Below are 140782 nucleotides of genomic sequence, written 5' to 3' on the forward strand. Positions count from 1 at the left end.
GTCAAATACTGATGTGCACAAAGGATTTGTCCACTTGAGGTATATATAATCCTCACACTGCAGTTGTCTAGTTTCGAACATTGGTCTCTTCTCCTAAATACTGCCTATTGAACTAGTGAGTTAAGCCCGTGCAAAAATGTTACATTATTATTATGGTGAGATTCTAAACTTATTTATTTTTGGTAACATTTTGGGAATCACATCCCTCCCATTTTCTTAAGTTATGTGAGATTATATCAAGAATATAATGTTACTTCAAAACATTTTTTAACTAAACACCACCTTAACACTTAACTTTATGCTTTTAGCTTATTTTGTCATTAAATTGCAAGTTTCTTATATATAAGGCTGTCTTTATATATATATAATATATGGAGGAACGTAAAAGCAAAAATTACAGAAATCTGAGCATAGTCACACCCACAACATCAACAATATAATTATATTCTTTACATTTTATAAGTATATATGACCATCATTTTATATTAAAACGTCCATTTGAACGAGTTAAATTTTGATTCACTTCTAAAATGGCATGAGCAAGTTAAAATTAAACAGACTAAAAGCAAATCACATAAAATTTTACTCATCTGATTTTCATTTTTTATTCAAAGTATTAGTATATTACGGAGTATTTCTTAAACAATATTTTAATAATAAGTTTTATAAATAACCAAAATTTAATATAAATTATTAATAAATACAATTTTATAAAGGATAACCGCCCAAATAATTTGCCGACTCATACTTAATTTAAGAGAATTAGAAATCATTAAAAAAAATTCCAAACCTAATTTAACTTTATTATGCCCAAAAAAAATTAAATCAAATGACTACAACTTTATGTCGTTATTGGCTAATTTAATTAGAAAACGGTAAGGGGTCGGTGACGCGTCTAGTCTGCCGAAGACGCTAAAGCTATGATTCATAGGAAGTAGTAATAATGTTAGAAAAGTACTTCGTTGGGGCGATGATCAATTTTGTTTTGTTTTGTGAGCAAAAAAAGTACTCCGTAATTGTGGTGTGCTTTTAAAGAGACAAATTCTTCTTCTTCTTTCTTTTTTGGAATAAAAAAAAATAAAAAAAATAAAATTTGTGACACTCTAACTTAGTAAATTGGAGATGTCGGTAAGCAAGTTAAAGTTAGAAGATCAAACGTTGTAATTTCTCCTTCGTGAATCAAATTAAACCACCTCAACAAGATTACAAGAGAAAACAAAAAAATAAAAATAAAAATAAAATCATGTAATATTACTTTATAGGGAAAATGACACTTTTTCCCCCTGTGTTATGTGCATATAGCACTTTTTCCCCCTGTGTTATTAAAGTGGCAGTTTTCCCCCCTCAACTATTTTCAAAGTGGTAGTTTTTCCCCCTGTAATGTTAAATTGACATTTTTACCCTTAAATAATTATTTCATTTATTTTTATCTCTCCAACCAAGTATTACTAATATGTATGGAAGATCGCGGTTCGATACGAACCTAATCGAACACTGTAGCAATTGAACTTAAATAGTATGGACGATTACGGTTACGATTCAGAACCGAAAAAATAAAATAAAATAATTGTTGAATTTAGACTATTTTTAAATAAGAAATAAAATTAAAAAATAAATGAATAAATAAGTTTTGATTGGCGGTTCAAAATCGAAATTGGAATCGAACCGTACCGATTTATCAAAATAAGTGTTTGATCATTTTCACTATATATGACTGTGGTTCAGTTCCAGTTCACGGTTCAATAATTATTTAATTTTATTTTTTTCGGTTTTGAATCGTAACCAGAACCATCCATACTATTTCGGTATGATTGCTACAGTGTTTGGTTAGGTTCGAACCGAATCGTGATCATCCATACATATAAGTAATAATTTGTTGGAAAAGAAAAAATAAATGAAATAATTATTTTTAAAGGTAAAAATGTCAATTTAACATTTCAGGGGGAAAAATAGCCACTTTAATAACACAAGGGGAAAAAGTGCTATATGCACATAACATAAGGGGAAAAAGTGTCATTTTCCCTACTTTATAAACAGTGTCATTATCTCAGGAATTTTAAGGCTTTTGTTAATACGCTTTAGTCCTTATAATAAACCATTTATGGAGTTGGGTGCTTTTTCCACATTTTCTGTGTCATATATTTAACTTTCCATATGTGGCTTAGAAACAAGTTATTTACCTAGGATGTTTAAATTAGTGAGAAGGAAAACTTGCAGTTATTATCAAAGAATGGTTATTGGGTAATTTCACTTTTGTGTAGTATTTATAAATCACACCTAAGAAGTCACATTAGAAAGCTAAGACTTCATGTAGCGAACTTGATGGTTTTGTCTGGGGCTGGGGTAGGAACAAGTTATTACTCAGGGCGCTAGGCTCAAAAGAGTGCGTACAAAGCCAAATATATGGACTATTGTTACTAGGAATCAAACCCTAGTGTATAGGTTAGAGACTAGGACCAGAAACCACCAAGATAAGGAGGTTATTATAATCTAAGGGATGATGTCTTAAGAGAGAACAAGGGGCCTTATATACGGTAGATGACTTTTTCATATGGTTGACAAATGTACAACATCGGCTAGTCTTCAATTTTGGTTATACATGTGTCCCTCATTACCTGGATGCCACCGGGTAAATAAAGCATTCTACTTTAATTTCTTGTACACAATATATATCTTGAATGGCTTGAGTGGTTGGTGCTCGTATTGTTATGCTGGAGGCCTTTTATATTGTTTTGATCCATGCTTCATTCTTTCCTAACCTAATAGATTTCCATTATTCTTATTGGGTTAACACCTAACCAATAAATATGGATACCTATTAGGCCAACACCTAACCAATAAATATGGATACCGCATTACCGCGGTTGGGCCAAGACTTTCCCAATAAAATAGGCATCCGGAGTTCCATGGGCTCATAAAAAAGATGCACCTTAAGCACAGAAAATATGCACCTTAAGTTTCAACAATACGCAAAATGATCAAAATATCACCGTATTTTTTAAAAATCCGTATTCATCCTGGACGTTGATTTTTACAAGATCAATAACTATCATTCATTAGCATGTTTTACTTGGACACTTCCTCCGCATTTGATCTTTATTCTCTATATATATATATATATATATATATATATGATGTCAAACGCGGAGGGATCTGGGTAGTGCATGCCAGATTGCAAGTGGAGGTATGTCCACGTCTTCTTTTCCTCATTCTAAAGATAAAGACAACTATTATTAAGAGGGCCCCTCATGCTCTCTAATCTCTTTTAGATTGGGTTTTACATAATGTTTTTTTAATCTTTTGCAATTTTTTGTTATTGATTACATAAATTTTTATTACAATCAATTATTCATTTGCAATAATTATATATCAATAACTATACTGGTAGAAGTACGTACCTATTGTAAGCCATAATACGGAGTAATTAAAAAATGGCAAGCTATGGCCTATGGGGTTGTTTGATATATTGTGCAAATTTACGAGCGTTGAATCTATATACAAAACACTAAAGTAATGATATATTTGAGTAAGATTGTATGCTAATTAATTAAGTGTGAAAAACTTTGATACTCATATATCTGAAATATAATATTTCTATTCTTAACTTTGACTATCTAGTAGAAGACATGACATAATCGATAGTGTTTTGTCTAATTATGTTTAGACAAGGTCACAAGAACATTAATTAGATCAGACTTCCTTTGTAAAATAAACTTGTTATTACTATGTAGACTATATTACACTTATTTAAAATTTATGACTTTAATACCCTCAAATTACATGATTACATACTCTCATGATGCACTTTTTTTTTTTTCTAGTGTGCATTATTTTTACGCGCACCATTATTAAAAAAAATTATACAAATAATATTTTTCTTAAAGCATATCTTTAAAATTTATGGTATACAACGTAACTATACATAATACATTGGTACTGGATTGAGATAGGTTTTGAATTTGGCAGAAACTTTTATGATCACTGGCACTCCCCATATATTTTGCCTTTACTTCCTGTTTAAGATATCTACCTTCTCACTCCTAATCAAACTAAAATTACTTCAATAATAATAATAATAATAATAATAATAATAATAATAATAATAATAATAATAATAATAATAATAGTAGCAAAGTTTATGTTAAAAAGAACCCTAACATCGGGTGCTACAGTGCTACTTTTCCTTTTTGGGAACCATCTTTTTCACTGTCAAGAATCTACGCCATGTTCTTCTCAGGTCACCAGATTCGCTTTTCCACTCTACATACCATGCATGCAATCATTTCTACAATATAAAATTATATATGCATGGATCATATAATTATATATAAAGTTGAACGGAGTTTATCACAATTTCTTTTTGTTACAATCGTGAAAATTCACAGTCAGTATTTAATAATATACATTAATTAAGTATCGCTCTTGTGTAATAAGTATACAAATTATACATAAAATAAATTATATTAAAAACACCTTATGCGACAAAAATATAACATTATTTTTAAATGATTAATTAAATTGCATAGCTAGGTAGTACACTTGTTTGGTTGACATGAATTGTAATTCAATGTCAATGTAATTTCATGAAAGAAGAAACTATATTGTTTGGTTGAAGGGAATTGCAATTCTCTCAATTTAATGAATTGCAATTCATAAGCCAGGCCCCCCATATGAATTGCAAAGAAAGGGAAAATGAAGAAAATGACATATTTACCCTTGAATATTATTGCACAATAGCAATTTAGTCTTTATATTACTTCTTTCCTTTCCACTCCTAATAATTTTATTCCTCCCTACCAAACAATGTAACTTGAATTCTTACTTTATTCTCACCTTATTTTTCCCACCGAATTACAATTCATTTCTCCCTTAATTCCTCCCAAAACAAATCAGTGGTGGACCGAACTTGATCAAAACAATACCTCAACATAATCACTAGCTCACAGGCTATTTTCTTGCTAGTTTCCCAACAATAACACATGTTAGGAGAGTTCCTTCGTGTAAAGTCTAACCGGAATTTGATTCCAAACGAAATTGTAATTTAAAAAAAAAATACAATGAACATATATTTTTCCCAATTAAAATTTTTAGCCAAATTTAAAACTTTCCATATCTCTAATTAGCCGTCAAAAAGTTTGTAACCACACGAAAAAAAAAGTAGTCAGAAAAATAAGTTTTTTACTAAAGCTCAAAAAATTTCAACACCCTTTTAATGTGGCGTTCAACCACTCAAAAAGTGGATAGAAATATGCAATTTGCCGATGGGTAAAGCTAAGGTTCAAAAAATTAAACCTAATGAGGTTATTTAGTCTTGTTATAGTGAGTAATTTAATTTCATTTTTATTATTCATTAATCAAACGTTAATATTGTATAATATTCAATTTAATCATCTAAAGAAAATTATTAAAAAATTTATTTATAATTCTTTAATAAATTTCTTAATAGCCTAATAGTAGTACTTGGAGGCCGGGTATGAGAATTGATATGTCAGCCACTTTGTTTCCATTCCAAACTTAAACATATATGGGTTGAGTATTGACTTCTTCAAAAATAAATGTCCATTATTGCCCTTGTGCATATATTTTGGGCAAGTGACAAGGACCACACAATGCAAAATGAACCATTTTAATAGTTCAAAACAAATCCATGTTCCAAATCTCTCCTTTTTTGCTCACACTATTAATATGATATTACAACTACGTCTTTCTACCAATATTAATATATGGGAATATGACACTTACAAGTAATGTTATAGAATGCATCTTAATCATCAATCTATAAAAGCCTCTAACGTTTAATTTCTTACCCCCTTTTAGGATCAGAGTTGATAGTTTGTCATGCTATTCTCATTTAAAGTATCAAAAAATATATATTTACTACTACGTATAATATTTTGTCTAAATAGAAATATGAGGTTTTTTTTTTCATAATAATAAAAACTTACAATTACTACTCATGAATGTGCGTTAAGCAAACTGCATTTTTGGTAGGCCATCTGCATCTCGGATGCAATATGATTTAACATTGTCCCTTTAAATTTTCTTTTTTCTAAATTGATTGCCACTTGTCTTGAAAGAATTGTGCTTGTTGACATCTAAGGTCAAGCTTCACCTTGCCAAAAGATAAAGTAGGGCCCAATTTTTTTTTTTTTTTAAATACTTACATTTTTGTTTTGAAAACGGGTTGAAATTGTAAGAGTAAAGAGAAAATAAAAAAGGAATTGCAATTGTAATAATATGAGATATGGATTCAATTTTAAAAGCAAGAATACATATAATCTTATATATCACCTTAAAAAAAAAAAAAAAAAACTCATTTCTTTAATTTTCTAAAAAAGATAGATATTGAGAAGATTTCTTTTACAATAAATTAATGAATAATACGCTACTAGCAATCATGAAAGTCAAAACTAAATCTCTTTATTCTTTCAAAATTAATGGGAATTACCATTGCAAAATCCCTCTAATCACTCTAGTATCGATGCGTAATTCCGGAGCTACATCTTTATTGTCGGAAAAACTCAACCCATGTATGAGCCAAAACAGTATATTTTTGCCCGAAAGTAATAACCAAGTGGGTGAAGTATCTTGTACTTAAAAGTTTGTAAGTCTTTTTCACTTGAGCATATTGTATATAGTATTTCTAGTATGATTTACTTCTCATATATGATTTGTAGACTATTATACAAGAACGAATTGAAGTTTATCCCTTGTACATCTTCAAATAATGATTATGAGTTTTCTCCTCACCCCAAAACAAAAGTATATCATTCTTGCCCAAATATTAAGAAAACATAATTAAAAGTTTTTAATTTTATAAAGCTAGTTTTGGAGCTTATTTTAAATTAGTATCAATTTAGTGAATTAAACTAATAGTTTATTTGTAGTTTAAATTAAAGTAAGTTATAATATTTATAAATATATTTAAGTAGTTGGTTCAAGTAAAAATAATACAAGTTTTCGTGTAAAAAGTGTATTGAGTAATAATAATACGTAAAAATTTACACAAAAGAAAATTCTGAACTCTAAAAGTGCACCGGACAAAGCTACAAATAAATGAAAGTTTATTGTCTTCATTCTTTAGTCGTTGCACTTTTACATATCATAGAGTGCAAGCAATTCTTGAGTGCACTTTTACATATCATCGGATACACTTAATAACTTTGCACGAAACACGTCCGTTGTACTTTTTACAAAAAGAAATATTTTTATTTGATCCTTCTCTCATCTTTAAGATAATCTAAATTCAATTCTGAAGTCATAAAAGCTTAAGAAATCAATAAAACTATTCCACCCATAATCCATCAGCGTTGAACTATAAACAATGTTCATGAAAAGAACACACACACACATATATATATATATATATATTTTCTTTCCGACACAAAACAAAGAAAAGTAAAATGGATACAGCTAGCTTAGCTAGCCAGATAGCGAGAAAACGCGTTTTAGTATCTTTCATTATCGCACAATTTGCAAGTAATAAATATGGGTCGTCGGGGGTTGTGTGTATTAAGCGTTGTTTTAATTAATTTTGACTTTTAATTGGTAAATGCACCTAGGACCAACCTCATAACCCATGGGTGTGACTTGTGACTTTATGAGACTGTGTATCTTCTTATCCTCCCCAAATCAATTCAATTATCTTAGCTTGCCCTACCACCCCTAAATCCGCCCTAATCCATAAGGATCAATGCTGTTCATTATTCCTTCTGTTTCCTTCAATTTGGCCATATGATAGTGTTATTTGACCAACTCGATATTTAATAATTCTAGTTTTTATTTTTTTTTCTTAACTATACTGATATTGATATTTTATTTACGAAGTTAGAAATTTTACTTGTGACTAATTATTTGATCGAAGATATTTTATTTATAAAAAATTGTGTCGGTACTCATATCCATGCAACTTCACATTCTTTGAGGATGACAACCTCGATGTGAGTGAAAAAAAACTACATTTGGTAATTGGTATGCAAAATCAAGTCAAAATCAAATAGCGAGTCAAATTTTAAATGTTTTCTTTTTGGTATTTTTACTTCATTCAAATTGTGATTACTTACGGACCGCCATTCAATTTTATATTACTCCCTCCGTCCCATTTTGGTTGTCTGGTTCGTTTAACGAGACTTGACTGAAGTTATTTTAATCTAATTTTTCATAATATTAAGTTTAGTATTAATATATAAAATTTATATATTTAGAAACTACATCAAAAGTACTATTAAACACAAAAAATTAAATTTAAAAATAATAGAAAATTACTAAAGAAAATAAGCAATGAAGAAAGAGTTGGTTTGACTAATGAATAGTAAATAGGACAGGTAAAATGAGACAGAGGGTGTATTATTCTGTTCCTACACTAATATAAGGAAGACTGCCATCAACCGAAAAAATATTTAAAAAATAAAAAATAAAAATTGTTGGTTTTATTGAGTTTGGCCCAGCACTAGGGGTAGGGGCTAGTGGGAGCTTAAGCACAAGTCCCTGTCATAAACTCTTATTAGACCAGGTATGGTGAGCTACGCCGACCTTCGGCAGAAGACAACAAAATTTAAGTACTTCGTAGTATTGATTCCCTAATCCATTTTTCTCGATTTCATCAGTATTCCAAAAGGTTTTCTTAAAAACAAAAATTAAAATGCACCTTTTAAAGGTAAACATGAATCTAAATTTAGAGCTAATAGCAAGTTTCGGATATTTGACCCATTGGCACATCTAGCACTTAAATTTGACCCATCGTTGGGAACAATAATCGATTATAGGAAAACGACAAATACTCTTCATATTCTATGTATGACATTCATTTTCAGGTTTAATTTCTTAATGAAAATTGAGTTTGTTCGTTTAGTTTGGTTGTTGATGGGAAATTACATCTCAATTTACTACTGCCGGCAAGAATCATAAATTCAACTTCAAAGCCACTTCTTGCAGTTCTATAACAAGTATTTTGCCCTTGGCATACACATGGGCAAAACTACCCTATATGAAAATTAGAATCAAACTAACACAAAAATTGATAGGTTCGGTTCACCCTCCTGGTTGGTGGGGATTAACTACACTCTATCCCCACACCTGGATACCAAACAGGCCAGAGAGAGTCTATAGAACGTGCGCTCGGCCAAAAGATGAATCCAATTTCCACTTGCTACAGACTACAGAGGTGTACCAGTCGGTGGAGAGATGTTGAAATGTTTATCAAAGCAAAAATTTATGGTAAAAGAAATTCAAAAATGCAGAGTTGCTTCACAAGGGCGGCATCAATCAGATTGAGGAATGAGGATGATCCGATGAAAGGGCTTTACGATGTATTCCTCACATTCTGGTTTGGAAACCTCTTTAACAGATTCTTGTACTTCCCCCCACACATTATGGCATTAAAATTGTTACTTTAACAGCCCATTCAACTGGTTAATGAATAGATCGGAAAGAGCTCCACGTACATCCATCTGAAGATATGCATGAATAATAGCACTTTAGCAAAATTATAATTATAATAATAGTAATATAGTAAATGCAAATAACATAGATGGTAAACCTCATTATTTAGATGAAATGCCATACTAGTGCATTAATTTATGCTTCCCACAATGCTTTAAGACACCAGGGACTAATGTCTAATAGGCATTGCAGAGGAGATTACCTGGTCACAGCATACAAGTTTAGTAATCAAAGGATAGAACTCCCGTAGATGACTCCTGAATATTTGTCTGTTCATAGTGCACATGCCCTTCAGCACCTGAAAGATCACAATATATGTTCACACACCAGAAGCCCTGATTTGTTATTATGAGAATCCAAGAGAGATTTACCAATACTTCCATTCGAAATGTAAAATGTCTACTAAGAGCCAAGGTACCCCTCAAATACATGTTCAAAGAAATAGGTTTTCAGCTGCAACTTCAGCTCAGAGAACTAAACATTCACTGATGCCTCTCTAATTTCCTTTTCGTTGGAAACCACGAGAATGACAGAGTTTACACATAAGAGAAAGTGAAGAAAATACTTGTTGGAAAACACAAGAATGGAAAAGACTGCATAATGGAAAGTGAAGAAGATAACAATCTTGCATAGATTAGGGCCCAACAAATCACTACTTGAAAATTGAACTAGGATGCTGCCTACTCTTAAACCTCAAAATTTGAAGGATGAAGAGAATTCATAAGGTGTAACTAAAAGCAGTGCTTGTTCTCAGCTCAACAAATCAAAAATTTCATACCTTAACAATGATGGGAGACCGTAGTTCTAGAACTCGATGAACATCCATATTAGTATTTTCCCCCATGCTGGACTGGAAGTCAGATGCTTCCCTCAAAACCTGTCCACAAAATGACACCAGCTTCTCTTCTGCAAATCCTTGAAGTTTATCTTCTTCAACTTTTCCTGTCAACTTGGCATCAGTTCTAACCACAAGATTTCCATTCTGAGAACTACTCTTTTCATCCAGTTCATCATTTTCACTATTAAATACAGCAGTTGTCTTTTGTAAGATATCAAGGTAGATAGAAGTTCCAGCCAACTCCTGGCGGAGTAGATTTAATGGTGGCCTACAAAAACAACAAAACAACAAAATAAAAAACAAAATCCATGTATTAAAAGCAACAAATTCATTTAAAAATAAAAATAAAAAACAGTTGAATAGTATGCAAGCACAAGAACCCAACCTGTCTGCAGGGATTTGATGCATCCGCAATCGGAGACTTGTGTACGAATTATATGATGAAGCAAACTCTAGCACTGACAACAAGATGTCCATTATACTGATTTTTTGTGCAGCCTTCAACTTGTTCCAGTACTTCTTCTGCATGTTTACAAGATAGAGAAACAAATACTCAATTAGCATCATAATTAATTACAAGAAATTAGTACAACAAAATGCTCTTCCCCAACAGCATCAATGCAACCTTCTCTCTCTCAGATCAAAACCTCCAGTGTAATCTTCACTTGTTTCAATTTAAAAGTATGTCTTTATGTATGACTAATGCCAAGATACAAGAACAAAAAAGTTCTAAATTTTTTTTTCTTAATCAGGACCCTATTCCATGGTGGCACTATAAACATCCCCCTCCCTCCACTCTCTAGCTAAGGTTCATCTCTTCTATCATGTCAACCCCCAAAAATAGGCAATGGTTAAGAGCTTGTAACAATACACCTCCCAGGAGAAGATTGTGACATGAAGTATTTTATTTCTTAGAAGGTTGTGGAAAGCTTGTGAAACTATAGATTTTCCTAAAATTAGAAGACAGCACAGAAGGTTTATACTTTATAGCAGCTAGGTTGGTTTCAATCATTATGTAGATAATGACATTTAAGAAAACTCATGTTGCGAGAAAATGTCTGTTTAATATTCTAACATAATAAACAAAATAAATAATCATTAGCTTTATCTTATTTTTAGAAAATGAAGTGAAAGAACTTTAATTTTTAGTTTTCAGACCAAACCTGAATACTGTCAATAGCACCTAAAAGCAACAACTGAGTGATGCACTTGCTTCTAATTGTTGCCAACATTGAACTTTCATCCTCTTCTCTTGCATCAGGCTCCACATCATGGGAAATCTACACATGAAATATAAAACTAGAGTCATGATGAATACTGAAAATAACATAAAAGCATTTCTAGAATGAAATGGTAATGAAAATGCTACAGTATGACCATTTACATCTAGGCATAAAATGTTTGCTCACTTCTTTAAAAAAAATATTTTTGAAAGAACAATTAAATAGTAGTTTGCAGGGTACAACAACAACAACAATAATAATAAAATGTGGACAGATATAGCTTTTACATATAGAATGCTGAAGAAAAAAGTGATTCTATGTATGGTAAGTGGCCATCAGTTTGAAAAGTAGCAATTGCTGTTATAAAGTAGCACATAGTGCAGATTGTTATTATAAATGTCAAATGCAACCATCTTCTAGCAAGTTATGCAGATTTAACCATTGCAACTGTGTGCATATCACTGTTGAGAAACCCAGATCAGTCCATACAACTGTCTAAATCCCTCATATTTTCAGAGAGGTGAGAGGTCATGAAAATGTTACATTATATTTTCGTTAATCTAAAGACTTGTGCTGCCGCTGCTTACAACATCTTTTACTTTCCCAATGCTTTTTAATTTTGCTGAAGGTCTTAATACTTTCCTTCAGCTTACTTTAACTTTTTGAGACTTCAAGAAGTGTAATCTGCTGTTAATTTCTTCCAGTCTTTGATGGTTTCTTACTCTGATTAGAGAGACTCTACCTAACCACATACTTGTTTTGGCCTAAGGTAATGGCCTCTTCATAAATAAGCTTTTCTGAAAAGCATCAATTTGAAGCTTCTAGAAAATCCCTTTTACATTTCACATTTTTATTGTTTAAGCTGGGCCAAACAGGCACTTAGTGATTCTGCAAATCGCTTCTTATTTTCCCAGTAACAGAGGCTTTAATGTTTTTGGAGGACATGAACAGCATGCAAAATTAGATAAACCAAAGTAAAGTTAAAAATGTCGGCCAAGATGGTTAAAGAATAAGAGTAGCACAAGTCAACTATGGTGGAAACCAAATCTCAAATACCTTAGGTGAAGACGAAGGTGCCAAAACTTCAAAAGTTGGACTTCTGGGTTTGGATGTAAAACTTCTGAGAAAGCGATTCTCCATCATATTTCCCATAATTTTCTGACCAAATGTTTGGCTCCTTTGGAGATCTCCAGAATCTTTAGCTCTCCCAGAAGGTGAAGGTATGCCTATATAAAAATAAATAAATAAATAAAATAAAGACTTCCCCTCTTCTAGATGTTTTCTTTTCTTTTTTTGCTCATTTTAGTAAGAGTCATAATGCTAAAAGAGTTAAACAATTTTGCTTGCTAAGTTCATGCAGGGTAAGATTCAAAACCACAGAACTTATATAGTTAGTACTAACCTTCAGCTCCATCCTGATCAACAGGCCGCACCATCCCTTGATTGTCATCCAGCATGTCTGATGCATTATGAAGCTTTGCAGTGCCATCAGCACCAATACCTTCTGACACAGTACCAGGTGTACTCCCATTGAACATTTGGGTCGGACTATGAACTGGAGAGACTTTAGAATCTCCTAGCGTATTATCCTTCGCATTTTCAAAACCTAAATTGTTGAGGAGCTCAAGGGGTTGCGTTGTATATGAAGCATCTCTGGATATTATGAGATAAGATGACTAAACCATGAGTACAAGTAGCCACCAGAAACAAAATATAAATGTCTGACCAGTTAAGAACAGTATCACACACCTTATGCTTTGTAACAAGGTATCCCAATCACTGTCACTAAATTGGTGTCCACCAACTTCAATCAAATGCACTAATGCTCCCAGAGAGAGTGACACCACTGATTGATCAGTTTTTTTGGCACAATCTAACAACAAACTGAGAAGTGGAGGCAGCATAAAACAAACATCCTATAATAAAAAGTAAGAATATTATACTTCTGCTGATGATCATTTAATGGAATTGCAAAAATAACCAAACTACCAAATCAAAATATATGAATGCAGTCAATGCACTATAAGACAAGAACTTAAGGTCACAAGAGGTCTGCATACTCTAATCATTTCATTTTCCTCAGGTAAGCAATACAGTCAAACACATCAAATGGGATACATAAGCTATAAATACTGCTTAATCCTCAAAACTGAAGAATAATTTTCTACATCATAAACAGACAAAAGTGGAAACAGAATACACATCTTACCTTGTAGAAAGTGTTGAACAGATTACACAACAACTGGAGTGAATGGATGCTACTTTCACGCAGCCACTCATCTCTAGAAGAATTTAAATTCTCTTGTCCAGCATGTCTAACATGATCAAAAATGGGAAAGAGCACACGGTGGAATATACTCTCCCAAAACGAAGACGAGAACTTGCCGCCCCTCTCATTCAACAGATCAAATAAAACCTCTAGTGCACAGTTTCTAACTTCTAGACGTGGGTCAGAAGTTAGATCTGAGAGACCAGCCAGCATGGGGAACCAATAATGCTCAGTAACATCACTAGATGTATCTGCATTATCATCAATGGGTTTCAAAGCGCCACCTGGTATAAGACCCTGAAAGTGAAAATTAAAGAAATTAGAAAAATATTTCAATTACCATGCAAACTAAAATCCAATATAGAACCTTCGTATATATTTGTGATACATCATACATATAAGAAAACAAAAGGCATTGTGATTTAAGAGAAGACAAAATACAACTTTGGATATGGTAAAATTAAATTCACTTAGTCTAAGTCAAGCCAATTGAAAACTACTTAAATCTAAAAATATTTCAAGTGCCAGGGAAGACAGACAAAACATAGAGCAACAAACCTCAGCAAGTCGATCCTCACAAATACGAAGCAGTGCAATAGCCTTCAAACTGATTCTGTGGGAGCTCTTATTATTGGCAAACCTGATTAAGCAATTGACACAATCCATGAAACAATCTCCAACTACTTGATCAAAATGTTCCAGGATAACTGCAAGCAGCTTCAGTGTCAGTTTATGCAATTAAACATATGGAAATAGTACAATTGAGAATACTAAAAGAGAACAAAGTTTACTCTTACCCTGTTCTACATTTTCAAAGGCATTTTCAACAATTTGTACTGATTCATCATCTGCAGCAGCTGTAAAAATCATGAACACACTCCGCCAACCAGATTTTATACTTCCAACCTTAGATTTTATCATCTGTTAATGTACCAGAATAAGTCGAGCTTCAAATGGATCAAAATAAATATGAATTGTTAGAGAAACAAATTGGACATACTTGTACTATGCAATCGACAATAAGCCTCCTTATGGATTCACTTTGGCTGTTACGCATAAGAATTACAAATGGTTTTAAAATATCATTCTGAAATGTGAAATTGGCAAGTTCAGCACGCTCTAAATATTTCATTCCAAGTTGCCGCAGAGAATCTATGGCATACATAGCTACTCTTTCATCAGGGTGACTCCCAGCAAAAATGAAATGATTAGCTAGCACAGACCATATTCTTGCCCAAACCTGAAAAAGAGGTTTATGGGGAAATAGTAAGGAATACTATGTTATTGACAGCAACAAAGTTAAATTATTTGAATGGGAAATAAGATGAAAACTCATCTGTCAGCATTCATACTAGAATTGTGTACAAAATAAGCAGATTTTCTATCATAAAATGTGTTCCCATCTGTCAGATAAAATGAATTCAAAAATAAATGATGAACAATTTAAAATAGCTCTTTAGCAATTTGAGATGGTGTGTATCAGCACACCTCACTTAAACATAACGTCTGATTGAACAGATAACAAGTGAAAAACTGCATATGCCTCAAAATGATGCACAAGAGCATATAATAAGATTTTATATGCCTTGAAACTAATGAGCAGTGTCAAGAAAATATCCAAATAAAAAGCATTATTATATCATACAACATATGATAAATAGTAAAAGTTATAAGATCCCTGAGAACGTTGTAGCTTAGTGCATCTATTTCCAGTAGACTATGGATCCGAGAAGGCTCTCAGTGTTGGTAAATTTGGAAATCCAGTGGAAAAGCAAAGGAAGTCTAATTGATTAAATGGAGGAATTCAATACCATCAAATGTTGCAATATCACATAAATCAACAACAATTAAGCAAAAGACACTTGTTAATCAGTAATAAAAACAGATTGTAGACCTGGTTAGTGAATTATTTAATTATCCTAATGTCAATTTTCATGAACAAATCAGTGTCAAAAAGGAAGTATTGCTACAAGCACCAAGGAAGACGCACATTTTCTACTTAGTGTTCATTTGGTTCTACATGAATGCATTGATCCCTTCAGCTCCTATCAAGAACTCTAGATATTTAAGTAACTGTAAAAGATTAGCATAGAAGGTAGCAAAAGGTAAAAGATTATTGTCCCTGTAATCACCACCCAACATAACTAGTTTGCAAGTTCCATATGAAACAAACTTCATATCAAGAACTCATAAGTACAGAAATTACCATTCTTATACGAGCCATGTTGTAGTAACTGATCTCCACAAGTTTTTGCAAGCTGAACACGCGTGGTGGAAGCTGTCTTAATTCCTCGGCAGACACATTACACAAAGAAGTAAAAAATTCCACTACAGATTCACTGGGCAATTTGACACTATTCACAAACACCTTCTCAGCAGATTTTCCTGCCAACTCTCTCAGTGACTGAAGAAGAGAATCTCGAGATATCTGGTTAGATCCTTGCATCACACTAGCAGCCATAAAAGGTGTAGATATAATAAATTCAAGCCGGGAAATAGTCTCAAGCACTGCATTCCATGACTCCTGGAGTGCACCAGGATCTGAATCACATAAAACCAGAAGAGTCCGCAATGCTTCCACATTTTTACTTCTCATGTCCTTTGGTGCATGTAACAAATTAAATCTGCAATTGAATTACAAAAACTTGAGTACCACCTCACACCTCACAGTCAAAATAACATGACAGCAATAACTTCCCAATGCACGATAATAATTTTTCTGATAGGTAGGATAATAGTACTTTGCAGGTTACAACTATCCAAATGCATTCAAGGGACAACTTACCTAAACAGATAAGACAAAAATGCATAGCGCATGGTGTCCATTCCAAGAACATGTGTGATGTGAATTCCAGCTTTTAATCCTTCCATACAAAGAACAGCCCTGGATTTATTTTCCCCCTCTTCCATAGTAACTGCAAAAGTAGCAAGCAGCGACCATCCTAGAGCTTCAACCATTGGGCGCACAAGCTCTATATTGTGTGAAGTATAAAACACTCCTCTTTTCCCACCTTGATTTCTGAAAATAGCTTGTGTCTGTTTGATGATAGCCTCACTCTCCGACTTTGAATCAGTCAAAGACTTCCTTTTTGGAAGAGCTAGATTAAGAATACTGACAAGTCGACCGCTCTCCTCAGGTTCTGGCTTGTGCTTGCTATTTTTTGCAAGTGGATCATCTTTCATTTTTATCTCTTCTTTAACAATAGAATCATAAATCTCCTCCAAGAGTTCCGTAGGAGCACTCTCTTCAGCTTCATTCATAGCATTTATGCGAATAAAATCCTCCTTTGACATTTTTGGCCAGACCATAGGGTTATGAGCATCAGTATTCAACATTATAACTGCATATGCTAGAACATAAGCTGTGTCTGCATTCTTGAACAGATCAGGATTGTCTGCACAGTAACTGCAAAAGGACATCAAAGTTGAGGCAGATTACTCTCAATTACCAGACAGTAACAGAATACTAGATGGCGACAGACAAACTTGGGTTTTAAATGCAGCCAATGTATTTGAAAAATAAGCCTCATCTTTCAATTATGCATGTCTAAGCCAACAAATGACAGAAAAAAAAAAAATCTAGCTTTAATGCAGCCAATTTAGTTTAAAAGTTACATGGAACAAACATACAGCACCAAGGCAATAAGATAAGTTCTTAAAGTGCAATTTAAGTGCTCAACAGTGACAAAATGTGGAAAATATCAAAATCTTTGCAGCCAATGGAGCTGAAATCCTCCAATTTATTGGCCAAGTATGTTAGAATTTAAGATTGGTCAGAGGTCACTCAACTGGACCATAAATCCATAATGCACAGGCCAAACCACACTAAAAGATTGAATTCATTCAATTAGCTAGTCTAACCCATAGCCTTATAAACCCATATGTTTATATTGTTTCTATGTCGGATTCTTAACAGAGTACATGTCTTATTGCAATGCAGCAAGTATTCCAAATTAAATAGTGAAACTATTCAACTTGACTCAACTAAGCCTTAAATCCAAACTAGTCAGTGTTGGTTACTTGATTCGTTTGTTTACTTTTAGTTCCAATATAACCTCTTGCACTAGCAAGTCTAATGGAACCATTGTGCGGAGTATCAAAAAGATAAAAATTAAAAATGTGGAATTATCCTGATTTTGAACATGAAATCTTGGCTCATTTCTCTAAGACTTGTTTGTTTTAGTAGGCCTGTGAAAGGACATTTTTTATCTTGCATAAGGTTACCATCATACTATGTTCAATGGCTTTGGCTCTTCCCCATCTGATTTTTTATTCTCTTAGTTTGTCTCCTAATTATTCATAGTTCTTGTAAGCTTCTCTTATTTGAAAGGATAAGATTACCAAGCTAAACATATTCACACCGTCTTTGACTCTTTGGTTCATAAACTGCTCAAAACAATGAAAGTCCATAACTCCATATCAAAGAATTGATTCACACATAGATATAGAGGACAAGCAATCAATACCGCTCTGCAAACTTTTCCATAATGCGGTCTATCTTCTGAGCTTCCCCAGGAAGTCGAAACCCTCTGAGAAATTCACGAATTGCCATATCAAACTTCATTCCAGAAAAATTCATAGAGTCAACATAAGCATGCATCACAGCAAGTGGGAATTCCTCATGCTGACCCAAGTAGTCTCCAATCATAGCCTGAAACCTAACAAAGTTAAATATTTTCCATTGTGACAATATTAAATAGGATTCAAAAGGGGCAGAGTATTTTTACCTTGTCCAAGTTGGAAGTACTCCGAAGAAATTGAGCAACTGAAGCAGGAGACCTCTCAACCGACCCACTTGATATCAAATATTCAATCCCCTTACCAGGCTGCCTATTAAACTGGCATGTGTTGAATAAGTCAAGATTATTCTATCCAGACTGACAAACTTACCAATGAGAGAGATACACTATACAGAAGGTCAATAGAATTATACAAAGAAAATGAACAGATCAGAACTGGTGAAATCCAAATTTTGCATGAGAAAAACACTTACTTCAGAAATTGCAGCTTCTATTGTAGATTTGTGGGCCTTCAACTTCTCAAAGTCAGTGGGTACATCTTCCCTGCTTCTTACGTCATTTGGTTCTCTATTTGAACCTTCTCCAGAAGACTGTTTCCCTTCATTAACTCTGTCAGCTTCTCTCTGGTTTTTCTCCCAATCAACAAGTGATTTTAACACATTTACAAGGCACTACAAAGGACAAGAAACCCGCAGAAAACAGTAGTAATGAGCATCAAGTGTAACTCAACTGCCCAAAAATCAAAAGGCATTTCAAATGAGAAACCTGTAGGGATGATGCTTTGATGGATCCCATCTGAGACATAGCAACTGAGTTTGGATCTGCATTTTGAGTCCCTTGAGCAATTTTGGATAAAGTGGTCACCTATATGAGAAAACAACAAACAAGGGGGTTTACTAAGAATATGAAAAACATAAAGGGAATGGCAAATAAAAAACAAATTGGGCTGGGATGGGAGAGTATTGAGTCCTTAAAATAATGGAAGTGAAAGAATACCATGCGCTCAAACAAGTTTGGAGCATTGAGATCACAATCATAGTTCACATACAGGTCAACAAGCATCTGTGAGTCTCTGCATATTTTCTCTAGCATTCTGCAAAATCATAATGAAATAGGGACTTAAAACTTAGAAGGACTCAAGGACCAATATAAGATTCATGAGAATTAAGAGCTTTTCATTGTTTAAATTTGAGCATCAAGCCATCAACAGTTCTACTATCTTCACTTACACTTTGGAACATTTCTTTTACTTTTCTTTTTTCTCATCCCAGGGTTAATGTTTAGAAACTGAATGATGAAAAATGCTATAGTAAAACTAAAACATACTTGAGAACACTTGATTTTGGGTTCAAGTCTGGTCCATCCAACGGGCGCAAAACAATCAAGGGAAAGAAAACCCCAATTTCACCCTGAAAAAATAAATAAATAAAATAACATTCACAGGGTCATAATGAAAATAAACTCTAAAGTTCACTCAAAGCGAGCATTCTAAACGTTAATTATACCTTGAGACTTTCCCTGAATCTTAACATAAGTACAGAGAAAATTCCGGTTGCGTACTGTCACCCACAGGGAGAAATTATAAGGGTTATAACAATATGACATTACATAGAATGATGAATAGTTTGAGGAAGGTGTAATAAAACTAAACCTGAAATATGACAGGAGTATGTGACACTGAAGCTCGAAGCAATACATAAGAAATGTATGCTTTCACAGAATCAATGAAATGAATGTCTTTTGTGAATGATTGACTAACACCTTCCAGCAGGCCCTACAATCACATGACAAAAAGTATAGTCAGGAATATGCTAAAATTATCCTAAAGCATAAAAATGAAACAAGCAATTGCGCAGACTAGTCCAGTAATCAGTATCCAGTCTGTTTTCAAGATCTCACTTCCAAGTTTCCTAACCAAATCAGGAGAATACATATTCTTGCAATATTATTTTATTAGTAATAATATTTATTTCAGTGTTTTTTTTCATGTAATACATCAAAATTAAATAGTAGATCATTTAATATTTAATTTAATAAAATAAAGTTTCAATGTGAGACAGAAGAGAAGTGTTTCAAATAGATAACAAGAAACAGAATAGGCAAGGTTCCCAGCGCATCAGACAAAAGAAGAAAAATTATATCTCAAAATTCTGACATTGCATACTAACCATACATAGAAGGTAATAGCAAACCCAGCAAATTTTCATTACAACAACTGATCCTTATTTGATTAAAAAGAAAAGTATGAAAAGCAACTTCTTTTGTTTCTTTTGCTTTATAAAAAAGTTTATGAAAGTTAATGAATGTTTAAATTTTGAGCTTGTATTACTAGTTACTACTATACATGACATTGCAGGTGATTGACTACTGATTGATTAAGAAGATCATACTTCAACACTGTTCAATATATACATAAATCACCTGTAAAAGCTCCAGGGATAAAATGCGTGTTTTAGTTGTAACTTCATCATTGTCTTCTTTTATACCCATCTGTAAAGAACCAAAGACAACCATTCAGAACAGTGCTCTTGTTTGGAACATTTACCACATCATAACATCAGTAATTCTATGCATTAGAAACCTTGCAAAGGGTGCGGAAGAGAAGCAAAGCATCACGTCGCTCAACACTCAGACTGTCAGAGACCCCTCTGGATATAGTCAAAATTATTAAAATATCATTAACAATTGCAAATAGGGCATGCATCAGTTACAAGCTGAGTTAAAACAACAGAGTTGTCCTCAAGCTGAATCCATACCTTGTTGCCTTTTCACCATCTTCAAGACGCACAGCTTTCTCAAGAGCAGCCTCTAAACCCTAAATGGCAGATAAATCATTTTTTATAAGTAAAATAGCAGAGAAGTTTAGCATACCATAGCATTTAAGAAAGTTTCCCACATAAGATAAGAAAAGGCGAGAGAATTCAGAGAAACAAAAAACAACCATATGGCTTAAAATAGCAAAGTTCTTAGTACAGGAAGGTATGAAGCACCTTAATATCAGCCCCACCAGCAAGATTCTGTAGTTCCTCCACACTGGCACCAGATGAGTCTCCTAACGCCAAATCTTTCTGGCTCTGATCATCAGATGGCACCTCCTCAGCATTTGAGCTGGATGAATCTGCTGAAGCACCCACTTTCTGAGAAATAGAATCAGATGAATTAATGGCCTAAGTCGACAAGTCAATTTTATTAGATGAATTTAATACCTATCTCATGTGTACCCAAAAAGAAATAAGAATTTTTCTAATCCACACCCTAATTACATACCAGGTCAGTTTCAATCCGCCTAAACACAGTACTGAGCATCTGGGTTAACATGGCTTTCGATGTCGCTTGATTTATTGGGGACTTGCTAAACATGTAACCAAGATATTATTAGTTTCATGTGGTGTCAAATCCATAACTAGCATCAGATTATGAGCAAATACCTGTTAAGAGCGATATTATAGCACACACGAATTACCCCAAGCAGTGGTTCCCCATGAACTGCACCACATACAAGCCATTGCATAATTTGAAAAACTGGCAATCTTTAATGCAAGTAAAAACAAAGATACTTTATCTACCACTTTAGCCCAGATTTCCAACAGTTATTATATAAATCTTGCATTTAAATGGTTCATTTCAAAATAACAAAAACCCTAAGACTCTATGAGTAGTCGCGTACCTCTAAACTTTGTGGATGCAACAGCAGTAAGAAGTACCTTCAATAGTTGAAGAGTAGTGCTGCAAATGATTTTGTCATAAGATACATCAAATTGGAGGAAAAAAAATTCTACGATAAGGAGTCACATACCTATCAGGTGACAAATTATCCACACAACTGCAGACCATGTTCAAGATGTCTGAAAACAGTGGCACATTTTTCCCACCTTCAAAACCAATATCTCCCTCTAAATGGTCATATGCAATGAGTTTCTGCACTTAAATGTTAGAGTGTAGAATGTTATGGCACTGTTTAAGATATGTGCATTTAAACTCTCAAGAAAACCAAATGTCTAGTATATCATATCAAACCAACCTCTATAACTTATTTTGTTATAATCTCAAAAATGGGCAATTCATATAATATGTATAACTAACATTATATGGCTTGTGTTACATGAAGTAGCTGAAATAATGAAATATCATAAGAACTCAACAAAATCATGTATAAACAACATAATGGATAAAGTTCAGATTGTATGCTTTTCTAATTTCTAGTATATCCAGTCACTCCAACTTATCATCTTAGTACTTTATTCATAACCCTTCTCTTTTAGTTCTATTTTATGTTCAATTTCTGCTCACATGCCCTGGTGCCCAGGTTCCAATTCCTCCTCCATTATACTCCAGTCTATAGGCATGGATCAATTTTAATTTGCTAAATAACTCAATTAACTGTGTATTATTATTATTACTACTACTACTCAGCATGAATAATGCTCAAATTACAAAAAAATATTGCAAAAGAAGTATAAATTAAACATTAAAACCTACCAAAATTATATAAACAAATTACACTTATCAGCCAGAGAAATTAAAAATTTTAAAAAAAAAAAAAAAAAAAAAACCAAAAACAAAAACAAAAAAAAAAAAGAAAAAAAAAATCAATCTCCAAATGAATAATACTGGAAATGTATGATTAATCTCCTGGGAAGTAAACTTTGGGAATAAGAAACAAGTGATCACACCAAACACTTACATGAAGACAATCTAAAGCAAGCTCCATGACTTTCATATTCTTTGTCTCAAATGCATGTTTAAGAGGACTGAGAACAAGCTCTGCCTCAGCTCCACTTAGTGTATGACCTGCCTCTGCTAAAGCTGTAGTGATGTTGCCATTTGGTGAAGCTGCAGAGGCACCCATTTCAGATCCTGCATCTTTTTCAGGAGAACTACAGAAAAATGATATCCAAGAAAGATGGTCAGAGGAGAATGATAATTCCAGTAAGAAAATCAGCGGAAACCACTCTCAGAAGCATATATACTAACACCATGCAATTGTCCCATTACATACCTCTGACTGTCAGTTGATGCTGCTTCATTACTCTCAATGGGTGTTGATTGTTGACTCAACACCTTTGTACCATCTAGATGATAAAGACAATATGGGTTTAAACCAACATTCAAAATAGAAAAACAAACTTCACAATAACTACCAATTTTTGGCGAAGATGGTTCAGCCAGGACCATAGGTAACCAATGAAGCAAATTACCAAGTATAATTCATCTTTGGATATGAAATTGACCACATATCATTCAAGAAATAGAAGGAACTCTCAATCTAATTTAACAATCTTCAACTCTCAAATTTCTTTGGCTCGCAATGTTTCAAAAAGAGTCATTCAAGTTCCCTAGCGTAGAATAGGAGAATACGCCTCCACGAAGAGATAGGAGAAGCGTTCCTAGACATATTCCCGACCACATTACGAGTAACTAACCAATACAGTGAGCTAAATAAACACCAGTTAAGTGAAAATTACTCAATGCTAACGAACTAAACTGCAATGAGTTGGGAATTCCATTGCATACGGAAGCAAAAGCTTCGATGCGCAAATGAAGTCCCATAAGAATAGCAAAGAAACCAGATCATTGGAGAAAGAACTTAGATACGAACCTAAATACGTCTGGATAGCTGTCTGGAGAGCAGGATACTTCTTGTTGGCACACTCCTTGAGCATGGACTCGAAAGCTCGAGTCACGAACCCTCCAGCAGCTCCGCCCGCCATTTTCCTTTGCACTACGCAATTCGAAAGCCTTCAAGCTTCGTTATCTTCGGAGATCTACACTGCGGAATCCGATCACATGAGATCAAGGTCGGATCCAAATTCACAGACTGTAACGAGAAGAGATCGAGGAGGGAGATGGAAATGCTTTTACCTCCACTCCAGGGAGCGAGGTGGTTAAGAGATTTTGAGATCTGGCTGGTGACTGGTGAGACTCGGCAGCACTGCCAATCTGGCTAAGTATAGATTCTATACAGTTTGAGGTTTTAGACTTTTAGGCTCGTCTCCGGTTCAATTTTCACAAAAATAAACCCAAACTTCTTTTCTTTCCAATATAGCTTGATGATACTTTGATACTTTCCCAAATAGCCAGTGAAATACTGAAATAGTGAAATCTCATAATCCCGAAATCAATTGGAAGTGTTAATTGCGTAAATTGAAATAATTTTTAATCTAATTAAAAATGTCTAGTCTAGCTTAAATATATTTTTTTATGACGAGAGATGATATGCATTCGCAATCATTATTGCATGGACCATGGTCCACACAGCTGTGTGGATCAAAAATAAAAAATACATTATTTTTGTACTGAAAATACATTATTTTTGTACTGTAGGTACATTATTTTAGGGTACATTATTTTTGTACTGAAAGTACATTATTTGATATATACTATCAAATAATATATCTACAATACAAAAATAATGTACCTTCAGTACAAAAATAATGTACTTTTTATTTTTGGTCCACACAGCTGTGTGGACCATGGTCCATGCAATAATTTGCCTACAAGAATTATCTTTTACTCACTTGACCAATCTTTTTGGTTAATTTAATTACAATTTATTTTACATTAATTTTAATGTATAAAGTATTTTTAAAAAAAATTATCATGTTTTCGTAAAGATGACATAATCAAATAAACCTCTAAACTTTATGGAAAAAATAATTAGATCATTGAACTTTAAAAAAGTTGTAATGAAATACATCAAATAGTCAAAATCGTTTACCCGGTAAAAATTGCAAAGGTGACAATATTTATTTAAATATAATTTTTTTGGAAAGCAAATGAGCTAGACTATATTACTGAAAAGATGTTGAATAAACTAGGGGGAGTAGCCTCATAAACAAAAGGATCATACAAAGAGCCAAGAAGCCAACTACTCTTGCCAGGGCATGAGCAAACTGGTTCATTGATCTTTTAATAAAAGTAAAAGTGAATATGAATCAATGGAACTAATCAAACTAGCACAATCACCAAGAGCAATGCCTACATAACCATATGATACTCTCACAAGGGTGTGCACTCCGTACATTCGGGTAATCCATCCCTCCCGTACGTCAGTCAACCTCTTGTCTAATTCATGTTAACGCCTTCTTGCAAGTCATCGCCTCTACTAGCATGGGATTTGCCCCGCACCTCAATTGGTCGTTGGTTGCTGTTACAAAATCCCCCAAACCATAAAGCACACATAAGTTGAATGTCACCCTATCGGTCTTCATGCTCATCATTGCATCCACCTTACAGGTGTGAGACACTGTCACCGTAGGTGCTTGAACTGTTACCATTGCTTTAAATAAATTTATTAAAAAAATAAAAATAAAGAAGTCATGATTGGCTCCTTCGCCCAGTGGGACAGATAAGCGTATGATAAGATGAAGAGGTTGTCGGCTTCTCCAATGACCATTAATTTTTAAAATAAAATCATTAATTTTAAATTTTGTAAATTAAAAAATGGCACGTCTACATGTTTTATCAGTTTTAACCTTAGGTTTATCAACTTCTTTATTTAATTGTAACAATTTAACAAATTATCAGTTCAATTGCATAAAATCGACAAGTTAATTTGTTTAATTGTAATTTTTAAAAATTTAGAGATGTAATTGTTTTTTCATATAAAGTGTGAGTACATAATTGACAGTTTCTTCCGTTTGTAAATTAACAAATATATTATCGTCCAAATACAATACAAAAAAAATTGTAACGCTCAATTTAGTTAATAAATAACGAATATAGAAAAAAAAAATCAAACTATACAATTTCAGTATGATTCCTCCATTCCAAGCAAATTCGTTAATCTGGTTTATATAATCTTATGTTAATTAATGAATATTGTGTCAATGAGATAACCAATCATTAATATTGAATGCATTTTATTGCTATACTATTAATGTTAAGTCAAGAAGATTGGGCATCTTTGTCAACAAAATTTTTTTTTAAAAAAAATTGTCAATTTTGTATTTCAATTTTCAATTTTTAATTTTCACAGAAAATTATTTTTAACTACACAACTTTGTTTCCTTTTTTGGTTTATTTAGAGGCAACACTTTCGCCATTGAGGAGCAAAGGATGACATAAAGAAAAATTGAACATTTAATCATTATACCATGAACTATGGTGAATCACTGATACAATATCCATTTTTAATATATTGGACGCTCATTTTTAATACATTAAAAATTTATTTTTTGTATATTGAATGTTGGGATAAACTACAAATAAATCATCGTATAATTTGGGAACAAGAAATTAAGTCATCGAACCGGAATAACCCCAAATAAGCAATTGAATTCGGAATAACAAAGCAATTAAGTCACTGAAATCAGGAAAAAAAGAAAGAAAGAAAGACAATTAACCCATTTTTAATAGGTGATTTGAATTTTCCAGCCACCGGGCTTCAGCGACCATTTTTGGTCGCCTTCTCCGGCGAACGGTGATTAAATGTGTGCGAACAGAGTGGTGTGTCAAACAATCTAGACCATTAAATTTTTTTAGATTGATATACAAGATTTTATCCCAAAAAAATTTAATGGTCTAAATTGATTAAGATTCCAAGTTGAAGTGTGTGCGAACGATGATTAAATGTGTGCGAACGAAGTGTGTGTCAATCAATCCAAACCATTAAAAAATATTACATGGATGCACAAGATTTGATCTCATGATCTTACATAAACAAGTGATCTCATTGGAATCATACCATATATATATATATATATATATATATATATATATATAACTAGTATTTTGTACTCGCGATGTGCAAAAATTCATGTCCAATATTAAAATATTAATAAATACAAATAATTAAAATTTATAATTTGAATTATATATACACTAATAATATATGTATAATATAAATTTAATTAAAATATAATCAACCATTAAATTAATTATATAATGATTTTAATAAAAGGGTAATTAAAGAATATGAAAAAGATATGATAGATACAGGTGTATGGTTATAATGATTAAGTTAAAAATAACGGTGTTATAATGGTGTAAGGGTAGTTTTGTATAACAAGAATGTAGTAAGGACAATTTTGTCTAATAACATTGAAGTGTACAACATTTAAAGCAAAATGTATACATTTATTAGCATACAAAAAGAGGGACATAAATCAATGATATAACATTGATTGAGACTTATTATGTTTATTTTATATATATATAATGGAATAAGGGCCAAATTGGCCACTGAACGTAACACGAAAGTGCAAACAGGCCACTCGACCAAAAAAACGTTCAATTACATCACTCAACAGCGCAAATCCATTCGATTTCACCTGCTAGCCGGTTTCCACCCCTTCTTTCCGGTTAAGTGCTGACCTTACCGATTACTTGGCAATTTTTAACTTATTTCCTTTATTTTCCTTTGTCTCATATTCCACCGTGTAAGCAAGTGAAGTAGCATCGCGAGTGCAAACCCCCAAATCGAAATCCCCAATTGTGAAACAAATTCAGAATTGAAAGAAACACCCAAATAAGAAATTCACATCTCCTTGTTTAGTGCGACTGCAATCAGAAACCCCCCGATTTGAAGTGCCTGAGTTGTTGGTTCGTTGAAGAGTTTTCACTTCACATTTTGAACAACCGAAGTGGAGGTAAGATTTTCTGACTTAATTTATAGTTGGGTCTAGGTTTATTGTTTGTTTATGAGGAAAAGCATGATACTTTTTGTTGTTTGTAAATAGAAATGGAGACATCTCTGGTGTGCTTTACTTATGTGGTTCATAATTGTCTTTTCCTGAGCATTGTTGTACAGAAAGGGAAAAATCTTGATATTGTTTTGGTGTGCACTGTTTAATGGAACATAGCTTTACTTATGTGGTTCCTAAACCCTAATAATAAAGTTGAAAAATTGCCAAGTTGTTGAATGGAATATTGAGTCATACTTGTGATCCATAAACCCTAATAATAAAGTTCAAAATTGCTTGCATTGTTAAATGGAATGTTGAGTCAGGGTTGTGGTCCCTAAACCCTAACAAAAGTAGAAACGTTGGTAGCTTCTTTAATATAGCAGATATGTGTTATATTTATTGTTGCGACAAATCTGAAAGAATTGTTTGTTGTTAGGTTTAATTGTTTAATTCATTTTGTAATTAAAATGCTGAAAGTGGATTGTTTGTTGTTAGGTTTCCCAGTAATGTGCAGTGTAAAACTAGTAATACACCATGAGGGAAATTTTGTGAAAGACCCATAATTGAAGTACATTAATGGGGATGTTTGGGAAGTTGATATAGACCCATATTTGCTTTCATACCCACACTTAGTGAAGTTCATAAAGGAAGGTCAGTATGGAAAAATAGAAACATTGTATTACAAAACACTCCATGAGCTATTGGACAAACTAAGACTTTCGTGGAATGATGCAAGTGTTCTAGACCTCACTGAACTAGCCATTAGATTTAAGTCATGCGATATATATGTGGATCATGGAATATATGAGGCTGAATTAATTCCATGCTAATTTGTTACTTGGGTATGGAGGGAATGCTGAGGGTAATGAGGGAGATTGCAATGTAGGTGATGAAGGGAATGTTGAGAGTAATGAGGGACATTGTAATGTAGGTGAAGAAGGGAATGTTGAGCTTAATGCTGAGCGTACTAATGAGGAATTAGATGATGGTGATTGTAATGTAGGTGATGAAGGGAATCATGAGGTTAATGAGGAAACAAGTGATAACGACTGTACTGTAGGTGATGAAGGGTATGAAAATCATGAAGGTGATGAAGGGAATGAAGCCATGAAGGTGATGAGGACAGTGATAATTATGTTGAAGAATATAATGGATATTATGATTTTGAGACTGATATTGGAGGAGTTACCCAAGAGGATGATGCACACATTAATGTAGATGTGCAGTATGAAAGGGAAAACGAGGGTACTATTAAGGGAAATGAGAAGGAGGTTAAGGGCAAGGTTAAGACCACCAAGGCTAAGGTTAGTGCAGTGAATGCAGAAGATTGTAAACAGAAAAAAATTGAGAGTGAGGCATGTAGTGATGACTACTATTATGACTCATCAGACCCACTAACCCAAGAGTCAGAATAAGAAGAAGTGACACAAAAAATAACACCTCCAAGCAGGAAATGTAAGCTACCATCGTATAATCCTTAATGTAATTTCCCTGAGTTGGAAAAGGGGATGTTATTTGAGGATGCAACACAGTTTAAGACTGCTGTGATCAAGTATGCAATTCATTTTAAAAGGGATATATACTTCTACAAAAATGAGAGTATGAGGGTGAGGGTAAAATATGTTGAGGGGTGTCAATTTAGTTGCCATTGCAGTTGGGAAGAAATGTATAAGTGTTTCCAGCTGAAAACCTGCATACTTGACCATAGGTGTAATCGTAAATACAAGCTGAAATTAGTAACTCAAAAATGGTTGGAACAAAAAGATGAGGACATTATTGTAAAAGACCCACCAATGCTCAGGGGTCATATTCAGACAAATTTGAAGATTAATTTGACAATAAGTATGGTGAGGAAGGCACAAAGAGCAGTTTTACAAAAGGTGAATATTGGGTATTTAGAACAGTTCAAGAGAATAAGAGATTATGCTCATGAGTGTTTGAACTCCAATCCTGGAAGCACAATTATTATCAACACTACAAAGGTAGTTCCGAAAGCACCTTGTACATTTCAAAAGCTCTATGTATGTATCCAAGCAATGAAAAGATGGTTTCTAGATGGGTGTGGACCTATAATTGGTTTGGATGGATGTTTTCTCAAAGGGGTTATGAAAGGTGAGCTGCTAGCTGCTGTTGGGAGGGATGCTAATAACCAAATGTATCCAATTGCTTGGGCAGTTAGTGGAAATGGGCTAACAGGTGAAATAGAATGGATTTGCGCTGTTGAGTGATGCAATTGAATGTTTTTATGATCGAGTAACCTGATTACACTTTCACGTTATGTTCAATGGCCAATTTGACACTTATTCCATATATATAATTAACATGCTTACCAACTCCGAGTTGTTCTCACGGATTCTCACATCTTACAAGTCTGGGTTGGTATGTACAGGAAAAAAACCCGGGCTAGTGTCCGTTACGGCCCACGTCGACCACGGCCTGTCACCCTGAAATGGGTCCTACAGCGTTCCACTATAAAACCGAAAAGGAAAAGCTGAAGGGCAACACTCCGCTAGAGGAGCCTCCACCATACGACGCAACACTCCTCTCGTCTCTACCTGTTTGAAAATTGAATATCTCGCTCCCCTTCTCCCTCCTCCTCCTCCTCTCGCTTTTTATTGCTCTCATGTATTGGAGTCACATGAATCTTCCAGTGGCATTTTGGTAATAAGCTTGAATCGAGCTTCTTCTCTCTTCTCCAATGGAAGCCATACTCGTAGACTCTGTGCAAAGCAGTTTGCGGCATTTCATGTGCCGCAACGCCATTTTCATGTGCGAACGCCTCTGCGCTGAATTTCCCTCCGAGGTACGTGCAGACATGGCGCTCAAAGCTTTATCTCGCCGATAAATTCCGTATTTTTTTTAATAAAAATATGAATTTTATAATTATCTGTGAGTCTTGATTCACACATTTCTCGAACATACTGGTTAGGGTTCTTCATCTGTTCATTATATTCGTTTTTTTTTTCTTTTAAATTTAATAATTAAATTCATTTTATTTATCTGTAAAAGAACTCAGGGTTGTTTAGACTTTGATTTAAAAAAAAATAAAAATTTAACTGGGTGTTCAAATTCATATTTGAAAATTGGATTAGCTGCTTTACTTCAATTTTCATACTGAATGGGTTGTTAACTGGAGCTGGAAATTCAAATCTTCCTATGATCATTAGCTTTTCCCGTTTTATCTGAGTCAGGGAGCTGTATGAACTCACTAGCTGTTAGATTTTAAATTGCATTAGATGAGTCAGAGAGCCGTAGCTAAACATCCCATTGCTGAATCTAGAATTACCATAAACAAGACTGGAATGTGAAGAACTGGTGGGTGAGTAACAGAGATGGAAGAAGATGGAACCACAGGATGCTCAAATAAGTGGACATGATTAATATGCCAGGAAAATAAAGTATCATAATTCTTGCCCACTGGCAGTATACACATTGCTGGCCTTTGCTATTATGAAATAGTTAGTGATATAAACTCCAGATTTTGAATAATATAACCTGATCTACTCTCTATTTTCAGTTACCACTCCACTTACTGATGATCTCTAGTATGCAGTTTTGATTGGATATCCTGTAGTGTAATATATAATGCACTGACACTGAATTGCTATTAGGTCTTCCTTACATTTTCTACTAACATGATTCGGCAAATGCAGACAAATATGCAGCTGCTAGCTGCTTGCTACTTGCAAAACAATCAAGCTTATGCTGCATACCATATTTTAAAAGGTACATAGAGCAAATTCTTGTTGGTATTTGAACTGAATTTGATTTCTAGCAGCATATTTGTGTTCATTTCAATTGTTATTATGGTTTATGGACTTGTTGCCAAAAGCAGTGCTCATTCATCTCTCTCTCTTTTTTTTTTTTTTTTTTTTTTTTTTTTTTTTTAATTATTTTTTTTTTTTTTTTTCTTTTTTTTTTTTTTTTTTTTTTTTTTTTTTTTTAATTATTTTTTTTTTTTTTTTTCTTTTTTTTTTTTTTTTTTTTTTTTTTTTTTTTTTTAACTATTATATGAAGGAACGCAAATGGCTCAATCCCGCTACTTATTTGCGCTATCATGCTTTCAGATGGATCTTCTTAATGAAGCAGAAATGGCCCTATCTCAAACTAATGACCCTACTTCAGAGGTACAACATAACATTAATATTCCCAGTATCATTACGCTATCGACTTGTTGAAATACATAATCATAGAAGATCATGTTTACTTTTGTTTGTCTTTAAATGCCATTTGAATTAAGGGTGTACTTGTTCATGTTTGACTGCTTACTTGCAGGTTCCAAATGGTGCTGCTGGGCATTATCTTCTTGGGCTTATTTACAGGTGTTTCCCTACTTTCATGTTCTTCCAATTAATCCAATGTTTGATTTGACTTAATATTTCAATAACTGCATAATGAACTCTTATTTGCTGCCGTTGCAATGACATCTCTATCTCTTCAAACAAGGGCATTATTGTTAATCACGAGACATGTACCCAAAAAGAAAAAGAATTTGAGACTTGTTACTGGACATGGATCTGCAAGCAGCTTTATGCTGATCTGTTTAGTTATCTTATGGCTTTCTAGTCTAAAGTAGAATGGATATGCATCTTTTCCTTTTGTTAGTAGAATTTAATTGATTAAAGCAGTGTGTTCTCATATTTCTTTACCTTTCAGTTGTCTTTTGAAAAATAAGAGGAGCATGATATGGCTTGGTTTAAAACTTCTCTTGATGCATAATACATTTTTAGAAAGCAAAGGATCTCTGGGACACTATAATAGTATAATTTCTGCCAACTTTGTGCATGAATACTAACCTTTCCCTCCCATCCACCCCCAATAAAATCCTGGTGTCTTAGTTTGCTGTCAGCCTGTCAGTTTGGTCCCATCTTATCACATTTGTCTTACTTCCTCCAACTTTCCTTTCACAATCCTTGTTTTACGTCAGTAAGAGTACTTGAGATGTTCAACTATCTGTTATAGAAAATAATTAATTCTTTCCGTGTGGTTTGATTGATAACCCCTTGAAGATGAATATGAATAGTGTCTGCCTCAATACTTTTCCTTGTGTAACGATTAATCTTTCCTTCTAGCTTCTAATTCATTGGGAGTAATCATTTCAGGTATACAGACAGAAAAAAGAGTGCTGTTCACCATTTCAATCAGGCTCTGTCATTGGATCCTCTGCTATGGGCTGCATATGAGGAATTGTGTATCCTAGGTCTGTGTGCACTGTATATTTACAGTCTTTTTTTTTTTTTTTTTGAGAAATATATTTACAGTCTTTTAAAGTGTTTTCCTTGGAAACACTAGCTTTTTTGCTAGTGTCATAAAAAGAACCTTAGTTTTCAGCATTCAGTAGTTAGTACTGTGGACATCCAAAAACTTGGGGTGTATTTCTTAGGATACCTATAACCCTAGATAGACATTATGTTTGGCCCAACTATGGTTTATCATGAATTGGCACACTAATGGTCATGTAAGAAAGGTCTAAGATTGTTAAGTAGCTGCCCTTTGTGATTACTAGGCTGTTCTAGTAGCTGCAGTACCATTTCATTGAAGAAGATATTTTGTTTGGATTCATATTAAATAGCTTACCACTCTCCTACTAATTCTTGCTTGTTGGACCAGTTTTCTTTATTTGCAAGTGGTTTATAATTATTTGATGAATTTGGTGTATGGTGTAAGTTGGGGGTAGTAGTCCTTTAAGTTTTACTCAATGGGCTGCATTATTTTGTTTTTAACAATATGCACTGTTCTCATGATTTTGTCATACGATTATTAGCAATTTTATTTTAAAATGTTATCTTACTAAGTTTGAAGTAAATCCAAAGTTTTCTTATCTGAATGAGTAATGCTTTAGGCTTCAATATTATTGTTTAGTTGATATCTGATATCTTTGTATCAATTATTGGTTCCGCTTATTCTTTATGAAATGTTCCAGGTGCTGCTGATGAGGCTGCTTCAGTTTTTAATGAAGCAGCATCTCTTTGTGTTCAGAAGAAACATGAACATCATGGAAGTCAATCTCAAATTTTGGCAGCATCTGCTGAAGATCATAATGTAGTTTCTAATAAAAGTTTTGTCTCAGAAGATGCAAGTCCAAGGCAACTGAGACATATGCATAGCAATAGCCTTCGAGAATTTTCTGGAAACTATAATGGTGTAATTGCGAGTGGAGGAGTTACAAGTCAGTCTCTCAGCAGTGGCCCTGCTAATAATGCATTCTGCAATACTCCTTCACCAATGGCTTCACAGGTATAATGATAACTTATCCATTCTATTAAAAATTGATGACTCCCATTTTAAAATCTTTTTAGTATTTGAGAGATATGTTCCTTCAACCATTTCATATTAGCTTTAAAATACATTTTTTGGTTTTAGCATTTCAATGCTTTTCAGATTTCAGGTCTTGCTCCTCCTCCAGTCTGCCGAAATGCACAACAAAATGGGGTTCACCCATCTGCACCCGGTGGTGACAACTCTTTGCGATCGGCTGTAAACTCGAATGTTCAGCCCCCCCGCAGAAAGTTTGTTGATGAGGGAAAATTGAGAAAGGTTGTAACATATTTTGATGATTTCCTCTCTGCATGTACTCTAGTCTCATTATCATCCAATGGAAATTTTGTTTGTGAAAAGTCTAATAGAAATTGATTAGAAAATCAATAGAAGCTCTGAGCAATCCTCTACTTCGTCCCCCTTGAAAACACAAAATTCTGATCCATCTTTTCATTTATCGCTCTGATGATCTATTCTTCTGTTGCAATAATGTAGATCACACCTCCATGTTTTTAAATTGCACATGCACTTGCTTTTATTTTAATAGTCCAGTATGATATGCAATATAGTGTTCTCATCACCTCCAAAATGCACAATGATGACACAAGTATTAGTCCACAATAGCCGACATAATCAAAACTGGTAGCTTTATGTGCCTAGACCTTTTCATAATATGGCCTCAAAATTTGTAGTGATCAAGAATAACTTCCTAACTTGGAACTTTGAGGTTTGTAATAGCATAATGTTATTGGCTTCTAAACTTATTATGAAAGGAGGAGAGATCATAATCAACCAACCCATTCTGTCATGCTCCTTTAATATGTGTAGATTACAAAAGCAAACTTTTTGTTCATGAAATCTTAAATTTAAGTGTTTTCTTTCAGTTTTCTCCCTTCCTTTCTTGTTGGGTCTGAGATGTTGACCTCTTATTTGTTCAGATATCAGGTAGGTTATTTTCTGATTCTGGCCCTAGGCGAAATTCAAGACTCGCTGGAGAATCTGTGAGCAACACTAGCTCGAATGCATCTGTAGCATCTGGAAATGTCACAGGCAAATCATCAAAATTCCTTGGTAGTTCTAAGCTTAGTTCAATGACATTACGCTCTATGACAACTAGAAAGTCACAACCATGGTCTAGTGAAAACATTGATGAAGGTGATAAATCTTATTATTTCAGTGTTTCTAGCAACTTCTGTGTTAATATCTTATTCTTGATCAGCTTAGTGGTTAAGGTGCCAGCTTTTAATCAACATATCCTAAGATTTGGTGCTCCTCTCAACCCCTTGATGCCAAACTTGATTTTCTTTATCCAAAGTATCTCCTAACGGACTACTATCACTTGCATTTTTACTGTGCTTTGGACATCCTTAATAAATTTTCCTGTGTACTGAGTTTTGATATTCTATGCCCTTTCTTTGTACCTGATAATTTAGTCGGATAAAACTAATGTCAGTAATGTGTGACCATTAGCTTGCTATGCTTGCACTTCATATATTTATATTGATTTACCTAAGCCAAGTAAGACTTAATTGCACCAAATGAAGTAGAAAGTTAGAAATGGTTTTGGTTCCCTTAGGATAGATGCCTGGTTTGGATTTTGGTCTCAGTTTGTACCATTTGTCTTGTTGAGTGTTGACATACTGTTTTTCAATTCTTTCACTATCATGCACAATTGTACTGCTAATCTTGGAAAATTGTATTCATTTTGTAATCTTTAGCATTGAGAAGTGAATAACCTTAACCAAAAAGTTGGGAAGTGATAAACTTAGTGCTATCTTTAACACTCTTTTTACTAGCAACTATACGCTGTTATGACTTATCATCTTTAGATTTTGGTTCCTGGAATAGATTGGCCTTTTTACATGGCAACCCTAATGTGTTTTCCTTATGTGTATCACAATCATCCTCATGTTCCTTTTTTATAGAAGGCAACTTCAAAGTTTCTGCTAAGAACTAAATCCCTCACACTAATGACTTGCTTTATGTGTAAAGACTATGCAGCAAAATAGATGTAATTAAACCTTTGCATTGTGCCCTGTTAGAGATGTAAGAAAATAATGGAAAGGAAAAAGACAAGATAGAAGACTTCATATTATGTTGATGCTGAATTGTCCTTGTCATTTCTGCTCTGTGCATTCTGAAGACTAACTAGTACTAAACTACTAATTGCCTAATTCTACCTCTGCAGGAGTTCGGGACGTCTGTGATGATTCACGGTTAAATATCCCAACGGTGTCCCCATCTGGAGATTGTACAACTGTTGAACAGGACAGGTCTAATAAGTGTCCAGTTGGTACTAACATGAGTGGCCCAAATCTTCTATCTGGTGCTTTGGAAATACTGGAACTTTTGAGGACTCTTGGGGAAGGCTTCCGACTTTTGTGTTTGTATAGATGCCAGGTATCAGATTATTATTATTATTATTATTATTATTATTATTTAAAAATGTAGAATTTTGTTGTTTCATTTCCCTGTTCTGCTTTTGATCATTTTCTTATTGATGTATCATGGTTGAGCAGGATGCCTTGGATATGTATAACAAACTTCCACACAAGCACTATAACACAGGATGGGTGCTTTCCCAGGTGAAATTATTTTATACACACACACACGCACACTTACTTTTGAGTTTTGGCTCTTGTAACCAATGTATTTAGTTTTTGTTCTTGCAATGAAGTGGAAGTGAATTCACTGGGTTTTTTGTTTTTTTAAAGTGTATATGAGTTATTCCATTACTAAGGTTAGTTTTTTTGGAGGATAGGAGGGAAAATAATGAAACATGGAATACAAGAAACCACTGGGCTTTTATATTTTGAAATTGCACAATTTTGTCCTTATCTGCTCGAGATCTCATGATGTGAATGAATTGATTGTAGTAGATCTATAGGTTCCATGTAGTATACTATCTCATCTCTCTATGAAACTCAAAAATCTGGATTGAAGGCCTACAATCTTGTCACTTCCTCTTCTAATTAACACTTATACAAAAGGGGAAAAGGAGGAAAAACTCTATCGGAAGACGATAATATTTAGAAAATGAATTATCAAAGCATCACATCATCAAAGACCATTCTTCAATTTCCCCTTAACATTTTTTAGACACCAATGCCTGTGTGAAAGATTGTTGAACAACTGGGCATCATGTCATTCTGTATTCAAACTTTGAAGATCTTGCTTTTCTGTTTTTCATGGTATAACTCTTCATATATTTGCATCTGCTCTGAAATTTAAAGTACTGAACTATTTCTGATATTTTGGTATCTTTTATTTCGGATTAATTCAAACACCAGATAGGGAAAGCATACTTTGAAATGGTTGATTATCTAGAAGCAGATCGTGCGTTCAGTCTTGCCCGTTTAACTTCACCTTACAGTTTAGAGGGATTGGATGTACATTCTACAGTGTTATATGTGAGTCTCTCCTTTGCTCCAAACCTTGGACCATTAGAATGGATGTGCTGGACTGTTGGTTTTGTTGTGCATAATATAGCATGGATGGTTTGCACTAATGTTGAATTGTTTGAATTATTTTATTTTATTTTTTATTTTTAATGTTGCTGATAAAACTACTCCTTTGAAAAATTTTCAGTGAGGACGTTGAAATTGTAGGATTGAAAATCCTGGCGGGTGGAGAAACCAAAGAATAATAGAATATATGAATATATTATAATGAAAGAGTACAATAGGTTATTCTCTATGTTCCTAAGTACCTCTATATATACTAAACTACATACCAAATCTATCCTAATAGGAATAGGAAACTAAGCCCACCCTCCTAGGAGTTTCCTAATATTCGATAAAGGTTTCCTAATATTCAACACTCCCCCTCAAGTTGGAACATTTGAAAGTTCCAAGCTTGGATAAAAACAAACACTCTACCTCACTCAAAATTACAAATGAAAATTAAAAGCAACTAGAGGATCAGAATGCTAGATGGTTTCGGAGGGACAATGCTATACACAACCCTTAGAAATGCATCAAGGGCGAAGCTTGTCACGAACATCCTTGGGAATGACGGTACCAAGGGTAAAAATTAACACGAACACCACCACAACAACATAAGCTATCTAGGATGGATGACTTCAAAAGAGATTGTGCTATGCCTGACCCTTCCTCGGAAATGAAGACGAATGCACCAAGAATGGAGCTGAACGCAATCCTTGGGAATAAAGGTGAACACACCAAGGACGGAGCTTAACACGATCTTGGGAATGAACACACCGAGGATGGAGTTGAACACGAACCTCGGGAATGGAGATGAACACACCAAGGATAGAGTAGGACATGCTAACAAAGCCTTCATTGAGAGCGGTAGAGGCAAAAATGGAGCAAAGAATAGCAAAGGATGCAGTAGAGCCCATACTAATGAAGATAAACCCAAAGCAACGAGATAAAGATAACCGGGAAAACAAAGTAAAATAAGTAAAACTAGAACACCGTTTGATTATAGATAGTCAATACTTACTTGAAACATGGGAAATAATCGAAGGCTTTTATAGTAGTGCTGAACCTTAACATCTGTGGGATAAGGCATACCGGAGATAAAGGAACAAACACGGTTATACCAAAACACAAACAACATGGGGAGAAGTTTGGCAACCAACCCAACAAAAGCCTTCAAATTTCACCCAAAAAAGGGTCCAAAGAATGGCAAGAAAACTGCCTCAGGGAAAGGTCAGCGATGTTGACCGTTGACCGGCGAAGTTAACCGGCATTGACCATTGACCGGCAGAGATGGAGGATTTGAAAACACTGAAAGGAGCGCCTCTTCAAGGCGAATCCAACGGAGGTAACGGCGCCTTAAACGGAGATCGGAGGAGGGAGATATGGCCGGAAAACCCTTCCACTCCCTGCGCGACGGCAGCGGTGCGTGAGGTGGCGTACGGCGACGAAATTCTAGCCCTAGCCTCGCGACTGGATTCCGAGACAGCCTGTGATGTTAGATTGGAAGAAAAACAATATGGGAAGACGGAATGGAGAGTACACTGTCTCGGCGGTGGAGAACTCTTGTGGCGGCGGCGACAGAAAAGCTAGGGTTTGTATTAGGACTTTGACTCTGATACCATGTTGAAATTGAGGGATTGAAAGTCCTGGCGGGTGGAGAAACCAGAGAATAATAGAATATATGAATATATTATAATGAAAGATTATAGCAGAATACTAAACTACATACCAAATCTATCCTAATAGGAATAGGAAACTAAGTCCACCCTATTAGGAGTTTCCTAATATTCAATAAAGGTTTCCTAATATTCAACAGAGGAAACAAACGCCTAGATAATTTTTATTTAGTATAAAATCTATTTTATTTTAGTTCAACTTTCCAAGCAGCAAAGGATTTGAATTTTGAAACTCTATATGTTGCTAGTTACTTTGTTAATCCCACAGCTTTTTGATCTTTCAAGTTTCAATCATATTAAAGCAAACTTATCTCAATGTTTTTTTACTTCAATTGCTTCTATTTTTGCTCATTATATGTTTCACCCATTTCAGCATTTGAAGGAGGATATGAAATTAAGTTACTTAGCACAGGAGCTGATATCAACTGATAAATTAGCTCCTCAATCTTGGTAATATTTCTGAACTTGCTAAATACCTTCTGTGGTTCAAACTTTGACTTTAGTTAATGCCTTATGCTGTATTGCTTCTCCTCTTATCTTTTCTGAGCAAATGCAGCAACTGATTCTTTTTGTTTCTTCTCAAGACTTGGGAGGCATGCTTTTGCATTTGAAATGGCTATGTTTCCCATAAATATCTTCAATTATTTATTTTTTAGTTGTCTCTTTATTTTATGGCAGGGAATATATTTTGGCTGAATAGCTGCATATCACCATATTTCTTGCGAGATTCTCTTACTAAAAAGCATGACCGTTTTGTAAACCAAACTGATCTATTAGTGGATACATTTATGCTGCAGGTGTGCAATGGGCAATTGTTATAGCTCTCAGAAAGACCATGAGACTGCTCTTAGAAATTTCCAGCGAGCTGTACAACTAAATTCCAGATTCGCATATGCTCACACTCTCTGTGGTCACGAGTATGCCTTACAACTTCCCCTTTTATGCTTTGTTTCTCTTGACATAACATTCAATCAGGATTTAGTCTGTTAGTTATAGTTGTGACAATCAATTTCTCAATAATATATTATACTGAAAGTGCGCTTTCCTATTTATTTTGGTGCTTTTATATTGAGAATACGATTATAATTTGTTCTCAGGTACGTTGCAGTGGAGGACTTTGAGAATGGTATTAAAAGCTATCAGAGTGCACTTAGGGTGGATAGCAGACATTATAATGCGTGGTACGGCCTTGGGATGATCTATCTCCGACAGGAAAAGTTTGAATTTTCAGAACATCACTTCCGTATGGCTCTCCAAATCAATCCCCATTCTTCTGTTATCATGTCATATCTAGGAACCGCTTTACATGCTCTAAAGGTTAGCGATTGGTGCTGATCTTGTGCAGTAGAAAACCACGACTTTTTGCCCAATCTCGTAACTTTATTTTGTTTCCATCAATGGCCAGAAAAATGACGAGGCATTGGAAATGATGGAGAAGGCTATTTTAGCTGATAAGAAAAATCCTCTCCCAATGTATCAGAAGGCTAACATCCTCGTAAGCATGGAAAAATTTGACGCAGCTTTAGAAGTCTTAGAGGAGCTTAAAGAGCATGCTCCTCGCGAGAGCAGTGTGTATGCTTTGATGGGTAAGATCTACAAAAGGCATAACATTCACGACAAAGCCATGCTTCATTTTGGCCTAGCGTTGGATCTGAGACCATCTGCCACAGATGTTGCAACCATTAAGGTCATTGACTAAAATTTTTGCTCTTTTTCTTCCACAATGTTATGAAAATTCCCCAACTCTGCATTAGCTGTTAGTTGATTTTGCATATTTTAGGATTTGAATCGCTTTCCAATCTCATTCATGCAGAGAGTTCGAAAAAGCAATTTCAAGTTGCGATATGCTCATCTGTTTGTTAATCTTTTCTGCAGGCGGCTATCGAGAAGTTGCATGTACCGGATGAGCTTGAAGATTCATTATAAATCTTTTGATTGCAGAAGATAGTCAGCCCGCCCTTCAAGTAAAGGCCTCTCTCTATAAAGTTGTATACTAATGTTGTTTCTTATGGTTCCTTTTGGGCGTCCTGACTGCCCAGTCGCTGATCTTAGTTTTCTGTATCCCTCTTAGGTAATCCTTTGAGCTCCTCTTAGTGTATGTATTCCTTGGACTACATTGTATTCTCCAGATTTTGATATAAAATGCTCAAATTTCTGTGGTCCTTTGCTTTGGCTGATGGCTCAAGGAAACAAATAGTGTTTTCTTCAATCTGCTATTGATATTTCTTTATATTTTTTGTTTTCTTTTTAAAATTTTAAAACTTTATTAAGACATTAATATATTGATGTTGCCAGTTTCGTATTACTCATATTAATTATCTCCGTACTTTTGAATCCATTCAGATATTCAGTTGCCAATGGTCGTGATTTAACACCTTAATTCAACTACCATTGTAACTTTGTTATCTTAGTGGTCACAGACATGCTTGAAAAAAAATCGTTAAGACATTCTTTGGGTTCTCGGAGGCCCTAGACAACGATTAATCTCAGTGCCTAGATGTCTGTGTATTTTTTTATTTTTTATTTTTAAATTTGTGTGAAATTTTTTAATTTTTAGGACTTGATAATTATAAACTATTTAATACTTTAATAGTTAATATTTAAATATTAAATATTAACCTAAAAACATGTAAAGTTTGAAGTTATTTTACTCAAATGATGTCGTTTTAAGTGATCAGTTGACTAAGTGACCTAGGCGGTGTATATGCGGCCTAGTCGGTCCGCGCTTAGGCGATTAGGTTGCCTAGACCATCGGTTATAGTGATATGCTAGGCGGTTGGTCGGCGCCTAGATACCAATTAATCAGTGCTTAGATAGGAATTTTGCAACATTGGTTACAAATACTATGTAAAGAATCCAATAGTGTGTTTCAACAAAAAATTTAATACCTTAATAGTGTCAATTTTTTTAATGATTTATATAAGAATTAATGATATTTTACAGTTTTTTTTTTTTTTTTTTTTTTTAAACAATGAGCGATTGTAAGACTTAAAAAAAGAAAAAATCATTTCTTAAGACATTTTTGGAAAGCAGGAAAATGACTGCTGAAAAATGTTTTCTGGAAAATGAGTCATTTTCCGGAAAATGAGTTCATTTTCGGTGTTTGGATGTACTCTGGAAAACTGTCTGTGTGCGTTTGGTTCATTTTCTGAAAAATGAGTGGAAAATGAGTAGAAATGTATAATTATATATTTTTATTATTTTATTTAAAATATATAAACTAATAATATTTATTAGAAATTAGAAATAATTTTGTTTTTTTTTTACGAAAAAAGACGCACGAAGCCATTTTCCGTTTCCGAAAAATGACTTCCGGATTTTTTGTCCGGAAGTCATTTTCCGGAAAAGTAAGCTCATTTTTCGTGGTCAACGGTTCCGTTGACCACATTTTCCGGATGCTGCCAAACACCAAATGTCCGAAAAATGATTTCCGAAAATCATTTTCCGGGCTACCAAACACACCCAAAAAATATTTGCAGCACTAGGGAATAAATATCAATCACGCAATATTGGTTATTTTTCAAAAATAAATTTAAAAATAAAACGAAACTATATTCGTGGTTGTTGCGGATTCGCGGTAATTACAGTTGGAGCGTTGCCCGACGTCTATCTATCCGGTGCCGGCGAAGGACATGGTAGGAATACTCTATTCCGCAGCTCCGCTCACTCACTACAGCAACACACGCTTCTTCATAGCCGCCGCTGGCGGAATCAAATTCACCCGCGATTCTCAACGGAAAGGATCACCGGCGTGCATTGCACCTAATCCGCCCACCAACTGCCTCGTCCGACCGATAACTGCAGCATTGCTGGCCGCAACCGCGTGCGCCGTGGTATTGGGCGGCCCAGCTGTCGCAGTGGAGCTTACTGGAGCTCAACAGCAAGCCGACTCGGAGACGCTTTCCAATATACCGCAGACGCTATCGAGCGAATGCGAGGGCGGCGATTGTGCGAAGAAGGATAGGATTCAACGGCCGAAATCGAAGCAGGCGGAAACCTGCACCGTCAAATGTGTTAATACTTGCATTCGCGGCGGCTACGGATCGCCCGGCGAAGGTCCGCTCAATGTTAGAAGGTAGTTGAATGAATTTCAAGTACTCCTATATATCGAGTGTTCCTATTCGGAGTACCGATCAATGCTATACAAATTTATACTGTTCAATTAGATTCAACTTATTGCAATCAAAATACTGTGAGCCATTATAGGGTTGAAGCATGAAGAACACTCGCCCATAGTTCACCTAGGTTACGATGTTTATCATTATGTTGTTTACTGAGTTGCTAAATGTTCATAAATATATTGTTCATCATGTTTCAATTGGTTCTTCTTCAAATTCATGTAGTTATGTGAGTCAGGCTCATAATCTAGCAATTGGAGAAAATTATGTATTTTCCCTGCATTATCAACTCATTTAATTTAGATCATATCTTTCATCTTGTTTCCCCGCTTTTCCTCAGCAGGCCTCTGGTAGTGTTCAAGGATGGGTTCCGGAGCCGGCATTACTGGTATTTCTTCCTTGAATCACAATTGTTGATTAGCTTATTCTTTTCTATTGCTTAGTTTCCATCTCAATAAAACATGCAATATAGAGCCACTAGAACCTTTGACTTATTGCCAAAGCACATCTCAGCTTATGGAATTGAGAGTGATGGCATATATTGCAAGGAAGAAGAATGTGTTGCTTATGGAATGAAGTAGCTATTTTCCTAAGAAAATAAATAAGTCAATGGGAAACAATAGGTCTAATTCATAATATTTACTGAGCTCTATTTGGTTTATGCTTCCTCGGAACATCCATTTAGGTCTACTTCATCCCTTTCAAAATGAAAATGAAATGAAAGAAATACATATTATTTACCAGGCTCCTTCCTCTAGTTCCCACTTGACCCTTCACCCTTCCAAAATGAAATAAAAGAATACATAGTTCCATGATATTGTATCATAACAACTACAAGTATGATGGGTGGTTGATTTGTACATTACAAGTGGAGTACAAATATATTCTTCATAGTGATCCCGGCTAACAAGTATGCTAGGTTAGTTTGTGCAAATGCAAGAATAAAACTTGGTTGGAATTGTTATTCCATTGTAACCTCAGCTCATTCTTCTGTACTAGTCAAGAATTTGTTTTCTAATCCTTCGGTAAGATAGTGTCCTTTCTGTATGAATCAAGGATTTATTTGGGGATTAGCTGTGCTGTTTCAATCACAATTGTACAGCATCATGAACAATGGCATTACTTAAGCCAAAACAACTCATATAAGAAAATTCCGAAAGAAAAATGCTGAAGAAGTAGCTGAAAGATTTTACTATTTCTGAAGTCCCGTGACATGCTTCATTCTAAGAAAGATTGATCTAATTGCTTCTTCTTTTAATGGTCTTTGTATTGCCCTTCTTACAGTTTGGTGGAGTGTTCTGATATATGCAATTTGATTAGAGATGGTGAAGATGGACCATAGTGTTTGCATTCTGTCCATATAATCTCTCCACTCAAAGCTTATAATTTCTCCAATCCCACCTCTATCATACTGAAGGATGAAAAGCAGGGCTGAGTTGTAAACAGAAAGCGTGGAGGTTATGGATTTGAGTCACGAAGATCATCCATCCACACATTATAATGTGGAGGCCCCAAGCATCCCTTCACCTATAGTTCTTTCTTTTAGCCTTTAGTGTTGATGCAGAAACCCTTAAAGCAACTGTGTATCTGATTTGTTTATTACTCCAATTAGCTTCAACAATGCAATTGCACAACCAACCAATTTATGTATGGATTGTAGAGATGTGTCTTTGTACAGCATGATAACATCACGATGCAAATTTCCAATTGAGGCAGCACTGCTAGGCTTAATTAGAATGACTTTTGCAAAAACATTCTTCAAAGTTATCATTTCCTTTAACTTTTGAGCAATCCATAATTCTGCCAAACATGTGAATTCTCAATGGTCAAAACAATTAACACTAACCAAACACCAACTAAATCCAGTGAGTATGAAACTGGTCTGTTCAACTGCTATGTTTATGGTCACGGAAGACTGCCGTTTGCACTTACATAATCTACAGATAAATTACGTCACCAACCAAATCGCGAGAATTGCCCTATCTTTTCAAATGACCCCTTATCTAGTTGAATCTTCAGAATCTTCTCCAGTTGAATTTTCAGAATCTTCTCTAGTTGAATTTTCAGAATCCTGTCTAGTTGAATCTTTAGAATCTTCTCTAGTTGAATTTTCAGAATCTTCTCTAGTTGAATCTTCAGAATCTTCTCTAGTTGAATTTTCAGAATCTTCTCTAGTTGAATCTTCAGAATCGAGCTCTATCGGCACTGGTTCTTCATTCCTGATCGGTGAACCATGCCGTCTTTTCACTATCAAGTCATCCATCGGGTCAATCTCCTCATCTGAGAAGTCATTGCAGACATCTGGCTTAAAATTTTGTAACTGCAGATTGTAGTGAACAAAAGCCAGATCCCTCAGCCTCTTCTGTTCAATCTGATTTCTCCCTTCAGTGAGCAATGCCTCTGCCAGTGTCCTCTTTAGATTATATTTTGAAGCCCCATCACAGGTCTGACTCAGGATCCGGACAGCCATCTTTTGTAATTCAGGGCATTCGTCTCCATACTTTGACCACCAAAGTGCTGCAACTAAAGTTTGTTAGTAACAAACATAAAAGTGTAGAGGATTTTATGCCTATCCAGTAGGGCATCTACAATGCTGGAGGAGTTTTCTTCTTCCACATCAAAAATAAATAAATAAATCATGTTTAATTAGAATATCAAGCATCCAAAATATCCCTGTATGTTTTATAAATACATCTATTTGCCCTAGTTTCTATCATGCTTCCAAAACTTCTGCTGAAGATATTATGAGCCCCATCTCTCTATTTTGTTCTCCTCCTACTTTCTATCTCCCTTCTGAAATCAAATGGTGATTTGAGCATTGAAGCTTAATTAATGTAAATGTTACTTTGATTCATAGTGTGAAGAAAAAAGTGGGAAATTCAGGAAATGATAATTCAGATAGCGTATACAAAGATGGGAGAAGACAAAATATTTAGGTTTTTGAATCCTCATGAAAAAAAAATCATGTACTGTGGAAATTGATATCTTATACCAACAACTATAGCTGTAGTGGTGGTTCTGTGCGGGTAGAAAGGGGAAAAGGAGAGAGGTATGAGATTTGGGTGAGACTGGGAGAAAGGGAGATCAAGACAGAGGAAGAGAGGGGAAGGGGAACTTTCAAAATTGCTGACATGCAGGGAGAGAAAAGGAACTTTTTTGAACCATGTTTCTTTATTTTAATACAATTCCTTTTTTTGCTTTGATTCCAATTCAAAGGTTGTATATATCCACATAACAATTTCATTAATAACTCCTATTCCAATTTAATGCAGAGTACCAAATAGGCATGCTATTTTTAGTCCAATTTTGTTTCTAATACCTATGTTTGAACCAAATGTCCCCTTAGTTGCACTAAACAAGCTCTTAAAATATTACTGGAAAGCAGAAAGTATTATGACCTGGATGAATCTTTTCCAGCTCGGAACTGCCTAAGCCAAAATCACCCTTTGCCATCCGGTACTTGTCAATCTGCAGCATAATCGAATCCTGAAAGCTAAGATTCGCTGCAATACGGATAATGCAGCAACAGAGGTCACATGAAACTTCTGGATCAGCGAAGAAGTCATCTGAATAGAAAAGATTAGGGTTCAAAAAGTATCCTGCAGAATGGAGAGGGCTGTGAAGATACGTGTTCCAAATTTCATCTATTACTTCCCAGAATGGTATGTATTGGGATTCCCTCTTCTGGAATTCTAATCTGATTGTCTCCTTAGCATCGTCCATTGTGTCATATAGAGAACCTACTTCTGGCTTATTACTTCTACCGATCAATTTCAAAACTGTCACCAGCGGAATAGTGGCCTTTAAGACCATCAAAGCTCCATCCCAAAAAGTTTGATCCGCCACCAAGTCAGCAATGCTTTGCCCCTCCACGGTAGAAGCACAAACTAAGGATTTCCAACCCGATGAGTGAAACATCTTTTGCAAGTTTTCGTCCTCCATGACCATGTTCTCCAGGGTAAGGAACGGAACTATTGACTTTATCTTGGAAGGCTTAACTAAGTCAGTCGAGCAAAACTTTCTTGCAAGTTTCAGGACATCCTCATTGCTGTAAACAAATTGTGTAATAGCTTTTGCCTTTTCCAATATTTCCTTGATGGCATCCATCATTGCAAATTTGTTTAACATGAGTTCTATACAATGAGAAGTACTTACAGTCCAAAAAATTCTCTTATGCTTTTGGTTCAGTCTCTTCCCTACATCCTCCATGAAAGTTGATGTTGAGCACGAGACAATTTGAACCACATTATCAGCTCCAACATCCTCAATAACACTATCCAAAAAATCTTCCATTGCGACAACATTACCATCAATTGCTGAAATATCATAGGATTGATGATAAACTGTGCCCTTTGGGCAATATACTAGGACATTAACAAGTTTTCGACCCTTTGAATCTACCCATCCGTCTAACAAGATGCTACATCCTGTGGTTGCCCATACACTCTTGATATCAGATACATACTCTTGCATCTCTTTCACCGCATCCTGAAGGATCCACCCTTTCAAATCATTACAAGTAGGAAGTTCCATTGTATTCAAAGGGCCATTGATAGATTTTATCATCATCGGGAAGCTAGGTGATTTGATTTCACTGAAGTCAACTCCTGTTTCATAAAAGAACCTGCCAATACTTTTCTGGGATTTTCTTAATGATGAATCATTGACACCAACACCACTACCTTCAGCTGGTGAGTCCACTCGTCCTCTGGGAACAACCGGGGCTATCACATTGCCAGAATTTTGAATGCTGTCTTGTTTGTCAAGCCTGGCAGGACTGTCCTGCCTGTTCCTCTTCAATGGAAGGTTCGGCTCGTTAAGCTCCCCAACATTCCTCATTGCATTTCCAAATCTCTTCTCCAGTAACTCAGTTCTCAGCATTTCCTTCACATCTTCAGGAACCTGCAAACAATGAGTAACACCTCCACTGACTCCTCCTAAGTGGCATTTAAGACGATGGATGCCACTAACAACTTTGCCACAATAATTGCATTGGTATCTACCCTTCTGATCATCCACAATGGTCCCAAATTCACAGGTATTAGTAGCCATTCCCAATTGACCTACAGATCACATATATCAACAGTTCAGCATTCTTTGAATCTGAATTCCATTAGATACATTAGCTACTTAATAAATTCCAACAGATTATAATACCACACCAAGCAAAACCCTCTTCCTTGATACAAATACAACAGCAATCAAATTCGATCAAAATTCTGCACACACACAAAAAAGGAACGCAGAACGCACGTCTCATGCACGTTTTCACTATCAACAAGTAGAATTCAAAGGAGGTGAGCGTGAAAACCTTAACCTAGAAAATTAACAAGCAAATCACCGATAACTAAGGCATGAACATATATCTTTAAGAAACACATAGGATTGGGAAGGTACATTACCGAGTCGAGTGGCAGATACAAGGCCAATGAGCACGAAAAGCTCAAATCTTTCCCCGAGACCCTGACTTCTGCTTCTTCGTCTCTACGGAATGAGGGTTCGAGAATGATCTGGGCAGTGATTCAGACTCTTCTACGCTGATCTCGGATAGCAAAGTGCTTATGGCAGCCTTCAGAGAGATTAGCGTCTCTCACGTTCTCCGCGAAGGGAACCAGTGTTCGGATTATTTAGCGAACTTGGGTCAAACCTCCGACTGTTTGGAACGACCCACCAGACGAGCTGCGTAGGCTCCTTGACCGTGACTCTCAGCAGGTTGCTTTCAGTAGGCTGCGGTAGTTTTACGGTTTTTCTTGGGACCGTCGGTCCCTTTCATCCACCAAAAAAACAAGAGAGAGAGAGAGGAAAAAACGGCTTGATGCTGCAGAGTATCTTTGTCTGTGCCTTTGACTATTTGAACCCCGTTAATATATAGAGTCAACACTCAACAGAGACTCAGAGAGGGCTGGGAAATTTAATTTATTTTCGCGTCCTAATACTTTTTATTTGCTTACAAATTTGATCTTTAAATGTTATTTTCGTGTGAGTTAATTTTATTTTTTGTCCTACACTTTTAGTTATTTTATCTTTAAATGTTATTTTCGTGTGAGTTAATTTTATTTTTTGTCCTACACTTTTAGTTATTTTATCAAAATATTCACATTTGGTCCTAATATAATTTGGTATGATCATTTTTTGTCTTCTATTAACAAAATCGTTGAAATGTCGTTAAATACAAATGCATTTCAATCATTTTTATACAAAGTGAGTTGACCTCACTATATTTTATGTTTTTTTTTTTAAAAAAAATTGTAATTGAACACCAAAATGTCATTGTATTTAACAACGTTAAAACTGTTTTATTGATAGAGGACAAAAAATGACCATGTCATAATAACAATATAATATTATGACAAAATATATGGGATAATCTAATAAAAAAGAACTAAAAATGGACTATCACCTATAAATTTAGGACATAAAATGAAATTAACTCTATTGATTCATAGTTTTCACTTATTTTGTCACCATTTATCCTTTGAACCAAATATATATTAAAAAATGTAAAATGTATCATATTTTTAGTTTAAATTCATATATTTTCTTTTAAAAAATGTCAAAATGTTGGAAGTTCATATGGTGCTTTTTTGGTTTTAACTTGATTTTTTTTTTTAAAGTTAAGGTGAAAAATATAACACGACAATTTTACCAACAACAATTTTAGTCCATTTGCATAGTGTTGCATGTTAGGTAAATCGGAAATACAGTTATTCTAGTGAGTTGTATATTGACCTATTGAGCTTACAAGTTGTATTTTGAGTAGTTACATATTAGTCATAAACAGTAATGAAGTCAATAATAAATCATGAAAACGGTATCGTCTGAAGTTGACGGTTATTATTGTTAAGTTCTTAAACAATAGTTTGAAAAGTATCTCACTTTATCCGCATAAAACATGGCAACCCTAGTGATGATAGATTTAGCCGGTTTGTATAGTATTATGTATTAGGGAAGTTAGATATCTATCTATTGTAACGAGTTGTAATATAGAATTATTTAGCTTGCAAACTGTACTTTGGGTAGTGCCATAATGGTAGATTAGTCAAAAACTGTAATAAAGTCCATAATTAAGAGAGGGAACGATGTCGTCTGAAGTTGGTGGTTAAGATTGTTTAAGTTGTTAAGCGATTGTTTAGAAGTTACTGCAAATTACAAAAGTGCCACTCAGATAAAACAAACCCTATTTAATCAATTTGCAAGGTGATATTTATTACAAAAATAAGAATGATAATGTGAAAATAAATGAATGTTGTGTCGTAGAAGAACCACTATTTTATAAGCGAATTCGTGAAACAAAACAATACCACTCTGCTCTAAAATCAGAAGGCTATTTTTAAATTTTATCTATTTTGAAACAAAAGCAAACATGTTGGTATAATTCCCTCCTGTGCCCATCAATCCAGATCAACTTGCTTCAATGAATATACGGTGGATCATAGTTCACACAGTAGCGTGAATCATAATCTATTACGATAGTGTTTTAATTAATTAAAAAGGATAGAGTTAGCATTAATGTACTATTATTACTGTCAAGTGACAATCAATAGAAATGTTACGTGAAAAAGGTACATTATTTGTATATTGTTGGGTCATTATTTGTATATTTAAATGGCATGTACAAAAATGAGTTAATTCCAGCAATGGTTCCCCGACTATGCTGATTTTCCAAAATTAGTCCCCGTCTTTCAATTTGGACGAAATAACACCTAGTCTATAAGATTTCTTACACCAATGGTCCTTCCGTTAACATGATTGTGAAGTGGCGTTAACATAAGGGGTAAAAGAGTACTTTCCGTTAACATTGGTTCTGATAGTATCTGTTCATAGCTACTTTCTCAACCTATTGAAACACAAAGAGTCAACAGTCGCCTCCACTGAGACACGAAACCACTCTCTTTCACGGGGGAGTGTAAACCGAGTGCCACTTAAAACATAAGTAATTGTAATCAACACTTAAAACATAAGAGTCATAAGACAACATGAATCAAAGTTAGACACATGTTTTTAGTAGGTGACATCTCCATTTAAACACTTTTCATTTTTTTTTTTTTGAGTGTAAGCAATTGATAACAAAATAAGCAATGAATAAGAAGATGAAAGATAGAAGTACACTAATTTTTCGGTCGAGACTACTAATTTTTCGATCGAGACTACTCTACTACTTAAAGGCACCTCCTTCAAGATTTTCAACTTCACTTTCTAGGCCACTTTAAATTTTGGTGGGCACCACAACCGCCGCACTAACCAGAATTGGTGATAACACTTCTACAAACAACAATTTTTTGTAGCTTAGAGTGAGACAAGACACCGACCACTCGTCTCATGTGTCCCTTGCGCACCATCTTCCCCAATGGCACTTTAACAGCTTTCGCCCCTTTGTAGCAAAGGTACAACAAATTCACAATTTTGTTGCTAAAGTTGCCGCTATAACCAGCTACACTTAGTGTTGGGACAAATGCCTCTTACACCTAAGTGATTACACCATAACAAAGATGGCATATTACATACACAGAAGACTCTGCCAGTTGCACTTAAATAATCTACTGATAATTTACACTACAGCTACACTGGCTGAGCTTCTCTTTTGCAGACACTGGCTGAGCTCCTCTTCTGCACGTCTTCTGCATGAGAATAGACCTGTACTGTCAATTTTCAAACGACCCCTTCTCTAGCTGAATCTTCAGAATCCAAATCTATCAGCATTGGCTCATCATTCCCGATAGATGTACCCTGTTGTTTTTCCACTATCCAATCATCCATGGGGTCAATCTCCTCATCTGAGAAGTGGTTGAGTACATTTGGCTTAAAATTTTGTAATTGCAGATTGTAATGAACAAATGCCAAATCCCTCAGCCTCTCTTGCTCAATCTGGTTTCTTCCTTCCGTAAGCAAGGCCTCTGCCAATGTCCTCTTTAGGTTATACTTTGAAGCCCCATCACAGGTCTGGCTCAGGATCCGGACAGCCATCTTTTGTAATTCAGGGCATTCTTCTCCATACTTTGACCACCAAAGTGCTGAAATTAAAGTTCGTTAGTAACTTAGTATACGTTTTGCCCAACTTACTTTTGGGCATAACTAATCCAAAAATAATTATTAAAAAAAAAATCAAAAAGCTGGAGACCAAACATAAAAAGTATAAGGATTTTATGCCTTTCCAGTAGGGCACCTAAAATGTTGGAGGGGTTTTCATTCTCCACATAAAAACTTAAAAAAAAAAAAAAAAAATTATTGTGCTGGGGCACAATGTATTGCCCACACTGCAGAATTGCCTTTTTTTTGGGACAAGATGCAAAGCATTTGTACACTCGGCGCCTTATCTCTGTCTCCTCTCCATATCATCTTTCTGCCCATGTGGAGGAGTTTGATCCCCCATTGGATATGCACTTTGAAGCCTCAAGTTGACGCTTTTTCCAAAGAGCTCTTATGATCAGAGAAATGGTAACTTTAAAGAGAATATCAAACTTCCAAAATTATCCCTGTATGTTTTATAAATACATCTATTTTCCCAAATTTCTACTGAAGGTTTTGTGAACCTCATCTCTCTATTATATTCTCTTACTTTCTATCTCCCTTCTGAAATAAAATGGTGATTTTAGCATTGAAGTAAGTTAATGTAATTATTCCTTTGATTCATAGTCCATGCGTTAAAAAATGTCACTGCTTTCCACTTTCTCAACAATCACTACTTCTATATCAGAATACCTCAAAAGACAGTCAAGCTTGAAGGAACTCCTAGCCATGGCAAGACTCAGACCTTGATCTTTCTTAAAGACAAAGTGTGAAGAAAAAAACAGGTAATTCAGCAAATGATTATTGAGATAGCGTATTACAAAGATGGGAGAGGATAAACTATTTAGGTTTTTGAATCCTCATGAAAAAAAAAATCATGTACTGTGGAAATTGATATCTTATACCAACAAATTGCCAGTTTATTCCTAATTTCTGGATCTACTATAGCTGTAGTGGTGTTTCTGTGGGGCTACAAAGGGGAGAAGAAAAGAGGTATGAGATTTGGGTGAGACTGGGAGAAAGGGAAATCAAGAGAGAGGAAGGGGAATTCCTAAATTGCTGACAAGCAGGGAGAGAAAAGGAATATTTTTGAACCAGGTATCTTTAATTTAATAGATTTTCTTTTTTTGCTTTGATTCCAATTCTAATGTTGTATATATCCAAACAAAAACTTCATTAATAATTCCTATTCCAATTTAATACCAAATAGATATGCTACTTTTGCTAAAACCCATTCCCATTCCCATTCCATATTTTTTAGTCCAATTCTAATTTCAATACCTATGTTTGAACCAAATGTCTCCTTAGTTGCACTAAACAGGCTGTAACAATATTACTTAAAAGCAGAAAGTAATGACTAAATAAATAAATGAATAGTATTATCACCTGGATGAATATTTTCCAGCTTGGCACTGCCTAAGCCAAAATCACCCTTAGCCATCCGGTACTTGTCAATCTGCAGCATTATCAAATCTTGAACACTAAGATTCGCTGACATACGAACAATGCAGCAACAGAGGCCACATGAAACTTCAGCATCAGCGAAGAAGTCATCTGAATAGAAAAGCCTAGGGTTCAAAAAGTATCCTGCAGCATGGAGAGGGCTGTGAAGATACTTGTTCCAAATTTCATCTATTGCTTCCCAGAATTGTATGTATTGGGATTTCTTCTTCTGGAATTCTAACCTGATTGTCTCCTTAGCCTGGTCTATTGTGTCATATATAGAACCAATTTCTGGCCTATTACTACCACTGATCAATTTCAGAACCTTCACCAGGGGAATTGTGACCTTTAAGACCGTCAAAGCTCCATTCCAAAAAGTTTGATCTGCCACCAAGTCAGCAATGCTTTGCCCCTCCCCAGTAGAAGCACAAACTAAGGATTTCCAACCCGATGAGAGAAACATCTTTTGCAAGTTTTCATCCTCCATGACCATGTTCTCCAGGGTAAGGAATGGCACTATTGACTTTATCTTGGAAGGCTTAATTAAGTCACTAGAACAAAACTGTCTTGCAAGTTTCAAGACATTTGCATTGCTGTAAACAAATTGTGTGATAGTTTTTGCCTTCTCCAATATTTCCTTGATGGCATCCATCATTGCAAGTTTGTTTAACATGAGTTCTATACAATGAGAAGCACTTACAGTCCAAAAAATCCTCTTATGCTTTTGGTTTAGTCTCTTCCCTAAATCCTCCATGAAAGTTGATGTTGAGTATGAGACAATTTGAACCACATTATCAGCTCCAACCTCGTCAATAACACTATCCAAAAAATCTTCCATTGCGACAACATTACCATCAATTGCTGAAATATCAAAGGATTGATGATAAACTGTGCCCTTTGGGCAATCTACTAAGATATTAACAAGTTTCCGACCCCTTGAATCTACCCATCCGTCTAACAAGATGCTGCACCCTGTGGTTGCCCATACACTCTTGATATCAGATGTATACTCTTGCATCTCTTTCACCGCATCCTGAAGGATCCACCCTTTCAAATCATTACAAGTTGGAATTTTCATTGTATTCAAAGGGCTAATGATGGATTTTATCATCCTTGCGAAGCTAGGTGACTTAATTGCATCGAAGTCAACTCCTGTTTCATAAAAGAATCTGCCAATACTTTTCTGGGCTTCACTTAATGATGAATCACTGACACCACTACCTTCAGCCGGTGAGTCCACTTGTCCTTTGGAAAAGACCGAAGCTATCACGTTGCCAGAATTTTGATCGCTATCTTGTTTGTCCTGCCGGTTCCTCTTCAATGGAAGGTTCGGCTCGTTAAGCTCCCCAACATCCCTCATTGCATTTCCAAATCTCTTCTCCTGTAACTCATTTCTCAGCATTTCCCTCACATCTTCAGGAACCTGCAAACACGGAGTAACATCTCCACGGACACCTCCTATGTGGCATTTAAGACGTTTGAGGCCACTAACAACCTTGCCACAATAGATGCATTCATATCTACCCTTCTTATGATCCACAATGGTACCAATTTCACGGACAGTAGCAGCCATTCCCACAAAACCTACAGATCACATATATCAACAGTTCAGCATTGTTTGAATCTAGATGCCAATAAATTCGTCCATAATGCTGCATAGAAAATTTTCAAAAAATCTGAGAACGCACGTCTCATCACTCTCATTGACGTTTACCCCTATCAACAAATAGAATTCAAAGGGGGAAATGCAAAACACTGAAGAATGATTATAATATTGAAAATTAACAAGCTAATCACCGATAACTAAGGCATTAACATATATTCCTAAATTTATAGATGCAACAAAGGATGGAAGATAACCAACAACTGATATCTTTAAGAAACAGATAAATGCGGAAGGTTCATTACCACGTCGAGTCGCAGATACAAGGCCAGTGAGCATAAAAAGCTAAAATCTTTCCCACACTTCTTCTTCTTCGCCTCTACGGAATGAGGGTTCGAGAAGCAGGCGATAAACTCTGTTACAGAGAGAGAGAGAGAGAGAGAGAGAGAGATTCAGTTTTGGCTGCAGAGGTGCTTTGTCTGTGTGCCTTAGAGTCCACTGTATGAGTCTGTGCCTTTCTGCTCGTTGATTTACAGAGTGGGCTGCGAAATATAATTTGTTTTCACGTTCTACAATTATTAAATTACTTACAAATTTGATCTCTAAATATTTCTTTTTTGTTACGTTTAAGGCTGAGTGCACAATAACTAGTTTAGTTCCCGTGAGTAGTTATACACTCTTATCTTTTTGTTGTGTTATGCATCAGGTATTTTAAAAATATAGTTATAATTAGTTATATATTGACTTATTGAATTTATAAATTGTATTTTGAGTAGCTGTAAATTAGTCATAAATAGTACAGAAGTCAATAATAGAGAGAAGGAACGGTGTCATTCAAAGTTTGTGTTTGTGACTGCTTAAGTTGTTAAACAATAGTTTAAAAATTACCCCAATTTATACTTTATGGAAGTGTCACTTAGATAAAACATGGTAACATTACCAATGATAGTTTAGTCCATTTACATAACGTTATGTATTAGTTTAGCTGAAAATCTAGTTGTTGTGACAAGTTATGTCAATTTTTTTTTTTTGAAAGCACAAGTTATGTCAATTTATTTAGTTTGCAAATTGTATTTTGAGTAGCGGTAGATTCAACAAAAATGATAATGAATCAATTGTCAATGGAAGGAACGGCATTGTCTGAAGCTACGATTAAAAAGATTTAAGTTGTTAAGCAACCGTTTCTAAGTAATGATAACTTTAGTGAATCTACATAGTGTTATTAGTTATATACCACGTAATTTAAAACTTGAGTTGTATTTTTTTTTTAATTCACCGGGTCTTTCTCCGTCACCCACATTCGCTCGGGAGGCACAGGAGCTGGGGAAAATTATTCCCCACAAAGAGAGCTTACTTGTCACTTGAGCTACCCCATTGAGTTGTATTATTAAGCTTATAAATTGTACTTTTAGAATCTACAAATTAGCTAAGAATGGTGTCATTTGATTTATCGAAATCGAAAACAATAATAAGAGAGAATGACATTGTTTGTAGGGGTGCTCAAACTTCAATTAAAAATCAGTTAACCAACTGAACCAAAGAATTTTGGTTAATTGTTTTTAACTGATAAAATTTGGTTTGATTTATAGTTAAGGAATTTATAAAAATTTGGTTATCAGTTAATTCAGTTTGAAATTTATTTTCAGTAAACCGAATGGTTAACTGAAAACTTACGCGCGCGCACACACACATCCTTAAGAGAAAACTAAAAACCAATCTTAGCCTTTCATTTGATATTTTCGTAATTATCACAAATTTTACTGTGTAACTTTTCACATGGTATGTATTACAATTTACAAGAATGCACATTTAGTTGTTACAACTTACACAGTCAACTTTTACTAATAAAATTGTACTTTGCAAAATGTCATTGCATTTTTGTTCTGAAATGCACATTTAGTTGTTATAAAGTGCACTTTGCAAAATGCAAAAATGCAGTGCACTTAGTGTTTAGATTTTAGAGTTTATGATCTAATTTTTGCATTTATATCCTTTATTTTCCTTACTCCAACCATTCCAACATGTAAGCAAAACGGTAACATAGCCTGATAAAATTTCCCAAATCAATTTCGACATTAATGTGTGCATCATCCTCTTGTGTAACTCCTCCAATATCATTCTCAAAATTAGACAGTAATAATTCTTCAGCAGAATTATTACTGTCTTCATCACCTTCATTCCCTTCATCACCTACAGTACAGTCTTCCTGACTTGTTTCCTCATTAACCTCAACATTCCCTTCATCACCTACATTACAATCACCCTCAGCTATTTCCTCATTATTTCCCTCAGCATTAAGTTCAACATTCCCTTCATCACCTACATTACAATGTCCCTCATTACTCTCAACATTCCTTTCATCACCTACATTACAATCTCCCTCAATACCCTCAGCATTCCCTTCATACCCAAGTAACAAATAGTATGGAATTAATTCAACCTCATATATTCCATGATCCACATATATATCACATGACTTAAATGTAATGGCTAGTTCAGTGAAGTCTAGAACACTTGCATCATTCCACAAAACTCTTAGTTTGTCCAATGGCTCATGAAGTGCTTTGAAATACAATGTTTCTATTTTTCCATACTTAACCTTCTTTTATGAACTTCACTAAATGTGGGTATGAAAGCAAATCTGAGTCTATATCAACATACCAAACATCCCCATTAATGTACTGCAGTTTTGTATCTTTAACAAAATTCCTCCCCATGGTGTATTACTAGTTCTATATTGTACATCACTAGAAAACCTAACAACAAACAAGACATTCTCAGCATTTTAATTATAAATTCAAGGAAATTAAACAATTTAGCCAATTTTGTTGGAATTATTAAGGGTTTATGTTTAATTTGATTGTGACTCAATGTAACCACTTTTCTACTTTATTCATAAGGTTTAGGGACCACAACTTTGACTTAATATTTCATTGAACAATGCAAGCATTTCTACTTTATAGTTAGGGTTTAGGGACCACAACTCTCTAACTCAATACTCTATTCAACAATAAAACCATTTTTCAACTTTAATATTGGGGTTTAGGGACCACACGAATGACTGTATGTTCCATTACGCACACCAAATGACAAAAAAATTTGTTCCATTCTATACAACAAAGCTCATCAAAAGACAAGGATGGACCACATAAGTAAAGCAAAGTAAAGATGTCAGGATTTCAGTTTACAAACACATAATCTCGCATGCTTTTAACAAAAATAAACAATAAACTAAACCCAACTATAAAAGAAGTCAGAAACTAATACCTCAGCTTCTGAAGTTGATAATGCGATGTGAAAGCCTTCAAAGTCTTCAAACAACAAACCAACAACGTAAGTACTGATTGAACCAACGAACCAACAACGCAACTTCAGGTTTGTTAATTTCGGATTGGGGGTTTTGAATTAGGGATGTCGAAATCGATTTGGGAATTTTACACAGGCTATACGATGTTGTCATTTTGCTAACACGCTGGGGTGGTTGGAGTATGGAAAATAAAGAAATTAAATGCAACATTGCCATGTAGGAAAACCATGTCAACGCTTAACCGGATCGACGGGTTCCAACCGGCTACCAGGTGAAATTGAATGGATTTGCGCTGTTGAGTGATGTAATTGAACCTTTTTTTAGTCGAGTGGCTTGATTGCACTTTCGCGTTATGTTCAGTGGCCAATTTGACTCTTATTCCAATTATTTTTTAAAACTTATTTAGAAATGCATATTTAGTTGTTACAAAATACACATTTAAGTATTATAAAGTGTAGGGTATAGGGTTACAAATTGCAAAGTAAAATTGATGATAATTATGAAAATGTCACTATATTTCTTTTTTTTTAATTGATCAATCTATTCGATTTTTACAGATATAAGCATGAGATTGGTTCTTATTATGTATACTAGTTTTATACGCGCATTGCACGTATGGGTTAATGCCCAATGTTTATATTTAAATAAATATTTGAAAGTATATCAATGCAAGATTATATAGAAGAAGTTTATACATGGATAATTGAATGTCAAATTTTTTTATTTAAATATCTAACTCAGAGTATATGAATCCAAGATAATATAGAAAATTCATTATAATTATTACTAAAATAAATGTTTGCAACCTTGTAAAATCGATAGTCTAAATATTTGGTCTAAAAATGATAGTCTAAATAAATACTACTTTTCATTTGAATTTTTCTAAATGTTCTTAATTCTCTTTTGAGTAACATTGTCATTGTCTTTATCTTTACTATTTGTTCTATTCCTTTTTGTTGATAGTGTGTTATTTGCAATTCGATTATTGTTGGTAGCATAGATGACAATTTCATGCAATGAGATTATGATATAGGAGTTATGGACTTTCCTTTAGGTGTTCTACTTGGGGTTCATTTGGTTCAACTATTATTGTTGAATGAGTTATTGTGGATAAAGAAATCCATAGTTTAAGAAAAAAAGATTAAATAAATTAATAAAAATTTAAAAATTTAAAATATTATTTCCAAATTTACATAATTAAGTTTCTCACTCTATTTACTCTTATTAAATTAAATAAATTAGTAGCTACAACAAAAAATGATACATATGTATTTCTTTATTTAGAATTATGTGTCTACAATACCTTTATTTGAAAAAATTATTCATTTAAATTAAATAAGAGAAATAATTTCATTAGTTATATTGTCTTTATTTTCTCTCATGCAAAGATTCTTTACATTCAAATTTCAATTGATATTCATTACATTGTCCATTATCTTATTTTTACAATATCTTGTAATTAAATATCAAAGTTATAGTACAAAATAATGTTATATATTTATTTACCAAGTATTTTATTAATACTATGAAATTTTTTTTAAAAATAATTTGAAGCTAATTATATTAACTACTTGGGGATTAGTTGACAAAGATAGTACTCAAATAACCCAACAAATTGAAGCGGAATCGCTCTATTTTACTCTTATTGAATTAAATAAATTAGTAGTTACACCAAAAAATGATACATATGTATTTAATATCTTTGGAATATATAATATTTTAAATTTTTAAATTTTTANTAAAAATTTAAAAATTTAAAATATTATATATTCCAAAGATATTAAATACATATGTATCATTTTTTGGTGTAACTACTAATTTATTTAATTCAATAAGAGTAAAATAGAGCGATTCCGCTTCAATTTGTTGGGTTATTTGAGTACTATCTTTGTCAACTAATCCCCAAGTAGTTAATATAATTAGCTTCAAATTATTTTTAAATTGGTTAACTATTATTGTTGAATGAGTTATTGTGATAAAGAAATCCATAGTTTAGAAAAAAAGATTAAATAAATAATAAAAATTTAAAAATTTAAATTATTATTCCAAAGATATTAAATACATATGTATCATTTTTTGGTGTAACTACTAATTTATTTAATTCAATAAGAGTAAAATAGAGCGATTCCGCTTCAATTTGTTGGGTTATTTGAGTACTCTCTTTGTCAACCAATCCCCAAGTAGTTAATATAATTAGCTTCAAATTATTTTTAAAAAAAATTTCATAGTATTAATAAAATACTTGGTAAATAAATATATAACATTATTTTGTACTATAACTTTGATATTTAATTACAAGATATGGTAAAAATAAGATAATGGACAATGTAATGAATATCAATTAATAAATTTGAATGTAAAGAATCTTTGCATGAGAGAAAATAAAGACAATATAACTAATGAAATTATTTCTCTTATTTAATTTATTTTTTTGATAATGAATAATTTTTTCAAATAAAGGTAGTGTAGACACATAATTCTAAATTAAAGAAATACATATGTATCATTTTTTGTTGTAGCTACTAATTTATTTAATTTAATAAGAGGAAATAGAGTGAGAAACTTAATTATCTCAAATTTGATTGAGATGAGGTTCGAACCTAAGATCTTTCTTATAAAAATTAATGGGTAAGTTAAAAGTTAACGGAATATTAACGGAGAAGAGAATATTAACGGAAAACTTAACGAATAATCATAAAAGTAAGGTTAAATTAGGTCATCTCTATTAATAATATTAATCTGAATTATCTTAGCCATCTATTTGATTAAATAATTAATCTGAACCATCCATTTGATTACTGCCATTTTTTTATACCCATTTTAGGCCTAACCCTCTTTGGCTCTTATTAGTATAGTAGATATTATCGTCTTAAGGGAAATATAGATAATTTTAAAATATGAATAAATAATATTATCTTTTTGTTATATGTAATGCTATGTAAGTTTGTGTAGATAAATATTAATTAGTTAGTCGAATTATCTTTTGTTGGAGAAATTTCGGATAAGAGGAGAAAACAGGAGAGGGAATGAGATCTTCAGGCGCGTGATATCACTTTCCTATAAGCTTTTAATCTTTCCTCTTCAAAACCAACGAGGTAACAAGATTAAATCTTATGGGATACAAGAAGATGAAAACAAAGTTCTTAGGTTGCTTTGATAAGAACTTACTGGAGAATTATTGAACTGTGATATATCAAGATATCATGCAAAATAATTGCGTGTTTGATCAGATGACACTCCTAGAATTTATAGAGATAAATTCTAACTGTTAGGAGCAGTTATTGGAAGTTTATACCAGTTTAAAAACTGACTTCCAAAAATATATATGAAATATATTCTTTTGGATTTCACCATTCTGGTTCAGACAGTTACGTACACACATGTGGAATATAATTTTAAATTATATTCACATGTTAATATCTCCAAACATATAACTGATTTTGGATTAGTGTACGTAGGATAAACTTAGTGTGCATGTAATATATAATTCAAACAATTATATAAATACTTTAATATTTCAAAGTGAAAACCACATGCAGACTAGTAAACTCACTGCCTCATTCGAGAGGTAAAAGTCTCTCACGTAACACATTCCAAAACAATGCATGCAAATATAGTTCAAACTATTATCTTCATATTTTAATATCTCACATGCATGTGAACATGCAAAACAGGACATATTAAAATACACAAGTGCATGCATAAAAAAAAAAAAAAAAAAAGAATGCAAAGTGAAATGTTCAAGCTTGTTCGAGAGGTACATGTTCGAGACATAAAAAGCCTTATATGTTCATGCCTTGCGCGTATACGAGAGGTAAGAGGCAGCGCTCAAAATGCCTTTGAGACATAGTTTCCTTGCGTACCTGCGAGACATCGACAAAACGATTCACGCAAAACTCAGTTCGAGACATCGTTTCTCCGCGAACCGATCTCTCGTGCGAACCAACCTCTCGAGGCATCTCTCGCGATCTCTCGAACATCTCGAGATTTCTCAAATAACCCAAAATCATCTCTACCAAACTCAATAATATTTACTACTCCACAACTCCAAATATTATTTGAGCTTTCATGGTAGACATCTGAATCATTAATCTCCATTACTATATAAATATCCAACATCTTTTACGTTATACCATTTGTCTTAACTTTGACCAAGTATATTCGGATCTGATTTGAAAGTCACATTTTTAAATTTGATAAACAAAAAAATTCACATTATTTTAATATGTCGATCAACAGTGATGAACAAATATACAACTATAATTACAAAAATATCGTTATATTTTTCTTAATTTTTAATCTTTGATTTTAAATATATGTGTAAGATTATTCTGTACATCTATCACGAGAACCATAATTTTCATTCGGACCTATTTATATATGGCAAAAACTTGTATAAGACCGTCTCACCATGAGACGGGTCGGGTCAAGATGCAAATGTAACACTTATATGCACAAATATCATACTTATATTCTCAAGTGTAATACTAATCGGAAATAAAATTTTTGTTACTTATTAGGGTAAATGTAATACTTTTGAGGGAAAATACAATACTTTTACATTTCGATTTAAAAGTATTACATTTTTCCCCAAAAGTATTATATTTGACCTTATAAGCAAGAGACACTTGTCAACATTACTTATTATGAAAAAAGTATTATTGTTTGTCTTATAAGTAACAAAAATTGTATTTTTTATTAGTGTTATATTTGAGCATATAAATATGACATTTGCACATATAAGTATGACATTTGCATGACGCTTTGACCCGACCCGACCCGTCTCATGAATAAGGATCCGTGAGACGGTCTCACACAAGTGTGACCCTTTATATATACACACACATTAGCTGATTATTGTATTAGTATTAGTATTTATTTTTAAAAATTAGACAAATACATGTTAATCTTTTAAAATGTAGTGCACATAAAACAACAATTTTATCTGTCATATTTATTATTCATTAATCAAATCAACTCTTTATTCTTTGCCAAGGACCTTGTGGTCTAGTGGCATCAAACCCTTCCATTTATACTGGAGGTGGAGGTGGTGGGTTCGAGCCTCAGTGGAGTCAATGCTGACTCTTGTGCTTAGATACTGCATTCTAATAGAGTTAGTAGTATTCAAAAAAAAAAACTCTTTATTCTTTATTTATTTTCTTTAGTACTTTTTATTTATTTATAAATTTAATTCTTTTGTGTTGAATAATAATTTTAATATAGTTTCTAAATATATATATATTTTGTATACTAATACTAAACTTAATATTATAAAAAATTGAATTAAAAATAAATTTAGTCTGGTTAACGGAGTCAGACACATCAAATTAGACGGAGGAGTAGTATTTATGAAAATATATTATTATTATTTTAAAAAATTATTATTATTATTATTACGGAGTATTATTTTGTAAGTTAATTCGTGAACAAACGTATTAGTGGATTAACCCTGGGCGTCGGGGCCCCGGATATTTCGCGACCAATTATTTCCCAACAAAAGGGAGAACTAAAAAAGAAAAAATAAAAGAAAAAATAAAAGAAAAATAAAAAGAAAAAGAAAATAACTGTTCTTCCGAAGATTGGAAAATGTCATATATTTTGCTTCGGGTTGGTTGACTTTGAAACAATTTGTTGGAAGAAAAGAAGACCAAGAGATTACTTCCATTTTCCCTGAATTCCTTTGATTTCAACGAGGTATGTTGCTCGCATTCTGCTGTTCCAAATATATTTATTTTTTGTTGTCGGTTTTTCTGGATTCGTGCTTTTTTTCTTTCATCTTGCAAACGTTTTCTGTGTGAATCCTTGCAGCTGTGGATTCAGCTTTGCCTTATTTTCTTTTCATTCCTTCGTGCCGGGGGCGCATTTTCTGTATTGAACAAAACAGCGTTCTAAACCAACACCGAAAGTACGTGCTTCATTATTTAATTATTTTTTAAAATTTTGCATCAATCCAAATGGATTGTGCTTTTTTTCTTTCTCGAATGTTCTAATTTGCAAAGGGTCCCTGCAAAATTTGATCTTTCGAATTTATTGTTCAAAAAAAAACAAAATTGCAAGGAATGTGTGCGTTCTTTAGTTTTTGGATGATGCAGATCTAGCAAGGCTTTGTTTGATCATCTATACGCAGTTTTGGGGGTTTTTGTTATAATTAGGGGAAAAAACTCTTTGGAGGTGTGCAATGTTTGTGATTCTGGGGTACAATTAGAGTCAAAATTTTATTTTGAGATATTTATAGTGTTTATGGCATTCTTATGATGTAATTGAATTATTGAAGGATGAATTAATCTGATATGCAGGGTTTCAAGGATATTGGGAAGATTTTTAAGCTAATAACACATTATTTACATAATTATAATGAAATATGATGATCAAGAATCATTTAAGTAGCTAGATGTGTGCTTTGATTTCTATCAAATTATTTATGCATATTCCACTCAAGTAGTATTGTTTGAGTAGCATATAATCTATCAATCATGGATCAGTTTCTAAGCTCTGTAGATAACGATACCAATTTTCTACCCGTCTCTATTACAGATGGACGATGAAAGCAATGCCTATACTGTGGAGGAAGCGCTTGTTACTATGGGCTTTGGAAAATTCCAAGTTCTTGTGCTCATATATGCTGGGATGGGTTGGATTTCTGAAGCCATGGAAATGATGCTTCTCTCTTTTGTAGGACCAGCCGTGCAGTCTGCATGGGATCTTTCTCCCCATGAAGAGAGCTTACTCACTAGTATGGTTTTTGTTGGAATGTTATTTGGAGCCTACACATGGGGCATTGTTTCAGACAATTATGGAAGGAGGTAACTCATTGCGCCTTCTGTTGCTCATAAAGTCATATGTAAGAATTGTATATCTAGTTTTCGATTGTTTTTTTTTTTCCCCCGATATCTAGAGACTTGCACTGTTCTTTACTCTTCAATTCTTATTAGTCTAATTTAATGGCTATGTTTTTCACAAGTGTGAACCTGACTTTATTTACACTTTGGCCTATTCTGCTACTATAAATGATGCAAGGGTGCTCTTTGGTGTCTATTAATGGAAATCCACCGCAATATGAGAGAAGTGGAAGTTCTGGTTTCTGAATGAATGACTTTGTGAAACTGAATAATTTTGTTTCATCTCTGAATGGATCAAATGTAGTTAATGTGCTTTTCTTAAAAGTGACTTGAGAATCTATAATGCACTGTCATGATTTACATCATAATTGTGAAGATTTGTATAACTGTGAGTCTATGAATTTTGGGCTGGTTTTTTAGCATTTTTTTTTCTTGTCATTCAATCTAATGGTCTGTACCTGGCAAAGAAGAATAAACTCAAAGCCTGGAAATTAACGGAAATAAAATTTGCTTCACTTCAGAATGCAATGAAAAAGGGATGGTGATGTTGGGGGAGAAATATACTAGTAAACATTCTTGCCTTAGGTTGAGCATATCTCCCAACTATTTTGTCAGGTAGGGAACCTGCTAATCAACTCTGTTGCTTTTCTTTTGGGTTAAGAAGTTACCCATGTCTTGCTCTAATCAAAGGCAACAAATGGGCTTTTCCCCGCTCCAAGAGTTTAGCTAAGATCTACTGCATGGCTAATGTTATGATTTAAAATGCTCCTTTTTTTGCCTCTCCCGGCTCCTATTTTTCTTCAGTTAATTTTCTATGCATACAAGTCTAACAATTCCCCCCTTCTCCTTTTGTTTGTCCCAACTATTTTATTCAACAGGAATGGATTTTTTGTGACAGCAATGATTACAGCAATAGCTGGTTTATCAAGTTCTTTGTCCGCAAATATAACAGTGCTGATTATCATGCGTTGTCTAGTTGGTGTTGGCTTAGGAGGAGGTCCTGTACTTTCGTCATGGTTCTTGGAGTTCATTCCTGCTCCAAATAGAGGCACTTGGATGGTAGTTTTTTCGGCTTTCTGGACGATTGGGACAATTTTAGAGGCTTCGCTTGCATGGGTATGCTAATCCAGGTTTCTCAAGTCGAAATTTGCATCTTGTTTTCTCTTTTGATCTGCTTAACATGGAAGTGTTTCGTATTGGCTACTTTCATTGTCTTCTGGGTGAATTTGCCATTTGTACTTTGATGTGCTGTTTCGTTAAGCATTGATGGGATTATTCTTTTTCACTTTTCCTTCAATAACATGTACTAATGAGTTTCTTCCCCACTTTCTCGTGCAAGTACGCAAATTATCTTATCAGGCATCTCGAAATCATGCATATGATGCTTTTTTCCATGTTATTTTCTCAAAAGATAAATTACTTAGCTTTAATATCCTCGTGTTAAACTGGAAAAATGAGTGGGAATAAACATGTTTGTTGCTGAATCCATATATCCAATACTTCTTCTGCTTATTGCAGGCTGTCATGCCAAAACTGGGCTGGAGATGGCTACTTGCGTTTTCTTCTGTACCCTCTTCATTGCTTCTTTTGTGCTACAGTTTCACCATTGAATCACCGAGGTATTTGTGTGCAAAGGGGAGACGAGACGAAGCATTAGTTATCCTGGAGAAAATATCGAGAATTAATGGAGCGAAACTGCCACCTGGAATGCTTGTTTCTGACAGAGAAGTTGCGGTGGAAGGTAATGGCTCTGCATCAGAAGATAGACATTTGCTGTCACCAAAGGCAGAAGAAAGTGTAAAATCTAAACCGGTGGAACCTGCCACAGGATGGTTTTCTTCACTGGTTATGCTTCTTTCACCCGAATTAGCTAAATCGACTCTCCTTTTGTGGACGGTTTTCTTTGGGAATGCGTTTTCTTATTATGGCCTGGTTCTGCTGACAACCCAGTTGAACAGCAGTAAAAATAAATGCGCTGCCTCGGGGGTGCAATCTGACGCTCACGAGGGTGTTAACTACCAAGACGTTTTAATCACTAGTTTTGCAGGTATGACTTCTTGTTTCAACCAGTTTTACTAAACACGAGACTCATCATCTTGATTACCGTTTTTTGTGTTTGGTTTACTTGAAGAAATCCCGGGACTTCTCCTCTCTGCTGCAACGATTGACAGGCTTGGTCGCAAACTCTCAATGTCATCCCTGTTCTTCATCTGCTGCGTTTTCCTTCTCCCGCTCGTGTACCCTCAATCCAAAGTCCTAACAACCGGACTCCTGTTTGGAGCTCGCACATGCATCACCGCCACCTTCACCATCGTTTACATATACGCTCCAGAGGTAAGTCAAGAACCTTTCACGACACACATTGTCCCAATCCGAACATTTCCCCTCCCATGTTTTACAAAACCATGACAAGTTGACAATGTGCATTCCCTCTTGGGGTGTCAAAGTGGGTCGAAACCTGCGGGCTAACCCTAAACCGCCCCTCGTGGGGCGGGTTAGGGCCTAAAATTTTTACCTCCGCAGGTTTGCGGGCTAGGGTCACCTGAACTCTAGCCTGCGGGCCGGTCTGCAAAAGCCCGCCAAAAGTCAGACCAGTGGTGGGGTGGGCCTAATGGGGTGAGCTGGTCTGTTTTGACAGTACTAATTCAGTAATTCCCTCGTTACCAACTGCAGGTATACCCAACGTCTGTAAGAACCACCGGGTTTGGAATCGCGAGCTCGGTGGCAAGAATCGGGGGCATCGTGTGCCCGCTGGTTGCAGTAGGGTTGATCCATGGATGCCACCAGACTATGGCCATCTTGCTGTTTGAGGTTGTCGCCTTCATGTCTGGCGTTTGTGTCATCTTCTTCCCCTTCGAGACCAAGGGCCGTGAGCTGAACGACAATGTATCCAGAACTAAGCGAGAGAATACACTAGAGATAAACTAATACAGGAGTACAGGACCCCAACACAAAAGAAATTTTTTTCTAGCTATCTGTTTATCTATGGAGTTGCCATACGTTGTATAGTCATTCTTTTATAGGAGGATTCAATAACTAATTTTTGTCTGTTCATTTGAGTCACTCTGCTCATCCATTTCTCTAAATCCTGGCAACTGTTGTTACTCCAGTATGTTAATAGGGATTAGGAGATATACTACTCTGTTACAATTATAATTTTTCCACCAATGGACTTATAGATTATAATCAAAAGGTTTATTGGTGGATAAAAAAAGTTAAAGACAATTATATTTACTTTTTTTTTTAAATACATTTTAATCTATTAGTAGTGTCTCAATTATCATGTTCATAGTATATCTAAGTGTATTTTCTAAGAATTATAAATTCATCTCTCTAAGGATTTCCATCAACCCCTACTTATGTTGAAAGAGAAATTTAATCTAAAATTGTCATATAACTAGAAGTCCATCACAAAGTCTTGGAGTTAGGTATTAATAACTCTAAATAGGTACAAGTTTTCAAAGCAAAAGAGTATAAGCAGATATAAGAGCATCCATATCAGTTAGAAACTGTGCAATTCAATCGGCGCGACCTTTGTTTCCATTTCAGCAGTAATGAACCTCACAAAAATCTTGTCCTTGCAGATTTTTTGCACTATTCCAAAAACCCTCTAAAATCCATCGATATGGATGCTCTAATATTATGTTATTCTGATATTCGAATATTTCAAATATTCAATGAGAAAAGATAGACCTCACATGTCAACCAACGGGTCTAGGAGTGCCCATTAATGACCATGTTGTTTGTCTTCAATTGTTACTTCATTCAACGAGGTTGCTTACATGACTATGAGAGCCCCTTATTGCACCCATCGTTCATTCAATTCACTAGTGAAACTCTTCAAGTACTTGATAGATAGAAAAAATCATTTGTTATCATTTAGATCAATTTTCTATGCATGTTATCCTTTCCATTTTGAAATGAATTGGATCTCAAATCTCGTTCAAAGTCAATTAGAAAGAAAGATCTATCACTATTCATCACGAATACACTTTTGAAGCAACCCGTCTTTGACCCATGCCGCCCCATCAAATAATTACAAATAGGACTATCTAGTATCCCTTATTTTGTTTTTGTTTTTGTTTTTGGTTTTTCTTTTTGTTTCGTTTTTGTTTTTGTTTTCTAAAATCTATTTGGGTTAAGGACATGAATTAATTATAAAATCAACTATGAATGCAATCAAAATTTTAACAATATTTACATTTGATAAACTTAAATGTTCACATGTATAATATGTTATAACGTTGAATAGTTGATTTTATAATATACTCCGTAATAGTTAAACGTAAATGTCGTTGAAAACGTTACTATATTCATAATATAAACACAAACTATACGTGAATCCTTAACTCCTACAAAATGAACAATTATTTAATTAAATGAAAAAAAAATTAGAGTAAAACGTGATAAATTATTTTGAGAATAAAACTGTTTCCACTAAAGTGGAAAATTATGCCGTGGACCTGGATCCAATACGACGTCGTTTAAAAAGAAATTATTAAATATATAGCCATGAAATTTGTGAATGTGGAGGTTTCAAATTATGAATATGGAGTATAGAATTTGTGAATGTAGAGTTATGAATGTGTGAATGTGTAGTAGTAGAGTTAATAGAGTTCTAGGAGACCTGAAATGTGTGAATGTGGAGGTTTCAAATTGTGAATATGGAGTATAGAATTTGTGAATGTAGAGTTATGAATGTGTGAATCTGTAGTAGAGTTAACAGAGNACACTAGAGATAAACTAATACAGGAGTACAGGACCCCAACACAAAAGAAATTTTTTTCTAGCTATCTGTTTATCTATGGAGTTGCCATACGTTGTATAGTCATTCTTTTATAGGAGGATTCAATAACTAATTTTTGTCTGTTCATTTGAGTCACTCTGCTCATCCATTTCTCTAAATCCTGGCAACTGTTGTTACTCCAGTATGTTAATAGGGATTAGGAGATATACTACTCTGTTACAATTATAATTTTTCCACCAATGGACTTATAGATTATAATCAAAAGGTTTATTGGTGGATAAAAAAAGTTAAAGACAATTATATTTACTTTTTTTTTTAAATACATTTTAATCTATTAGTAGTGTCTCAATTATCATGTTCATAGTATATCTAAGTGTATTTTCTAAGAATTATAAATTCATCTCTCTAAGGATTTCCATCAACCCCTACTTATGTTGAAAGAGAAATTTAATCTAAAATTGTCATATAACTAGAAGTCCATCACAAAGTCTTGGAGTTAGGTATTAATAACTCTAAATAGGTACAAGTTTTCAAAGCAAAAGAGTATAAGCAGATATAAGAGCATCCATATCAGTTAGAAACTGTGCAATTCAATCGGCGCGACCTTTGTTTCCATTTCAGCAGTAATGAACCTCACAAAAATCTTGTCCTTGCAGATTTTTTGCACTATTCCAAAAACCCTCTAAAATCCATCGATATGGATGCTCTAATATTATGTTATTCTGATATTCGAATATTTCAAATATTCAATGAGAAAAGATAGACCTCACATGTCAACCAACGGGTCTAGGAGTGCCCATTAATGACCATGTTGTTTGTCTTCAATTGTTACTTCATTCAACGAGGTTGCTTACATGACTATGAGAGCCCCTTATTGCACCCATCGTTCATTCAATTCACTAGTGAAACTCTTCAAGTACTTGATAGATAGAAAAAATCATTTGTTATCATTTAGATCAATTTTCTATGCATGTTATCCTTTCCATTTTGAAATGAATTGGATCTCAAATCTCGTTCAAAGTCAATTAGAAAGAAAGATCTATCACTATTCATCACGAATACACTTTTGAAGCAACCCGTCTTTGACCCATGCCGCCCCATCAAATAATTACAAATAGGACTATCTAGTATCCCTTATTTTGTTTTTGTTTTTGTTTTTGGTTTTTCTTTTTGTTTCGTTTTTGTTTTTGTTTTCTAAAATCTATTTGGGTTAAGGACATGAATTAATTATAAAATCAACTATGAATGCAATCAAAATTTTAACAATATTTACATTTGATAAACTTAAATGTTCACATGTATAATATGTTATAACGTTGAATAGTTGATTTTATAATATACTCCGTAATAGTTAAACGTAAATGTCGTTGAAAACGTTACTATATTCATAATATAAACACAAACTATACGTGAATCCTTAACTCCTACAAAATGAACAATTATTTAATTAAATGAAAAAAAAATTAGAGTAAAACGTGATAAATTATTTTGAGAATAAAACTGTTTCCACTAAAGTGGAAAATTATGCCGTGGACCTGGATCCAATACGACGTCGTTTAAAAAGAAATTATTAAATATATAGCCATGAAATTTGTGAATGTGGAGGTTTCAAATTATGAATATGGAGTATAGAATTTGTGAATGTAGAGTTATGAATGTGTGAATGTGTAGTAGTAGAGTTAATAGAGTTCTAGGAGACCTGAAATGTGTGAATGTGGAGGTTTCAAATTGTGAATATGGAGTATAGAATTTGTGAATGTAGAGTTATGAATGTGTGAATCTGTAGTAGAGTTAACAGAGTTCTAGCAACTTGTAGCCGTGTAATGTGTGAATGTGGAGTTCCCAAGTTGTGAACATGGAGTATAGAACCTGCGAATATAGAGTTTTGAATGTGTGAATGCATAACAATGGTATTATAGTTACTAAACACAGCCCTGTAATGTGTGAATGTGGAGTTTTCAAATTGTGAATATGGAGTATAGGGTCGATGAACGTATAATTTGTGTTCTGTTGCGATGAGGGGTCGTTAACGCTGTTATTTTTTTTATTTTATAAAAAAATTATAAAACGGCGTCGTATTGGACACAGGTTCACATTGCGTCATAACAACTGAGAACATCTGAGATGGATTTGGATTGATTGACTTTTGAATTATTGAATTCATTTTGAATTGGATTTGGATTTTGTGTTTAAATGTTTGGCTCTACATGGACTTCATTTTGTGGGCCCAATAATTTTGAATATCTGAAATGGACTGGACGGGTTAAAAAAAATTAAAAAAATTATGGAATAGTGGGCTATCGTAATAGTTTAATCGTTTATGGCATAACTTCGATCGGTAATTATGAAAGATGGAGTTGCAATGTGTTGATACTTTTCCTAAGAATAACTGAAATTGATTATCCTGAGACTGTGACTTCAACCCCTAGAGTATAATATTTTTTTTCTCTATTTTTACGAAATTCAATGTTGATTTGTTTAACATTTTTATCTATTCTCATAAATTTTAATGATAATTTAACAATTATGTATTGACATTATGTTTTTTGAAAAGACTGTATTGACATTATTATTCACCTAAGCAAATATATATAGCATTCACCTCATTGATGAACATATATAGGATTTGTTCAATACAATATAATGGGATTTGATTATATAAAATATTTTTAAAATACTCATAATGACTAACATATTTTTAAAAAATCATAAAATATTTTTTTTCTTAATAAAATAATATTTTTTGAAACAAAAAGCAGATGAATGATATTGTTAAAAAGTTCGGAACAACATCAATCTACTCGAGTGAAAAAACGGAGTCTCATTCTCCTTGGTCATCACGATTACTATTTCATATAGTATAATGAATCTCGCAGTCAACAATTAAAACAACAAGAGATAGACAATTCTGGATTATAGAACCCACTTACTAAGTATCACCCGTGCTGGAACTCAACATATTAGAATAGAGATTAAGCTAGACAATCGGTCTCCACTCTAACATGTGCTAAATTATGCTCTTTAATTCATGTGAGTGTTTCTTGAACTGCCATTGTTTTCGTCATTAAAGGATCTAGAATGGACCATTTTTTGCCACTTTGAAGACACCTTGGGTAGACCTCACGATAAAGTTATGTAGCTATAAAAATTAAGTATGCCATACTGAATAAAGTGTTAAATCAATGACATATTAGAATTACTAGTAAAGGTCCATTTGAAGTTACTAACAATTAATTTTCCATGTCAATATATATTTTTTATTTGAGGCATTTTAATCATTAAATATGTATAAAATATATCAATCTAGTGTCTACATTATTATTAGAAAAAGAAAATAGGAGAAAAAAGAAAAGAAAAAGAAAAGGGTTTACCTTGATAATCTCCTGTACGCAAAAAAACTGCAAAAATGTTGGAAAGCTTTTCACCATTAGTNGTTCTAGGAGACCTGAAATGTGTGAATGTGGAGGTTTCAAATTGTGAATATGGAGTATAGAATTTGTGAATGTAGAGTTATGAATGTGTGAATCTGTAGTAGAGTTAACAGAGTTCTAGCAACTTGTAGCCGTGTAATGTGTGAATGTGGAGTTCCCAAGTTGTGAACATGGAGTATAGAACCTGCGAATATAGAGTTTTGAATGTGTGAATGCATAACAATGGTATTATAGTTACTAAACACAGCCCTGTAATGTGTGAATGTGGAGTTTTCAAATTGTGAATATGGAGTATAGGGTCGATGAACGTATAATTTGTGTTCTGTTGCGATGAGGGGTCGTTAACGCTGTTATTTTTTTTATTTTATAAAAAAATTATAAAACGGCGTCGTATTGGACACAGGTTCACATTGCGTCATAACAACTGAGAACATCTGAGATGGATTTGGATTGATTGACTTTTGAATTATTGAATTCATTTTGAATTGGATTTGGATTTTGTGTTTAAATGTTTGGCTCTACATGGACTTCATTTTGTGGGCCCAATAATTTTGAATATCTGAAATGGACTGGACGGGTTAAAAAAAATTAAAAAAATTATGGAATAGTGGGCTATCGTAATAGTTTAATCGTTTATGGCATAACTTCGATCGGTAATTATGAAAGATGGAGTTGCAATGTGTTGATACTTTTCCTAAGAATAACTGAAATTGATTATCCTGAGACTGTGACTTCAACCCCTAGAGTATAATATTTTTTTTCTCTATTTTTACGAAATTCAATGTTGATTTGTTTAACATTTTTATCTATTCTCATAAATTTTAATGATAATTTAACAATTATGTATTGACATTATGTTTTTTGAAAAGACTGTATTGACATTATTATTCACCTAAGCAAATATATATAGCATTCACCTCATTGATGAACATATATAGGATTTGTTCAATACAATATAATGGGATTTGATTATATAAAATATTTTTAAAATACTCATAATGACTAACATATTTTTAAAAAATCATAAAATATTTTTTTTCTTAATAAAATAATATTTTTTGAAACAAAAAGCAGATGAATGATATTGTTAAAAAGTTCGGAACAACATCAATCTACTCGAGTGAAAAAACGGAGTCTCATTCTCCTTGGTCATCACGATTACTATTTCATATAGTATAATGAATCTCGCAGTCAACAATTAAAACAACAAGAGATAGACAATTCTGGATTATAGAACCCACTTACTAAGTATCACCCGTGCTGGAACTCAACATATTAGAATAGAGATTAAGCTAGACAATCGGTCTCCACTCTAACATGTGCTAAATTATGCTCTTTAATTCATGTGAGTGTTTCTTGAACTGCCATTGTTTTCGTCATTAAAGGATCTAGAATGGACCATTTTTTGCCACTTTGAAGACACCTTGGGTAGACCTCACGATAAAGTTATGTAGCTATAAAAATTAAGTATGCCATACTGAATAAAGTGTTAAATCAATGACATATTAGAATTACTAGTAAAGGTCCATTTGAAGTTACTAACAATTAATTTTCCATGTCAATATATATTTTTTATTTGAGGCATTTTAATCATTAAATATGTATAAAATATATCAATCTAGTGTCTACATTATTATTAGAAAAAGAAAATAGGAGAAAAAAGAAAAGAAAAAGAAAAGGGTTTACCTTGATAATCTCCTGTACGCAAAAAAACTGCAAAAATGTTGGAAAGCTTTTCACCATTAGTCTCCGGCCTTTCTTTGTCATTCCATCTGTTTTATCCTTAATTAAGCACTAATCTCTCTCTGTCTCTCTCTCCCCCAATCCTCCTTAGGGGACACACGTACACAACAAAGGAGAAAAAGACAGAAGAGAATAGCGCCTAATCAAACCTTTTACAAACAGACAGAGAGACACAGACACAACCCCTCCCCTCGCCTGAACAAAACTCATCCCATGTTGTTCAATTCGCGAGAAAAGGGGGCAAAATGAGAAGATTAATGCTTCAGAAATGCCGTCAAGATTGAATTTTTCCCACCGCTTTTTTCTCTCTTTCTTTAGTTTCGATTCCCCGTCGCGATAGTTAGTTGGGTTTCCTTAAGATTGTGATGATCAGGGTCGCGTACGTTCACGCGCCGCCGCAGACGGCGGAGGCGGCGGCGAAAATAGGCGGACGACGGCGAGGGAATGTGGGTGTTCCGTCAATTGTTGCGCTTATTGCTGTGTGGTTGTTTTCGTCACCCGCATGGGCTGTGTCTTCGACGTCGCCGCCGTTAGCTAGTCGCGTTGAGCGAGAGGGGGACGCTCAAACGCTCGCCGGCGCCGCCTCCGCCGCCGCTCTGATGGAATTCAAGAATTCCCTGGTGTCGGGTCCCACCGGCGCGTCCGTGGAGCGCGTGCTTGTGTCCTGGAACCTCTCGACCAGCCCCTGCACCGGGAACGTCGGGAATTGGTTCGGCGTGCGGTGCTTCAACGGCGACGTGAACGGGCTCCAGCTAGACAACCTGAACCTCGCCGGCGACATCGACGTGGAGGCCCTGGTGCCGTTGCGATTCCTCCGAATTTTAAGCTTCGAGCACAACAACTTCGAAGGGTTGATGCCGGATTGGAAAAAAGTGGGCGCCCTCAAGTCTCTATTCCTGTCGAATAACCGACTCTCCGGCCAGATCGCCGACGATGCTTTCTCCAGCATGGGTTCTTTGAAGAAAGTCCATTTGGCTAACAATAAATTCACCGGAAAAATCCCCACCTCCCTGGCAACCACCGCCAGACTCCTGGAGTTGAGGCTCGAAAACAATGCCTTCACCGGTCAATTGCCGGAGTTCCGCGCCGGACTCAATGTGTTCAACGCCTCTAATAATCAACTCGAGGGACCAATCCCTCCAGCTCTATCTTCCCTGGATCCCTCTGTATTTTCCGGTATGAACATTCCAATTTTATGTAACATAATATTATTTAATTTTGAGTTACCATGAAAACTCATAGCCATTACTAAGGATATGTATAGCTATATAGGTAAATTTTACCTAATGACCCTAACTGATAAAACACCATGTAAAACAGCCTAAGATGTGTATAAATGACTGACTCAAACCAAGAAAATTAATAGACAGTGCCTACTAAGTAATATTGTAGTTATGAAGTTAATAGCTAATCAAATTAGCTAGGGTTGTTCCCTAACACAATATTATTTGTTGGGCTCCTAACCTAATGGCCTTCTTGATTTAATTCGATTAATTATGAACAATTTAAACTGATTTAGTGAAATTTAACTAATACATACCATCATTTTTGTTTATCTCTTCGCTACTATAAAAAATACATTATTTATTGGGATACCAAATTGAATGATGCATTAATGCAGGCAACAAGGGACTATGCGGAAAGCCTCTAAAGTCCAGTTGTAAGGCCCCTCCTCCAAAACCGTCTCCCCGTGCCGCCGATGCTGAAACTTCATCGTCGTCATCCAATCTGTCTAGAATCCTAATGATTGTAGCAATATGCTTATTGGTCGTGGCAATACTCATCTCACTCCTCATCCTTTCTCGCGCCGGCGCCGGCGGCCAAGAAAACTCCCAGGCCCTCGACCCCTTATGCTCGCCCTACAACGCCGCCGCCCCTGCCAGCCCCGCCTCCGGCGCCACTACCACGACGACGCGCGCATCGCCGTCGCCTGATAAGGCGGCGGGAGGCGGCACCCCGACCACGAACAGCAGCTCCAGAGCCGGCGAAGCGGCGGGCGCGTCCCCGGCGGTCGGAAAGTTGGCGTTCATGAGACCGGACCGGACGCAGTTCGATCTGCAGGATTTGTTGAGAGCTTCGGCGGAGGTTTTGGGCACCGGAAGCTTGGGGTCCTCCTACAAGGCCGTGCTTATGGACGGGCAGTCCGTTGTGGTGAAGAGATTCAAGCATATGAATCTTGTTGAAAGAGAAGACTTCCATGAACACATGCGACGCATAGCTCGGCTTGAACACCCCAATTTGCTCCCTCTCGTTGCCTATTACTACAGAAAAGAAGAGAAATTGTTGATCTCCGATTTCATGTCCACCGGTAGCTTGGCTGCTCATCTTCACGGTAAGTAAACATCTCAGTTCAGTTAAGTGCACCAATCAATTCAATTAAGTTGCTCAACTTTTTAATACATCCTTTAGTTAGACTGTTAGATTTGATAACTACAATAATGCAGGCAAAGCAAGCAAAGAATCAGGGCTAGAGTGGGCTAAAAGATTGAAGATCATCAAGGGAGTGGCGAAGGCACTAATGTATCTTCACAGGGAGCTAGCAACCCTAGTTCTTCCACACGGCCATCTCAAATCCTCCAACGTCCTCCTCGACAAATCCTTCAACCCAATCGTAATGGACTACGCCCTAGTCCCGGTGGTCAACCCGGACGACCTCCCAAACCTCCTCGCCTCCTACAAGTCGCCGGAGTACACCAATCTCCACCGACCCACCAGAAAAACCGACGTCTGGACCCTCGGAGTCCTCATCCTCGAAACCCTAACCGCCACGTCACCCGCCAAGTACCAGGACTCCCAGTTCCGGACCTGGATCAGCTCCATCGCCGCCCGAGACGCCGAGCCGGACGACCGAGCCGAAACCATCTTTGACTCAAAGATGGCCGCCGACGCCAAACACAGCAAAGGACAAATGCGAAAGCTCCTCAAGATCGGCGTGGCTTGCTGCTATGAAGATCCCGAGGACAGGTTGGAGTTGAAGGACGCCGCTGAAAAAATCGAAGTTTTGAAGGAGAGGGACGATCAATGAATTGAACTTAATTGCATTATTATATTGCCCCAGTTCATAACTAACTTTAGATGCATATATGATTCAGCATTTTATATGTATAGTATAATTACCATACTATATGTACGTGTATTCTAAGTGCTAACCCGGCCTATTGTATGTATGTATATATGTATGCCCTTAGTTGCAAGCTAAGTTGAATGCAACCAAAATAGTTGGAGTAGTAGATTTAATTTTCTAGCTTTTCAATGTATATATGTTTTTTAAAGAACAGAAATGCTACAAAAAACCATTGAATAATATTTGTACCTACTCCAACTACAAAATCTTTCGTGTAATGTACATGCTATGATTAATTAATTATTCAGTTATAATACACTATATAAATCAAGACTCAATCAGTTATAATACACTATATAAATCAAGATTTTTAGAGCAATTATAAGAATGCAATATAATGGGTAGCTGATTTTTCTCTACTTCGCTTTCTTGATACTCAATAAAATTGTTAATGTAGATAGTAGATTTATAAATATATCTTAAAGTGTGATATTTTATTCAATTATTATTTTTATTTGGTTTCTTTTTGAAGTTTAATATATTAGGTTAAAAGGTGAATATTGAAAAATGATGATGATATTAGTCATGAAAAAAGCAAAACCTTATCTGATGCAGAGGAAGGGGACTGTGCAGTGAGTAAATTTACATCCGCTTCAGAATTGAGATCAGAGAGATGGTCGTTGCAACCGCAGTAACGGTTCAGTGTTCTTCCTCTACAAACCCCCTCCTAAGTACTCGCCGCCGCTTACATTTGCCGTGCGCTTCTCCCTCCGCCGCCGTTATCACTAAAAATTGCTTCATCGCCTCTAAAATCTCAACATTTCATCGAATACGCTGCTGCTCCGATTCATCATCTTCTTCGTCGCGCGGTTTTGGCTCCAACGACTCAAAGGTATCATCATATCGACTCCTATATGATTCCGAGAGCAATTCCGTATTCTCCTATGCTATATTGGTGTATTTCCGTTTTTGTTCTTATGAATTGAAGAATAAATAGTACTGTAGTATTCAATAGCTGATACTGCTCAACCTCAGGTCAAGAAGAAATCTTCAACCTCCAGAAAGGACTCTAGGTGCTCCTACTATCTCTGCACTTCCTTTTATGTTTTGGATTATGGAAATTCTCCCAATTTACACACTGAAGATTTCAAGAAAAAAAAAAAGAAAAAAGTAAACATCATTTGAAGGCCAATTCGGATTTTATATTTTGCGCGATAAAATGTTGTTTTGGCACAACGGATGTTACTCTTAAGTCTTAGCCAAGTTTGTTCTGTTTTTTAAGCATCAGAACTTTGGGCATTTGTGTGATACGGTGTACTGTTGAAGAAGAATAACTCAAATCTGCTATTTGTATTATTCTTCTTCTTTTCTTTTGAGAACACTATTTTTCATTTCTCTTATTTACTTATGAGTAATGTATGTATTTTGAAATATAGATGGTGACAATCCATTTAACTTATTGTAACTATTTGAAAAATATTGTGGTTGTTTGTGACAGGAAACCTCCTTCTCAAAGATCTGGTTCTGACCTTAATCGTAAGTGGTTGTTCATACCTGGCATATTATGTAATTTCTTTTAGTATGATTGGTATTCTAGAAGTTTAAAGGCAGATAAATTTGACTTTTGAGGTGTTTTGATATTGATAAAGTATAGTAAAGGAAGAAAGTTCACTTTTAGAGAAGCTGGGCTGCATGTTTAGGAAATTAGAATGTACATAATTTATGCCAGAGAGAGAAATATTCCCCTTAATGTGATGCCTCATTGGGTTCCTTGTTTGAATCATGCCATATTTTCAAGTCATTCTTTTTCCCCATTGCAGAAGCACCTAGTCTAAATCCCCAAAACAATGTGTTGAAGTCAACAAACAGTGTAACGGATATCGAGTTTGAGGAAAGGCTGCAAGCGATTAAAAGGTGTCTCTACAATTCAACTCGTCTTTTAAGTAATTATGTCGCCAGCAACAATTGAATTTTGAAATAATTGTTTAATTTTACCAGTACTTGCATAAATTGATTAGGTCAGCACTTGAGCAGAAAAAAGTTGAGGAAGAGAAAAAATTTGGAGCAATTGACTATGATGCTCCAGTTGAGCCCAAAAGTAGTACTGTTGGGCTAGGTACTAAGGTAGCATTCCTGACTGATGCCATTCCATACCAGTGTGAAGCACTTCACATGAATATTGATCAAGAATAGCAACATCATGGAATTGTACAGATCGGAGTAGGAGTTGCTGTTGTGGTGTTTGGATTGGTGTTTGCCCTTGGTGACTTTCTTCCCTCTGTAAGGTGTGGTTTATATGTTCTAGCTGGACAGAATTTCTTAAATTTCGATTGGGACATTAGCTAGTCTAAAATTTCTAGAAACTTTCCGAAATTTCATTATGTCCTTGAGTTGTAATGTTCCATTTAATTTTTCTGTATATCAGAAATTAAAAAAAGAAATGAAATGAGACTAATAGGTGGATGCTACATCCTGATAGCCGTGCTTCATAAATGTGTTACTGCTGGATGGAATACTGAACTCCTTTCAACATCCCGTTTCCAATTTTATTATGTCTTCTTTAACTCATCATATCCTGTAATTGTTTTTGAGCCAAATATGATCCTAATATGCCTTTTGGATGTCTAGTGTTAAGCCCACAAAGGAAGTCATCACAGCTGATAAGAAAATTTCAGAAGAGGAGAAAGCAAATCTTCAGGTAAAGTGTATGACATTAATTGAATCTCATTTAAAGTCTTCGTATGTACAAGCATACTTTGTTTAGTTGAGTTGGTTGTTCCTGTCAAGGGGATCAAGCTATATTGGGAAATGATATAACTTTTATATCACCCTTATCCATTTCTTTATGCTTTCAGTATCAGTTTTCTAAGCCTAGAGAGTTGCCAAGTCCTTCCTTCTTAGAGAGGAAGTTTGCATGTCCCTTGAGAGATACTACAAATGCAATTTAGGATGCATTCTTTACCAAGCTATAGGGGTTGTATTGTTTGCTTCTCTATTTTGCATAATTTGTATTTTATTGTTTCCAATGGAAAATTCTTTTTATTCTTTTCCTAGTTCTCCATCTATCCTCTTATAAATTATATTCTGTTTTAAATATTATTATCCCTGCAGATAATTAAGACATCATCCTTAATTGTTTTTACAGAAGAGGCTGAAGCAATTTGAGGACACCCTTGCTACCAACCCAGAAGATCCAACTTCCCTCGAAGTTAGTTGTGATCTTCATCTTGTAATTCTATAGTGCAAAGTTCCACCTTGATTTGCCACATCAAGATACAACATTCTTTTATTTCCTTGTTGAATGTTTTAGTTTACATTCATTCAGTTTGGCGATGTCTGTTAATCACATTGAGAGTAGATAAAAATAAGAATTACTTATTGATTAAATAAAAAAGAGTTGAATCTCATCCTTGTAGCTCTTGTTTAGTGCCCTAGCTCAAGTTTTGAATTGGCATTTATGAAGATGCAGTAATTTTTCTGCTTTTTAGATGATAAATTACAGACCATGGTATTCTGCGTTTTCCATCTCTAATATGGGACTTCTTAAAAATCTTCTTTTGCACAATTGCCTTGATCTTGTGATGTACACTACAAAATATTTCACATTTATTTCCTTTAATATTTTGTGCCAATGGATTCACAATCTATTGTGGATGTTTGCAGGGGGCAGCTGTGACCTTAGCAGAACTAGGAGAGTACACTAGAGCGTCCTCTCTGCTCGAGAATTTGGCGAAGGTTTGCTATGTCTAAGCTTTTTTATTTTGGTTCACAAAGGAAATTTGCCATTTACATATCACAAAATGCTGATGCTACTTAAGAAATCACTTGCTGAGATTGCAGAAGAAGACAGATGACCCTGATGTTTTTCGTTTGCTTGGAGAAGTTAAGTATGAACTTGGAGATTATGAGGGCAGTGCTAGTGCTTATAAAAGTTCTGCAATGGTCAGTATTTTAATCTATGGGTTCCCTTCACATATTTCAGCATGATTACTGCTGCAAAATACCACCACATTTGTTGTTAGTACATATACAGTGCTGGTGTAATTCAGCACTAGGTTTTGCTGATAACATATGTGCAGCATGTGCTAATGTTTTTAAATTCAGCATAGTTTCTTTAAGCTATTAATCCTTTCATCATTTCATTATAGGTATCAAAAACTACTGATTTTGAAGTTCTCCGTGGCTTAACAAATGCACTGCTTGCTGCCAAGAAACCTGATGAGGTTGGTCTACTTACTATACTAATAGCTACTGTATTATTTATTATTTGTAGTACCACTATTTAAGAAATAAATTGTTAGAATCTAAGATTGGGCCAAGGTCACTCAACTAGGTTGTAATGCACATGGGTCAAACCACACTTAAAAGACTAAATCCAATCAATTAGCTAGTCTAATCCATGACCTTATAAATCAATATGTTTCTCTCTTATTTTTGAATGTGGGACTCTTAAAATAAATAAATAAGAACTCTTTGGACACAATACTTTTTGGGATTGGAGGTTTGCTTAGTATTGGTTTGTCAAGTACTAAATAAACTGTTTATTTGTAGATGCATTAATTAATTTGAGTTGTATATATGTTTTGCATACCTCAAGGAATAACTGTTCATATGATACAAATACTTCTTTTGTAGGCTGTTCAAATGCTTCTGGCATCTCGTGAACACCTAAATGAAGAAAAACCATCTGGTGGTAATGATGGATCTGAGAGCAGTGACACCAAATCTAGTTCACAAGTGGATCCAATTCAAGTAAGGCCTACTTTTTATGGCACTGATTAAACATCTAATATCCGTGATACTCTTGATTATGGATCTATATTGTCTTTACATCTTGTATAGTTTGCACAGTATAATAAGCATCATTTTTCTACCACAGAAGAGAGAAAGAGAAAGAGTTCTTACTGGGAAAAGACCGTTAGTCTGTCTATAATATCACCTGCCTGTTTATGTTTAATTTAATTCCTAAAATGAAATGTTCTGACCATGTTAATCTGGCAAAGAATCTTTTGTTGTACTCCAAAGTTGAATTGCTATTTAGAAAATTAAGTAACATACACAAATTAAGGATTAAACCCAGCAATTTTGTTTTGGTTTAATAGGTCGACTTGCTTCTTGGAAAAGCCTACTCAGATTGGGGGCATGTCAGTGATGCTGTAGCTGTTTATGATCAAATCATCTCTAGCCACCCTGACGATTTTAGGGGCTACCTAGCAAAGGTTCTTTCTATCTTTTCTTGATACTATCTTATTGACCAGCCTCACAGTTGAACAACTATTTGCATTATGCATTATAGAAATTCAAGATTTATGCCAGACTTTGCTTATTAATCTTTGTTTCTGCAGGGGATCATTTTGAAGGAAAACGGAAGTGTTGGAGATGCAGAGAGAATGTTCATCCAAGTAAGTATATGAATGTTATGGAGTCAGTCAGTCACACACGAACTCCATTACAAGTTAGCCTTACGTTACATGATAGCTAAATATGAGATAAAGCCACGCTGACCTAACCTGTATGTGATCTTGGAGTATTTGCATCACCCCTAGATGAAACGTTTTCTGCTTTTTAAGTAGTCATCGCATTCCTTGCAATACACTCTAAAAGTAGAGCGCTCATCACATATTAAACATTATAGGATGTTCCTCAGATCTTGATTTTTGCATATCAATATATCATATCTACAACTTGCTGCAACAGGCACGGTTCTTTGCACCCAAGAATGCGAAGGCACTTATTGATAAATATTCGAGGTGACAGACTATTGCAGTATGAACCCCTGCATCTTTGTTTGATTGACGCATTCCTAAGGAATGATTTCTGGTACCACTCATTTCTCCATGTCTTTGGCCACATGTAAAATGCCATCGGCTATCAGGATAAGTCCAGCACCAAAATCATAGCTCCTCTGAATTTTTGAAGTTAATACATTGGAGGTGAGAAATTTGCAATATAGTTACAACTTTAGAAGTGATTCCTGTAAGAAAATCTAAACTTATAACATAGACTCACATCTGTACAGAGTTGGCTAATTGTGAAGTAAAATTTTCACATGCGCCATGCTATTGCTTGTGCAATCCCCATAATTTAATGTGCCCGTTAGATGTAATGTAATGTAATCTTTTGTTTTGTTTTTTGATTTTTTTTTTTGTTTTTGTTTTTGTTTTTGTTTTTTGTTTTTTGTTTTTTGTTTTTTGTTTTTTGTTTTTTTTTTGTTGTTGTTGTTGTTTCAAAATTAAATATCTATATTGAAAGAGCTTTGGACCAAGTTTTTCTTTGAATAAGAGTCATGCAACCTTACAGCACGATTGGAATACAATAAAGATTAATAGAATAAAGATTAGTCTCATAATAGTGAGAATATCATGTTTCATATAAAAATATTAAGAGTGCTTCAAATTTTGTGTTTGAATGGAGTGTCATTATCATATATGAGCTATTCTAGGATTCCAAAGTGGCCTCAGTGATTAAGGCAAGAAGTTTGGTCTTAACCCATTTAGTAAAATAATCAATTGTCACTATTATGTATCTTTTCAGGTTCAAATACAAAATACATTATATATTACAGTAGACTATTTTTGATAGACTACATATGATACTTAGGGGCGGAGCAAAAAATATACTTGAGTAGAAAAATGTAAAATTTTAACACTTTGAAATGATAATAAAAATATTTACGACAAAATATGAAACATAATCAATTAGATAAAATAATTTGAGTAGAAAAGACACTATATTCATAAATACTTTTTAATTTTAATTTCTTTTACTTACATGATCAATAAGTTTTTCTATATTATTTCAAATACGATGAAATATAATATAAACTTGTATATACATTAGTTAAATTATTCATAAAAAGTAGATTAAAAGAACATTTAATTAGTGTTGTGATGCAGGGATGACATGGGTAAAATGAAGGAGAAAAACTAAAGGCAAGTGTTGCTAGTGAGATTTAATATTGTGGCATAAGCTATTTAACATCATGTTTAAAGTTTCAACCGACTAAACTATCAAACATTTAGTAATTTATACATAAATATGAATTTTATTTATAAGTTAATGCTATATATGTATGTATGTATATACTGATACTGATAAATATGGAGGCAATATGGAGACAAGAATGTAGAATAAAAAGGTGTATTATTGTAAGAGCGTAAAAACCCGAAGTGAAATACATGAGTGGGCTCGAGCCAATCTAAGCTACCTCGAGCGGTCGGCAGTAGGCTAACAAGGCTCCGAGGTAATGAGGCTGATCGTGTCTCCCGGTCTCCAAAAAGTCCCCTCTCTCTTCCATTAATGTGATATATATAAGGGGGTGGGGTGGGGGAGGGGACAACTACCCCCACTGTGGCTCCACCATTGCATCATTTGTTTCTTTCATGGCTTAAGAAGACGAGATCAATCCAAAATCTTAACGGAAGGTGGAAAAAGAGAATGTATAAATTGATTCCTTTTACTTTTTTATTTTCTAGATCAATTTTAAGTTTAAGTTAATATTAGCCATATTGACAACTCAAAATTAAAAACAATAACACTTACATATAATACAAAAATTAAATTTATTATTACTTTATAACTTGAGAATTGGGATCAAACCAAAAATACACCTTTCTCATTAATTAATTAATAAAATAGAATCAAATAACAGGTACGTACCATACTAACCAACTAGATTTGAAAGCAATAGAAAACGGTAGTACCGTGGTACCAAAAGTGCCGCCCATATCAACAAGTTGGTATATATAATAATTAATTAAAAATAAATTATAAAGTATAAACCAATAATGTTGTAATAATGAGCAGCTAGGCAGATCATCTAGCTGGTCACTACCACTCCTCATCATATTTATAATAATTTAATAATATCTAATCATCAATGAACAAACAATATTCTGAGATCAAGACATGGATGTAACAATAACACCCTTTTTCATTCAAATTTTTTGATTGGGATGGCAATATGGATTGGATTTGTCTATCAACAATACCTATAATTTTGATTGGTATACATAAATTATGATTTTTTTTTCCTATTTAATCTTGAAATGTCAACCACCTACTAGGCTACTAACCGAGAAAATGAAGTTTAGATAGAATTATACTAACTATTATAAATGACAAAATATGTGAAATATGAGCGATGTATGTTAACTCAAGACAGTGAAAAGCGTTTGAATTGCTTAAACATTTAGAGTTTATGTTTTTTTTTTTTCTGTTTGATTTAGTATTTTGTCTTTTAATTCGATTTATTGGTTCACTCTTTACAGCTTAGTTTAGAGTTTAGTATTTACGGTTTAAGTTTAAGAATTTTTTTTTTGGGTTTAGGTTTTAGAGTTTATCTAGAAATGCATCCTATATTGTTAACAATTGCACTCTATACCAAAAAAAAAAAAAAAAAAAAAAAAAAACCCTTTTGAAGTTGAAGAAAATTACCAGAATGTAATTGTAATTTTTCTCAAATTGCATTAGATTTGTTAAATTATTCTAGATGTTCTAGATGGGGGACTGAGATTGGTTATTAATTTTCTCTTAAGAATAAGGGCGGATCCAATAATCTTTTTCAATGGGGCGAGATATTAAAACTAATGAGATAATAAAAAAAATTTAGAAGAAAAAAAATGAAATTTTAAAAAATCAGGACACTAAAATATACCTTACTATCTAAGCTAGTTCATCATTTGGTTAAATTTATGTATATTTAGTAGTTATAGACGTTTATTGTGTATATATATGGAGCCTATACATACAACATATATAAACGGGAAGGGGTAAGGGTGGGGAAGGAGGAGCTGCTCCCATTGTAGATACGTCCCTACCTAAAAACAAGTTCTCATGTGAGTGCCCATATAAATACACAACATTCAATTTCTCCATCATTATGAAACTAATAGAGATTCCTTAACTCATAGCTTTACATACTACTTGTCTTAACTCTCAAGGGTTCACTTTATTACAAATATTTAATTGATGAAATGGTAGCAATGTCATTGTAATGCCGCGTGGAAGCTAAGTGTAAACAAATACTCTTGCATGCTAGCAACTCACTTATGGATAGAATTAGTCAATTCGATGTACAATAAACGCAATATGACTATGAGATTATAAATAATCATCCTAATAATAACAACAATAATAGCAAAAGCAAATGATTATACAATCATAGCAACTAACAAGCACTCATCATGCAATAATCAAATAATTTTAGTCAAGTCAAGCAATTAATTAGCTAAATTGTCTCACTTATCCTTTTATTATACTTTTTTTAATGTACCAATCGATTATATTATTGATTCTAAAAAATAATTTATTTTTCTTTTATACTAGCCTAGTCTTAAACTTTTTATCATCTTAATTAACGTCAAGCTATTTTTCTACAAGACCACCTCTATAATATCGTCACTGCAGAAAAGTTTAACAACCAAGTTCGCTGTGGATGGATTGATGTGAGCCTACATGGGCAGCTCAGTTGGTCACAGGAGTAAAGTTTGGAAATAATGACCCGGGATTGAGTTTTATCAACGACAGTGTGGGAGCAGCCTCTCAAAGTGAGGAGGACTCATTGTGTTCATCTGAGTTACCATTGTTTATATCCCTCACATATTTTGTCAGATCGAGACGTGGATGGTCTATGGAGTTGGAGATACAACCTTTATGGTAACGATGGATTGATGTGCCGTGATTCCTCGATCCACGGACACCAAAAGATAGAATCATGAGTAAAATACAAAATATTAATATCCATGCTAAAATTTGGATATCTAAAAATTTATATGTTTGAATGCATGTTGCACCTTTTTTGGTGCTAATAAAAGAGCTGTGTGTGTAACATATTGCAAGCTAAAGTGAAATGGATTAATAACACTTACAACATGTTTGGTTCAGATAATGAATTTTCAAGGAATAGAAATGTTATTTCATGCGATATGGTATAAATAAGGAATAGAATATGAATTATATTCCATTGGGATTGTTTGGTTCGCTAAAGAAATAATTTTTAGAAATTATATTATCGTATTTGATTAGTTTAAAAAATAAGTATTCAAAAGACATAAATGTCTTTTACATTGAATGTTATATATGTGTGTGTAAACAATAATAATAATAATAATAATAATAATAATAATAATAATAATAATAATAATAATAATAGGGAAAATAGTGGTTTTAGCTCATCAATTATATCCATATTGTAGGTTCGGTCCATGAATTATTACCATACACATATTTTTTTCCTTTAATTATGTGTAAAGTGACAATTTTAGTCCACCACTAACAAATTATGTTAATATTAATAATGCATTTTAAATTTCAAATTATTGAAGGATACCTTAGTCATTTTTTATACCATTTTGTATTAAATAATTAATTAGTCGTTCCTTTCAAAAAAAAAAATTAATTAGTCGTTAAGTTTTACAAACACATTTTTTTACTATTGGAGTGTAGCTAATTAAAAATTCAAAATTGTTTTGTTGGTTTCTAAGTTTACTAAATATTATTAGTTGAAATAAATATTATGAATTTAAGTATGTTGTTGTTTTCATGTCAATAAGTTGGAGTGAGTCTTCAATTTATAAGCACTTTCAAATTATATGTCATTTCCATTTTTCTTTTGTAAAAAAAAAAAAAGAGTAACGGTTCTACCACAATTGCATTTTAATTTTCCATTTGCAACAAGACATCACAAAAATAAGCATATTAGATCATAGCAAATCTTCATTACAAATGAAGAAAATAAGTATATATGAATATTTAGTTGAGGGAATTTCAGAGAACTTTATGAAATGACTAATGTCTTTTAATAATTTGAGAATTTGAAGTGTAATGTTAATTTTTAGCTATACTCCAATGGTAAAAAATTGTGTTTGTCAAACTCAATTATTAATTAATTATTTAATACAAAATGATAAAATAAAAAATGACTAAGGTGTCCCTCAATAATTTGAAAATTTAAAATACATTGTTAATATTAACATAATTTGTTAGTGGTGGACTAAAATTGCCACTTGCTCACTTTACACATAATTAAAGGGGAAAATTTGTGTATGAAAATAATTCATTGACCGAGTCTACAATATACGTATAATTAATGTACTAAAATCGTCATTTTCTCATAATAATATTGTTATTATATATATATGTTCAATTAAGAATAAGATCCTCCTATAAAAAATGAAGACGGATCTCAGTCGTCCATCATGGTTTATCAATGGTTAAAAATTTTAGTAAAAAAATGTGGGGTCAATTTTATAGTTTTTAAAAACTTTTAAATTTTTAATATTTATAAAAAGACTCTCAACTTTATTTCATTTTTTTTCAAAACTCTCGACCGTTGATCTATCCAAATGAATGGATTAGATCAATCATCACGATTAGAAATGACTATTGCCCTTACAAAGAGAATAAATCATTCACAAGAATGTTATTCATAGCAATAAAATGTTAAAATAAACAATAGAATGGGTATATTATTTCTGACTTATTTTATGAAGCAAACGTTGCTGTTAAGGATGTTACTTAAGAGAGTGAGGACAATTTTGTGAATTAATATAGTGGTGAAGCACATGCGAAATAATTACGTAGCAGTCACAGAGACAGTGCACGGCAATCCACACAGTTAATACAAAGTAAGAAAGTGGAGTGAATAATGAAAGGCAGTCATGTGACCAATTGACCAAATATTACTACTTATTAATCATCATCTGACTGTTAACGTGCGCCTTGCGATTTTGCCGGAAACTTGTCCGCCGGTCAATTTTCCGTACGGACACTTTGCACCGTCCAGTTAATCTTCCCACCAGGTAAAGCCCATAGTATATCTCTAATTTATTTAATCTTCAATTTATAAAAATGTCCACAACGAGGGTTATTCAATGGTACACCTTGAGTAAGATTTATTTTGTGACCTAGCTAATAAAAGATCACATTGTAATTTATTTTAAGAGTTAATATCACAAATGGTCCTCTGACTATTGGGGTAGTACTCCTTTTAGTCCTCGATTTTCAATTCGACCACAAATGGTCCTCTGACTTTTATTTTTGACCACAAATAGTCCTCTGTTAAAATTTCTGTTAAATAGGTGTTAAATCTAGGGGTAATATCGTCAAATTGGTTAATATTATTATGATTACTTCTTTTTGATAATTATATGACAATATAATTAATTTCAAATATTAATAAACATTAAGTTAATAAATATAAAAACAAAATGGACGTGACAAATTACATAAATGAACAAATTAAATAAAAATTCATGATTAATGTCCGCAATTTGTAATTGATTAATTATATTAATTCAACGGTGGCGGCCTTCAGTTATGTCCCAAACAAAATGTTTGATCGATTAATGAAGAGTGAAAAATATTAATCGGCCATGAACAACCATGAAAATAATGGAAGCAAGGTTTTTGAAAAAAAAAATTCCATTTTAATCTGTTGGTTAAATTAAATCAGATAGCTCTAATATTAAATCTTCATTTTGTACGCATAATTACGAGATATAAGGTGCATTATTTTTTATTTAGGAGTATTTATATTTGTTAATTGTTTCAATTATGCTTGTTGGTGAAAAGTTCTAAACATTTTTATTTTATGACCATTATATATATCAATTTGACGATAATACCCCTAGATTTAACACCTATTTAACAGAAATTTTAATAGAGGACTATTTGTGGTCAAAAATGAAAGTCAGAGGACCATTTGTGGTCGAATTGAAAGTCAAGGACTAAAAGGAGTACTTCCTCAATAGTCAGAGGACCATTTGTGGTATTAACTCTTATTTTAATTTGAAATTGTTAAATCAAAGTAGTAGTAGTAATAATAATCATCATCAACAACAACAACAACAACAACAACAACAACAACAACAACAACAACAACAACAACAACATGCATTAAGTACATTTAAAGTAAATATGTTTAGAAAAATTAAAAGTAAACCAACAATCTTAAGCTTGACTCATGGTAACTATTGTTATTGTACAAATTAAGTTTCGCTTTATTTAGATTATATTAGTCATAGATCGATTGAAGAGACAAATTTTGCTCTGGTCAAATATACACAAATAATTTGTACATATAATGTTAACATCGTGTGAGTTCATCTAATGTTTTCTAAATTCTTAAAATTGTCGTGTATGCAATATATTGAATGACAACCAATTCATTAGCTAAACGTTTCGGTGGATGACGAGCTGAGACTGCACCAACAAACTCTTCACTTCATTAATAGTACATATCGGTTAACTACACAATCCGATCCATGCCATCATCTTACACTCAACCGTTATCCCAAGTTAGAAACATGCGTTAAATCGATCTCTTTTGTCGAGCAAGGGATAATCTTAGATAGGAAAAAGATGTGAAATTACATTGTTATCTATCCTTGTGTTACACGGAGACTTAAATGCATATATAACGGATCGAAGAACCAATTTGAGTAAAACTTGCAAGCACATAATAATATAGTAATGCAAAATATTGTTTATATAGTTTGAGGAAGGTTTATAGTTATACAATTCCAAGTAGTATAGTAGCAACAGGTAGCTAGCTAGCTACTATGTAACACCATGTACTACTATATGTTATGTTGCTCTGATCTGATCTGTGTGCATTCAGAGAAAGGAAAACAAAAATAAAAATAAAAACTTTTTTTAACTTGAAAGTAAAAATGGTGCAGCTTTTGAATTGATTAATTATCTGCACATTTGAGTTTGGGGAGGAATTCCGGCGGCCGGATGATGGGCATGGGCGTCAGGGGAATAGCAGGTGGTGTTTGCTAACTCGCCCAAATCGTGAAGCTGAAAGATGGGTTGTTGTTGCGGCGGCGCCGGAGGCCTCTTGCCGTCTTGTTGTTGCACCGCCTTGAGGATTTTCTCGAAAACGGCGAATTCGCAGGGGATCTTGAGGATCCCTTCTGTCTGGAACCCGAACTCTTCTTCTGCTTCCCTGAGCAATACGCCGAACAGGTCGTGTGCGAGATACTCCGTCGGGATTACGAACCGCTTCACCTCGCCGGACTTCTCCACGCACTGCACCGCCAGGCACCCCTTCGGGACCGCCGCGTCGCCGCCGCCGCCGGCCGCCGAGACGTCGCTGAAGGACAGGGTTTTCTTCAGGAACTTGTTGATGCTCTTGCCGGTGCCGGTTTTGGTGGTGGCGGTATCGGCGGTGGCGTTGGCGGCGGCGCTGTTGGTGGCGGCGAGCTTCTTCCATTTCTTGAGGAGCTGTCGGAGCCTGACGATATCTCTGATCTTGTTAGAGCTTCCGGCGGGGGTGGCTGATAACAGCAACTTCTTTGAGTTCTGATCCATTATGTTCTTCAATTCTTGTTGTATTTGCAGTTGCCTGGCAACAATATTTATAATGAATTGAAAGAGCAGTGACCCAAAGTGATATATGTGCGTGCGTGCTTGTCGATCTGAATATGTATGAAACTGGCTTTACATATATATAGAGCCACCAGCTTGGGGTGTTTATTTATTTATTTTATTTTAATTTGGGATGGGGAGTGGGTGTGGGGAATTTACTGTATACAGTACTTATTAGTTATTTCTTTCCTCAAGGCAAAATCTCTTGCTCCAGGCGGACCAGGCATCCTAACTCCGATAGGATTGTGATAGTACTAATTTTTAAGTATTAGGGTGTGTTTGGTAACCCGTAAAATGACTTCCGGAAAATGTTTTTCGAGTTTTCTGTGTTTGACAACGTCAGGAAAATGTGGTCAACGGAAAATGTTTTCCGTTGACCAAGGAAAATCAATTCATTTTTCCGAAAAATGACTTACGGAATTTTTTTCCGTAAGTCATTTTACGGAATCACCAGAATAGCTGTTTCGCATGTTTTCGACCAAAACCAAGCCATATCACCCATGACCATGGACCAAGGAGGTGGGGAAACCGTCGGAAACCTTTGCTACATTTTTTTATTTTTTTATACATTCTATTTTTTTTTATTAAATACCATTATTTTAATAACTAGTATAATTTTTTATATTTTAAATAAAACAATTACAATATTTAATTATACAATTCTATCCATTTTCCAGAAAATGAACCAAACACACAAAGACAGTTTTCCACAATACATCCAAACACTGGAAATGAAACTGTTTTCCGGAAAATGACTCATTTTCCAGAAAACATTTTCCAGAAGTCATTTTCCTGCTTTCCAAACGGACCTTATACTCAATTATTACTATTGTTGTGTAATTATATACTCAAAATATAGTAATTATTTTATGAAATTTAAAAATAACTAAAAATATTTTTAAAAAATAAACAAAGAATAAAAAATTGGTTTGACCGATGACTAGTAAGTATGACAAATAAAATGGGACATAAGGAATATATTATATTATATTTATATAATTATATGTAATATACTAATATTTATATGTACTATGTAGTAGTATTTAATTTGGACTTTTTTCAAGTTCTGATGTATGAATATTTGATATTTTGGTTAAGAACTTAACATTTGAACAATTTAAATTTTAAGTATTGTTTAATGTTTTTAATTATTTTGTACTAGTTGTATGTGAGATGAATGGATATTTAAATATAACAATTTGTAAATTAATTGTATAATTTAAATAAAATATGATTTTATAATGTAATAAGAAATTGAGAAGTATATTAAAAATATATAAGACAAGTGGGCAATTATATTCTCGCCTCCAAAAAATTTCCACGGGGATAGGGATGGGGATGGTCCCCATCCCCATCGAGAATTGGGCCAGAGTCAGAAAATAGGGGATGAATTTGAGGGTGGGGAAGGGTGCCCTATTCCTCGCCCGTCCTGTCCCGTCCTATTGTCATTCCTATCAACAGATATTATTTGGTAATTATATCATCTCCATCAAGCTATTAACTAATTAATATAGTTTTGATACTTGAATCAAGATACTTAAACATGTAATTTATAACCTTTTTTTTTTAGGAAATGTAATTTATAACTTATGAATATCATATCATTTATATTTTGATCAACTAAAGTTTCAATATATTACATACACCAAGAAATCTTTTTCATAAGAATTCCCACTTGTATGTAGTCTTATTATTTATTAAAGGAAAAAGTGTCAAATAGGCCACTGAACTTAACGCTTTTGTGCAATTAGGCCATTGAACTTAAAAAGTGTGCAATTCAACCATCAAACAAGTAAAATTTGTGCAATTGGACCATTTTTACAAAAATTTTTTGGTAAAATCCAATTATATTACTAACGTATATGTATTAAGAGTGGCATTTTCTTCTACTATACTAGTTGGGAGTCAATATTGAAATGTTTTTAACTCAAATTGAATTAAAAAGTTTTGTAAAAATGGTCCAATTGCACAAATTTTTCTTGTTTGATGGTTGAATTGCACACTTTTTAAGTTCAATGACCCAATTGCACAAAAGCGATAAGTTCAGTGGCCTATTTGACACTTTTTCCTTTATTAAAAATATATCTTCAAAATAATAATAAATAAATATTATATTATAATATTTTAATGTACAACTTAATAGCTAATTTTATAGTCAGCCTAGTTCAACGCCTAATAATTTTTACTTCTAATTTTTTGGTTTATCAATGTACAGTAAGCATTAAAATTTTGTGTCTCTCTGTAAGTGGAAAAAGGATTTCCATAACAAGGCATGGAAATGTGAATAAAAAATTAAAATTTTATAAAGATCAAAGAATGTAGTAACGTAATGTTTAACATTATGTAGATCTTAGCATGTATGTATCTATGTATAGTACGCCTCGGATCGGTCAGTCGGTCACTATAGGCCTATAGTGTCTAAGTGCCTTCATTTTTCTAACCTATCTTAATCATAATAAATATTATAATTATTGATAATTAATAATCTCGAAAATGATCCAATGTGCTTATTAAATGACTTGAAATATCTATCTTCTTATTATCAGAATGCAGTTTTTGTATCTTTGTTCAAAGTAAAATTCCGTCGCCCACAAGCTTGCACATTCTGATAAGACAGGATAATAGAGGTACCATGGTGTGTTCTAAAATTTTTGCTCTTTTCCAATCTTGTCAACAACAAATAATTTAAATTTTTATACTTCTATTTTTTTTAGTTACTGGGAATAAAAACGCATAGATAGAACTACACATATATTGTGACAAAGTCACTTCAATAACATTCGCTATGAGGAGTGAGCGTAATCCATTTGGTGGAATCTCTATAATTTGAAAGCCAAGGTGAGAAGCCTATGAACGAATTGCCATCCAATCAACACACTTATTGACCTCCCAATGCGCATGCTTAACGCTAAACTAGATTTTTGTAATTTTATTTATCTATCTTCCTTGTATGAAAAAAGGAGGCATAAATTCATTATAGATCAAAATGATTGGACTTTTCAAAAATTAAAATTGAACTTTAATTTTCTCTACTTTTAAAATTTTAAAATGGTAAAAAAATAATGCTTAATTAGTATTCCTTATTAGTAAGTATCAAAGGGATTTATTGTCCTTAGAGCACTTCCCACCTTGTTAACAAATTTAAAATAAGTTCATAAGTTTGATTTTGCTAGTTGTTGTAGGATGGGAATCTTTATTAATGAAAAAAAATCAAATTAAATTAATTAGATCAAGAGTTTCTTGAATATATAATTTAATTTGGAAAGAACATGTAGTAAAATGATTGCATTTAATTAATATACTGTATGCTATCCCATCTATGATTTGTTACGTTGCTTGACTTAGAATAAATTTAATTTATACAAAAATTGACTTTGGGGTTTATAAATGGAATAATAAACATAAGAACAATACTTTTCTATGGGATTAACAATAATTTAACTTTATACTGCAAAAAACCTCTTGGTGATGAGCATGTCCGCGTTTCTAATTCATTTTTAATTATAGGTCAAATTAATAATAAACATTTCGAAGTCGTTAATGTAATTTTTTAAAAAAGAGGTTTTCAAACTTTCCAATTAAAAGAAAATTGGTCTAAAAGAAATGTGGGTTCTCTCATTCTTTGCTTCAATCCTATATACCCCTATTTTTTCTATTGTATATTAGTATATTACATGCCCTTATAGTGTATTATTGTTAATTATTCAACTAATAAACAATTAATATTGATTAATATTTAAGAAAAAAAATTATAAGCCAAAGACCTTGTGGTTAAGTGGCATCCGGTGTCCCGATTAACACTCTCACATGAATGATGGGAGTGGGTTCGAACAGTAGAGGCAATTGTTGACTCATTCCATTCTACTTCGATTTAACATTTAATTAGTCAACCCCTAATATGAAAATCAAATATATGTTTAAAATTTTCTTATTAAAAAATTTAAAAGGGAGGAATGGATTAAAATGTAAATGCATTATTGCTTTTGATATTAATTTAATTCCCTATTCCCAATGCCTTTTGTGCTTTCACTTAAAAAAAAAAAAAATCTTAATACATTTCATTTAGTAGAATGGACATGGGTTATATGCACTTATGCCAAGTTGCTAACCCCAACGAATTCCCATGTGAAATGCCTATTCTTTATTTCCCTTTCACTTGATTTATCCACCCCACCCCCACCACCCCTCNGCCATCCAATCAACACACTTATTGACCTCCCAATGCGCATGCTTAACGCTAAACTAGATTTTTGTAATTTTATTTATCTATCTTCCTTGTATGAAAAAAGGAGGCATAAATTCATTATAGATCAAAATGATTGGACTTTTCAAAAATTAAAATTGAACTTTAATTTTCTCTACTTTTAAAATTTTAAAATGGTAAAAAAATAATGCTTAATTAGTATTCCTTATTAGTAAGTATCAAAGGGATTTATTGTCCTTAGAGCACTTCCCACCTTGTTAACAAATTTAAAATAAGTTCATAAGTTTGATTTTGCTAGTTGTTGTAGGATGGGAATCTTTATTAATGAAAAAAAATCAAATTAAATTAATTAGATCAAGAGTTTCTTGAATATATAATTTAATTTGGAAAGAACATGTAGTAAAATGATTGCATTTAATTAATATACTGTATGCTATCCCATCTATGATTTGTTACGTTGCTTGACTTAGAATAAATTTAATTTATACAAAAATTGACTTTGGGGTTTATAAATGGAATAATAAACATAAGAACAATACTTTTCTATGGGATTAACAATAATTTAACTTTATACTGCAAAAAACCTCTTGGTGATGAGCATGTCCGCGTTTCTAATTCATTTTTAATTATAGGTCAAATTAATAATAAACATTTCGAAGTCGTTAATGTAATTTTTTAAAAAAGAGGTTTTCAAACTTTCCAATTAAAAGAAAATTGGTCTAAAAGAAATGTGGGTTCTCTCATTCTTTGCTTCAATCCTATATACCCCTATTTTTTCTATTGTATATTAGTATATTACATGCCCTTATAGTGTATTATTGTTAATTATTCAACTAATAAACAATTAATATTGATTAATATTTAAGAAAAAAAATTATAAGCCAAAGACCTTGTGGTTAAGTGGCATCCGGTGTCCCGATTAACACTCTCACATGAATGATGGGAGTGGGTTCGAACAGTAGAGGCAATTGTTGACTCATTCCATTCTACTTCGATTTAACATTTAATTAGTCAACCCCTAATATGAAAATCAAATATATGTTTAAAATTTTCTTATTAAAAAATTTAAAAGGGAGGAATGGATTAAAATGTAAATGCATTATTGCTTTTGATATTAATTTAATTCCCTATTCCCAATGCCTTTTGTGCTTTCACTTAAAAAAAAAAAAAATCTTAATACATTTCATTTAGTAGAATGGACATGGGTTATATGCACTTATGCCAAGTTGCTAACCCCAACGAATTCCCATGTGAAATGCCTATTCTTTATTTCCCTTTCACTTGATTTATCCACCCCACCCCCACCACCCCTCTATCCCACCCCACACCCCCAACCCCACCCCAACCCCAATTTATTCAATTTAGAACATCAACTTGACGCCTTGGACCTGATGCAAACAAATATTGACTTTTTTTTTTTCAAACACTAAGAGCAACCACAATAGTACGTAATTTTTACTCAGTTTTTGAGAGAATTGTGGCTGAAGAGGAAGAGAGAATGAGGACAGAGAAGGATTGTGGTAAACTTGATTTTTGTTGTGAAGCGGGGCCCACCACAGCGCAACAACAACACCAATTTTTTCATGTGGGATGCGACAACAGAGCCTAGTCAAGCGCATGTACTGCACGTATCCGCGGGATGCGTTATCATAGCTTCTTTATTTTTTTCATTTAAAAGCTCCTTTTTCTTGTTTTGTTAAATATTTTTCCCTTTCATTCTCTCTTACTTGACATCTTAAAATTTGGCGCAGGGTCATTCAGATTAGTTATACAATCTATCTCATTCTTCGGAAAAAGCTTGGCTAAGCTATGTTCAAGCCACTAGTCCTCTCTAATGATTCACTGCAAATTAAAGTTGCTAGAGAAATATTGAACCACTTTAGGCCTCTCCTCATGATCAAGGACCTACCTTATTAACTTGTTTATTTACTACTCCGTACATTATTTTGTTCTTTGAAAACATGATTAATCTTTACTTCCCATTCTTGTGACACATCCTGTTTGCATAATGCACACATCAAGAAAATTCCTAACTGGCCATCTTATGTCGCGCTTTCTCGATAAGTATTTTAACATTAATTCACAATTTGCTTTCACTTACGTACCTTCTTAATTATAATCCTTTACTCATGCAAGATATAAACTCGACCTTAAAAAATACTGAGTTTTTGAATTTCGACAATTAATTAAATTATAATAAATTTCAAAAACAATAAAATTTCTACCATATCATATATTTAATCAAGTATAGTTATATTATATATTTGCATTGTTATTAATATTAAAAATAAAATATAATTTCATTCCAATTTATACAAAATATATTTATAATATTGAAAAAATTAAAAAAAATTAAAAAAAATTAAAAAAAAATTAAAAAAAATTAAAAAAAAAAACAACAACAACAATGGCCGGAAATGTAGATTGTGTATGTCAAGCTAATTAAGGAGGTTTTTTTTTTTCATTGACCTATATTGATTGGAGCGGTCAAAACGAGCTTAGCCCGCCGAGCTAGTTCGTCCCACTCCACCACAAAAGCGGGAAGGACTTTGAATTTTATGGTCGGTATTTTGGCAGGTTTTTTAGTCTGCCTCTGCCAAAATGGCAAGCTTTGGCGGGCAGGGTCTGCCAAGCCCGCCTAGTACGTATACATTATTAATATTAGTGTATATATACATAGTTTTATATAATTATATATATAAATATATGTTAATTTATTTATTTATATTGAAAAATGTATAATTAGTAAGTAGTACATTGTATAAATTATTTGTTATTGCCTTATAGATTCACATATTATTGTATTTGATTATTTATTAGGACTTATAACTATATTAGTTATTATTGTGTTCAACAAATTACAAATGCATTAATATATGTTTAAATTACAAATTATTTTAGTATACACTTATTAACTTTTTCATATTAATTTTTATTAAAATGTTTAAATTTGGCGGGCCTAAGCGGGGCGACCTATTTTAAGCATGTATTTTGGCAGGTTTTTTAGCCTATCCCCGTCGAATGGCGGGCTTTGACGGGCTCCGCTCCGTCGATCCGTTTTGACAGTTCTAGTATTGATTGAATGAATGGTAAAGAAAAAATGTCTTACCTCTTATAACAATTAACGGGCTATTAATTGATTATTAAGATTGAGCAAGTTGATAGTAAATGTAGTATAATTTCAGTAATTTTATATTGGAGCAAAATATACTTAGTGACAGGGATGGATACAGTTAAGATGTTAAATTATTAGCAAACACTTCCGAGAGTTTATTAAAATTCTGGGACAACGTTAACAATCTAGTGATTATAGGTCAAAGTCAAAGGAGAGCAAACATGTTCATACACACCATTAATTTTTACGTTAACCTCTGGAACGTAACTTGATTAATTAGTTTAATTATATTAAGTTTTTCATCGTTTAGCCCGTAGTATTGAAAGCAACAGTAATGCTAATATGTTATGCATCAATGTACGACCCATTATATATTCTTAACTTCTAGAAGCAGTGCAGTGTTCAAAAATCTTTTTCTTTTCTTCTCCAAATACTGTTTACTAAACTATTGAACTAAACTCGTACGTGCAAGTGTTCAAAAATCTGAAACGAATAAATGATATTAGTGTTTTCAACCATTCTTAAAATTAATATAAAAAATTATCCCCATGTATTATTGAAAATTTATATTTAATTTTTAAATTTTTGGCCCATCAAGTAGTATACGTCTTCTATATTTGGACACTTGAATATTAATTTTTTCACATTTATATTTAATTCAGATTCATAACATATTTGATTTTCTCGATCAATTTTCTCTCTAGTCTTGTCTAATTTTTCAACAACGCTAGCTAATTCCAATATCACTATATTCAATTATGTCGTCTATATATTGTTTAAATTCAACTAACTTACATAACTTGATAACTGTCATGTGTGAGATTTCAGTTAAGGTTGATCGAAAAATTAATTAAAATGACTAAATATAGAAGCAGGCAATTAATAAATTAAATATGCACCAAATATGAAAAAAAAAATGATAGTTAAAGACTGGATCTAGAAAATGTACAATACTCAAAGAACGATAATTGAAAATTTTATTTTTATTTCAAGATTTTGTGATATGAACAAAATCTCAACAGGTTAGGGCGAACGCGGTAGTGATTTTTGAGGTTGTAATGTTTATGTAGAGAAGAGAGGGAAAGGAAAGAGAAAGAAATTGGTGCTTGCCAGAGAATTTAGTTTTTGAAAGAAAGTAAGTCCCACTCTAAAATGCAATTGTGCACGTGAAACACACCAGAAGCGTCCAGTCCGGCGCGTACACTCCACGCGCCTGCTAAGCTTTCTGAAAATTGATTTTTTTTCCTCTGTCTTCCTCTCTTACTTGACATCTTAAAACTTATGCAAAACCAAGCTATTGAGAATGCTCTAATTTCATAAATGTCAAACTTTACAAACACAATATGAATTGAATCTAGATTAACTTTAAGATAATAAAATACCGAATGTGGTATGCAATCATATAATATGGTTTTATGAAAGCGCAACAATCAAGGCAGAGTACGTGATCCGTTCCTTACGTTTTACGTAAGAAGAGCAATTAATAGTAACCCCACATGCTAATACTGCTGACGAGGAAATAATAATATATTATTTTATACAAATATAGTCATTATTAAGATTTAAGAGCATAGGATTGGAGTACTTTGGACTGTACTTGTAATTTACTCATTAATATGGTTACAAGTACTTCCTTCACATGACTGCTGCCACCATGTGAAACTCGAAACTTTAAAATAGTTCGTATTATGTCAGAACATAACTGTCAACTTCTTTCTAAAATCTTCCACTACTTGGTATTATAATGTGAGGATCATAACGCATCTTTTAAGAAAATTTTTAATTTAAAAATATTGAAGTTTTTATGGTAATTTTATTTGACAAATAGCACACTGGTTTGGAAAAATGTTAAATAAAATAATTTATTTAAGGGTCACACTTGTGTGAGACCGTCTCACGGATTCTTGTTCGTGTGACGGGTCGGGTCGGGCCGGGTCAAAACACCATGCAAATGTCATACTTATATGCTCAAATATAACACTAATTAATAATACAATTTTTGTTACTTATAAGAGAAAAAGTAACACATTTTTCATAGTAAGTAATGTTAACAAGTGCCCCTTACTTACAAGGGCAAATATAATACTTTTGAGGAAAAATGTAATACTTTTAAGTCGAAATGTAAAAGTATTGTATTTTCCCTTAAAAGTATTACATTTACCCTTATAAGTGACAAAAATTGTATTCCTGATTAGTATTATATTTGAGCATATAAGTATAACATTTGCACCTTGACCCGACTCGACCCATGGTGAGACGGTCTCACACAAGTTTTTGCCTTTGTTTATTCCGTATTGTGGTTGGATGTAGTATGGGGTTTAGATCTTAAGCGTGCAAAAATAAAGCAGAAGTAAATCAAGCAATGGTACAAAGAATCCAACCACATCTGGCAGGAGAGATTCTATTGTAGGATAGAATAGCTTAGCTTAGCTAGTAGCCTAGTAGAGTTTAAAGCCAACCCAACTCTCGAGTTGGCAAGCTTAACATTTTCTAATATTAAGGTTTGGTTTAAAAATTCAAAAAAGAAAAATGGCTTTGAAAATTATTTTAATTTCTTTTAGTATTTGGCTATTAACGAAAAATAAAATCAATGAAAAATATTTATTCTGAGCAGTGAAAGATGCTCAATTCTCACTTATTTTAGATTTTTTGATGAATTGTAATTTTCTGTCGTCAGTTGAGATATGTTTTTCATGGGTTGAAGCATAATGATGTATACAAATATGATATATTTATAAGAAAACTTAACTCTATAACTTGACACACACACACAAAATGTAATTAAGTTATATACATTTTTCGTTATGACAAAAGAATCCTGAAAATATGAAATTTGATTCTTATTTCTTAATTGACTTGACCTTCAATTCACCGAACATGAGAATAATTAACTAGACCAGTAGACACTAATGCAATTTTTATTTTTTTTAGTACTACTAACTATACTATAATGTAGTATATTTCATATATATACTTTATCAAATTACTGAAGCACAAGAAGTCAATATCGCCCCACTAGGAATCGAACCCATGATCTCTCATTTGGTGTGTACTGAATATACATCAATTAATCATATATAAAAAATTATGTATTTTCAAATAATGTACTTTATGTATACAGATAATGTACTTTTAATATATTAAAAATGTACTTTTTATTTATGGTTCACACAAATGTGTAGACCATGATCTATGGAATAATGATTGCCCAATATAGTAACACAGAAAACCAAATAATATTTTCATGGGCCTAATGGGTAATGGCCACCTTTTCTTGGCCGCAGAGAAATGGGCAGCACAGATGAAAATCTGAAATCTGGGCTGGCTGGGGAGATTTTTGCAAGCAAAAGATGCACCCTTCAAACTTACCTTACTTTTGAAGTAAGCAAAGGACCATGAAAAAAGTACCGGATACAGGGTTTATCCCAAGCACACCTTTGAATAATGACTGCGAGTATCTCTCGTCACTAAAAAAAAATACAGTATACAGACAGTATGAAATAACAACTTGAAAAATAGAATGGGAGGATTGGCTGGGGCGCATGTTTAATGTTTTACATGTCATGCAAATGCCAGTCTGGAGCTCTAAAACTACACTTACAAAGGACAGAAACAACCAGCACTATACAAATATAGAGTCAATTATTTGAGTAAACACCCCGCGTTGCAAAAAGTATATTCAACATCTTGACGGGGATTCACTTTTGGTGTACAACTATGCATGAAATAATGAACCTGGTTGTGCTCGGCTAGTAGCCCAACCAACTTGATGGTATCGGCTGAAATCTTTGTTTCGCATATGCCAGTATCTCACAGTACTTGACATGATTCAGGCAGTCGCGAAAATCTGTAAAGAGTCTGTCAAACACTCTCCACTGAACTTTGGAAGACCTAGAGTACGGGAAAGGCAAAATGACCTGCCAAAGTATGTGCATTATACAACGCATTTGGATTAGCAGTGAAAGCATGAAATGGCAACAAAACAAGAGAAACAAGCAACATTACGGGACTTGGCTATTGACTATTCTGTTTCCTCCATTTGCCTCTAGTGTCAAAGAACTTGCAGATATTAAAAGGACAAGGACTTTCTGGGGTTCAAGTATTCAAGAATGGCAAAAAAATGTACAGCTAATGATGATTAGGATAATGGTCTGATATTTACTTACGTCTCCCTCTGATGCCAGACGCTTAAGTATGAGAAGTGTTTGTTCATTTTCTTCCATGTTGTCGATCACAGCCAACCAGATTAACGATGCCAGTTCATGCGCCTTATCCCTTGATTTAGCGCATGCAATAAACTGATCTGCCAGAAAGCAAACTAACTCTAAGTAAATTAAGAAGAAATATCAATACAGCACATCTAGAACCATATTTCAGAGTTTCTGTACTATTGAACTTTCGATGTTCCATCAAGGTGACTACTCGTTAGAATATATTTCCACTTTGTCTGATGGGCGGAACACTCTCAAAAAGTTTTCCTCAATTTGTTCCCTTCCCATGGAAGATTAAATAAAGATGGTGTGCATAAAACGAATGAAGAGAAACTTCGGTAGTTGTAGTACCAATGAAATGTTTCTCAGCATACAACAACAAATTCTATTGAGAGTGGTATAAAGGGTACCTATTATAGTCCCATGAAGTATCCCGGATGGAGGAGGCATTTTTGAAATTTCTAGCTGTTCTTTCAGAAACAAATAACTGTGGCCTACAATCTCATCCACTTCATCATCCAAAGAAAACATGTGTTTACTTATGTACAATGCAGCATACCTCCTGAAACGAGGAAATAACACCAGATAGCCAGTCATTCGATTTGTAATGAGAAGACAATCAAGCCCTTTCTAAAAAGAACTAAAAATCCGCTTTGACCTAAATTTCGAAGCAAGAAATATTCTAAGATTGATGTTATCTCGTCATAATCAAAGTATTCATTCCTTAGTACCTTTTGCTCGTCCCCCGAGGGATAGGCCCAGGCCACCGTCTGGCTTGGGCAGCCAAAGGAAAAGTCCTGATTAGAGCAGCATGCCACAAGCATTCTTCTCGGAACAGATTAGCCCATTGTTTCTTAACACAGGATAACTGGCTCCACTTTGTTATGGGTACCCGAATGAAAATCTCTACCAATATATGATCAGGAAGCCTTGCAAAAGGATTATCAGCAGTAGGGAAAGAGGCACCTTTCCCCAGATCTACCATTGGGCTACAGAACAGCACTGCTAAACACATGATCAAGAAAAAGATAGTACACCATACCAATATTAGCCAATCAGCAACATAAATACACAGGGAGTGCCCAACAAGTGAGCAGATAAAAGATTTGTTTGAAATGACATAATATAAAGCGGCCATACTTTGGAATCGTAGAAAACTCTCTCTTAAATCACAACCCATAACCTATGGCATATTACTGCCAGCATCAACAATCAAAGTTGTGCACTGGGTAACCCCGCCCTGTCACCCTAGCCGGGACCGCAAGGGAGTAAACCAATCAGATTGCCCATAGCTGACCAGTAGGCCACTCTCGTTGGAAGTCGAACTTGAAACCTCGTGGTTTACTAAGTCAACAGTCTGAACAACTTGGCTGGGGTTACTTTCGGATCATGATTAGAGTAGCTAATACATCTGGATGAATACATGCAGAGAAATCACAAGATTGTTCTGGGTTTTTTAATCATTTTTCTGTAAGTTCTAAAATCCCCTTCAACACGTGATTGAAAAGTAAGGAGCTCCGGGAGACTTTACTAACGAGAGGAAGTTCAATGAAGAAAACAAAAAACCAGAATGAGCAGAGCATTAAACAACAGATTAAAAGGTCAGAACCTTGTTAATATCATGTAAATTAGAGCAAATTCGCCTCCACCGATAACTAATTCAGGCGAAATGAACCGCCGGAATTACAAGAAACGAAAGCCTAACACAGTACCAGAAGATAAAATAGACATCAAAAGAAATGAACCCGTATGCACAAAAACAGATTAAGAAATCAAACTTCAATGAAATAAATTTCCAAATTGGGAATTGGATGAGAATTCAACGTAAGCTTGGGGAATTCAGAGATTTTACAAGAAAAATATGTGCGTATAATTCTAAAGCTGTAATAATTAAGAAGGGGAGTATAGAGCTCACCCGAACAGTTGGTTTCCCGCAGTCTGAAAATTGGGTTTGAGGGTTGGTCGGAGCGAGAGAAGAGACGAGAAGCCGGCAGCTGCCGCTCAAGGAAAAGAAGTCGGTGTAAGGCTCTTTTCCTTGCTTTATTGCCGTTTGTCATTTTTACTGCTTCCTAGTTTTAATGTTATGCGTTTTTGGCTCCTGAATCGCATTCGATATTCCCCTTCAGCCTGATTCTACATTTCTTACCTCAGTAAAAAATTTTAATGGTTTATGGATTGAAATAGCAGTTAGAGTGCGAAATTAAGAATTGATTTTAGTTTGAAATGACATTTTAGCCTTAATTTTATTTCGAGAAAATGTCAAATTTCTCCTCCAACTTATCTTGAAAAATTAATTAAGTGCCTAAACTTTTTAAATTGCAATTAAACTCATTAACATTTTATTTTTGTGCAATGAATTCTAAAAGCCAATTAATGACATGTGATGCCAGAAGTAACCAGAGAAGAAGCTATGGCACGAAACTCAATCTGTAGTCCGCGAAAGACGTACAAATTTTGCTCGTGGTTGCGACATATTTGACACCGCGGGGGACAAAGCTGTTAGATGAGACCAGATAACCAGAAGTAACCAGACACGAAACTCAATCTGTAGTCCGTGAAATACGTACAAATTTTCTGACAAGGAACCAAACGCGTTTTCAATAGCTTACCAAACCAAACGAGAAGTGGTTCAGCCAACAACGTAACAAGATACATAGCTTCCTCGAAGAGTGACAAAACAAGCATGGACTACTAAGAACGCGGATTGTCCACCATTAGAGCACCCTCAGACGCAGGAGGACACAATGTTCTACCATGCAAAAAATAACCGAAAAATCGATGTCCAAAAATTGAACTGTTCGAATATATCGATTTCGGTTCGATTTTGGTTATTAATGTTAAAAAATCGGTTATTTTGGTTTTTCAAGAGTAAGAAAGGAATAAGAAAAAAAATGTAACCCCATCCCATTTACGTCTTAGTTTTAATCACTTATTGGATGGTATGGCATTTGTAAACCATATATTATAAATATAGTTCATTTATATCTCACTAAACTACTATTGTATGTACTTGAGGACATCAATTTTAGGTATTGGTTTTCCTTTTAATAATTTAGTCTTATAGCATCAAATAAATAAAATAAATTTATCAATTTTACTAAAAAGAATAGTTATATTTAAACCGATCAAAAATTGTCGATTTCGGTTATTTTGGTTATAAATGTTGATCGGTCGGTTATGAAGGCTCAATTAAAATTTTGGTTATTTCGATTATTAATAGAAAATTGACAGATACTCATCCCTAAATCTGACCACCCATAAATGAACCAGTTGCATACACTAGAACAAATAGTTACATGAGGTTAATTTAATAGAGATGAAGTGGTGAGCCAATGTGAGAGAATTGGAGACCAAAACCGGAGGAGACGAGACCTTGGCAGTAACCGTGTGTTCGGAGGAGACATTAGCAATGCTTCCTTGCGTGGTAGGGTGATGAGACGCCATAGCCATGAACGTAACAAGGCAAAACTTATACCAGTGAATGCTGTTACTCCATATAATTATGTTTGAATATGGATATTGATTAGTGAATAATGATACGTACAAAGCTTACAGAACATAAATACACAGAGATAACTACGGAAGTAGAGCTATACAAGAATACAAATTATAGAGTCATAATAAGGACTCCTCTTCCATGGCACTATTTATTAAGATTTTTCATTTGCAAAATAGAAAAAAAAATAAAATTATTACTGCATTATTAATGAGGGATATGACCAACCATAAAAAATCTACCAAAAACTCTATCTCGTAGTAGCAGAAGCGTTGTTATCCTGTTGTGTGTTATCCTGTTGTGTGTTGTCTTGCCTGCCTTTTGAACAAATTATTACTTATACGTGGGAATCAGAACAAATGTAAAAAAGAATAGCATATATCATTTACAAATATTATAATTATAATATATACATAAGGTGTTTATTTTTTTATTTTTTTTTTACATTTATATGATTCCCACGTATAAACAATAATTTATTAGAAAGAATAAATGAAATACTTATTTTATTTTTATATAGAAATTGAGAAAAAACATCAATAAAAGTACTTGAAGGGCTAATGCAAAAATATAAATAATTTAGGAATAAAAAGCACTATAAACATAAAACATAGGAAAAAGTGTCAAATAGGTCACTGAACTTATCGCTTTTGTGCAATTGAGCCATTTAACTTAAAAAGTGTGCAATTCAACCATCAAACAAACAAAATTTGTGCAATTGGACCATTTTTACAAAAGTTTTCTGGTAAAATCCAATTATATTACTAACATATATGTATTAAGAGTGACATTTTCTTCTACCATACTAGTTGGGAGTCAATATTGAAATGTTTTAAACTCAAATTGAATTAAAATTTTTTAGAAAAATGTCCTAATTACACATATTTTACTTATTTGATGGTTGAATTGCACACTTTTTAAGTTCAATGGTCCAATTACACAAAAACAATAAGTTCAGTGACCTATTTGACATTTTTTCATAAAACATATAATTAAGGGGAAAAAAGTATGATTTTCCCAAAACAAAAAACATACTCCGTAGGATATTGTTTTGTATGTCCAAATCCGTCCCTTGGAGACAGGACCTGGGTTAAAAGGTGCTATATCTCTCACTGCTCAGCTTCGTCTTCATTAATCATCTACAATCTCTCTCTGACACTTCGCACACAGTCGACCATCTGAATCTAAATCTAAATTCGCAGTTAACAGGATATTGATCGGCAGGCCTTCACCTTCCGGCGGATCACGGAGTTGTGAGGTTTTACTTTAAGCAATTCGATTACGGTTATCTTTCGTCACAATGCCGTCGTTGTTCGGAGGTCCGCTGACTACTTTCGAGGATTCCGAAAAGGAAAGCGAGTACGGATACGTCCGCAAGGTTCGCCTTCTCGTTTCGATCCGTAGCTCTACTCTTATTTTATTTTTTATCCATTTAATTTTTAATGCTCAGAATAACTGTTTGAATTGCGGATTTCATATTCACGTCTGATCTGAATGGCTGTCTTTTTTCTCTTATTTGCTCACTGTATTTTGTGTAGTTGCTTATGCAATTTGCATTTGAAGTTTTGAATTTACTAGGTTGCTGCTCTGGCTTTCTGATCTGTTGTCTGTAGTAGGAATGAACATAGTTACTTCATTGTGCTACTGTTGATGATTTGTTCGATTGTGATTTTAATATTGATGTTTGGACTATGAAAATATATATCTTTGTTGCTTTTTGTAACGTAGAAATTAAGAAAATTTCAATGCCAAGATGTGACAGCCGTTTGTTTGTTATTTGCCTATGAAGAGATGGACTTACAATTGACCTAATTTCATCTGGAATTATACAAATAACCACTACCTTGTGTTTCATTTGTTAGCTTGCTAATTATGTACTGCTTTTTGTTTTCTTTGATGCTTCAAATGCTTGTGTTTTTTGTTCAAAATAATCTTTCTAAGTTATCTATGTTACTTAGGTATTTATTTATTTTTCTAATACCACTATGCGAATATCATCTTTGCTTCAAAAAGTGTGAAAAATACAAAATTCAATTACTTATACTCAATTCAGAGGGTGATTGAAGATTGCCTACCTAGTGAATCTTTATAGAGTTTAGTTGTTTGGTTTCCTCTATAGTCACCAGCAAAGAATAAGGTTTGTGTCTCCGCATTTAGGTATCTGGTCCAGTTGTTGTTGCCGATGGAATGGCTGGGGCTGCCATGTATGAATTGGTTCGTGTTGGACATGACAACCTTATCGGGGAGATCATTCGGCTGGAAGGAGATTCTGCTACAATTCAGGGTACATTTCTCCATATACTGTCCTTCTCTGTTCATGATGCATTCTCCTCTGCAGATTCATGCTATGCTTATTGTTTGTTTTTTTCTCCCTCTCCTTGTATGCGCTCTCTTTCAAAAGCAGGGACATGAATAAAATATTTCAGAATTAAGTGCAAGAAATCAAATTCTCAGTTTTGATTGAAAATTGGCATGTCTTACTAAAATAGAAAATTTACTGCTTTTATTTCCTAGTTAGAGTTCCCTGAAGAAATTTTAATGAAGAAACAAGAACTAGTAATGAGTTTTGGTGATAATATTTTGGAATACTGGATCTCACAAGCATTTTGAAAGATTCTCAATAATTATCTGCTTTTATATGCAGTTTATGAAGAAACAGCTGGCCTGATGGTTAATGATCCTGTTCTTCGTACTCGTAAGGTGTAAATGTACTTCTCTTCTTTTGATTTGTCTTTACCTTTTGAGGTGTGGATATGTAATTTGAGTTTTGAACTTTTAGTTTGACATTTTTGTCTTTGAAATTAAAGCCTTTGTCAGTGGAGCTTGGTCCTGGAATATTGGGGAACATATTTGATGGTATTCAGGTTCATAACCTTCTGTTCTCTTCTTTATTATTATTTTTATTTTTTTTTAAATTTTATTTAACTTGTCTGAATATGAGGGTTATCATGCACTTGTGGTTATGTTTCACTTGTATCTTCTATTAGTGAAGCAACTTCCTGATTGTAGTCCTTCTCCTTTGTTTGGATACTCAATGCAGAGGCCATTGAAGACAATTGCTATAAAATCTGGTGATGTCTATATTCCCCGTGGTGTATCTGTTCCAGCCCTTGACAAAGACATTCTTTGGGAATTTCAGCCTAAGAAAATAGGTAGTGTAGAATATTTCAGTGTAGCCATTCATCCTGTACTTGAGAGATGTTTGTTTGCTCTGTTGTTTTTTCATATATGACTTGGTTTGTTATGCTATTCTTGTTTTAGGTGAGGGAGACCTCTTGACAGGTGGGGACCTCTATGCGGTAAGCTTGATGTAACACAATTTTTCTTGTTTATAGAAATTTGAAAATGGTTTTGTGAAATCATTTTCCTGTATTTGTCACCCATTTTCCCTTTTCAGTTTACAGTTCTTTGCATTGATCATCCTTTTTTTTTTCAGACTGTCAATGAAAACAGTTTAATGCAACACCATGTTGCACTTCCTCCAGATGCCATGGGAAAGATTACTTACATTGCACCAGCTGGTCAATATTCTCTGAAGGTTTGTCTTGAATTTGTACTGTTTTGACATGGTATTCCTCTTGTAAATTTATTAGTATGGGATATTAGCAGATGCATTCTGTATGTTGCATGTTTGTTAATTAAATGATTCTGCTTAGTGCTGCCCTAGTTACCAAAACACCCCTACCACTCGTAAAATAAATTCTCCACAAAGGATACATGTATATTATGTGATTTCATGCATCGTTTTTTTGCAGGATACTGTTCTTGAGCTTGAGTTTCAAGGTGTTAAAAAGCAATATACTATGCTTCAGGTTATTAACTTTCTTGGGTTCTAAATTTTCTATAGATATTAGTTTCATGCTGAGCTATTAGAACAGTTTCAAGATGAATCTCACATTAATATTGACATATTTCTAGACTTGGCCTGTGCGTACACCCAGGCCTGTTGCAGCTAAGCTAGCTGCTGACACCCCTCTGCTTACTGGACAGGTAACCGATGTCTCTAGTAATTAATCCCTTCATTTAGTTTTATACTTTACAGTTGATACCACTTATCATATTGAGAGTTTATGTTACTATGCTTTCTTTAATATCAGCGTGTTCTTGATGCCCTATTCCCTTCGGTACTTGGTGGTACTTGTGCAATACCTGGTGCATTTGGCTGTGGGAAGACAGTGATTAGTCAAGCCCTTTCCAAGGTGAGCCTTAATTGATTGATTTAAATGTGGACTGTTTCTTGCTCATGCCTTTATGCTTCTTTAGCTACATTCTTATTTGAATGGTTTGTGTCAATATATGAGTGCAGTACTCGAACTCGGACACTGTCGTGTATGTTGGTTGTGGTGAAAGAGGAAATGAAATGGCAGAGGTATACAATTTTTGCTGAAGCTCTTAGTTTTTACTTGCACCAGTCTGTTTCCTCTCTTTCTCTTACATGATTTCTTTAACCTAAATGCTTAATTTTAGGTGCTCATGGATTTCCCTCAACTTACAATGACACTGCCTGATGGCCGTGAGGAGTCTGTCATGAAGCGCACTACACTTGTTGCTAATACTTCTAATATGCCCGTGGCTGCTCGTGAGGCTTCCATTTATACAGGTGGATTTAGTTACTTACCCTTATAATATGCCCTTGGCTAAGTTCCTTTGCTAGAAGTTCTGTTTTCTTTATTCATCATCTACAATATGGCACTTGCTTTTCTATTTTGTATTACTACTGCAGTCCAGTATGGCTAAATCAGATAGGCCTTTTTTGTTACTCATCTATCTGTACTTGGGTTGCACTACCCTGGTGCTTTGAATATGATTACTTTTCGAAAAATGTACGGAGTATATGAAATAGAAAGTTATCCTTTTAGGTACTAATTAGCAGCGTTGTGTTCAATGTTGTTCCAGGGATTACTATAGCTGAATATTTCAGAGACATGGGGTATAATGTGAGTATGATGGCAGATTCTACTTCTCGCTGGGCAGAAGCATTGCGTGAAATTTCTGGAAGACTGGTGAGTCCAATATTAGTTTTGTAAAATATATTAAGTGGCTATTGTTTTATCAAAGCACTCTGTGCAAATTCAGAGGCTCATTCATCAATTTACTGATCCAGTCTTTCAATAGTTTTGTGAGCAATCATATAGGTGTTGATGGTTGACCTTTGCCGAAAAGTTAAACTAGCCACTGAAACTAGCCCTAATAAAGCATAGAAGAAAATTATACATATTAGGGTTTCCATAAACTTTGGGGCATTGCCTATAGGTGATTACGAAGAATTTTATGATAAATACTAAATAGAGATTTATGCCTAATTAAGCTTCTCTTGAAACATACCTTGTGCTTCTTATTCAGGCTGAGATGCCGGCAGATAGTGGTTACCCTGCTTATCTGGCAGCACGTCTTGCATCTTTCTATGAGCGTGCTGGTAAAGTTAAATGTCTTGGTGGACCTGAAAGATCTGGGAGTGTCACAATTGTTGGTGCAGTTTCTCCCCCTGGAGGAGATTTCTCAGATCCTGTTACATCTGCAACCCTTGGTATTGTTCAGGTAAATATAAACAATGCCATCTATTTTTAGGGGGCAAAATAGGGATTTCTGACATGTACTTTTCAGGTTTTTTGGGGTCTGGACAAGAAATTGGCACAAAGAAAGCATTTTCCTTCTGTAAATTGGCTGATTTCCTACTCAAAGTACTCAGGGGTGCGTTTTCTATTTGCTTTTAACATATGCATAATTTCAGTAAAATCTAAACTAGCCTTTTCCTTGGATCATTATGCTTATTGAGAAAGCATTGCACTATGTTTGTTAAAACTTGCCCAGGCACTGGAGTCCTTCTATGAAAAGTTTGATCCTGATTTCATTAACATAAGAACAAAAGCTCGAGAGGTTCTGCAGAGGGAAGATGACCTAAATGAAATTGTGCAAGTACGTACTTTTACTAATTTCTTGTCATCCATTTTGCTTCATCTTTTGAAACTTCTAGGAATATAAGATGATACTGAGTTTATCATGTTAATCACAAAATCAGAAGAATATTGAAGTGTTGCTGATCTCTTTTATTCGTTGTAGTGGAATATCTTAACACTATTATTAGTTTGACATTAATTCATTAAATTTTGAATTCATTCTGCCTTTGGTTCCTCAAAGTATAGCGGTACTTCCACTTAATGAGTGTGTTTGGCAACCATGATAAGCTAGCTTATAGATTATGAGAAGCTAACTTTTGGCTTTTAGAGCCATTTGCTAAGCAAGTTTTTCAAAAAATTTCAGTTACCCTTAAGTTTTTGTACAAATGACATTTTATTTGTCATCCCATTTCCACCACTACAGGTTACAGCTATCTTTATATTTTGATCTCTTTTTTTTTTTTTTGTTTTCCTATTTTATCTTTTTCAAGCGAAATTATACTATTGAAAATAAAAATAATTATAATAAGAGTGTGTGATCTACAAGATTGTAGATACATATTTCTTTGAGAATTTTAGATTATTAGATGAACTTGTTGCAAAGTAGTATGCTTTTAGAAGAGCGGGAGGTGGAGTTTCCAAGTATCAAAATATTCAGCTATGGAGATTTGAGAGATTTAGGAATAAAATGACAAAAACACAGTCCAAAATCCAAATTTTGTTTTATTTAAATTTTCTGTCCAAATTCAGTGGTAGGTCCAAAAGGTGTCCAAACCATTACAGTTGAGAGATTTGTCCGACTTTGACTCCAAAAGGCTAAAAGAGGATTTATCAATATAATTGACAAAAAGTGTTTCTCTGCAGGTTTTTTTTTTTTTTTTTTCATGTTCATAAATGCTTCCCCTTTTATTTCTTTAATCTTTACTCTTGTATAAATTAATGTAGAGAAAATAGCTTCCCCTCCCTCTCTGATATTTTTTAAGGCACATCACAATCGCATTCTGGTAACACCATCAATCTGTTTCTTTGTAAAGTTTCTCTTCACAGGATCTAGTATTGTTGCCCCTTCCCTCTCCACCACCCAAAGGGGGAATAACAGGGTGAAATGAAACAGAGTAATGAACCAAAACTTAATGTGGCTATTTTTCTCATGGCAGCTTGTTGGAAAGGATGCTTTAGCTGAAAGCGATAAAATTACCCTTGAAACTGCCAAGCTGCTGAGGGAAGACTACCTTGCTCAAAATGCTTTTACACCGTGAGTCCCTATTATAGTATGTGGTGCTTTTACTTCAAGAGTTGATGTAGTCACCTAATTGTTGTTTTTTGGTGACAGATATGATAAATTCTGCCCCTTCTACAAGTCTGTTTGGATGTTGCGCAACATTATACACTTCTACAACTTGGCAAATCAGGTACAGACACTATTTTCAATTACATTTCTTCTTCTTGGGCAGTTGGTGGGTTGTACACTTGTACTGTTGAAGACAATTCAGAAGAGTTCATCTTCACTACTGCTTGAGGACATATTTTTTGTGCAGCAAATGAACCTCTTTTTAACCTTAGGGAATAGCCAGCTAGATATACAAAAAGGTTATCCTTTGTGCAACTAAAGTCTTGAGTTTGATTAATAATCTATTCTTAGACGTGCAATTTTCTGACTCTAATTGGTGAATTTTTATTGTTTTCAAGAGAAATCAGTAAACTGTTAGTTTTGACCCTTAACATTTGGCATGGTCTTTTGCACAGGCTGTCGAGCGAGGAGCTGGTATGGATGGTCAAAAGATCACTTATAGTTTGATTAAGCACCGCCTTGGAGATCTGTTCTACCGTTTGGTGTAAGTAAAATATCTCAGCCAATGGCGTGACCTCGACTAAATTACACCCCAAAGCTACACATTTGTCCCTATCAGTATCTGGTCACAATCACCTACCTATTTTCTATTTCGTGATTGTGCAGGTCTCAAAAATTTGAGGACCCTGCTGAAGGAGAAGATGTCTTGGTGGCCAAATTCAAAAAGCTTCACGATGATTTGATTGCTGGCTTCCGTAACCTTGAAGATGAAACTCGATGAATGACATGTGACACCCACATATTCGGATCATTGGGGTCTATACATGAAGCAAAAGTGAGTTTTTTTCTTGTATTATTGCATCAATCAGGTTTGGGATTTCGATGCATGCCTCTGGTCCATAATCCTGGTAGAACAGGAGAATTAAGACACGAAAGAAGAAGAATCAGTGCTTGTTTGGCAGTTCTACATTTTGTGTTAGCTTTTTCTGTATGTAGCTTGATGAGTCCACTTTTTTGCCGTTAATTAAAAGAAATAAGAGGTGCCACCTAGGTATATTTATTTATTTTTTGTATTTGCTTGTCTTCACAATTCATCACCGGCTCTTAAAGATTTCAACTGTAATTGTTATTTTCTTATCCCTGTCCTAATAATTCGTGTATTACAACTTGAAATTCACTACGGGTTCCCTTTTGTTTATCAGATTCATCTATTATTGTGGAATGTGTTTTGTATTTTTATTTATCTATTGTTCTCTGATGTCTTGTCCCATGCTTACTTTCAAAATTGAGAAGGAGCAAAGGGAAATAAAATTTTGTTAATGTTATATTATTGACTAAATTTTTTATTATCCCAAAAGGAAGAAAAAAAAATATGTACTTGATTAATTGGTTATGAGATGGTTGGAGTAGGAGCATTATTGTGTGGATCATGATCCACATTGTTATATAGATCATAAATAAAAAATACATTATTTCTGTATATAAAATACATCATTTGAATATTAAAAATACATTATTTTGTATATTATCAAATAATATAATTTTAATATATTAAAAATGTATTTTATATTTAGAAAAAAAATACATTATTTTGTAATGTATATTTAGTACATAAATAATGTATTTCTTTTATGATTCATATGATTCACACAGCAGTATATGAACCATGATCCACATAATAATTTGCCATTAGGACAAATTCATTTTTCTACATTGTTCTTGCGGGAAATTGCAATAAATTTGTTTGTCACATAAAATGAATCCTTATGACATGATTTTATTTTCTCGAATGAACTTCAATTTCTACAGTTGATTTATATATCGAATTATCGATCGATATTTATCTCCTATTTACACTTGATTTAAGTAAGGATACTAATGATTAGCTTTTTTCAACCAAAAAAAAAAAAGGAAAAAAAAAGTACGAATTAGACCTCCGAAAATCAAATAACACATGCTTGGGAGGTTAGAATGCCACTGCTAGTTTTATTTGCCATCGATATTTATACGAGGTCGGATCAGCATTTTGCCTGCAGCAATGCTGATCAAAATATAACACTTTATTCTGGTCTAATACAATTGTAGACAGTAAAACCATAAATACATAGAACAACAATTAAATAACCAGAGTAAATAATTTATTTTAATGTCATGTTATATCATGGGGAATTTAATAATTCTACAGAAGGAATTTAACCAGAAAATTAAATAATTACAATGTTATAAAGAAAGGGGAAAGACAGTAAAGTTGGATGAACAATACAAAGCCACCATGGCTAATTGGCTATAGCAGTTGGTATATTTACAGGTGTATCTTCCATCGTGAAACAGAGCCCTCCAAGCGAAGCATAAATGTACAGTCGGCTTATACCAGCAGTCCTAATAAAATAACATTAGGGGATATTTTTAGTTTATTTTCCAAATAAAGAAGCAACATCACCAAAGCAAACTAATGGAAAGAATTCAAAAATCAAGCAATTGTGATTTGTGTAAGTATTGTCAATCTCAGGGGGGGCTTGGTTCAACAAAACATGGGAGATGACAGGGTAGGGGATAAAGAGGATATAATGACTTTAGCCATTATTAAAAGATTTGAATATGATAATACAGTAACAAAAACTTACAAAAGTAGATTAACAAACAAGTTAACTGAAATCAAATAAGATAATAGTGCACAAAACAATGAACCAAAAGGCCCCTCAAATCCTCAATTCTTTGAATTGAGTTTTTGTAAAGAAACCATACTATAATGATCTAATAAATGGATGCCTACACTATAGTGTGCTTGTGCTAATAACAAAAAATGGGGTACTTGTGGGGAGTATGAAATTCAGAAACACCCATTTGTGATTTGTAGCACATGAAATGAAATTATACAATCTCCAACACAACTAAAAGAACCAGTCAGCATAATTTGTAAGTAAAGTGGGAATCAAGTTGGCTACAAGTAAAAATCAAAATTTAACTCACCTTAGACAACAATTAAGTCAAAGCTAAGGTCTATCCTTCTTCTTCCTCATCCTTAGAGGTGCTTTTGGGGTCAGCATTTGTTTCTGTTCAATAAAACCAAGCAACAGTAAGTTTATTAACAAACCAATGTGCTAATTTGACTATTCCTAAATCATAATTCATGTAGGATCAAAAGCATTCAGTGGAAACTGTGATTGCTCTTCTCATCACTCGCAAACACAACATGACAAAAACAGGATATCAGTCAATTACTTTTAGGTACAGTAGAAAATACTCGAACCATGAATATAGAACTTGATCTTGCACTCTTGCAGCCAAATGCTTGCAGATAACTTTTCAAAACAAGGCAACGGCAATGCAAGAGAAATACTTATGACATTAATTTTATTTTATTTTTTTTAAAAAAAGGGGACTTGTCTATAAACAGTGTGCATATTCATGCCAGACCAAAATCATTACCAGGAAAATATCAGACAGTGATAACTGTGATTGCTCGTTCTCATTATCCACTGACATCATTCAGAAGAAATTAAAATGTACAACCTCCCCACAGAATAAAACAGACAGGGATAACTGTAAATTAGAAAGAAGAAAACATAAAACCTCTAGAAATTTATTTTTTCATACCAAAAAAAAATATGAACACATTATGATCTTTGACACCAATTTTTTCTTCAAAAACAATCCTGACATCAAAATTTACAACCTTTAAAAGATAAAGTAGAAAATTCCAAATCCTACGAGCTTTCAAATCACAATTAGCTTATGAACAAAACATTAAGGTAAATAGACCCCGCACATGGCTCTGAAATTGCTAATAATCAACGCCAAGAGAAGCTATGTGATGGTGGTGCGCACAAAATCATAATTTGCGTTCACTTCTCCTCGATGACACATACAAGCATGCAAGCTAACGTGCTCGTATACATAAACGCAAGCATAATTCTTAATTCCTATGACACAATCATTTACCTAATTAAATGACTAGAATGGCACCAAAACTTATAACAACAGATAACGTTTAGGTAAGAGATATGTATATACCGTCTACAAAAAAAGAGGACGACGGCCAGCCACGATCAGTGGTGAGGGCCATAACCTCTTCTTCGGAAAGCGAATTGGACAGCTTATGAACAAGGTCGGCAATACCGTACGAGCCGCGACGCGGCGGAACCCAATAAGATGCACCGGGAACAAACGGGAGCCAATCGGGAGCGGATCGGCGGACTATGATCCGGTGGATGGCGTCCTCGATTCGCTGCACCGCCACTGCCTCCGCCTCGGAGACGTCGCCGGACGCATTCTTAACGGAGCTGTCGGGATGGCTCGAAACGCTCCGCGAGGACGTCAAACGAATTGAATCAACGACCGCCGATGACGAAGATTTGGCGCCGGGAGGGAGAAAGGACGCGCCGGTTGTGGTTGCGCAATTCGATCGGATGAGATTTAGGGTTTGTGAGATGGAACGGGCCATGGAAAAATGGAGATGAAGGTGATTCTCGACCTGTACATATAGGGATAATACAGGTAGCTTCTGGGGATTGGTGGGCCCGGAAGCGGACCCCACCGAGTCAAAAAGGATAGCAAATTGGTAACCTTTACGTATCCCAAATATAAACAAATTAGTCAAAAGTGATGGATCATAATTTTCATTTCATATTAAAACATCTTGTGGACTGTTTATATAGAATATTATATGAGAATGAGATTTATTAAGTGGAATCCAGTGAGGTAAAAAGGATAATAAATTGTTATGCATATATGGATATCAAATATAAACAAAGGATAATAATTATTATGCATATATGGTAATATGGATATCAAATATAAACAAATTAGTCAAGAAGTGACTAAGTGAATGGATCATAAATCTCGTATTAAAAGATCTTGTGGGTGGTTTAGGAGCGCTATTATGGTGTATTGAAATTTCATATTGTAGTCACACTATAATTTATTCTCCATCTTCCTATTTTATTACGAATATTACCATTTATTATTCAACTCTTGTATCCCTATAAATAGTTCATTCATTTATACTGTATAAGATTATGGTATTCAATAACAATTTATACTATCTATTAATCTTTCGATTTAATTGATTTTTTTTTATGTTTCTTTTTTCCTATTTTTCCTTTTAAGTATGGTAATTTTTACTTTTTTTTATAATGTCTTTGAGCATGATGGTATGTAGCTATAACATCTATTTTTCCTTTGCTTAATTATTATTTTATTTCCTTAATCTATTGGACTTTTATATATATATATATATATATATATATATATAGTTTTGATTTGAAATTATACTATTTTAACATAGGCCTGTTTGGTAAATAATCAGCCTATCAGTCAATTTTGGCTTATTTGATCACTACTAATTGTTTGGTTAATAAGCTTTTTGTAACTCTAAAATACTAAAATTCAAAAAGCTACTCAAAGTAGCTTTTTCAATTAGCTTTTTGACCAAAAAAATTATACCAAACAGCTATCAGCAAACAGCTAACCCAATCAGCCAACTTTTTACAATCAATTAATGTTATTAACAAATCATACCTTCTAACCCAAACAGCCAGCCCAATCGGCCAACAGTCATTTACCAAACAGGACCATAGAGTTGTTAACGAAAAAAAGTCACTTGCACGTGCGAATAGACTTTCAATTTGTGAAACTATGGGCTCTGCTACAACTATCCGCGGTTGGCACACTGAATCAAGTAATTGTTTGTTGTCCATGTTCTACTTCTCTTCAAATTGCAACTCTTATCTACATATAATTATCTTCTTCAATTACATTCACTAATCATCAGTGTTGCATATTTTGAGGGTGATGGATACACCTGAAGATCACTCCCAACCAAAAATATCTTTTCTTTTTCTTGCACACAAAATTTTAATCCCCTAAGACCCCACGTCCCAACCCAACAGGATAACTGATGAGTAAATTATAGTGATTCAATGGCCTATTAGGTGTAAGAACTAGTGTATAGTATCCACAAAGAGCCTACCACACGTTGAGTGTTACTCTCACACTGCGCATGTTACTATGTTAGGGTTCAATGTTGTATCATTGCTCATAATCTACCACCTATGAACTAATTAAATTAACTGCCTGGGTGGGCATCTTTTCTTTCTCTTGTTGTCATGGAATGGGTGATTGAATGAGTAGAATATAATTATTGTACTTGAGGATTCAATTATTATCAACATCCTCTCGGTCACACATACGATATTCCTAGTGTGCTATTTACTTCTCATGTCATATAATCATGTGTGGTTCGCGAGTTTCTCTCATCATTCAAAAAATGATATTTTTCTAAATTAATAAAACATGAATTTATCATCACTCTTTATGCATCATTTTACCAAGTCTTGTTTATAATTTATTGGTCAAATCAACTCTATATTATTTGCTTCTTTCTTTCTTTCTTTCTTCTTTTCAAAAAAATTATTCTTGGACTAGATTGTCATGTGTGGGCCTGTAGCGGGCCAAAAACTGGACCTTGGAACAACTGTGGACGGGCTAAGTTTAGATTATACCAAGCCCAATCCCATTAATGATTTCAATTCAAACAACAAAACTAGCTAGTGTGACAGTGTGAAATCCACATAGGGAGGGTGAAAGGACAGTTGGGTTAGTTAAAAAGGACAGTTTGGCAACCTTTGATTTTCATTATCATGTGTTAGGTGACACATTGGGTGGTGCCAAATTGCCAAACAACCAAATTACTTCATTACAAATGTTTTATGTCAATTTTTCACCACCCCATTTGTGTATGCTTCCTTGCCCCTCTCAAATTCTCCAAAGGATGTCCTCACTTCCTATCAATATACTAAAACTTCTATGTATTTCAACTCATGCGTGCACTGCTCTAACTTCATTTGCTACAAACCTAATATTGTCTTGACATGAACTTGTTTTATGTGTCACTGCTCTTCGTATTTAAGATTCATGAGAATTTAATATTGTCTTGTCGGGAACTTGTTTTATGTGTCATTGCTCTTCGTATTTAAGATTTATGGAAATTCAATATTGTCTTGTCGGGGACTTATTTTATGTGTCACTGCTCTTCGTATTTGAAATTCATGGGAACTTAATATTGTCTTGACGGAAACTTGTTTAAGTTGTTTTATGTGTCACTGCTCTTTATATTTGGGATTCATGGGAACCGCTTGTCTCTTCAATGACTTAATGCTCTTTGTATTTGGGATTCATGGGAACCGCTGGTCTCTTTAATGACTCAATACTTGATATTTGTTATACAGATATTAGTATAATTGCATAATAATAATTACCTAATAATTATTATGGTAATTAAGTTAAACATAGGTAGTTGGATTAATTTTTATATTAATTACAATTAATTTTTTTTCTCTTTTTTCCCATATTTATTTTAGTAATAATATAATTACATAAATCATATTACATATCTATTTTTTAAGACGATTGCAGATAAATGAGTTATATATTGTTCAATTAATTGAGTGATACTTTTACATTAATTTTTTAATCAAATAAATGTACACTTTCAAATATTAGAATTGTAGTACGAATTAAAATTTTATTACCATATTTTTCAATATTCCGCAAATCCTAATAGTATATGAGTTTTTTGGGCAGGAAGTTAAAATGAATGATTTTATTTTTATTATATTAATAGTATAAATTTCAACCAAATATCTTATTTACATATATGTGGAATTGAACACATATGGTTGAACAACATCATGAAGACATCAACTAAAGGCTGCAGTTGCAATGACACTAAATGAGAAGAAGACAAAGGTGTATTCCAATTCAAGGATGCAAGATTATATAGTATGTATTGGGATGCAAGATTAACTATTATTATTATTATTATTATTATTATTATTATTATTATTAAGGAGTATTATATAGGTTTATGATTTTGCTGAACTGTACTCCAAATTATATGACGCGCCTCAAGTTCATGAGAAAGTAATCGAGTCAATCTAACTTCAATACTCAACACCAAACTGTGCAATTCTATACATAAAGAGCTCAACTCAAATCCAACACTCAATATTTGTGACAAGAATTAAACTTATCGTACCGTTGGAAGTAAGCCGTCTTAAATGAGGGGTATTATTGTAATTTATTATTTGTTGGGTTGGCAGCAGATTTGGTAGCTTAGTAGTATGAGTATATATTCCATGCTGATTTCTTTAGTTAGATCCATCAGATTCTTTCATGTAACACCTAGCTAGCTCTTCCCATGTTTTAAGCCGGGTGTAATGAGTGATGAATATGTGATATGTATATGGTGAACAACTGCTTAATGCTCTGTTAGTCTTCACGTGCCAACACTATATTTTATTCTATTATTTAAATTTAAAATACATAATTGCTATTTTGAAAGTTAACATTTTTTATTTTTTTTTATACTATTTATTCCGTTACAACTAACTTCCAAATTACTAAAATTCTACTATTCTAAAAAAAAATAAAAATACTAAAAGTTCTACAAATTATATTCAACCAACCAAATAATGAAATTTGAATTCATATTTTAATTTATTCTCATATTATTTTTCTAGTGTTGAATTATAATTATTTTCTCCTAATTCCCTCATTAAACCCAAATGCGTCATAATACAAAAAAGTATTAACCTTAACCTGACTAATGATATCTTAGAAACAAAAACTCTTCTAGAGTTCAAATAGATTATTTTGTTAATAATATGGAGAATAAAACTTCAATGTACAACAATAAACATTGTAAATACTCTACATAGTAGCAAGTGTAACTTGTAAGTAACAAAAAACATACGCATAAGAAGTTGAAAACTCTACTAGCTAGACCTAATAGTAGTATAATTACACTCTTGGTTGAAGGAATTTCAATTTCTTGAGCCTTCACTAGGATTTTAAATTTCATATTTATTAGGAAGAAAGATTGGGGTGAGGTGGTGGGTGTTAGATTTTTTGTGCCAAATAGGAGAGAGAATGGAAAGGTGAGGAAGAAAATGAAAAAAAAAAAAACAAAAGAAAGAAAAACATTGATAATGTTACCATTTACGCGTCTATCGGGCACATGTAATGCACGTGCCCACTACATGCAATTGGTGTGTGAAACATGCACTAATCGAGTTTTTTTTACTCTCCCATGTGGGCTTTTAAAAAAAAAAAGAAAAAAAAACCCTTAATTGCAATGCATACTTTTACATTTTCTCTTATCTATCTACTCTCTCACTTTCACAATTCCACCATCCGAAAATCCACCAAAAACCCAAGAAACCTTGGGAAGGAAATTTGATGCTAAGTACATGTATAATCTACAACTTCAAAACTTTTTTGTGTAGAAAGGAAGAAAATTAAGTGGTTCACATGCACCATCGAACTACACGCTATAAAAGCAGCATGCTGACATGAAAAATGGAATCTACGTTTGTTAGGTGCAGCTGTATATGTAGTTTTTTTTTTCGTTCTTTCTTTTATAGTGATGATAATATGAAGATCAAATAGATGAATATTTTGTTGATGATGTGGAGAAGAAAACTCTTGTAAGGAACAAAATATATATCCCATGAGGAGGTGAAACATTATGTTATTGATGGACATTCTAACTGTAATACCTATTAAACAGATAAGAAGAAATAAAGTTAACTTTTAATGTAATAGTAAACATTTGATTATCTATATATACTAATGATATTGTATGTTAATATCACATCATATTATACAAACTTCTTGATATTAAATCGTCGATTATCTTGTATATTCAAAAAGAAATTTTACTACACTACAAATAACATGAGAGATAATATAGACATATTCTTTTTTGGTAAATTTATTGGGTCTTTCTCTGTCCGTTTAATGGTCCGGGTCCACCCATGTTCGCTCCGAGATAGACCTAAATTTTTTTATCATCTAGCATGAGTTTATATAATTAACTTGTTAACAAATTGACTAATTTATCATAATTGATATATACATTTTATGTTTTTTTTTTAATGTTACAATGTAGTATCTGCACTTACTGAAACACAAAGAGTTAATGTCTTTATCGAGTTTGAATATGTGACATCTCATTTAGGAGAATCACAATTATGCCACTTACATCTTATTTTATGTTTTTTTTGAATAAATCAAATGCACCACGTATCAGTATATCACGAATTATTATATTATTATTAAATATAATATTTGAAAAGATATATTTAGTAAAAGATAGTTTAAATAGCATGTTGTTGCTTTGATTAGGGCATCCAAACGACCAAAAGGCTCAAACTTTAACAGCAAATAGTAACAACAGGCTAAACAGCAGCGAGTGTAAAAGTAACAAAAACCCCCCATCGCAGGAGGAGCTGAAGATTGTACTACGCCGTAGGTTTTTTGTTTTTTCACTGTTTCTTTTGTTTTTCTTAATTACTCTCTTCCGTATCATATTCTTCACTCAGACAGTAATCTGTCACTTTCTTTCTCTCTATCTCTCACTATCACTCACCGTCACTTTCTCAATTTCATCTCACTACAAATTTACTGGCTTTTATGCTATACTATGTATTATTATTATATAATATTCAAAATATCGGAGTGATTCTTTGTATATAAACCCTAATAATGATTTTTCCTTTGCTTGTTGGTTTATTATCTGGGCTGGTGGTTATTGCCGGACGAGACAACCCACCAGTTGTTGCGGCTTTCTGAAGATTCATAGAGAGAGAAAGAAAGAGAGAGCTAACGGATGATGGGATCGCACTACAATCTAGTCTAGCTACTAGTACGAACAGACAAACGCGCACCTGACAAGTAACATTTTAAAAAAAAGGTACCTTCTACTCTCTTCAGATTTTTGATCTGCATCTTTCTCAGGTGTGTACAATAACTCAGATCTTTGCCTTTTTCCTTCTGCATATTTTTTTCTGTGACATTTCTACATTGTGGTTAGTTGTTTGGGATAAGAATTGTGAAATGGGAATTGCTCCTGGTGGCTTCATTTGGGATAGAATGTGCTTAAAGGAGTGAGGTCTTTTTGGTAAGTACCCGGAAGGAGCTTAAGAAATGGACTTTTCTTCAGTTCCCTGAATGGAAAAATTGAATCTTGGGCATTTCCAAGGAGTGGGGTGGGGGTGTAATTGCTGTTGGTTTCGAGTTCTCTTTCTCAGAAAACTTGGGTTGTTTTTAGTTATTTGGCTGTTCTGATCTTGTGATTTTAATTTCATTTGAGCTCCATTTGGATTTTAAACCCCAGATTTGGTGCAGAGTTTATGAATTGATTATTTGTTTCAGATCTTAGTGCAAAGATCCAATAATTCTAAAAGCCACCTTACTAAGTTTATGTGATCATACATTAGGTGTCATTTGGAGTGCCTTCTATATGATGTGGATAAATGGGAGTGTAATCATCATCTAAAATCCTTCATCTGGTTACATTCATTGAAAGATTTGGAGAACTTTAGGAGCTTTCCATTTACAGTCTCTCACTTTTATTTTATTTTCCCTGTTTACTGGTTCAAAGTTAAGGTGAATTCTTTTTATTTGGGCTTCTTTCTGGATGCTTAGTATCAACTTTGTCAGCCTTCTCTCGTCCTCTGGCTTACACTAGGTTAGCAATGTTCTGGCTTTACTTGGTTATATTGGTTTCTTTATCCATTTTTTCTTGCTTGAAGGATAGTTAAATAAATAAATAAAACTCCAGATGGCTTGTTGAGTTTGTTTCCTTCCCTGATATTGTTTGAAGATTTTCTTTATTAACAATGTAAAAGATTATGTTGTTGGACAAGGATTATTTGAATTATTTGCCTTTTCCTTTTAAGATCTTGTCAAAAATTTTTTGTTTGCTTTGTGAAAAGTACATTTCATATTTATTTTGCTATTAGGTGTTGTATCTGAAAGTTCGGTAGACAATTCGCTTGGCTGGTAATGCTTGCCTTATTAATTAAAGTTGGTAGTTGTTCTCTTCTCCTACTCTTCCTAGTTTACATATCAACATTTGCTATTTTGAATCTTAACTTGTATTTTTCTTTCCCATTTGAGGATAATGAGATTCTGATATTATGCCTATGATGCATATACACGCTCAAGTTTCTGTTTCTCACTTCGTAAGTTAGTGAATTTTCGACTCATGTGGATTCGTGAATGGGCCTTTATTGGTGTGTATATTCTCTTCCATATATTTTTATGCTCCGGAAGAAATTTATCTGATCTCAGAGCGTTTGACCTGTAGTTCATAGTAAAAGTCTTTCAAGTAATGCATAAATTTTGTTTGCAAGGTACTAATTAATGTCCAAGATTTGAGGCCCATAAGATATATTTTGTTTATACTCGCAGGGTTTGCTTCATAAGGTAGCTTGATGGGTTCTAGATTCCCATCTCACCAGCTCAGCAATGGGCTCTATGTGTCAGGTCGGCCTGAACAGCCAAAAGAAAGACCCCCAACAATGAGTTCGGTGGCCATGCCCTATACTGGTGGTGACATCAAGAAGTCTGGAGAACTTGGGAAAATGTTTGACATCCCTGTGGATGGCTCTAAGTCGAGAAAATCTGGGCCCATTTCTAATGCTCCTTCCAGAACTCATTCAGGACCTATCAATCCTAACGCTGCTGCCAGGGCCAGTTACTCCTCAGGTCCTTTTTCTTCCACAATGGTTACTGGTTCAGCTTCAATGAAGAAATCCAATTCTGGGCCTCTTAATAAGCATGGGGAGCCTATGAAAAAGGTGTCGGGACCTCAATCTGGTGGAGCAACTGGACGCCAAAACTCAGGTCCTCAACCGCCAGTTCTCCCAGCAACTGGTCTGATCACTTCCGGTCCCATCTCTTCTGGCCCACTAAATTCTTCTGGGGCACCAAGAAAGGTCTCTGGTCCATTGGATTCAATGGGCTCTATGAAAATGCACGGTCCTTCTATTGCCAACAACCAAGCTGTGACAACTCTTACCCAACATGATGAGTTCTCCTTCAGAAAGAACTTCCCTAAACCTATATTATGGGCAATGATTTTGCTATTTCTCATGGGCTTCATCGCCGGAGGGTTTATTCTTGGAGCTGTGCAGAATCCTATACTCTTAATCGTGGTTATTGTTCTATTTGCTATTGTTGCAGCTCTATTCATATGGAACTCTTGGTGGGGAAAAAGAGCTATCATCGGTTTCATTGCTCAATATCCAGATGCTGAATTAAGAACTGCAAAAAATGGGCAATATGTCAAGGTTTCTGGGGTAAGTGCTTTCACCAACAATAATGAGAAATTCAATTAGTTGAGTGGCACTGTGTTAGCTTTTGCATCCCAAACTAAGGTGGAAAATTTGTAAATAGAAATGGAGATCTGCACTATGAAGCATGTTAAGAGGCCCGCATTGAAAAAAATAAGAGAGAACATAGGGGTTTATAAGGTCATGGGTTAGACTAGCTAATTGATTGGATTCAGTCTTTTAGTGTGGTTTGGCCTCTGTGCATTATAGCCCAATTGAGTGATCCTGACCCAATCTTAGATTATAGCAAAACAAATATATTTTATATTTTATTGCCTTAGTTGGAATGTGGAAATCTGCATCATGTGACACTATGTCAGCTCGTCCCAAATCTTAGGTGTATATATAGACCATGGAATGTATTTTCTAATTGTTACCTTAATTGGAGCATATAAGTGTGCAGTACAATGACTGAGTCATGGTGCATTGTCTTTTGTAAAGGTGGTAACTTGCGGAAATGTGCCTCTCGAATCATCTTTCCAGAAGGTTCCTAGGTGTGTGTATACATCTACAAGTTTATACGAGTATCGAGGTTGGGATTCAAAAGCTGCAAATCCTACACATCGTCGCTTTACATGGGGGATTAGATCATCAGAAGTGAGTTGCTACATAACTCTCAGCTAATTGTTATGTTTAATTTCATCCTATGCACTCACCGAAACAACTTTGAGACTATTTATATTTAAATCTCGAGCAGCCTGCTATATTATAAAAAAAAAAAAAAGATATTAACTCTTTTGAGTTAAAGATTTTGGCCTGATTTTTTGTCCATATATATTTTTACAGAAGCACGTGGTCGATTTCTACATCTCTGATTTCCAGTCTGGATTGAGGGCGTTGGTTAAGACTGGCTGTGGGGCAAAAACCACTGCCTATGTGGAGGAGTCTGTGGTTGTTGATGTCAATCCTTCAAATAAGGACTCATCCCCAGAATTTACCAGGTGGTTGGGGGAGAGAAATCTCTCAAGTGATGATCGTATAATGCGATTGAAGGAAGGGTATAGTTTTTCTCCTCTCATAGCTGCTTTTTTTCCTCTTCTTCTTTGAATAAGAGAACTTTAGAAAATAGTCTAAATAGTTTGCAGTGGAATTTGCCTCTTTTATTCCTTATGACTGTTTCACCGATTTACGAGAGGTGGTCAGGGATGGATGCTAACTTCATTGCCATTTCGGTAGGTATATCAAAGAAGGAAGCACAGTGAGTGTAATGGGAGTCGTACAAAGGAACGAGAACGTCCTTATGATTGTCCCTCCTCCTGAACCATTCACGACCGGATGTCAGTGGATGAAATGCATTTTCCCCGCTAGCCTTGAGGGCATCGTGTTGAGATATGAAGATGCATCAAAAACAGATGTCATTCCGGTTTGACACACAAACAAACAGCATGTGCATCGTAAATTTTTCTGGAGTTCATGCTAAAAATAGTTTGGTCAGTTGTGGTATAGATGGTGGTGGTGGTGACAGTGCAAGTGATGATGCGTTTATATAGTTGATATCTAATTTTCTGTATAGTTAGTAGGTTTTTTGTTTTTGTTTTTGTTTTTGATTTTCTTTTTCTGGGAAGATTTTGTAATGGAGAGTGATTAAAAATGCTTGGGAATGCAAATGTGTTACATGTTTGAGCACATTGTGATCATGCCGGAACCAAGTTTATGTTGGTTCTTTTTGTATCATATGAGAAAATCTTTTGGCGTTTAGTGTCAAACTTTCAATATTCACATGAGATAGTAATCAATTAATATGAAAGAGTTATGAACTGGTAAACAATATTTTAAGGTAAATTATATCTTTCACTTGGAACTTCTCATGATCTTAAGTTGCTAAGCTACTCCCCATAATAGGTTGTTCCCCTCCCTCCGTGATAAGTTGTTCTCCCAATGGAAGTCAAACACGTGAAATATTGTGATCGTGAAATATTGTGATTACCAAATTAATGACAAGATCTTTTTTGAATGACAGGTGAAACCTGCAACTACTATTTGATAGTGTATATAAGCTCAACTCGCTGAGCTAAATTAGCATAATTCACCAATAATTGATCAAATCAAGAATATTAATAAGACACTCTTACTAAGAATCGAAATTATAATCTTATATTTATCAAACCAATCTTACTCCATTTTGTTACCTACTTTAAATTTTCGAGCAATCATAAAGATGTAAGAGTTGTGATTGAAGAAAAATTAATCAAATAGAATTAAATGTTTAAAAAATTGTATGATTACATTAAAAAGGGTACATTTTACCCGTAAAATATAGTGTTCACATAATCTTCTCCTTGACTGATTGCTTGCCTATCAACTCCCATCCCAAGTAGAAGTGAGGAACAACAACTCTTCTGTTTATTTTGTTATGCAGTTGTGATTTCATACGCAGAATTGAAGACAAGAAGCAGAAAGTTTTGGAGGAATTTATGTTCAGTACTCACATTTACATCTAAGATTATCGTAGCAGGTAAATAATCAGTAGAGGCGAGGGCGAGCAGCTGATGAGATGAGATTGGGCGGCAGAGCAGCTGCCGGAAAACCCAGAACAACCAAGTTGGTGTTTGTGTGCGTAGGGCTGTTAGGGGCGGCTCTCGTGGCAGATCTGCTCTGGGCTTCCTCTACTTCTTCATCTTCCTCCGCCGCCTTCAGTAATTGGGCTGTCCCGGAATCCAGTAATGTCATCTTCCCAAATCAGACTAACAACTTCCCTAACCCTAACCCTAAGGTAGCTTATTCAGACAAATCTATCTTTTCCTTTGTTCCCATTTTGTTTGTTTTTATTAGTTATTCAGAGGAATGTGGACATTTTGCTCATTTTTCATGCCCATTCTGTTTAAATAAGCTTGTATTTTGCTGCATAGTTGATGGGTTATCACTTGAGATTCTAATTTTTGAGATGCTTCTGGATCTGGTGGCTCAAAACTGGCATTCTTCATTCACAGGATTCGGCCAAGGAGGGTAAAAAAGATGGCACTAAAGAGAGGAAATTGTCTGCTACCTTTGCAGATTTGCCAGCCCCCGAGTTAAAGTGGGAGAAGATGGCTTTTGCACCCGTGCCTCGTCTTGATGGTGCAGCCATACAAATCAAGAACCTTCTTTTTGTCTTTGCTGGATATGGAACCATTGATTCTGTGAGGATACCAACTGCTTATTTTTCTGTTTTCTTGCAGCTGAGCATATGCTTAGCCTTGTTGGTTTTGATTCTCTTCATTTTAGTGTTATTGTTTGGAGAAGTTGAGATGATATTTGCCTTTTGTAATCCATCTTTAATCTACAAACAATTACTAAACCTGCCTGACTTGGACACTATTGAATTTATTAATCTTTACATAGAATTTCAAAATTGAAATACGATGACTTGCCAAATGTAGGATTCTATGCCCATGTGTTTTTTAGCTGCTTTAGGGTGGCAAACTTTCGGTACTTAGAGTTTGGTTTGTCATGAGAACACATCAGAAATATCAAATGCAGGCATTGTTTTACTAGTTCTAAATTTATAATTAATTATGGTGTGTCACAAAGCAACTTTCCAAAATTGAATCTATTATTGCATTCTTGAACTCAGTCTCGGGAAAAAGGTGATGGCCTCAAGTGTATTCTTTCATGTAACAGGTTCATTCTCATGTTGATATATACAACTTCACAGATAACACGTGGGGAGGGAGGTTTGATATGCCCAAAGAAATGGCCCATTCACATTTGGGTATGGTAACAGATGGCAGATATATTTATGTTGTCACTGGACAATATGGTCCCCAGTGTAGAGGCCCTACAGCACACACGTTTGTGCTGGACACCGAGACAAAGCAATGGAAAGACATGCCTCCTCTGCCAGTCCCGAGGTAAGAAGATTTCTATCAATTTGTTACATGTAAGAATTCAAATTACATATATTTAAGTTAATTGCAAGGAGATGTATCATGAATATTGAGACATTTGGATTCTATATGAATATGAAGGTTATTAAGAAATGAATTTCAGGTATGCACCTGCAACAACACTTTGGAAAGGCAGGCTTCACGTCATGGGTGGGAGTAAAGAAAACCGATATACTCCAGGATTAGAGCATTGGAGTATTGCAGTTAAAGATGGAAAAGTTTTAGAAACAGAGTGGAGGTCTGAGATTCCCATTCCTCGTGGTGGGCCCCATAGGTATTTTTAACTTTCTCATATTAAGAGTGACTCTAAAGTGCATGTATTTCTCTAGTGGATTTGCTATTGAGATGTTTTGTAATCAATTTTTTCACTTCAAGATTTAAAATTCTTAAGAGATTTTTATCCTCAAGGATGGTCTCTTGCCTGCCCTCAAAAACCTCCTCTGAAGGGGCAAACGGAGGGTGTAGAGATATAATCTGGATCTACATACAGTCAAATGCATGAAAACTAATAGGAAGATTTTCCCCGAGTAATTTCCAGTACATTGGGCAGTTGATAGTGATTTTAATTAAGTGCCTTCACACACTACACAAGGTTAGACAATTTCTTTTGTACCAAAGTTAGCCTTTGGTCTATCGAACTTTATGAAGTAGTTACTTGCATTTAGATCTTGTAAGGACGTAAACTGCAAGAATGACTCCCCTTTTAATATTGTCCAGAAAAGTGACAATGTGCAGGGATTATTTGTTATTTTGTTTGGCTTTCTTATATTATTGCAGACAATCTGCTACCAAGGAAATTTTTTAAGCGCCAGAAGCCCAGAAGACATCTATGTTTGACTTCTTCATCATCTGATTGAATAATTTTTTGCAAATGTCATGCAGGGCTTGTGTTGTGTTTGATGATCGACTTTATGTTATTGGTGGTCAAGAAGGTGATTTTATGGCCAAACCAGGATCACCCATTTTCAAATGCTCCCGTCGAAATGAGGTAATCTCACCAGTACATTAATAGTCTGATCGTATAGTCTTTAATTGTAAATGTTTTCCATCTTCATTCTAAGGATTCGTTCACTACTGCTGCTACTTCGGTTGAAGTGTTGAACCATGACTTGACTTTGTTATAGAAAATTGGTTTAGGATCAACCTTTCCCAATTCTCACACATCTTTCAAAATTTCTAGTGGACGATTCTGAGATGAAAAGATTTGTTTGCTTGATGCTCTTGGGATTGTTTATGACCACGTAAATTGGACTTTCCAGGTTGTATATGATGACGTTTACATGCTAGATGATGATATGAAGTGGAAAGTGTTGCCTCCAATGCCCAAGCCAGATTCACATATCGAGTTTGCCTGGACAATAGTTAACAGATCAATTTTTATTGCTGGAGGAACAACGGAGAAGCACCCAGAAACCAAAAAGATGACACTTGTTGGAGAAGTGTTGAAGTTTCACTTTGATACACAGGTCACCTCTTTATCCATTATGTGAATTGCAGAGGGTTCATATCATTTTACATTTAACAACATAACTACAATCATTCTACAAAGATGTCTGAATGTCACCTTCCTGAATTTTTTTTTATATTTTTACTCGATCCATGCAGACCATGCCCGCCTTTTCTGTATTTGGTTATGTTTTAAAACGAAGAGATCTTGGTCATCCGATTGGATCAAGGTCTCACTTTCTGAGGCAAATGGTCTTTTTTTTTTTTCTTTTTTCTTTTTTCTTTTTTCTTCTGATCTATCTTAAAATTCATCATCTAGCCAGAAAAGTGACATGTTAAACTCAAACGCATGAAATACCTTTGTTTTTTTGTTTTGTTTCTAACAACGATTTGTAACCATTACAGAAATGGGAGGTTGTTGGGAAACTTCCTTACCGTGTGAAAACCACTCTAGTTGGATTCTGGGATGGATGGTTATACTTTACATCAGGACAACGAGACAGAGGGCCTGATGATCCCGCACCAAAAAAGGTTATTGGAGAGATGTGGAGAACGAAGTTGAAGTTATGAACCTTTTCACATATTTCATTGGTAAATTTTGGTCCCCATTGATCAAATATAGAATGTACCAACACAATTGCCCCAGATTTGAGAGAGAATGGAGGGGATGAAAGAAATTGACAACAGCTGTATATTCATTTGTAATATTATTTGTGCCTACATTAACCATTTAAATCAGTCCATTTTTTGAGCTTTTTGTATCATTGAAACTGCCCCTTCTTGTAGACTTGTTATCTTGATGCCTTGTGACATTATGAGATGTCTGTCATAGGTACCAAAAGAGAGTTCAGAGAATGCTAAATCAATCCTAGGTTCATGTCTGCATTGCAGGTCAATTTTACTGGATGCAAAAACCAAGAATGTATTGATCAAATGATATTATGAATGATATCCACCTTGCACTGTGGATCTTAATCCAAAATGATATTCAATATACCTATTTTGCAAGGTGAATATTTATCCACATCAAAATCGAGATTGACATGCAACAAGTTCTAGTTATATGGGATTTAACGATCCCACCAATTTTTTTTTTGAGTACTACTGACTCTGTTACAATGTAGTATCTGTTCATAGCTACTTTCTCAATCTACTGAAGCACAAAGAGTCAATAAAGGCTCAAACCCACTTCCATCATCCATGTAGGAGTGTGAACCGGGACACCGGGTGCCACTAGACCACAAGTTCATTGGCAACGATTCCACCAATTTAATTTCTCAAAAATATAATTACAAAATGTGCTTGCCAAAAACAATCCATGTCTGATGTTCAAACATGTTTTTGTCTGATCTTTCAAAAAAAAAAATTCATTCTCTTCATAACGAAAAAGAAATAGAGAGAACCAATAAAGATTTCTTTTTCTCGATTCAGCCCCTGGTGTTGAATACCTTATTCAATATTTTTTTTATTAAATCTGTACGAGTCAATAGAAAAAGAAAATCCATTATGATACACAAGATCCAACTCAGTTATTTATATAGTAAATAGATATGCTATTTCTTGCAATCTCTCTTATGAGAAATATAATAACAAGCATTTGGTTGCCACATGCAAACAACAAAAATCTCCTGTGACTTACTTTTTCCCAAATACCCTGAAAAACAATGTTTCATGAACTGTATTCACGGATTTAAGATTCTATAGTCTAACAACATAAGCCGATGATCGACTTTGTATAACAGGATTTATAAAGTTGAGTTACATTCCCATAGGATGTACAAGAAAGAATTGTACAAAACTCACTATACATCCCTTTCTTGCTCTTGAAACTATTATTTGGAATGTTTTGTTACTAATAAAACAGATTTATTACCATCAAAGTTTAATGGCCTGATTCTTGTTAGTTCTTATATTATCCCATATTGGATATATAACAATTACTTGATAATTTCTAATGTCACAAGCTCCCCTGCAGATTTTCATTTCCGCAAATGATAAACTTGCCTTTATCCATCAATTTCCACAGCGCTTCTTTGGCTTCTTCAAGCGTTTCGACCGAATGGTCTGCTTCGAATGACATCCTCTGAATGTTGAACTGCAGCAGAGCTCGGGAAAGTTAGCGAGCAAATGTAAGACCCACGCAAACAGGGACAATGAAAACGAGGAGCATAGGAATGTACGTACCTGTGCTCCTTGGCGGACACGGATGTCGGTCCCCTTACTGTCTATCGATATCAGAGCCACATCATCCACCTCAGCTTCTCGGGACAAAAGCTCTTTAAGTGGCTTTGAAAACACAGCGTTCAATTCCTGTAACAATAGAGAACATCACTCGCATACACGAACAATTACTCCGTACATCGTTTTTAACTTTTGAGCATTAACCATACCTTGAGGTATTGTTCACCCCCATGAACAGCAATTTTGTCGGGCTCAAGGGCCTCGTATTCCTTGACATCAACCCAAGCAACAGTTCCAAAACCTCCAATGAAGTATATATCACTGTTGTGAAGTATGCAGTAAGTTATTCAAAGTAAAAAAGAAAACTGGGGACCATGAACGCATATATGGCTTAAAATACTTTTCATTAACAGTACGTTGCATTTATAGGGGATTCACACGTAACGTGTAAGTTTGAATATCAGGCAACTTAGCAAAGAGAAAAGAGGATTATAAACTCTGACCCGAGAACTGCAGAGATTGAATAGTTCAAGATCTTACCAAAGCAAGAGAGATGAGCTTTGGAAGCCTAATACTTGCCAATGCACTAAAATTCAGTATGAGCATTTTCTGATTCCACGGCTTTTTTTTTTTTCAAGGATAAAAATAGTGACTTTTAAACATGTACTAACCTTATACTTTCCATCCTGAAGTAATAAAAGTTTGCCCACTGTTGTGAAGAACCTTGTTGATGCTTTGCTGTGTACTGCTTATGAGCCCACTCCTAGGAAAGACGGAAAAGACAACTGTCAGCTTACAGACATCCACATGAGAATTTTTTCTTACAATAAGTGACAAAATCAGAAGAAATACTACAATAAGGATAGGAGTAAACGAAGTTTATTCCACTTCTGGTCATTCGATTATAGTGGCATTCCACTTTTATTCATTAACTTAAAAAATGTTTCACTTTTAGTTAAAACTGTCCAAAGTGCCCTCAAATGCAGCGGAATGAAGGTTTGTTAAGTTTTTACAAATTGTGGGCATCTAAGATGTTTTGGACCAAAAGTAAACGTTTTCAAAGTCAAAGACTAAAAGTGGAAAAAATCAAAGTTGATCAAAAGCAAAAATAACATCATAGTGAAGTGACCGAAAGTAGAATAAACTCATAATAATTACACCAACAAAAAGGCTATTGCACAGTGCATAATCATATCTGGAAGAAGACAATAATTTCAGGTATAAAAACTTTAATTACTATATAAAGAATAAAGGCATCCACCTGTTGATCTTCGGGAAGAGGATAGATGTCGCCGAATATCGTTACTCTAGCATTTGACAAGCCAGTCCATCCAGGAACCTGAAAAGCCAAATGATCAAACCAACAAGGGCAACACATAACATATAAATTCTAAGTCTTTTGATATCAAACTGCTAACCTGCACAACCAATGTACACCTTGGTTCGCCTATCAAATTTCGGGTGTGTATAGCTAATGGTGATAATAAAAATATTGGGTCTGCAGAAAAAAATTAAAGATCTATGTCAGAGAACTGCAGAGGATTGGAATAGCACATCAAGTTAGTACATCTATGTTGGAATATCGATGTGCCAAAAGTTCAAGTGACTTACGTCCCATAGGGTCGGTAGCAAAGTCTACAAGTGAACCAAATGGATAACCTTCTCGTCGATGATGCATTTTGGACATCACTGTGCACAAATGAGCAAACCTGGCCTACAGAATTGCAAGATAGAGAAGAGAGTATCGAATTGCTCCAGATTATGCATTTCTTGCCTATCTATCTAATACTCATAGCAAGAACCTTACCTGCTCCATAAGATTGCGAACTGCTAATGCAGGTTTGTGTAGACCATGAGCCGAGGTTGCACTTTGCACGCCGCCTGATATTGGAGCTCTGAAAAGCCCGGCTCTCGTACCTCCCCCTGCTGTGTTTCCGAGTGAGACTTGAGGAGGCAATACCACTTTAGGCATTTCATTTAAATTTAATTCACTTGTTTGTTTCCCATCAGGATTACCCTTCAGAATACGAGAGAGTCCATCACAACAAAGCTGAAGTAGCCATTTGACATTTCCACTAAAATACTATATAATGAAAAACCATGTCACTGGAAGTATAAAAACACCAGATTTTCAAACCTCCATTTATGTGACTAATAATTTCTCCCTGCCTGTTAGGATGTATTAAACAACAACATATTCCATCATGGAGCAAGAAAAAATGAGAACACAATACATTACTAAACAAAAAAAATTATAGCTCAATCATTATGTTCACATATTTTTTTGAGTACTATTGACTTTGTTACAATGTAGTATCTGTTCATAACTACTTTCCTCAACCTACTGAAGCACAAAGAGTCAATATCCGTCCACCGAGGCATAAACCAACAACCTCTATGGGAGTGCAACTTGGTGTCGCTAGACCAGAAGGTCTTGGCTCAATCATTATGTTCACATTTAGTTAATAAGAATAAGCAAACATGACTAAGAAACAAGTACTTTAGTGTGCTTTTCATTTCCCCTCTCAAATAACAAAGAGGTAGGGAAGAGAAAACACATGATGCTTGAATAACTTTATAACAATACCCATAACCTATACTTCAAAATCTGACAGTCTCATTGTCAAACAATTCATAAAAGGATTAAAAGCAATTCCAGAGTTAAGCTGGTAAGATAAGCATGTCCAAAGATACAATCTTTATACTCACCCCCAGAAAATTTCAGCAAGAATGGATATATAAAAAGAAGCAGAGGATTCAAACAGAGAACCAAAGTCAACTAAAGCTGAATAAATTTATGAATGCGGCGGCTACCTGTGGAAAAGAAAGCGCTCCTTCAGAATCCAAACTTTCGGACTCGAGTTGATGATTTTTCTCTTCCCCTTCTTTATCGTCGTCGCTGCCGCTCCCGCCGGCGGCGGAAAGGCCTTGGCGAGCAAGCGCCGGAATTCTAGAGGCGGAGGAGTTGGCGATGGAGCAGGACACACTTAAACTTGACTTCAGATTGCCGCTATTACAAAAAGCAAGTGTTCTGGGAGATTGGAAGGGCGAATGGGTCTCCGGAAACCTGGGGACGAAATTGGAGCTCGAAATGGCATCCATGGAGGAAGAAAGAGAGAGTGAAGGCGCCATTTCTACCCTATACAATCTGTACAATAATATCTATATTATGTATGTGTATAAAAGTCTGGAATTTGAGAGAATCAGAATGATACTGGAAATACAAAGTTGATTGGGAAAGAGCATTATATATTATATTATATTATATTATATATATAATGCGTATAATAAAGGCGAAAGCTTTTGGTGCTGCGGCAAAGCGAAGTTTTGCAAATTCCACTGCAGAGACAGCCGTACAGGTTTCTGGAGAAAGGTGGTAGTGTCATGGTGCGACAGTTTCTGTTTGGGCCACACGGAGCCCACTAAAGTACGGCCCAAACACTGTCGGCCCAATTCCTCCCCAAAAAAAAAACCTTGGAATTGTCCAACATTTATAATGTCAATCATTATTGCATCAACCATGATCCACACAATTATGTGAACCATAAATAAAAAATATATTTTTAATATATTAAAAATACATTATTTTTATATATAAAGTACATTATTTAAGTACTGAAGGTACATTATTTTATATACACTATCAAATGATGTACCTTCCGTACAAAAATAATGTATTTTTAGTATAATAAAAATGTACTACCATGATTCATGCAATAATTTGCCTTATAATGTTGGTTTGCTGAAAACTGTTTTTCTAGAAAGATTCCTTTTTTAATTGAGAATAACATATTTTACTTTGTTTGGTCGGTGAGAAAATTTATTCTATTGAAAATGAATTTCTTTTCCTCCTTTATAGTGTGTTTGGTTTATGAATGGGATGGGGCAATGAATATAATGGGAATTTCACTCCATTATTTGGTTCGTTTGATGACTTGACTTTAAAATTTATATTATATTGTTTTATTATATTAAACAATTAAAAAAACATTACAATAAGCACTCAAAAGATAAAATTATCCTTCATAATAATAGAGTACTCTAGATTTATAATATTGCACTCATATGTGTCCACTATTTGTTATCAACGGATGCATTATCACGCTTTCTTTTTTTTTTTTTGAAAACTATCACGCGTTTTTAAATGCATTATAATAATTACAGAATTATTACTGCTAATTATTATTATTATTGTGCTTTTATAATAATTATTTCCAATAACTTATTTTTAAGTAACTAAGTTGAATCAATATTTCAAAATTTTGTTTTTCATGTAATTTAAATTTAACTTATTTTATTCTCAATTCATTTTCAAGAATCAAATGGACCGTAAAATTTTGACAATTTAATAACAAATATTTGTATTTTATACTACATGTTGCAAATAGTTTATGAACGAAAAATAGTGACACCATAATTAAGGGGTAAAACATGTTATTTTTCCTTTCAAAATATTATACTCTCTAATCCGCAATAATATTAAAAAATTGATTGGAAACAATTTTGCTGAGTTAGCTATTTGTTAGCATACAATTTATTATATTATTATTTTGGCAAAAACTTGTGTGAGCCCGTCTCACCATGAGACGGGTCGGTTCGGGCCGGGTCAAGCTACAAAAGTAACACTTATATGCACAAATGTCATACTTATATGCTCAAATGTAATACTAATTAGGAATAGAATTTTTGTTACTTATAAGGGTAAATGTAATACTTTTAAGGGAAAATACAATACTTTTACATTTCGATTTAAAAGTATTACATTTTTCCACAAAAGTATTATATTTGCCCTTATAAGTAAGGGGCACTTGTCAACATTACTTATTATGAAAAATGTATTACTTTTTCTCTAATAAGTATCAAAAATTGTATTCTTGATTAGTGTTATATTTGAGTATATAAGTATGATATTTGCACATATAAGTA

General features: G+C 34.2%; 15 protein-coding genes and 1 long non-coding RNA gene across 24 annotated transcripts; 9 read left to right on the forward strand and 7 right to left on the reverse strand.

The window, feature by feature from the left end:
• Positions 1-8791: 8791 nt before the first annotated feature.
• Positions 8792-24294, reverse strand: LOC115997493 (brefeldin A-inhibited guanine nucleotide-exchange protein 5). Its single transcript, XM_031237056.1, has 33 exons — positions 23891-24294; positions 23291-23363; positions 22976-23168; positions 22088-22209; positions 21959-22017; positions 21720-21777; positions 21559-21643; positions 21282-21428; positions 21048-21106; positions 20873-20939; positions 20713-20781; positions 19943-20065; positions 19797-19850; positions 19618-19700; positions 19288-19384; positions 19057-19155; positions 18765-18962; positions 18499-18609; positions 18238-18422; positions 16557-17177; positions 15978-16395; positions 14772-15011; positions 14569-14692; positions 14330-14478; positions 13712-14068; positions 13252-13418; positions 12905-13155; positions 12559-12728; positions 11443-11559; positions 10665-10801; positions 10220-10547; positions 9644-9739; positions 8792-9449 (listed from the first exon to the last, which is right to left on the reverse strand). The coding sequence occupies exons 1-33, from the start codon at positions 24000-24002 to the stop codon at positions 9387-9389; spliced, it is 5232 nt and encodes a 1743-aa protein (XP_031092916.1). The 5' UTR covers positions 24003-24294; the 3' UTR covers positions 8792-9386.
• Positions 24295-30431: 6137 nt separating this feature from the next.
• On the forward strand, positions 30432-41503 carry LOC115996847 (cell division cycle protein 27 homolog B). Its single transcript, XM_031236280.1, has 16 exons — positions 30432-30720; positions 31571-31643; positions 31935-32044; positions 32193-32239; positions 33020-33117; positions 33841-34154; positions 34299-34454; positions 35114-35330; positions 36364-36575; positions 36695-36760; positions 37466-37585; positions 39668-39744; positions 40092-40211; positions 40392-40611; positions 40700-40981; positions 41170-41503. Exons 1-16 carry the CDS (start codon positions 30616-30618, stop codon positions 41218-41220), a joined length of 2268 nt encoding a protein of 755 aa, XP_031092140.1. The 5' UTR covers positions 30432-30615; the 3' UTR covers positions 41221-41503.
• A 1350-nt stretch (positions 41504-42853) lies between these two features.
• Positions 42854-45119, forward strand: LOC115997329. Of its 2 annotated transcripts, none has more exons than XM_031236872.1 (3): positions 42854-43369; positions 43753-43800; positions 44697-45119. In XM_031236872.1, the coding sequence occupies exons 1-3, from the start codon at positions 42927-42929 to the stop codon at positions 44752-44754; spliced, it is 549 nt and encodes a 182-aa protein (XP_031092732.1). In that variant the 5' UTR covers positions 42854-42926; the 3' UTR covers positions 44755-45119. The 2 variants fall into 2 exon arrangements, with proteins under 2 accessions (XP_031092732.1, XP_031092733.1); XM_031236873.1 differs by having other exon boundaries at positions 43756-43800.
• A 39-nt stretch (positions 45120-45158) lies between these two features.
• Positions 45159-49104, reverse strand: LOC115997328. Its single transcript, XM_031236871.1, has 3 exons — positions 48815-49104; positions 46811-48475; positions 45159-45929 (listed from the first exon to the last, which is right to left on the reverse strand). The coding sequence occupies exons 2-3, from the start codon at positions 48462-48464 to the stop codon at positions 45412-45414; spliced, it is 2172 nt and encodes a 723-aa protein (XP_031092731.1). The 5' UTR covers positions 48465-48475; positions 48815-49104; the 3' UTR covers positions 45159-45411.
• Positions 49105-51476: 2372 nt separating this feature from the next.
• LOC115995585 lies at positions 51477-55939 on the reverse strand. Its single transcript, XM_031234661.1, has 3 exons — positions 55770-55939; positions 53805-55445; positions 51477-52423 (listed from the first exon to the last, which is right to left on the reverse strand). The coding sequence occupies exons 1-3, from the start codon at positions 55801-55803 to the stop codon at positions 52062-52064; spliced, it is 2037 nt and encodes a 678-aa protein (XP_031090521.1). The 5' UTR covers positions 55804-55939; the 3' UTR covers positions 51477-52061.
• LOC115995586 lies at positions 52938-53756 on the forward strand. The gene is made up of 3 exons (XR_004093532.1): positions 52938-53012; positions 53107-53203; positions 53367-53756. It is a non-coding gene; the product is annotated as an uncharacterized LOC115995586 (long non-coding RNA).
• Positions 55940-64326: 8387 nt separating the features above from the next.
• Positions 64327-70654, forward strand: LOC115997407 (organic cation/carnitine transporter 7). Of its 3 annotated transcripts, XM_031236955.1 has the most exons (8): positions 64327-64465; positions 64580-64676; positions 65306-65574; positions 66489-66726; positions 67129-67657; positions 67742-67944; positions 68284-68529; positions 70349-70654. In XM_031236955.1, the coding sequence occupies exons 3-8, from the start codon at positions 65306-65308 to the stop codon at positions 70355-70357; spliced, it is 1494 nt and encodes a 497-aa protein (XP_031092815.1). In that variant the 5' UTR covers positions 64327-64465; positions 64580-64676; the 3' UTR covers positions 70358-70654. The 3 variants fall into 3 exon arrangements, with proteins under 3 accessions (XP_031092815.1, XP_031092814.1, XP_031092816.1); XM_031236954.1 differs by lacking the exon at positions 70349-70654 and having other exon boundaries at positions 68284-68835; XM_031236956.1 differs by lacking the exons at positions 64580-64676; positions 70349-70654 and having other exon boundaries at positions 68284-68835.
• Positions 70655-75555: 4901 nt separating this feature from the next.
• Positions 75556-78845, forward strand: LOC115997133 (pollen receptor-like kinase 1). The gene is made up of 3 exons (XM_031236637.1): positions 75556-76707; positions 77153-77863; positions 77976-78845. The coding sequence occupies exons 1-3, from the start codon at positions 75897-75899 to the stop codon at positions 78554-78556; spliced, it is 2103 nt and encodes a 700-aa protein (XP_031092497.1). The 5' UTR covers positions 75556-75896; the 3' UTR covers positions 78557-78845.
• A 342-nt stretch (positions 78846-79187) lies between these two features.
• LOC115997134 lies at positions 79188-84731 on the forward strand. The gene is made up of 15 exons (XM_031236638.1): positions 79188-79487; positions 79631-79668; positions 80094-80131; positions 80416-80509; positions 80614-80719; positions 80810-80880; positions 81224-81293; positions 81741-81803; positions 82259-82330; positions 82436-82537; positions 82744-82818; positions 83231-83347; positions 83698-83814; positions 83941-83997; positions 84293-84731. Exons 1-15 carry the CDS (start codon positions 79269-79271, stop codon positions 84347-84349), a joined length of 1296 nt encoding a protein of 431 aa, XP_031092498.1. The 5' UTR covers positions 79188-79268; the 3' UTR covers positions 84350-84731.
• Positions 84732-92061: 7330 nt separating this feature from the next.
• LOC115997528 lies at positions 92062-92994 on the reverse strand. The gene has a single exon (XM_031237101.1). It carries the CDS (start codon positions 92909-92911, stop codon positions 92294-92296), a length of 618 nt encoding a protein of 205 aa, XP_031092961.1. The 5' UTR covers positions 92912-92994; the 3' UTR covers positions 92062-92293.
• Positions 92995-103706: 10712 nt separating this feature from the next.
• On the reverse strand, positions 103707-106555 carry LOC115997020. Its single transcript, XM_031236469.1, has 5 exons — positions 106414-106555; positions 105230-105500; positions 104909-105060; positions 104454-104590; positions 103707-104204 (listed from the first exon to the last, which is right to left on the reverse strand). Exons 1-5 carry the CDS (start codon positions 106553-106555, stop codon positions 104037-104039), a joined length of 870 nt encoding a protein of 289 aa, XP_031092329.1. The 3' UTR covers positions 103707-104036.
• Positions 106556-109089: 2534 nt separating this feature from the next.
• LOC115997213 (V-type proton ATPase catalytic subunit A) lies at positions 109090-116404 on the forward strand. The gene is made up of 20 exons (XM_031236723.1): positions 109090-109372; positions 110152-110278; positions 110639-110694; positions 110802-110858; positions 111035-111146; positions 111256-111293; positions 111431-111532; positions 111750-111806; positions 111913-111984; positions 112092-112193; positions 112301-112363; positions 112462-112594; positions 112891-112997; positions 113338-113532; positions 113599-113685; positions 113806-113910; positions 115049-115146; positions 115225-115303; positions 115638-115726; positions 115849-116404. The coding sequence occupies exons 1-20, from the start codon at positions 109295-109297 to the stop codon at positions 115961-115963; spliced, it is 1872 nt and encodes a 623-aa protein (XP_031092583.1). The 5' UTR covers positions 109090-109294; the 3' UTR covers positions 115964-116404.
• An 879-nt stretch (positions 116405-117283) lies between these two features.
• On the reverse strand, positions 117284-119644 carry LOC116033967. The gene is made up of 3 exons (XM_031276525.1): positions 119197-119644; positions 118153-118235; positions 117284-117561 (listed from the first exon to the last, which is right to left on the reverse strand). Exons 1-2 carry the CDS (start codon positions 119624-119626, stop codon positions 118183-118185), a joined length of 483 nt encoding a protein of 160 aa, XP_031132385.1. The 5' UTR covers positions 119627-119644; the 3' UTR covers positions 117284-117561; positions 118153-118182.
• Positions 119645-125639: 5995 nt separating this feature from the next.
• Positions 125640-130061, forward strand: LOC115997265 (uncharacterized membrane protein At1g16860-like). Of its 5 annotated transcripts, none has more exons than XM_031236783.1 (5): positions 125640-125935; positions 127439-128330; positions 128805-128960; positions 129150-129361; positions 129540-130061. In XM_031236783.1, the coding sequence occupies exons 2-5, from the start codon at positions 127464-127466 to the stop codon at positions 129730-129732; spliced, it is 1428 nt and encodes a 475-aa protein (XP_031092643.1). In that variant the 5' UTR covers positions 125640-125935; positions 127439-127463; the 3' UTR covers positions 129733-130061. The 5 variants fall into 5 exon arrangements, with proteins under 5 accessions (XP_031092643.1, XP_031092642.1, XP_031092646.1 ...); XM_031236782.1 differs by having other exon boundaries at positions 125641-125938; positions 127441-128330; XM_031236786.1 differs by lacking the exon at positions 125640-125935 and adding an exon at positions 125954-125982 and having other exon boundaries at positions 127441-128330.
• Positions 130062-130630: 569 nt separating this feature from the next.
• On the forward strand, positions 130631-134657 carry LOC115997531 (kelch repeat-containing protein At3g27220-like). Its single transcript, XM_031237104.1, has 7 exons — positions 130631-131076; positions 131294-131482; positions 131964-132193; positions 132333-132503; positions 133112-133217; positions 133489-133695; positions 134081-134657. The coding sequence occupies exons 1-7, from the start codon at positions 130858-130860 to the stop codon at positions 134243-134245; spliced, it is 1287 nt and encodes a 428-aa protein (XP_031092964.1). The 5' UTR covers positions 130631-130857; the 3' UTR covers positions 134246-134657.
• Positions 134658-135330: 673 nt separating this feature from the next.
• LOC115995699 lies at positions 135331-139136 on the reverse strand. Of its 2 annotated transcripts, none has more exons than XM_031234802.1 (9): positions 138671-139136; positions 137664-137939; positions 137468-137570; positions 137275-137354; positions 137118-137195; positions 136528-136619; positions 136066-136177; positions 135860-135985; positions 135331-135770 (listed from the first exon to the last, which is right to left on the reverse strand). In XM_031234802.1, the coding sequence occupies exons 1-9, from the start codon at positions 138986-138988 to the stop codon at positions 135633-135635; spliced, it is 1323 nt and encodes a 440-aa protein (XP_031090662.1). In that variant the 5' UTR covers positions 138989-139136; the 3' UTR covers positions 135331-135632. The 2 variants fall into 2 exon arrangements, with proteins under 2 accessions (XP_031090662.1, XP_031090664.1); XM_031234804.1 differs by having other exon boundaries at positions 137664-137873; positions 138671-139116.
• Between the last annotated feature and the right edge of the window lie 1646 nt (positions 139137-140782).

The sequence above is a fragment of the Ipomoea triloba genome, chromosome 11 (assembly GCF_003576645.1).
Source record: "Ipomoea triloba cultivar NCNSP0323 chromosome 11, ASM357664v1".
Classification (NCBI taxonomy): domain Eukaryota; kingdom Viridiplantae; phylum Streptophyta; class Magnoliopsida; order Solanales; family Convolvulaceae; genus Ipomoea; species Ipomoea triloba.

What these genes read in the sequence shown, in the direction of transcription:
- LOC115996847 (XM_031236280.1), top strand. Translation starts at nt 30,616, where the DNA reads ATGGAAGCCATACTCGTAGACTCTGTGCAAAGCAGTTTGCGGCATTTC. An exon ending in CTTCACCAATGGCTTCACAG is followed by an intron (nt 34,155 to 34,298) that starts GTATAATGATAA and finishes AATGCTTTTCAG; the next exon opens with ATTTCAGGTCTTGCTCCTCC. An exon ending in AAATTAGCTCCTCAATCTTG is followed by an intron (nt 39,745 to 40,091) that starts GTAATATTTCTG and finishes TTTATGCTGCAG; the next exon opens with GTGTGCAATGGGCAATTGTT.
- LOC116033967 (XM_031276525.1), bottom strand. Translation starts at nt 119,626, where the DNA reads ATGGCCCGTTCCATCTCACAAACCCTAAATCTCATCCGATCGAATTGC. An exon ending in GTCCTCTTTTTTTGTAGACG is followed by an intron (nt 118,236 to 119,196) that starts GTATATACATAT and finishes TTTATTGAACAG; the next exon opens with AAACAAATGCTGACCCCAAA.
- LOC115997328 (XM_031236871.1), bottom strand. Translation starts at nt 48,464, where the DNA reads ATGGCTACTAATACCTGTGAATTTGGGACCATTGTGGATGATCAGAAG. An exon ending in GCTGGAAAAGATTCATCCAG is followed by an intron (nt 45,930 to 46,810) that starts GTCATAATACTT and finishes CTTTAGTTGCAG; the next exon opens with CACTTTGGTGGTCAAAGTAT.
- LOC115997531 (XM_031237104.1), top strand. Translation starts at nt 130,858, where the DNA reads ATGAGATTGGGCGGCAGAGCAGCTGCCGGAAAACCCAGAACAACCAAG. An exon ending in GATATGGAACCATTGATTCT is followed by an intron (nt 131,483 to 131,963) that starts GTGAGGATACCA and finishes TTCATGTAACAG; the next exon opens with GTTCATTCTCATGTTGATAT. An exon ending in CCTCGTGGTGGGCCCCATAG is followed by an intron (nt 132,504 to 133,111) that starts GTATTTTTAACT and finishes AATGTCATGCAG; the next exon opens with GGCTTGTGTTGTGTTTGATG.
- LOC115997493 (XM_031237056.1), bottom strand. Translation starts at nt 24,002, where the DNA reads ATGGCGGGCGGAGCTGCTGGAGGGTTCGTGACTCGAGCTTTCGAGTCC. An exon ending in GATAATTTGTCACCTGATAG is followed by an intron (nt 22,018 to 22,087) that starts GTATGTGACTCC and finishes AATCATTTGCAG; the next exon opens with CACTACTCTTCAACTATTGA. An exon ending in TGCATCCACAAAGTTTAGAG is followed by an intron (nt 21,778 to 21,958) that starts GTACGCGACTAC and finishes TATGTGGTGCAG; the next exon opens with TTCATGGGGAACCACTGCTT.
- LOC115997329 (XM_031236872.1), top strand. Translation starts at nt 42,927, where the DNA reads ATGGTAGGAATACTCTATTCCGCAGCTCCGCTCACTCACTACAGCAAC. An exon ending in GGTCCGCTCAATGTTAGAAG is followed by an intron (nt 43,370 to 43,752) that starts GTAGTTGAATGA and finishes GCTTTTCCTCAG; the next exon opens with CAGGCCTCTGGTAGTGTTCA. An exon ending in TTCCGGAGCCGGCATTACTG is followed by an intron (nt 43,801 to 44,696) that starts GTATTTCTTCCT and finishes CCCTTCTTACAG; the next exon opens with TTTGGTGGAGTGTTCTGATA.
- LOC115997213 (XM_031236723.1), top strand. Translation starts at nt 109,295, where the DNA reads ATGCCGTCGTTGTTCGGAGGTCCGCTGACTACTTTCGAGGATTCCGAA. An exon ending in ATTTCAGCCTAAGAAAATAG is followed by an intron (nt 111,147 to 111,255) that starts GTAGTGTAGAAT and finishes TTCTTGTTTTAG; the next exon opens with GTGAGGGAGACCTCTTGACA. An exon ending in ACCTAAATGAAATTGTGCAA is followed by an intron (nt 113,911 to 115,048) that starts GTACGTACTTTT and finishes TTCTCATGGCAG; the next exon opens with CTTGTTGGAAAGGATGCTTT.
- LOC115997528 (XM_031237101.1), bottom strand. Translation starts at nt 92,911, where the DNA reads ATGGATCAGAACTCAAAGAAGTTGCTGTTATCAGCCACCCCCGCCGGA.
- LOC115997265 (XM_031236783.1), top strand. Translation starts at nt 127,464, where the DNA reads ATGGGTTCTAGATTCCCATCTCACCAGCTCAGCAATGGGCTCTATGTG. An exon ending in GGGGGATTAGATCATCAGAA is followed by an intron (nt 128,961 to 129,149) that starts GTGAGTTGCTAC and finishes ATATTTTTACAG; the next exon opens with AAGCACGTGGTCGATTTCTA. An exon ending in ATAATGCGATTGAAGGAAGG is followed by an intron (nt 129,362 to 129,539) that starts GTATAGTTTTTC and finishes CCATTTCGGTAG; the next exon opens with GTATATCAAAGAAGGAAGCA.
- LOC115997020 (XM_031236469.1), bottom strand. Translation starts at nt 106,555, where the DNA reads ATGACAAACGGCAATAAAGCAAGGAAAAGAGCCTTACACCGACTTCTT. An exon ending in CCTCGGGGGACGAGCAAAAG is followed by an intron (nt 105,061 to 105,229) that starts GTACTAAGGAAT and finishes TCCTCGTTTCAG; the next exon opens with GAGGTATGCTGCATTGTACA. An exon ending in ACTTCATGGGACTATAATAG is followed by an intron (nt 104,591 to 104,908) that starts GTACCCTTTATA and finishes GCTTTCTGGCAG; the next exon opens with ATCAGTTTATTGCATGCGCT.
- LOC115995699 (XM_031234802.1), bottom strand. Translation starts at nt 138,988, where the DNA reads ATGGCGCCTTCACTCTCTCTTTCTTCCTCCATGGATGCCATTTCGAGC. An exon ending in TTCGCAATCTTATGGAGCAG is followed by an intron (nt 137,571 to 137,663) that starts GTAAGGTTCTTG and finishes GCAATTCTGTAG; the next exon opens with GCCAGGTTTGCTCATTTGTG. An exon ending in GGTGTACATTGGTTGTGCAG is followed by an intron (nt 137,196 to 137,274) that starts GTTAGCAGTTTG and finishes TTGGCTTTTCAG; the next exon opens with GTTCCTGGATGGACTGGCTT.
- LOC115997407 (XM_031236955.1), top strand. Translation starts at nt 65,306, where the DNA reads ATGGACGATGAAAGCAATGCCTATACTGTGGAGGAAGCGCTTGTTACT. An exon ending in TAGAGGCTTCGCTTGCATGG is followed by an intron (nt 66,727 to 67,128) that starts GTATGCTAATCC and finishes TGCTTATTGCAG; the next exon opens with GCTGTCATGCCAAAACTGGG. An exon ending in TTTAATCACTAGTTTTGCAG is followed by an intron (nt 67,658 to 67,741) that starts GTATGACTTCTT and finishes GTTTACTTGAAG; the next exon opens with AAATCCCGGGACTTCTCCTC.
- LOC115997133 (XM_031236637.1), top strand. Translation starts at nt 75,897, where the DNA reads ATGATCAGGGTCGCGTACGTTCACGCGCCGCCGCAGACGGCGGAGGCG. An exon ending in GGATCCCTCTGTATTTTCCG is followed by an intron (nt 76,708 to 77,152) that starts GTATGAACATTC and finishes GCATTAATGCAG; the next exon opens with GCAACAAGGGACTATGCGGA. An exon ending in CTTGGCTGCTCATCTTCACG is followed by an intron (nt 77,864 to 77,975) that starts GTAAGTAAACAT and finishes ACAATAATGCAG; the next exon opens with GCAAAGCAAGCAAAGAATCA.
- LOC115995585 (XM_031234661.1), bottom strand. Translation starts at nt 55,803, where the DNA reads ATGCTCACTGGCCTTGTATCTGCGACTCGACGTG. An exon ending in TGTATCTGCGACTCGACGTG is followed by an intron (nt 55,446 to 55,769) that starts GTAATGAACCTT and finishes TGTGATCTGTAG; the next exon opens with GTTTTGTGGGAATGGCTGCT. An exon ending in GCTGGAAAATATTCATCCAG is followed by an intron (nt 52,424 to 53,804) that starts GTGATAATACTA and finishes CTTTAATTTCAG; the next exon opens with CACTTTGGTGGTCAAAGTAT.
- LOC115997134 (XM_031236638.1), top strand. Translation starts at nt 79,269, where the DNA reads ATGGTCGTTGCAACCGCAGTAACGGTTCAGTGTTCTTCCTCTACAAAC. An exon ending in TTGGCTCCAACGACTCAAAG is followed by an intron (nt 79,488 to 79,630) that starts GTATCATCATAT and finishes GCTCAACCTCAG; the next exon opens with GTCAAGAAGAAATCTTCAAC. An exon ending in ATCTGGTTCTGACCTTAATC is followed by an intron (nt 80,132 to 80,415) that starts GTAAGTGGTTGT and finishes TCCCCATTGCAG; the next exon opens with AAGCACCTAGTCTAAATCCC.